We start from the raw sequence: 122,732 nt of genomic DNA on the forward strand, positions 1-122,732 counted from the left end.
GGCCTCCTCCTGCCAGGAGGTGTTGAACTCTCGCAGGAAACGGACAGGTACCACGGACCAATGGTCGGAGCTGCCAGGAGCCAATGGGAGAGAGAAGTGGGTCGACCCGGGGGTGAGAAGGGGAGCCCGCAAAAGGGGCGGGCCCGGGGGAGGGGGGACCCAGACACGTAGGCGCGCGGGGCGGAGGGGGCGGGGCAGCCCCCGCCGCGGCGCGAGGAACCTGCGGTCGGCGGCGGCGGCCAATGGGAGGGCGGCAGGGCGGGCGGCCCCGCCCCTCGGGCCCGCAGGGCTGGGGCGGAGCCAGGCCCGCGTCAGGTGGTCCCGGGCGTGCGGGCGGCGCTGGGGGCGGGGCGCGACGGGAGCGGGGCGCGGGGCGCGGAGCGGGGGGCGCGGCGGGCGGCGGCGGGCGCTGGCTGCGCGAGCAGGTGCCCGGGCGGAGGTGGCCGGGCCGCCCCCAGGGGGCGAGCGCGAGGGCGGGGGCTCCGGGCCGCCGCGCCCCCACGCCGCGGTGAGCTCTCCCGCCCGGTGCGCTCGCCGCAGCCGCCGCCGCCGCCGCGCCAGCCCCAGCGCCAGCCCCAGCGCCAGCGCCAGCCCCAGCCCCAGCCCCAGCGAGCCGGCTCTGCCCGCCCCGCCAGCCCGGGCCCTACCTGCGGCCGCCGTCGGGGGAGGGGGTCCCCCCAGCTCTGCGGAGCCGCATGAACAATAGGCAGCGGCGGCTCCTGCGGGCGGCGGCAGCCCCGCACCCTATGGATCGGCCGCTCCATGGAGCCCTCCAGAGCGCTTCTCGGCTGCCTGGCGAGCGCCGCCGCTGCCGCCCCGCCGGGGGAGGACGGAGCGGGGGCCGCGGCCGAGGAGGAGGAGGAGGAGGAGGAGGAGGCGGCGGCGGCGGCCCCGGGGGAGCCGGGTTCCGAGGCCCCGCTGCCCTACTGGACGGCCGTGTTCGAGTACGAGGCGGCGGGCGAGGACGAGCTGACCCTGCGGCTGGGCGACGTGGTGGAGGTGCTGTCCAAGGACTCGCAGGTGTCCGGCGACGAGGGCTGGTGGACCGGGCAGCTGAACCAGCGGGTGGGCATCTTCCCCAGCAACTACGTGACCCCGCGCAGCGCCTTCTCCGGCCGCTGCCAGCACGGCGGCGAGGACCCCAGTTGCTACCCGCCCATCCAGTGTGAGCGAAGGCGCGGCCGCGGGCGGGGAGGGCAGGGGAAGGGAGGGGAAGGGAGGGGAAGGGAGGGGGGCCGGAGGCCCGGGGCGGTCGGGATCCGGTGGGGAGAGCTCCCCCTGAGGGTGGGGGTGCGCGCGCTCGGGCTGCGGGCGCTGCCGGGTGGGTGCGCGGGGCACGGTAGAGACGCCGCAGGCCTCGCTGGAGCCTCGGGCGCTCGGGCTCCCAACCTTCGTCTGACCACCTCGGCCGCGGCTTCTGCCGTACACATCCCGAAGCTCCAGGGTAAGAATCGCCCCATTGCGCCCTCCCGGCCTCCCCACATCTGGAAGGGTTTCAGGCAAGCTGGTAGTTCCTGTCGTAACCCTAGTCCCCAGGTCGGAGACCTTCCCGACCTCGTCTCCCGCCTGTCCCCGCCCCTTCAAGGCATTTGCTTTGAGGCCGATGGGGGTGTCTTCCGCAGGGCTGGCTGGGCTGGCCCTCGAGTCCCGGAAGCCCGTGTGAATTCAAGGCTCTAGTGTCTTTGCAATGTCGTGCTGATGTCCTGGATCGCGTCTCCTATCTCAGGAGTTGTACCTTTAGGAGTCTCACTGAATGATGTGCTGAGAAGGGTGCGAATGTGTGCAGAAGCAGGTGATGAGTGGAGAAATGATCGGAGAGGGAAAAGTATGTCTTTCCCCCATGAGAGATCAGGAGCACAAGGTACAGTGGCTAAATCCCAGTCCCTTGACACCCAGGCTGTTCAGATAATACATTTTCTCCTCTCTTCTCACCCTAGATCCTTGCCTATATTTGGTGTTTGCCGAATCTCAGAGGGACCATACCCACGGGTCCCTCCTAGAGCCTTTCTTCCAGCGTCCTGGTTTTCACCAATTTCCCAGGGGCCCCCTGTTTTACACCCTGCAATAAAATTTCCTTTTTTTTTTTTTTTCCCAAAGGAGTTATATTACCATTGGAATGCCTTAATCAGTTCTGCTAGGTGGTTTTAGAAGATGTAAATGTCTTCTTGTGCAGTTTACACTGTTTTATTTTTGGTGATTTCCATAATTTCTTCCTTGCTAAAAGTTGTTAATACATATTGTTGTTTATTCCATATTTTGCATACTTTGCATTTTAGTTAGTTTAAAAGAATTGTTACCAGGGGCCAACTTCAGGCATTTAGTTTAAATTTCATTTGTAACACTTATCTTTTGGTCCTATAACTTAGTTTCACCCGAACAATTCTTTTACTTTATTTAAGATGTTTTCTTTAAATACCATCACGTAGTAGGAATATCATAACCTCTTTCCTTATATTTCTATTCTCCTTTTTTTATTGGTGTTTGGACTATCAAACTGATGTTCAGATCCTTAGTTCCCATTTGTTTCTGTCTCCCTCTCATTCACTGTAAAAGTTCCTATTTCTACATTTGGATCTTTATAATGCCTGGAGGAGACAGATGATTTTAAATGGTTTTTGGGCGTCAAATCTTTTTGGCTCTAGTACTGGAAAGATGAAGGCTAAGTAAGGGTCCTAAGGTAGTGTCTGAAATAGTGCTGAATGAAGATGAACTTGGTCTTATATATTAGAAGAGATATTGGAAGAATGGCCTGGTGTATTAGACACAGTGCATTTTTTTTTTTTACACATAAATTAGAGGTTTGAGTTTCTTTATGGGTGCCGTTCTGTGATTTTTTTTTTATTTTTTTTTTTTATTTTTTTTTTTACAGCTAATGTCAAAGTAGGAGAGCTATATGAGGTTCATGAGCAGGAATTCTGTTTCTTCCATCTTTGTGCCCCCAGCTGTCAGACAGTCAGGAGTGAATATGACTTGGGCTGGACAAACTCATCTGCAGAACACCAGACTTTTCCACAGTGTGCTACATTAGCAGCTCCTTTTCTAGATAGACTAGTTTCATGTATCTAGAACTCAGACAGTGAGAAGGTAGGAAGTACTTTGTGCTTATTAAAAGAATTGACTTAAGAACATGACATTTGAAGGCCCTGGTAAGTTATTTTATTTGGTCTCATCAGGAGTTCTAAACTTGAATGGAATTAACTCTTGGTAATTCAGAAAATTTAATTCCATTCAAAAGCCAATGTGAGTGCCTAGCAAAAGGTAGATACTGTATGAAATACCAGGAGATAGGGGTGCCTAGATAGGGGTGTCAGCTGGTAGAGCCTGTGACTCTTGAGCTCAGGGTCATGAGTTCAAGCCCTACATGGGATGTAGAGATTATTTAAATAAATAAAACTTAAACAAATATCAGGAGATAAAGAAATGATAAGATAAGGAGTTACTTAAAAGTCACCCTAGGGGAGATTGGTGATGTAAATACCAATTGTAATGGGTACAATGCTTTGATAAAGATGAACGTGGGAAATGCTAACAGGTGCTCTGATGGGCATCCTGTGTCCACCAGTTCAGTTAGTGTCCCTTGGAAAATAAAATGACTGACAACCTTGTCTCCAAAGACCTAGAATGAAATCAAGCCCACTGACAGCTTTTCCTTAGTCAGCCTTTTGAACTTCTCTGGAGGCATGAATTGTGACATAGATTATGAATAGCAGACACTCAAGTAAGAATGTACAGTTTTAGTTTTAAATATTGCTTTTCAAATAGAAAATTTTGTTTCAAACTTTACTCAAAACAGAAGAGGAAATTACCAAATCTAGTGACAAACAAAAATATAATAGATTTATTAGAAATCATCTATTATTTAGTGCCTTTATCCCCTCCAATGTAGATATGAAAGTTTAGCTCTCCATGGGGCTGACAAATATAAATAACCTAGGAGCTCACTCATCTTTTTTTTAGTGAAAGAGGAAAAATGTACAGTTCCAAATTTATCATCTTGGGAGATAGTCCTAGGCATTAAAAAAAAAAGAAAAAGAAGTTTCTCTTATAGGAGAATTGTATCTGTTTTAAAGCAGGGCATAGATTAAGATTATTACTAATTTTCATTTTTTTTCCTTGCATCCACTAGAAATATAAGGATGGATTTTCAGGTGTACTTGGGATTTTTTAAATGAGTAAGGTGTGTACCATTCACTTGCCCCAAACCCACCAGAGCGTGCCTATATGTTTAGTTTTCAAGAATACAATTGAGAGAGAGTAACATCTTGATTGCAAAAATGAAAGAAATAAGGTTCTGTTCCTGATATTCTTGGAAATATCTATCCACAGAAACTGAAAAGTGTGTTAAATGTGACTTGGCCTGATTCTTATTTAAAACCAGGTCTGGACTGGAATGCGAAAGGAGGAGGGCCCCACATTCTCTCTGAAGAGAGAACTGCAGGTGTAGTTCCTACCCAAAAGGACTTCTTCACCGGGAAGGGAAAAGGAAGTACCCTCCCTCTAGGCCCCACTATTCTGTCTTCTATCTGCTTGCAAGCTGTGTTCTATATTTTTCTTGAAGGTTGGTCATAATATTTCCATACCTAGTTAGCAAGAACCTGAGAGTTTCTTTCTACCCAGAGAGAGATTAATGCTTTCCCTTCCACACAGAGGTTTTCTGTCTTCTCTGAAATGCCGTCTGAGGAGCTGTCCCTTCAGCACCCAGGTTCAGAAACACTTCTTTTAAATCCTTCTACATTTAAATATTTAACACGTCCTGTGTGTTCACAACTATGCTTCAGACCAGAGGAATGAAGGAAGGGTGTAAGAGAAAATACAACAGTTAATTCCCTTAAGGAAAATTCAGATCTTCAGTTGGGTATTTCCCCTGTGAATGGAAACTTGTTAAAGAGACAGATATCTTTTCATCAGGGTAAAAAGCTGTTAGAAAAAGTGAATGTTTCTTCCTCTTATGACCAAGGAGACTCTTAACATAACTTACATATTTCCTCAGGGGGTTTCTTATCGCTCTTTAATATCCACATTTTTTTTCTCATTCACATAGATAAGACAAGAATTAGTAATCAGGATTTGTTTTAGGACCCAGAAACACTTAAGCTATTTTAAGCAAAAAGTGGTTTAGCACAGGAAATTAGGTGCTTACAGAATTGTTGGAAGGGCAGGAAGAAGGGGTTCTTAGCCGGACCTACGGGAACAACTCCCAGAACATTGCAGATCTGGCCCATGTAGCAAGCTACTACTTCTCTAATTGGGAACGTGCAGAATCAGGAGTTGACATTGAAGCTGTCGATTTCAAGAACATCCTGGTGTCCAGAGATTAGGTAACCACTTGGCCCTGCAGCATTCCTTTCTACATCTGCCCAGAGCTAATGATTGGACACTGATATGCAGAAAAATCCCACTTCTCCACAGCCATGCTTGCCAGGAGAAGCAGCAAGAAAATGGTGTCCATCTCACTTCTTTCTTACATATCATGTGCATGTAGTTGGCAGAAGCCGACCTATAGCAGTCAGGGAGTCTGGGAAATGTAGTTCTTAGCTTTCTGGCCTCTGTAGTGAAAGATATGCTGGAAGGTTTTAGATGGATGTTGATTGTTAGTCTGGAGGACCAGCCATAACATTTATTCTTTAAGAGGAGTGCCAGATGAGATGAAAAGCTTGAACAATTGGAACTTTGGGGGTATATCTTTTTGTATTCTTTTGTGCAGATTGCCAGTTGCATTGTAAAATACAAATGAATATGAGCTCTAGATAGGACAGAAATACTCTAGTTAAGCAAGAATAGAGTTTTGAGCACTGTCAGCACGTCAGTGGAGGTTGGAGGCATCCTGTAGCTGGCTGAGGAAGGAAGAGAACAGCCAGCAGTGGGCAGTTCCTCTTTTGGTCTTGCCAAAAGTTCAGAAATATATCTTTGTTTTCTTAGTTTTTTTTTTTTTTAAAGCAAAGTGACTATTTTCTGTTTCTGAGGTTTTTTTTCCTACTAAGATAGGTCCCCCCCCCCCCATTTTACTTAACTGTTGTTTACCTGCTGAATGTTCGGTAAGATGAGTACAGTGGTGAATAAAGCAGAAAGAATCTGCTCTTGTGGATCACACAATCTAGCAGGAAGGCAGGCACAGAACAAGTAATTAAACCTTGTTGGGTCTTGCCAGGCAGAGACTGTTATGGACGTGTTTGATGGGGGCCTGACCTCATTTAGGCAGGGGTTAGGAAAAGGTTCTCTAGGAGATTTTGTTTAGGCTGAGACCTGAGGGTTGAGTATGAGTCAGCCAGGTAAAGACAAAGAGACTGAGAAGACAGAGCCCAGGGTTTTCGTGAGAGAAACATAAAATAACACTTTACTCATTTAGCAACACCTTATCTAGCCCGAGATTTATAATCACTGGTAGCTATTATTATCTTTCCATGGAAGCCTTTCCAAACAGAGCTGAAGATATAATCAGGTACCCTAGGTTCATACTCTGCATTGGAAAGGAGATGAGTGGTTGGGTGTGGTCCTTGGGAACATCAGGGATGGAGCTGTGGAGCAGGTGACTTCTAGAGTAAGATGTCCCCAGGGAGGCTCCTTTCCTGCGCATCTTAGTCACCAGGCCCGTTTTGAAAATATTCTCCCAATTTACTCCATACTGTCCGTCTTCACTGCTACTGATATTCAGACCCCGGTGCCTGCATGCCTGAATTACTCAAATGGCCTCCTTAGTAGTTCCTTTTGCAGTAGGCTCCCTGTCCTCCAGGTAGATGGCTGCCAGAATGGATGTCCTTTCTAAATCAGTCTAATAACACTCCCCTACTTAAAAATACATGAGTCCTAACATTCACAGTGTGAAGTTCAAGCCACTCAGAATGACTTCAAAAACATTTCACAACCTAGCTGACCCCAACAAGACCTTGAGCTTCATTTCCTATCCTAGTACATATGATCCAGCCACCCTGGACTCCGTGAAGTTCTTAATATGCCATATACTTTCATGCCCCGTGTTCCTGCTCATGACCTTCCCTTTGCCTGGATTGTCCTTCTCCACCTTGCTCTTTGCTGCCTGATAAGATTCCTCCCACTCATTCTTTTTTTTTTTTTTTAGACTTTATTTTTAAGTAATCTCTACACCCAACACGGGGCTGGAACTCACAACCCTGAGATCCAGAGTTTCATGCTTCACCACCTGAGCCAGCAGGGCACTCTCCCTGTGTTCTTTAGGGCACATTCCCAGTGTTGCCTTCCCTGAGAATCCCCTCCCACTCACCCTCTTAATCCTGTCCTGCAGTGGGAGTTGGTGGTTTTCCTAATCTGATCATACAGCTACGAAGGCTCTTTTCACACTATGGTTTGGTTGTTAGGTGTCTGCCTTGACACTGGATTGTATGCTTCTCACCATCTAGTACACAGTAAAATGAATAAATCTCATAAAAATGATCTTCCTCTATGTTCCCTTTAGTTAAAATGGTTTGTCATGGTACAACATTTTGCATGATGGTCCAAGTAGAAATTATTACATGAGTATTTATTGAATACCCACTTATGTGCTAGTCATTAAGAATAATGCAACATAAAATAGGTTAAACACATTTCTTGCCTTGATGGACCTTACCTTATAGGGGAAGACAAAAAAGCCAAGTGAACAGATAACTTGTTGTGTTTACCCATCCAGGTAAATGGGTGATTCAGTGGTGTTTTCAGAATGTTTTTGACTTCTTTTTTTCTTCTCTTTCTCAGTGTTAGAGATTGATTTTGCGGAGCTAACCCTGGAAGAGATTATTGGCATCGGGGGCTTTGGGAAGGTCTATCGTGCTTTCTGGATAGGGGATGAGGTTGCCGTGAAAGCAGCTCGCCATGACCCCGATGAGGACATCAGCCAGACTATAGAGAATGTTCGCCAGGAGGCCAAGCTCTTCGCCATGCTGAAGCACCCCAACATCATTGCCCTTAGGGGGGTGTGTCTGAAGGAACCCAACCTCTGCTTGGTCATGGAGTTTGCACGTGGAGGGCCCTTGAATAGAGTGTTATCTGGGAAAAGGATTCCCCCAGACATCCTGGTGAACTGGGCTGTGCAGATTGCCAGAGGCATGAACTACTTACATGATGAGGCAATTGTCCCCATCATCCACCGCGACCTTAAGTCCAGTAACAGTGAGTATGAAGAGATGGGGCTGGAGGGCTCAAGAGCACTTTTATACCCAGCCCATGGCTACAGTGGGAGTGGATTCCTAATGGAATCACAGTGGGCAGTGAGACTCCTTGCTTAAAACCATTCCACCCTTGAGTTGAGAGGTATGGGTGGAATGAATGCCAGGAAAAATTGGTTTGGAAAGAGAAGAATGAGGCAGCTGTGGGGTTTGCAATAATTCTGAGCTCATATTAACAGGCAAGGTTGGCAGTGTATAATTCTGCTATGCTGTGCAATATATATCCACATATATATAGGTAGATATGTTTTTCCACTTTAGGGAAGTGTGTCTGTGATTACAAAAGGGGTTTTCCTCTTTGCTGGAACAACAGGTAGCTCTAATACCTGTTTGCATTCTACCTGACTACCCCAACTTGAGGTACCTGGCAGAGAAGGGGCGCTAAGGAAGAGGAGGAGGCATGTGGTTTAAGCTGTGGGACTGATTCAGGTAACAGTGTCCACTGGAAGAGCATGACCTGGCTGGTCATGATAGACTCCTGATAGCCTCTGGGTGTTATTAATTGTGGTAACTACTTAGTGTTTAATAGCAGGGAACTGAGAAGTAACTGTTTATTAAACATCCAGAATCCATAAACTAGATTGTAAAGCAAGTGTTAGGCATAATTACATAGGGAGTTGGTGGAAACCAGTCTCTTTCCTTGGAGGACTCTGCAGGTGCTGTACTGTGCGGCTTTTGTGTGGTCATTTGTGCTCTCTCTTGCCTGCACTGTGTGGTACAGAGGATAGCATTTGTTAAATAGGGTATGCTTAAAATCACTTTAAGCATCCTGTGTGGAGGAGAAGAGGGCATTAGGGTTTTGGGAGATGGTGTTGGTTGCAGGAACTTTGCTCTCTGTCTCCTTCAGTGTTGAGCCCAGAAATCCTTCAGACTTTGTTTTGTTTTGAGCTGTTCCAGATGTGGTTTCTTTTTCTGTCGATACTACTGTGAATCTGCTTACTTTAAAAAATACGTTTTAAAATTATTTAAGTAGTAGATGTTTTTGTGGAGTAGATGTTTTTGTGGTACAAAAATTAGGAAGCGCAGATAAACAAAAAAGAGAAAGGTAACTGATAATGTTCTCCTTCGGAGAGTATAACTATTACATTTGGCATATCCTTCCAGACATTTTTTTTTAAAGATTTTATTCATCCATTCATGAAAGACACACACAGAGAGAGAGGCAGAGACACAGGCAGAGGGAGAAACAGGCTCCATGCAGGGAGCCTGACATGGGCCTCGATCCCGGGTCTCCAGGATCACGCCACAGGCCGAAGGCAAGCACTAAACCGCTGAGCCACCCGGGCTGCCCTTTCCAGACATTTTTAAAGTAAATATTTATCTATGTATATAAATGTGGGTATATATATATACTATACAGACAGACACACACACAAAATATACTTTCCAAGTTACTTTAAAATGGCCTTTCTTACTTATCTCTTCTACTTGAGCCCTCTTCTCCCTTAATAAAAGTTCATCTTTGCAAAAGATGGAACGTTATATATAATGCATATGATGGATTTAAGTTCCATAAAATATGATTATTCACCTCCTTCCTCCCAGATTCTGTTCTTCAAACATTAAATTAAAACTTTTGGTGGCCCTTTCACATTTCTGCCTAGATACTGCTTTGGATGATGGAGTAAATATAAGTAGATGTATTGGTAGAAAATGTGACATAGGAGCTGAATTTTCTTATATATTTATCATGCTGGAAGAAGGAGACAAAGTGCTCTCATCTTACCTATTGAGCCCTTTTAAGAACTTGAGCTAGGATGATGAAATTGGAAAAAACAATCATTTCTTCCAGGAAATTTCAAATTTGAATGTAATTTCAAGCTGTCAACACAAGGTTTTACCTTCTGTGAGATTTACATTTGGAAGTCTAGGCTCTTGTGAAGGAAAAGTTAACTTGTCAAAGTTCTGCTGGCTGCAGGAGATGGCAAGAGACCTCATTGTAATTCTGTCATTCAGGAGACAAAACTCTGTTCTTTCTTTGTATTTGCTGGGCTTTAGGATCGCCGGGGAGGAGCCCCCTGGTGCACTGTGTTATGGCGGGAGTCAGACTTAACACAGGGTACAGGATGACCCTTGACCCTATCAGGGTAACGTATGCTTAGAAATGTGCATAGTCCATTGGGCCGTGTGGTTGGTGCTGATATTGATGCCTGCTATAAATCTCACATGGGAGCTGGGATAGTGCCTTGACATTTGTCTATGGTGGCTCTTTGCCTGGGATTGTATGAGTCCAATATGAGTCTTGATGACACTGTTGTTTTTACCCCATTGCTCTGTGCACATGACTGGGAAAATCATTTTAGAAATGTGCTAGTTTTTACCCGCCAGTTGGAGAGTCACGGCTTCTCTGTGTTTTGCAGACCTGGGGATGCTGGTCTGTTTCTCTTGTTGTTGTTGTTTTTTAAGGGTTCCAGAGAGTTGGATTTTGGTCTCTGTCACGTGAGGGCAGATTTTGTGAATCATATGTATTAGTTGACTTAGACCTACTAGGGAGAAGAGTATGTATGTGTGGGGGCTGTCGTTCTGGAAAAAAAAGAAAGTAGGTGGTGATAAAAATCTAACTGTTATGAAAGACTCAATGGAAAGGTGATTAATTAAAATGCTTTGTTATCCTGGTCACCTACTTAAAAAAGTCACATGCTGTTAACTGGCAGTGGAACCCATACAGCGTCCGATGTTGATATATAGTCTTCAATAAGTTTAGGTTTGACTGCACCTAACCTAAAAACCAAAATAACAGTGGCTAAAACAAGGTGTACGTTCATTTGTCTTTGAAAAGAAGTCTGCAGGGTTTAGGACATCACAGTGTCATCAGGGATCCAGGCTCCTATTTTTCACTCCATCCCGGTACATGGCTTGCATCCTCAGGCTTGCCTTATGGTCTAAGATGGCTGCTGAAATGCCAGTTACTTGGTCCAAGTAACAGGCCTGAAGGAGGAGGAAAAGCAGAAGCACAAAAGCAGAAGCACAGTGCTCCTGGAGCTGAGTTGGCTCCCATGATCCTCCCAGAAGTCCAGCGAAACACATCTGCTTGCATTAATTGGCCAGAAGGTAATCATATAGCCATGGCTGGCGCGGAGGAGGCTGGGAGATGCAGGACTTTAATATGGGTGGCAGTGAGCCCAGCTAATAATCAGGGTCTATTACCAAGGAAGAGGGAGAGCAGGGCTGGTGGGGGAAGCAGCTGGCAGTCTTACCATGCGGGACATGCACTGGGAAGAACTGTTTATTTCAGATGTTTGGCATCATACAGCCAAATAAGGTTAGCCAGGCCTTGGGACGTGTGGCTCAGACCTCCGATTTAGTTAATGGTTCATACTACTTTACCACATTGCATCATTAACTCAAACGTCACTTTAAAAACTACTTACGGGATTCCTGGGTGGCGCAGTGGTTTGGCGCCTGCCTTTGGCCCAGGGCGCGATCCTGGAGACCCGGGATCGAATCCCACGTCGGGCTCCCGGTGCATGGAGCCTGCTTCTCCCTCTGCCTGTGTCTCTGCCTCTCTCTCTCTCACTGTGTGCCTATCATAAATAAATAAAAATTAAAAAAAAAATTAAAAAAAATTAAAAAAAAATAAAAACTACTTACAAAAAGCCCTAGTTCTAAAAATGGATTTATGTCTCTGCTCTGTCATTTGGAGAGAAGCCAGCTACCTGATTGTTAGCAAAGGTGTCAATGAAAGATGGTCTTTTAGTGGAAAGATTGTCCTTTTGGGGGGGTAGGTAGATGGATTTCAGGATTTTGGCTTAAAGACATTTGGAAGAATAACAGTTCGATAACGGTCGTTAAAAGTTAAATTAGTATAAAAACGAGGTCATATGAAAAAGCTTTGGAAAATGAAAAGCCTTGCCTAGAGTGAAGGTTGTATTATTGCTTTTATTACTAAATAACTTCTTTCCTTTTCTTAGAAAACGTAGAAAAAACATAGAGGTAAAAGCATCCTGTTTCTCCAGTTTTTGCATTTATTGGTATTTGTTTTTACCCAGAACTGTGCACAGGAAATCATAATAACCATGTTGCTTGTAGCATGCTTTGTGCTCCCTGACTTATCAGCATATTGTGACTCGCTGTGTGAATAAATATTCCTCCACCACAAGATATTTAAAAGTTGCACAGTATTCCACTAATTAGATATGCTCCATTAACTAAACCAAACCCATATGTAGCAACAATAATGGTAATACTACTACTACTAATAATAATACAACTGATGCTTATTGAGTGCTTTCTTTAGGTTAGGCACAAAGCATTTTTTTTTTAATATTTCATTTATTTATTCATGAGAGACACAGAGAGGCAGAGACATAGGCAGAGGGAGAAGTGGGCTCCCCACAGGGAGCCTGATGAGGGACTTGATCCCAGGACCTCAGGATCCTGACCTGAGCCAAAGGCAGATGCTCAACCACTGAGCCACCCAGGTACCACAGGCGCAAAGTATGTATTTATTTATTTATTTATTTATTTATTTATTTATTTATTTAGCACTAAGTATTTCATGTAGATTTTCTTTTCATTTCCACAGCAACCGTTTAGACTGTGTCTTTATTTTATATTTATTTTACAAATGAGGAGACTGAGGCTCAGAAGGGATCAGGCATTTCTCTGGGGGCTCGCTGCTGGGGTCCTAAGAGCAGACTTTGTGGCCAGGTCTGACCCCTCCATACGTGTTCCTGATCACCAGTGTTGCCAGCACATTGCCATTGGGTGGCTGGGGCCTTTCATGGCATTATTTCCTGTGGCCCTGTAGTGCTTTGGTTTTATAGAATTAGAAATAATATTCCCCTACTCGCAGAGCCATAGCATCCACATTTCGTTAAGGTGTGATTGACTCACTCTTAGTTTCATAGCTGAACACCAGAGGTGAGTGGTAAACTGGCCACACCAGGAATGCTCTTGCCTCGTCTCTCTGCCCATCCAGACCTGACCCATTTTCCTGTGCTCAGCTCAAACCTGGCTGCTTCCTCCCAACAGCCCATCACCATGGTCATTGCTAAGTAGTCACCTGGTGCCTCCAAATAGATTTGGTGTCTTCAGCTTCCAGGTACGTGAATGAACATGTAAATGAGTGAATAGAGAAAGTATCCCTTGAACTGGTCTGCTGTATTACAGGATCTCAAAATGTGAAACCTCCCCTTCTCTTGTCAGAGGATGTCCCACATTCTCTGGGACTTTGCCTGGACATGGCTTTTCGTCCCCTGTACAACCTCCAGGCCCCTTGCCCCCTTCCTGATGTCTGAGTTCACCAATGTTTTGGGTGCCAAGGATGGTATTTTCACAGTGTACTTGTTACCAACCTCCAGTGCCTCTGCCCTCTTCTCTGCACCCTCCTCAGATGCCAGCCCCAAGGAACTCACTGGCAGTGTGTCCACCACAGCCAGCTGTGGGCTGCCAGGTGCTGCTGGAGCAGGCCACCACCCCTGCTGCCTACACTCACTGCCAGTCTGCTCCACCCAACCTCAGGGCTCCTGGTATTCCCACCTTGTGAATTCCCCACCATGCTCCTCACAATCCCCCTTCTAGCATTGTTGATTTGTTTGATTCGCTGCCCCTCTTGCCAACTAGAGGCTGAAGAGTATCCCTCCCTCCTTTGTGCCCTTCGCAACCTTCTCTCAAGAATTCACAAGATAAAGAAGCGGTAGATGTGCTTTCTTGGAAGTGTAAGGAGGACACAGCTTCCATCTTGCCCTTGATCTCAGGCTGGTGATAACATTCTAAGCCCTGGGTTATACCTGGACTGGACACTGGCCACAGACCCTGATTGTGGTCCCTGGGTAGGATTTCTCCAGGCCGAGAATGTGCTGTGGAATGTTGTGATTCCACTCTCTGGCATACTTCTTCCTATACACTGATGTGGAGCACATTCCTATGTGCAAGAACGAATTAATAGAAGAAGCATGTAGGACACAGGGATCCCGGCCCAGAGCAATATGGTAGGAAGGGCTTTCCTAGAAAAGGATGAAGAGTAGCCATAGCAGCAGTTTTTCCTATAGGACAATAAAATAAACTAAGAAACATTCCCAGGGTGGATCTGGGAAGCAGCAAAGTATTGGATAGAGAACCCAGTTCCTAGGCCTTTTTAAGAAGTGCGTAAAATACCTTTTTATGTCTCAGGAATGTATCCCCAAATGAGATACTTCCAACAGAACCTGGCTTAGGTACTGCTGGATCTCTCTCCCCATTTTCCTTCCCATTTTTGGTCTTTGTGGTTCTTTGCTACAAGTTCCTTCTTTCGGAGTTGGAGGGTAATTTACATGTTTTGAGGATTTTTCCTGGCAGAAACATACAAGCGCTCAATGAATTGGATCATTTTGATTGGAGGAGCCAATCCCAAAGGTTAGCCAGCAGCCTCCAGATGATTCTGTTCAGTTGTTGGGTAGCATTTTGCATGAACACAGAGGCATGTTCTGCAAATCAAAATAAATACATAAGTAAATAAAGCTGAAATGAAGCAAACAATCAAACCTGGTGAGGCCAGGAGGTCTGACCTGGAGGTCAGTTGCAGCTCTCAGTTCTTCAACTTTGCCCAGGAACCTTGCTTTCCCCTTTTCCCTTGGGCATGGCCATCTCCTGCACAGAGATGGTTCTTCGTTAATTTGAGTGGTTGGTGTTGAGAATACAATAGTAGGCAATAACAGACACTTGCCTTGCCCTTAAGGAGCTCCCCGTTGGGTCATAGGGAATGACCTAAGTGAGGACTTAGTGCATGCTGTGGAGGGGAGGTGTCGGCACCATGAGAATGACAATATAGGGACATGCCTAAGAACCTCCTGAGGGAGCAAAAGGGAACGAAACAAAACAGTGAGGGGAGGTAGGGCCAGGTAGGGCCCGCCTGGGTAGACCAGCAGACTCAAATGTTCAGTGAGCGTATGGCTCCCTCCAGGAGGTAGATGATACCCTTGACATTCCCAAGGTCCTTTCCTGTGGTTGCTGGGGCTGAGGGGCCACTGAGAAGGATCAGGAGGGAAATTGTTCTCTTTGTGGAAGATTTACCATCCTTTACCCAGGCTTGCTTTGGGGTGCTTTCATCTGTGGTGGCTCTGGGGGCTTCTTTGCAGCTTAGTGGTGTAGGAGGTGGCATGGGACACTGGGCAACATTTAGACACCTGTAAAGCCTGTGTTGCAGTTGATGCAGAAAATGAAGGATCTTGGTCTGGACTTTGAGCTATTATCTTGGAGAAAACAGCCTCCATGAAGTAGCAGGTTCAGGGCAAGAAGGGCTTCTACAGTCAAATGCTCTGCCTCTAAGTTATAACCCCACAAGAAGGGTTTCTAAAGCTGGGTGAGCTCTGATTCCAGATGATTCCTTCGTGTCTTCCCCTTTATCCGTTTCCTCTGATTTGAGCCGCTGTTGCCTTGAATGTCAAATTATGAGGTCTTCTTTTTTCCACATCTCTCCGTAGGCAACAACCCAGTAGTGACCTCCACCTTCTGCAGCTGGTCTATGGCACTGTCATTGCTCAGGGTCAAGATTTGTGTTGTAGGACCTCTAAGGAGACAATAACCTGCCTGTCTCTCCTTTTTTCCCTGTCTCTTAGAAAAATTTCAATTCCTAACTTGGTGTTTTACTTCATTCCTGTGAGGTAGCTCAAGGTTAGATGTGGCTGGAGAAAGGGAGATGCAAGCAGGAGACGTGAGTGGTCTTGAGTCAGGAAGGAAACATAGCCTCTTCCCCAGGTTGCCCATCCCTTTACCTTGGAATCCCCTGCAATTCCCCCATCAGCTCCGTGTAGAGCCATACTCGTTTCTCTTATTAGGGAAGGGCTATTAACATAGTGCCCTTGAAACCCTTGGAATCTATACAGAATGTGTGTAGGTTCATTTTGGGAGACAGGGTTGTTACCTTGACTAATCTAAGACTCTGAGAAGGTTATGGATCAACACCGTTATAGAGAACTTCTATAAACTGGGCATCTGGGGAGGAGGAGAATTGGTGCAGTAGAAGGAACACTGGCCCACGTGCCGCCCTTGGCACTGACGGGCCAGGTTGCCCTGGGCACATCTTGTACTCCCTGATCCTCAGATTCCTCGTATGTGAAATAAAAGGTCTGGGTGAGATGATCTCTGAGGTCCTTTCCAGGACTGATATTCTGTGACTTAAAAGGCAAATGTGTGTGTCTGGGGGGGTGACTCTGTGGTCCTTCTGTGTGTCAGGCTACCATGTGCCCGGGGTTCCCTGCTTTGTAGCTGCTTGTTGCAGGGGCGAAGCTCCTGATGGCAGGAATATTCTCCAAGTGGCTTAGGAAGAAAACATTTGATGGGAGCTCACAGGTGCACTCCTCCCCCTTTGCTGCCCAGAGCATGACAGATGGCCTTGCTGAGACAAGATGCTCCAGTCACATGAATCATGAGGGAGACTCACAAGTAACCAAGGGCAGCCTTCATCCTGGAGGCAGGACACTGTTAGTCAAATGCCATTTCTGTCTTTGGGGGTGAATGAGGGGCATCCTGCTGGCTCAGAACTTTGCTATTGTCTTCCCACCCACTTCTCTGAATCAGGGTAAGGCCTTTTCAGAGGGGGCTCAGGACCACTTAGTGTTTGAGTGCCTCTGTGCCCCTCCCCAACAGAGTTGCAGGTGCAGCTGCTGGAGCGCCGCAGTGAGGCCTAGAAATGAGACATGTTAAGGCTGAGTCTTGCTCATCCCTAGGATTTGTGCTCTCTGTAGGAAACTTGGAAATTTTGATCTGAGAAGAAAGCATTTCCCCTTAAGCTTGGTTTTGGGAATCACTGTGGGCTAATGGAAGGAACGCTGGCTTGGGAGTCAGAGAGACTTGGATTAAAGCTACTTCTTGAGCCCTGACATTCAGCTTGTGGCTAGCATCTTGGAGCTTCAGGATCCTCATCTGTGCAACGTGGGCAGTACAGAAAAGAGCAGTGTCTCTTTAAGATGGCATGAAACAGCGTGTGTCGTGTGTCACACAGGGACCACATTCTGTAACGGGGCTGTACTTTTTTCCTCTTTCCAAGGATAGGAGAAACTTCCTTCTCTTCCTTGTTATTTTAGGTGCACACAGCATATAGTGGGTTTCCCTTTTTAAAGTAGCATGAGGATTTTAGGCAACCCAGAGTAGCCCTTTCCTCAGGTCAGCCAGGGGGAGTTTTACTGCTCCCACTGATCAAGGCAGATTCATTTCAGCTGAAGCCACAGAAGGGGATCGATACCTCTCAGCCCCTTCCAACTGTGTCTGGGCTTCTGGTGGAAAAGGCCGGTGTCTCTCCCTCCCTCTGGAACCTGCCTTAACTCAGGGCTTTGGCCCCCTGAGAAATGCTGCCTTGTCTTGTTATGGCCTTTGGCCTGATTGAATGGGACAGCTGGCCAGTTTTATGGCTCTGCTGGCCTCTCAGCTGATAATTAAAATGCTTTTGCCCCAGGAGGAAGGCAATATATTTCCCTTTTCTCCACTGCACCAGTCTACAGCGAAGGTCAAAGGGAATGGTTTCTGCACACCCCCTCCTGGCTTCCCCAAACCAACTTAGCATTCTTGTTGCTAAAGACTGGAATATTCAGGGTGGGCTGAAGAGACCATTTTTTAGTGTGGTCTTCCTTTGGCAGGAGAACGGAGCATAATTGTCCTTTTACCATCTCTGTGCAGTAGCTTAATTGCTTATAGCTGTTCCACATCTGGTTGGGCACAGCGCTTAGTAGGTACTCAGGAAATGTTTGGGGGTGTGGTCATCACAGATTCCAGCACTGTGCCAGTTCCCATGCATTAACCTCTCCCCGCTACCCAGGATGTTATCTAAACAATGCCCAAACTCTACTTTAGAGCTCATGTTTAGCATGGAAACCCTCTCTTTGTTTGGAGATGAGCCCATGGGAGCTCTGGGTGAGACATGGTTTGTGTCTTGGCTCTATTACTTGCTAGCTGGGACCTTGCACAAATGATAAACTCTTTGTGCTTTAGTTTTTGTTAATGTTAAATGGGAATAATTATAACTCCGCCCATCTCATTTTGTAGGGTAAAGGTGAGGATTCAGTGAAATAATCTAGATGAAGCTCTTAGCACCGTCTGGCACATGGTAACTGCTCTGTATATTGATCATAATTATTGTAATTCCAGAGGCTGCATTTATTCCCTTAGTCTTTATATCAACAGCTTGTGATCTTGTACCTTTGACTATAAATTGTCTTGTTCTTGCATTGTCAGTGTTTTCACTGACAGTTCTCTCCAGTTGCTCTATAGATATTTAAAATTTAAAATGGGATATATACAGAAGGTAAAAATTAGTTCAACATTGAAATACAAAGAAAAGTCAATCTCCTTCTTACCCTAAACTCTACTTTTACTTCTTAGAAGCAAGTGAAATTAAGGCGTGGGGTTGTTGTTTCTCTTTTGATAATTTTTTTCTGTAGGAACACAGGAATCCCAGTAGAATTCTGGACAACAGAGGTAGTGTTGTTTCTCTTTCATCCATCTTCTTCTGCTCTCTCCTTCCCCTCTCCCACAAATCACACACAAATGGGACTTTGCGTATAGAAGTCCCAATGTTTGGCAGCAATTCCGTTGTTGTTATGAAATCTTGTTTTTTCTTCTTCTTCTTCTTCTTCTTCTTCTTCTTCTTATCTTCTTCTTGTTCTTTTTTTAGAGAGGAGGGGTGGGGCAGAGGGAGAGGGAGAGAGAGAATCTTAAGCAGGCTCCACACTCAGGTGGAGCCCAAGCCAGGGCTCTATCTCACCACCCTGAGATCATGGCCTAAGCTGAAATCAAGAGTCAGATGCTTAACTGACAGCCACCCCGGTGCCCTGAAATCTTGCCTTTTCTATCCCTAGTCCCTTTCTGGGTAGACTCAAACTCCTCTATGGAACAAGCTGGAAGATGTTCCTTGGAGCTCAGATAGTCAGAACATTTGCCTCTGGAATTGCCCAGCTGTGGAGGTTCTGACTCTGTACCTATCTGTCTACCATAGGACCTGAGCCATACCGATGGGGCTGTGGGGCCCTGGCAGTGACGGATCTTGTAACTCAGACCTTTCCCTCAAGATCCATCCTTGTGACTGTTTACAACCTGATATCCCTGATAAGGCAATGTAACAGGAAAAAGTATTATTGAAAAGAGAAAAAGAGTTACCCCAGATTGCACAGTGCAGATGCGACTGCTCTTTCTTTCTATGCGATTTGCCTATTCCTGTCTGTATACCTCATCTCCTGCCACTTCAGTCTTTGAGTACAGGCCATCTGGATATATTTTATTTTTGTTTGTTTCTGCATTCTGTTAACCTTCAGAATCCAAGAAGAAGGAGAAAAGGACTTGGCTGAGAGTCTTCAGTTTCCAGTCATTCATAACTCCCTTTTGTGTTTATTGATAAGATTAGAGCTTAAAGGAATCTTAGAGCTGTGACCAGGGGACAGTGAGTAATTTGCCTCAAGTCAGGCTGTTGGGAATGCCTGGTTATCGTGACCATGTGTCCTTTCCTTCAGGCACCCATGGCCCCTGACAGTGGGGCCTGTTACCCTGCCACGTTTTCCAGCTAGGTCCCGAGTATTGTGGAGGACAGCGGGATAAGAATTTCCACACCCTCCGGGGAATTGAGGATGCTTTGCTTATAGCCCCAGAGGTCACCGCTGAGCAGCCCAGTCTGCATCTTTCCTGCCCACTCACATGAACTCAATCATTTCTTCCCTGGGTTCTGTAGAAGAGACCAGTGTTTTAGGCTCTGCCAGGTGTTTCAGTTTTCAGGAAGAAAAAACTGTGAAGACTCCCCACCCTTCCCCTCACTTGCAATGAGATATAATTGGACATTTAACATTGTGTAAGTTTAAGGTATACAGTGTGATGATTTCATCTGCATATATATTGCAAAATAGTTACCACAGTAGGCTTGGTTAACACATCCATCACCTCACATAATTACCATTTTTTGGTGTGGCGAGAACATTTAAGATTTACTTTTCTTAGCAGTTTTTAAGTGTATAATACAGTATTTTTAAAAAAGATTTTTAAAATTTGTTTATTTTAAAGATTTTATTTATTTATTCATAAGAGACACAGAGAGAGAGGCAGAGACCTAGGGAGAGGCAAAAGGAGGCTCCCCATGGGAAGCCTGATATGAGACTCAGATGCTCAACCATGCTCAACCATGCTCAAGATGCTCAACCACTGAGCTACCCAGTGCCCTTAAGATTTTATTTTATTTATTTATTTATTATTTTAAAAAATTTATTTATTTATTCATGAGAGACGGAGAGAGGGAGAGGGAGAGGCAGAGACACAGGCAGAGGGAGAAGCAGGGAGCCTGATGTGGGACTCGATCCTGGGACTTCAGGATCACTCCTTGGGCTGAAGGTAGGTGCTAAACTGCTGAGCCACCCAGGCCTCCCTAACATTTTATTTTTAAGAAATCTCTACACCCAACATGGGGCTCAAACTCACAACCCCGAGATCAAGAGTCACATGCTCCACTGAATGGGCCAGCCAGGCTCTCCAGTAGGGTATTGCTCACCATTGTCACCATGCTGTACGTTAGATACCCAGAACTTACTCATCTTCTAACAGGAAGTTTGTACCCTTTGGCCAGCATCTCTCCATTTCCCCTACCCTTTAACCCCTCGCAGCCCTCATTCTGCTCTGTTTCTATGAGTTTGCCTTTTTTTTAGATTCCCCACATAAGTGAGATCATATAGTTTGTATCTTTCTCTGACTTATTTCATTTTGTATAATGCCCTCAAGGTCCATCCATGTTGTCACAAATGGCAGGATTTTCTTTTTTTTTTTATGACTAATACTCCATTATATGTGTGTATGTGGCACATCCTCTTTTTCCATTTGGCTATGGATAGACACTTGGATTGTTACTATATCTTGGTTTTTGTGGATAAGACAGCAGTGAACATGGGGGGGTGCAGATACCTCTTGGAAATAGTGATTTCATTTCTTTTGGATATGTAACCAGAAGTAGGGCTGCTTTTCATTTTTTTGAGGAACCTTCATTCTGTTCCCCATAGTGGCTGCAGCAATTTACATTTCTCCCAACAGCACACAAAGATTCCCTTTTCTTTACATCCTCACCAATAGCTATCCTAGCAGATGTGAGGTAATGCCTTATTGTGGTTTTTATTTGCATTCTCTGACGATTAGTGATATTGAGCTTCTTTTCATGGGTTTGTTGGGTATTTGTCTTCTTTGGGAAAGAGGGTCTTCTGCCCATTTTTAAATCAGATTGAAAAACCTTTTTTTTTTCTTAAGTAATCAGCTCCTGGCTTGGCTCTCTGTGCTTAGGAATAGGAATCCCATGGAGAATCAGTAACAAGCTCTGTCATTGTCAGTTCCCCTCTCTTGTTCAAAATCATAAAATTAATCATAAATTAGCCCTGTCTTTTGCAAGTGCATGGCAGCTGATGACATCAAGTCCCATGGATGGTAGTGAAAAATCAACTAAAATTTTTCCAAAATAAGCTTTTCTCCAATGACTTAAGATTCTTAGTGACATCTGATTTTTCCCTTAGCTTATTATTCATGCTGACAGCAATAAATGGCCCTCCACTCCCCTGCACCAGCAGTAGTCCTAGAAATGGGATGAAGAATAATCATATTTTGTGTTTGGTGCTATAGAATTTATTTGGAGCAGTATCTATCTAAGGCATTCCAGGTAGAGGTGGTGATAGCCCCATTTTGCAGTAGAGGAAACTGAGGCTCAGATAAGTTTAATGCATTGCCCAAGAACACATAGCTAGAGAATAGCGGCCCTGACCTCAAGTCCAGGCTCTCCAGCACTCGTGTGGTGGTCTGTCTTCTCTGTTCTTTCAGAGCAGATTGCAGAATAGGAGACCCACTTCTAGTAGCTTGCTCTATAGGATGGACCCTGTGACTCACCAGAGTCCGGGTGTGCTGGGGCTGGCCCTGGCTTTAAACCTGGTCTTGGGGCCTTTGTGAGGCAGATCATCCCCATATCTGGAATTGCAGGGAGGGGATCCTTTACTGTTCCAACCCAGGGGCCTGGCACCCCTGGACCTAGTGGTCCTCAAATGCACAGGAGCTGCGGGCTACTATCTCATTTCCTCTTTCCCCAGGGCCCCTCCAGAAGCACAATGTGAATCTTATCCATCATTTGGTAGCCTCAGCTTTGCTCTTGTTAGTGTTCCTTGTCGACCAATATTAGGCTTATATACAGCTGTCCAAAAATTGGACTGTAACAGAAGTTTCCACATTATTTGACTCTTGTTTTTGCTTATGTTAATATTGTGGTTTTGCTTTCGTTTAAACAAGGGAAATATAGATAGATTTCAGATAAATTCACAGATGCTTATTTATGGAATTTAAAAAAATTTTTAAATTTTATTTTAGAGAGCACACAGGAGTATGGCAAGGGGCAGAGGGAGAGGAGAGAGAGAGAGAGAATCCCAAGCAGACTCTGCACTGAACTTGGAGCACAGAGCCTGGAGCTTGGTGCAGGGCTTGATCCCATGACCCTGAGATCACGACCCCAACAGAAACCAAGAGTCAGATGCGCAACCAACTGAGCCACCCAGGCACTCCTTGGAATTTAAAAATTTTTAGAAAAGTAATGTAAATGTTCAAAAAGGGTTTGGCCATATTTGTTGATATTAGAGCCTTGTGTGGTTTTTTGGGGATGCTTTGGCTTTTAGCCTCCTGTCCTCTTGGAGGTGAGCAGGCCCTCCTGGGGTGTTGCTTCTACAGCCGAGTTTGTAACCAGGTGGACTGTATTGGACCAGCATGGCAATTGCATTCCCTGTGGAGGACAGCTAGGCGTGCTAGTAGTGCCCGCTTCTATTTTTAGATTAATATCGTGAAGGAGAAATTTAACTTTCCATCCTTCATCCCTTAATGCTCTGAGTTGAATTGATTGCTTGTGGAACAGCACCCAAACATGAGTGAAGCTTCCCAGCTGTTCCCTTCTCCAGTCTCATGAAGAGTTTTGACTTTGTTGTCACCAGTATTTTCGAGGTATTGTGATGGGAGGATAGTGGAGGGAGCTGGACTGGAATTGTGTAAATTCATTCTGACAGAAATGCTTTTTAGAAAGGCATTTTAAGCAGGGAATTGATGAATTTCCTTATGTGAGGGCAATGGATGGGAGGGCACAGGTGTTTCTGTGGAGCATATGAACCCTCTGATGCCTGACAAATTAACTAGAGTCCAACTAATTTTGATTTAACTTTTGGATGCTGACACTCCTCCGCCCCCATTGGACACCTTTCTGCCCTGTGATCATTACATACAAGGCTGGCTGTATATGCAAGGTTCCAGGTCATACAGACCATGAATTTGGCAAATTTCAGGTTCCTCGTTAGCTTTTTTGGTGCTTGATTTTATATGTAGTATGTTGGAATAGCGGCTGGGAACGGGTAAGTCACTGATAATGACCTTGTAGGAAGAGTAAGAATGTCCCTGCCCAGGAAAAGGGATGTATTCCAGGACCTTTCCTCATGGGAGGTTTCGAGAGGGCAGGAAAGAAGCATTCGAGCTTTTTCCCAACAGTTTCTGGTTATGCCCATTATGCCTACTGGATGTAGTTTTGGAATGTTGGTGAGGTCCAGAGCCAACGGCAAGAAAGAATTCTTGAGACATCTTTGGTGCAAGAAGGGTGATTTGATTAAAGCACAAGGACAGGACCCATGGGCAGAAAGAGCTGCTGCCCCAGAGATTGTGAGGAATGGCTGATTATATACTTGAGAGCTGGGGGAGGTAAGAACAAAGGGAGGTGTCCAAAAGGATTTCCATCTACTGAGGAAGATTTACAGGATACTAGAGGCCTGGCTATTGTAAGTTCAAGTGTTTTTCCTCCTAGTAAGGCACTAACATTAAGACAGTTGGGAGCTTCTTGGAGGAATGTTATATTCCACCTGCCTTAGATCCTTGTCAGTGGGCTGCAGGTCATAAAGGAATGTAATTTTCATTACTCTCCCTTCAGCCTCTGGTTCCCACATCACTCATGGAGGGGAGGGTGATGTTAAGCCTCCAGGAAATTGAATTATGAGCCTCTGAAAGTTAGGCTACTGATAAGAATTCTTTTCCCCTGTAAATCTCTAAGACATTGGTACACTGGATGGAGACTCCTGTCTTGGAGGACTGTGACCTGTATCAGTTAACCATTTGTTTTTCCCTTCCCTTAATTTTAAGGGAGCCAGGAGTGCTTGAGGAATGTCACACATATCCCATGGGGCAGAGGAGGATTTGTGAGGTATCAGCTTGTGTTTTGTCCTCAGTGTGCCTCCTGTTCCCTCTGGTCATACCTTTCCAGGTAGCAGGGAAGGAAACAAAAGACTGGTTGTCTAGAAGGTGAGGTGTACCACGTTGAAACTCTGTGTGGTTTTGAGTTTACTGACCATAGTAAGATCCTCAACTCCATCACATGGTGGATAGGATTTATAGAGTCATCTTTGGAGGTAGGCCAGGAAGGTACAGGCACAAAACTCATCTCACCCATCCTAGTGGGCATGGAGGTGGAAGGAAGGTACTCAGAAAGGCAGCCATAGCGTAGACAGGAAGACCGTGAGTCAGAACAAAGCCAGCCTTAGCCCGAGGCATTCCTTGGGATTGGCCTCTCCCTCCTCCTAGATGAGAGGTTGGGGAGTGACTCATAGGAAACTTTAATGTGTATTTCTTAGCTTTCCAGGACTATTAAGGACTTGGGGTTCAAAATGGCAACTCCCATCATTTTGAGCTTTTGTGGTTGGACTTCCTTACCTTTAAGGTGATGGCAGCAGGTATCTGTGGTGGGTCCTGCTGCTGCTTCTTCCATTCTAAAATCGTTTCTCCTCTGTAGTGCCCTGGGTGAAGCACAGGCTACAGAGCCTAGGGTGTTTGCATTGTGTGTGGGTTATGATTCTCAACCTACAGGTCCTCATGAGAAACTGACGTGCCCATGATGACGCACATGCCATAGGAAATACAGCACATCACTTTATTACATACGTAACATAGACGTCACTTCCACCACATTCTTTCCATCCTCTGGAGCCATACTGTGTAAACACGCCCAAACAACTAGAACAGCGTGATGCAGTATGGAATAGTGTGCCAAGGTGTGACATGAGTTGGTGTCCAGAGAAGGCAGTTTTCTGGCAGGTGTTGATGGTGGAGTTAGTCTTAAAGAAGGAGTGGGGTTCAAGGGGAATTGGTAATAGGGTGGCGGGCCATGGCAGTGACTTTCTAGGGGAGGGGACTGCCCCAGTTTAGCCATGGTTAAGTATTTATCAGTGCTGTGCCTCTGCCACCTGGGTTCTTTTTCTTTTCTTTTATGATTTTATGATTTGAGAGAGAAAGAGAGACAGCAGAAGCAAAGGGAAAGGCAGAGGGAGAGAGAGAAGCAAACTCCCCACTGAGCGGAGAACCCGACATGGGGCTTAATCCCAGGACCCTGAGATCATGACCTGAGCCAAAGGCAGGTAGTTAGTACCTGACTAAGCCACCTGGGCACCCCCATCACCTGGGTTCTTTAGGAATTTCCCACTCCGCGACAATTGAACAGGAAAGCCATGCCCCTAAGTATCTGAGTCTTCCACATAGAAACAACTCCTGTCTCCAAGCAGCTGGGGAGCAGAGCTCCAAATCAGGTAGATCTGGCTTTGGGCAAGGTCCTTGACCTCTGAGCCCATTTCCTCTTCTGTAAAATGAGGATAATCCTTGTTTTTACTCATAGCATTGTAATGAGCGTGAAATGAAATTATGCACATAAGCCCTTAGCATAATGCCTGGTACAAAGTAAATGCTCAATAAAAGGGAGCTTTTCTTTTTTTAAGAATACTGTTTCCAAGAACAGCTGCTTTTCTGCTAGCAGCAGATATGAGAATAGACTCACAAGTGTGCCACCAACTGTTTCCATTACTGTTGCTTCAGAACAAACCATCCATAACAAGAACCATTTCATTACTCTCCTGGAAACAGGGTTGGGAATTTGGAAAAGGCTTAGCAGGAATAGCTTGTTCCTGCTTCTCAGTGTCTGGAGCCTCAGCTGGGACAATTTGGAGGCTCTAGGTGAGGCCACAGATGGAGGCAGGCATCATCAGGAAGTCTCTTTCACACATGAGTCTGGTGCTTGGGTTGGGAGGACTCGAAGGCTAATGCCGCTGGTGGTGGTATAACCCCTCCAAGTTGACCTTCATACGCAGTGGCTCAGGGCTTCAAGCACAGATGTTGCAATGAACAAGGCAGAGGCTACACCATCTTTTCTGGTCTGGCTTAGATGTCACACAGTGTCACTTACACTGCGTTCTAGTAGTTACCGTGAGTCTCAGACCCGCAGAGATGCAGAGGGGACAGAGACCTGCCTTTTCCTGGGAGGAGTGTCCAGATCCCGTTGGAGGAAAGCATGTAAAATAGGAGGTGGTGTGCCATTTTGAAAATGCAACCTGCCCCACCTGCCAGGGGAACTCTGGAGGCAGAGCTTGGGGACACTGGGTCGTGGAGAAGTGGGGCAGCAGCAACACCCGGGCCCACGTGCCAAGAAAGAAGAACGACTTTTCGTTGACAGGTTCATCAAAGGCCTGATGTGCTGCTGCTCTTTGGATTCTTTTTTATCCAGTTTGTGGCCGGGTGTTTCTGAGTCACGACAGAGACCTGGCAGCCCTACCCAGTCCGCATGGGCCCTGCATGGGCCATTTGCAGAGAGGTTCTCTAATGAGGAGAACGGCTGCCCAAACTCTCTGCCTCTGCCTGTCAGATTCCTGCTGGTGACATCTGTGTCTGGACGAGCTTGGGGCCAGAGTCCCAGCTGTGTTATCTGAGCTTACTTTGCATCTGATGGCAACTGCTGGAGGTGCCCAAGTTGAGACTGTCGGATTTGGGGATGTTGGAGAGAGCGAGGAATCCTGCAAACACACCAGTTTGTCTGTTTTAATCACAAGAAGCTTGGCTGTAGGAAGACCTTTCCTCAGCAGCAAGGGGAGAGGTGGGAAGGGCAGCCTGCATCCAAAGAAGAGATGAAAGCGGGCTTCCCGTGGAAAGCTGGGGCTGATTAAAGGGGTCACTGAAAAATAGCTTGAAACAGGCTGATGAATTGTACTGTGTCTCTTGAGACCAAGCCACTGTCTGTCTATAAATATGAGTTCTCTATCATGTCCCCTCTATCCTCTGGCCCCACAGAGCAGCAGACATCCTGCCCTCACACTGTCAATTCCTGTCTCAGGCACAGACGTGGGCACAGCATGGGGAAGGCCAGTGCCTCCAGTTGCTGCCCGGGTGCTGGTTTCCGCATATGCATCTTTCCCCTCTTCCCTGTGGCACGGGTTCCCAGAAGGCCAGCCAGAGTGGGGTGCGGCCCGAGCCCTGGATGTTCTCCAGGTTTGAATCAAGTCCCCACTTGGGGCCGCAGCCCTGCTAACCAGCCTGTCTCAATGCTGTGCTTAGAGTCCAGGCACCTGAGGACTGGTCCTCCAGAGCAACACACTAGCCGGCCCCGGGAATCCCACTGACCGATGCCGTCCTCTCTGGCCTCATTCTTAGCCTGAGTCATTCCCTAACCTCTCTGCTGCATGCCCTTGGCTGAGATCGTGGAGCTTAGTGCACTGATATCTAGGGCTTGTCCATTGTCCCAGATGAATGCAGGACCAGGCTGCTTTGGCAGATGGTGTCTGGTCTCAGCACGTCGGGACTGTGGATCTGCATGTGGTCCAGACAGTGGCAGTTGGTAATATGTGAGTTGGTGGCTATACCTGGAGGTGAAGGAATTTTGTTCCCAGGTGGTTATGGGGAGCTGGAAGGGGATGAGAAAGCTTTGGTTCTTCCTGGAAGCCAGGAGTTGGTGGGTGTATGTTGGCACAGAGGTAGGGGGAATGGCACCTCTGAAGGCCCCTGTACTTCCTGAATGCTCGCTCGTACCTTCCCGGGAGAGTAATGACATACAGGTACCCAGCAGAGCAAATGAGTGATGTGAAGCCAGGGAGATTTCCCAGAGCTCATTGGCTGCTCCTTCTCCCTGTTCATGGGATTAATGACTCCATCTTGCTGCCCCATCTTCCCCATCCCAATACCGTGGTTCATTCTTCACCGCCTCCCCTGGGGAATCATAAAGGTTACTGTTGTGTCACTGCTGCCTGTCTCTTGCTTTCTGGCCTGCCGTTTCCAGTCCAGCCCCAGCCCTTCACTGACATTCCATCTTCTCTCTTCTCTCTTCATGAAGTTTCTGCTCCAGCTGCAAGGGACTATTCGCTCTTTCCTAGATGTGTCAGGGCTTTTTCCCTTTGGTCTGAAACCCCATGATTCACTCCTACTGAGAACGGTCTTCTCCTGATCCTTTCCCTTGGACCTACCCTGTCTCTTTATAGCTTACAGCTCAGGTAGCCTTATGTATTCTGTGAACCTTTCCAAGGAGTTTCTTCCTCTCTTGTTTCTGTAATTCTCTACAGTAGATGCTTGAGCAAGATGGGCATGTGGGATAGACTAAGATCTTCATTAAGAGCATGGGAGTGAGGGGCGCCTGGGTAACCCAGTTGGCTGTGTTCAACTCTTGATTTAAGTTCTAGTTATGATCTCAGGGTCCTGGGATCAAGCTCCATGTCAGGCTTTGTATTCAGTGTGGAGTCTGCTTGAGGATTTCTCTCCCTCTCCTTCTGCCCCTCTGCCTGTTTGTGAGCTCTCCCTCCCTCCCTCCCCTAAGGTAAGTAAATAAATCTTAAAAAAAAAAAAAAAAAAAAAAAAAAAAAGCATGGGAGTGGAAGCTAATCATTCCAGCTGTGCCACTTCCTGGCTGTGTAACTCAGGAATATCCTCACTTCACCTGGCGGCAGTGTCTTCATCTATAAAAGTGATGAAACAGTACCCATTTTGTGAGGCTTTGATTGAGATAGTACATGTAAAATGCTTAGCACAGTGCCTGGTGTGTAGTTAGTGCTCCATAGATACCAGCAGTGATGGTGACAGTAGTGGTTGGAAGGGTAGACTTATGGCCAGAGTGGGGATGTGAAAATGAGAGAAGTTCCATCCTGGTTTCCTTTATAGGAGCATCTCTTTATCCCTCCTTCTCCCTCCCACTCCCTCTCCTTCCCCTACCCACCTTCTCCCTCTCCCTCTCTCTCCCTGTCCCTCTCACCTGTCTAGCAGACTGCTGACCTTTTCCAGTAACCAGAGCAGCTGATATCTTTAACTGGTACAAGTCAGTAGATTCTCAGGCAGCAATGTTAACAGGGAGGAGTCTTGCTCTCTTAAGTAACAACCTGCATTCTCTCCTGGTGACAATTCTGATCCTGGATGTTAGTTGTATTTGAGAGACTTTAACTAACCCCTGATCCTTTTCCACCCATGATGGAGTGCCTTCTTCCCAGAGAGGAAGGTGGGTGCTACAGTCAGGCAGGGTGGGGCCTCGTGGTTTGTGGGCCAAGCCCAGCATTGTAAGAGTTGACCTGCTGGGGCATGGGACCCTCTGGTGAAGGGCTGGCCCTTGTTCCTCAGAACTCTACTTGGCATCGTGACAGCTGTTAATAGTACCAGGCTAGTCTTACAGGGTAGACTTTCTGGCCCCTGGGCTATGATGGAACAAGGAGAATGCTCCTCTCTAAAATAACCCTTCCCTCCAATTTGAGATACAGAGAATGGTCCTTCCTGGGGTAAATTGGCAGTGAGCAACATTTCTCCCATGGTTGACTGTGGTTCTTGGTGAATGGGGGAGCTGAGGTATAGAGCTTTTGAAGTTGAGCATTTCTGATCTATGAACCTCAACCTTTCTTCTTTCTTGCTGGACGCCCTTTATACTAGCCTGGTAAGACACACATTTTAGAAAAGGAAAAAGAGGGGCATCTGGATGGCTCAGTTGGCTAAGCATCTGCCTTCAGATCAGGTCATGGTCACGGGGTTCTGGGATTGAGCCTCGCATCAGGCTCCCTGCTCAGCGAGGAGTCTGGTTCTCCTTCCCCCTCTGCTGCCTACCCCGCCACCCCCCCCCCCGGCTTGTGCTCTCTCACTCACTGTCTCTCTCAAATAAATAAAATCTTTTTTTTAAAAAAAAAAAAAGGAAAAAGAGATGAGGATGGTGATGTGGTATGGGTGGGAACAGGAACGGAACACATTCCACTGTGGAAGGGAAGGGGTAGGACGTAGGCACTGGACCAACTGATGGGGCCCCAGTGATGGATGGGAGATTGGAGATGGTCAGTCTAGGGTATTTCATGGTTCTTACGGCCTAGTGTCTGAAGGGCCAGTGGGAGCGTTCTGTAAGTCAAAGCAGAGACCCTGGATTAAGAACATTCTGTGTTGGGCTCCACTGAACAGCTGGATTGGACCTTCTTGCTACTGCTCGGCACCAAATACATACCTGTTTTGAGGGTAAAGGTTCAGTGGAAACAGTGGGACTTAAGGTCCCAGAATTCCTCTGCTTTATTATTTCTTATCCTCATATGTTTGGACATTCATTCATTCATTTAGATTTTATTTATTTATTTATTTATTTATTTATTTATTTATGACACAAAGAGAGGCAGAGACATAGGTAGAGGGAGACACAGGCTTCTTGTGGGGAGCCTGATATGGGACTCGATCCCAGGACCCAGGATCACGACCTGAGCAGATGCTCAACCACTGAGCCACCCAGATGCCCCATGTTTGAACATTTAACGTGAAGTCAGCTTTCCCCACTGACTTCACTGATGTATCACATGGGAGGGTGTGACTTGAAGGGGACCAATGCTATACCGAGTTTGAAGAGTCCAGCCTGCACCACTCAGAGCAAAACTTAACAACTTCTAAAGTGGTTTCAGACCTGGTATAGGAGGGTTACTTGTACTGCCCACCAACATCTTCCTGCCTACCCCCAAGTTAATGTACCTCCTCAGCAATGGTGCTTTTAACACACATTGGGCCTAAATTATGTCTGGTGAGATGCTGCCCATCAGCAAGCTTTTGCTGCCACTCCTTGCCAAAGCTGCCTTGGTTTGGGTGTCTGCAAGCTTCCCAGATCTATAGTCTTCTAAAGCACTCTTATTTAAATATAAAAAGCTGGTTCTCTTCCCTAGAAGGATGTTAGAGCACTGCTCAGGTGGTCTGGCTTGAGTCTGAGACCCCAGGGTTCCAGTGGTTCTAGTTGGTTACTTACAGGTAGAATTAGATTTGACTCCTACTTTGATGGCTTCTCTGCCAGTTCTCTCTTGTTCTTAATGCAGGTGTCCCTCCTCATCTCTCCCTGCCACTAAGACATAGCTGTCAACAGTGCTATGAGAAAACCACTCAGTGGCTCTTATTTATACAAGACACAGGATTAGGTGAGATTTCCTGCCCAATTAATTTATGATATGAGACTGCCCCAAAACAAATAAAATGAAGATGCAGGTTCTGCACGGTGGCATAAGAGAGAGCAGCATTGTAGAGATGTAATTACTAGACGTTTGAGCCCCGAGTGCAGGAGGCAGCATGGTGTAGTGGAGCATGGGCACAGAAGCTAGAGCAGGACTCAGATCCTGGCTGTTTCTCTTCCTACATGTGGAAAAGTCCCCTTCGAGTCCCACCTTTCTCATCTGTGAAATGAGCATGCTACCCACCTTGCAGGGTTGCTGTGACAGTAGATGAAGTGACACAGGTGACATTCCCAGTATCATGCCTGGGATTCCATAATAATGCAAGGAATTCTAGCTACTGCTTTTATGTTTTCAATGGCTTAATTTTTAAAATACTAACAAGAAATACCTGTTTAATGTAGACAATTTTGACAATATAGATGAATGAGTATAAGAGAAACTTATCACCTCAAATCCCAGAGATCACCACAGTTAGCATTTAGATATATATCCTTTGGGTATTTTTCTATGTGATAAACAGCACATTCTTAAAAAAAATCTGATGAAACTATGTATTTTTGTATACTGGTGCTTTATTAAAATACAGTCATGTAGGGGATCCCTGGGTGGCGCAGCGGTTTGGCGCCTGTCTTTGGCCCGGGGCGCGATCCTGGGGACCCGGGATCGAGTCCCACATCGGGCTCCCGGTGCATGGAGCCTGTGTCTCTGCCTCTCTCTCCTCTCTCTCTCTCTCTCTCTCTCACTATCATAAGTAAATTAAAAAAAATACAGTCATGTATTATTAAATTGCCTACTACATCTTTTATATATATATATATATATTTCAAAGTACATGTACAGTATCAATTAAAAAGCCAAATCATATCACAAGGTTCATAATAGAAAACAAAGGTCTTCTGCTCTATCTTTTCTTACTCCCCAAGTCTTCCTCCTGGCTAGTGATCTTCTTAAGGAGAGGTGCTAGTTTAATTTATATTTGAACACTCTGTACTTAGCACAGTGCATATGGGCTCTCTTTACAGAGGGCTCTTTAAAAAAAAAAAAGATTTAAGTCAACACTTATTATAGAACATGACATACTCTTTAAAAAACATGCAGCTGAAACGTGTCAAGTTGATTCATTTTATAGAAGCTTGGAGAGGCTGTCCAAATCTTTGGCTGTGTCATATGGAAATTTTATTGACTGGAATGTCGCTTTTGGTTTAGATTTTCAATTTTAATATATCTGTTTTCCCTAAGAGATTTTGTAATAGTGGAATTAAACTTTGTGTCTGTTAGGTTAGGTAAACTAATGAGAAAAAAGATGCCCAAAGTCACAGTGGCTGAAATGAGAAGTCTTTTTTTTTCTTGTACGTCAAAGTCTGGCGGGAGACAGTCCATGGTTAGCATGATCTCTCTGTTCCACAAGCTCCAGACTCCTTCCCATTCACAACTCTGCCAACTTTGGGGTATGGTATTATCCTCAGGGTCCAAGATGGTAGCTAAATCTGCAGCTGTTAGATCTATGTTCCAGGCAGCACAATGGGGTGATGAAGAAGGGCCAGAGGCCCTGAGCTGAGAACTTTTAAGACAGGTTACAGAAGACAGCTACTTGATACCTCTGAGCCACCTGGCTGTGCTTTCGAACAGGGAGAATGGGAAGTATAGTTAATGTTACATGTGGCCAGGTGCCCACTGTGCACTTGAGGGTTCTGTTACTATGAGGGAGGACAGCCACTGGAAGGGCGACTAGCAGTCTGGGTCACAGCTTTCAGGCCCCTTTCCTATCATTAATCCCTTGTTAGTCCTTCCATGATATGTTGCCAGGATTGCTAATGTAGCAGTTCTTTTCTGCTGTGTTTTCAATTTGTTTTCTCTTTCTCATGGAATGCTGCTGACTCTGTCCTTCTGTTTTAACCCTTCCTTGGAGACTTGTCTCCCCTTCACTCCTCTGGAGTTGGAGGTTCTTGGGACACCTGCTTGAATATGAGATGGTGGCCGACAGGCGGATCTTTTCCTTAAGGGTGGTAGCCTTCTGCTTTCTGCATAGGGGACTTCTGGTCATATCATTGAGATCACTGGTTCCCAGGGGTGGGCCGCAGACATCTGGGGAGGGGGCTGCTGCAAGGTCTTTTTGAATCTAAGTGTGTTTGCAGAGAGTATAAATATGCATATCTCTGTTTTTCAAATGTAGTTGCTGTCATGTTGATATAGTACAGATTGGATTAAAAGTGTTTTTCTCAGTGGGTGTTTTAACAGGGTGGGGTGGTCGGGGCACTGGATGTAATTTCATTCAGACCTGGGTTATGTCCTGGCTCTGCCTCCTACCATCTGTGGACCAGCCTCTCTGAATTTCAATTTCCACATCTGAAAGTACTTTTCTGATTTACTGAGAGAATTAAGATTGTGGATGTAAATCACTTAGCCCAGTGCACAGCACACATTGAAGCCCCCATAAACTTAGCTCTGATTAGTGTTTTCTTAACGCTAAAAGTCCATCTACCATCATAATAGCATTTGCTTTAAAGCCTAAGGGACCTATTTCAAGAGGTTGAGAATCACTGCTGTAGCTCTTTTGGTGATCCTGATGTAGCCAGCCTTCAAACAGGTTTGGGGAGCATTGTCTAAATGGATTCGATCAGAAACCTTTGGGGATGATTTGTATTCATTTATTGATTCAATCAAGAAAAATACTTACCAAGCACCTATTATGCCTCCTCGGGTTAGAGACATAGAAAGAGAGGCTACCATGGTTTGGTTGTGTTCTAGCTCCAGATCACAGGAAGAGGTCACTGTGCCAAGCGTTCTTTAGCTGCACCAGGAGAGCTTTCATACATCCAGTGGTTTCCTCTTCTGTTTCCGTTGGTTTCCTCTTCTGTTTCCGTTGGTTTCCTCTTCCGTACCAAGAGAGGGTAGATCCTTAATCCCCGAGGACTCTGTTCTCTCAGCTTCTTCTGATGGAGACTTCTAGCTGCCTGTGTGGAGTGTTGCCTGGAAGCATAGCTTTGCTGGTTGTACCAGTGGAACTCGATGGAACTCTGCTGACATTGCTGAACTGGCTGGGGACTCGGCTGCTGCATCTCCTGGCTGTCTCCAGGCTGCACCGCACCTGCTGAGGCGGGGAGACGGGGAGTCTAGATGGTGAATCATTTGCCTTGGTAAGCAAGTCTGGCCTCCCTTGGCCCTGCCTGGAGGGACCGAGTGGGCTGAGGGCCAAGGGGCCAGGAAAGGCCAGGAGATGCATGTTGACCATGCTCCTACTGCACGGTAGTGGTCCATGAAGCAAGCTCTTTCAGGTGTCTCTTGCTGTGCCTGGATGACAGGGAGGCTGCCCTGCTTAGCCACTGACCTGTTGGCACTCTGGGCTGCTGGGTGGAGCTGAAGCCTGAAATCTTCTTCCTTCCTCCACTGGAGACAACGGGCTTCAGGAAGTAAATGTCTCTAGTGCTGACTCAGGTGCTCTAGGGCCTGGCTATGTCTAGTGAATGGGGCTTTTCTCTGGGGCAGAGTCATCCTGGCTGGCTCCTCTTTGCCCTTGAGCTTAGCTGTTATTCAGCTCGGATGGGTGGTAGAGCTTGGCTGGCCCCAGAAAAGCCTGACACTGCCTTTCAGGGTATTACAGACTCAGAGAATGTCGGAAGTAGGGGAACGGCCCTAGTGCAGATCACAATGTGGTAGAGCCAGAACTGTGAGACATTCTGGGTACTCGACCATTGCTGCCTTGTTGCAGCTCAGAGATTGTTCTTGCTAAGGTGGGAGAGAGGGGATGCCGTGGCATAGATCTGGTGGTTGGCTTGAGCTTTGGCAGGAATAAACAGGAGTCCAGAGTTTTGCATAACGGGAGAGCTGGAAGAGTGAAGCCAAAGGCGGGTGCCTTGCAGGGTACCTTTGGGTACGGACTCTACAAGATTCCTTCTCCCTATACCAAGAAAACAAACAAGACCAAAGGCGGGATCCTGGGCGTGATGGCAGATCAAACACATCCATGTACTGCGCGTGCTGGTACTCATGCTCAAAACCTGGTGAAAGCTGCAGGAACTCGCAAGGCCAACAGGAGAGAAGGCACAGCAGCCACATTTGGGAAGCTGGAGAACAGGTGGATGAACGGTAACTCGCTGCCTTAGGACATTTGAGAAAGATCATTTTAAGCTAACAGCAAGGAAAGCAAAGTACCAATCAATCCATGTATATCACAGACTCCTCAAATGTCTAGCAAGTGGCAGCACCGGGTACCTCTGGAGCTGGGGTGAAGTGGAATCCTCAAATAAAAAAGATTGGGTGGCAATGATATGAAGTGCATTTGAGCCCCATGGACCTTTCTTCTTCGCTCGGTGCAGCCCCCTGACCACCTTGCCTTTTGGAAGGGGTAGACAGTTTCTGGACAGGGCCACCAAGCACAATGGAGGGTATGGGTGCTTTATACAGAAAAGGAGGGATGATGTGTGTGTTTACAGACTGAAAGCTACATTCCGAGACCCCTTGGGGCCCCCCACTCATGACCGGCTCCCCAGCACACCGAGGGAGCACCAGGACTCCCCTTTCCTAGGCTGTTCGGAGGAGGAACACCCTGAGAGCACACGGCCAGCTCAAGAGAAGTGACCTTCAGATATTCCTGCCTAGAGTTACCTGGATCTCCCACAGTGAAGTTTGAAACTGGTGGATCCCTCCTATGTGCTGAGAGGTCTGGTCAGCTTTGGGTTCCTCATACCTGTCCCTGCCTGCTTACAATGGAAGACTTAGAAGCAAGGAGAATCAGTAACAACCGCCCATGCACTTAGCAATTTCCATAATGGCCAACTTGTGGGAAACCGTCTTTTTTTCTGTCATCCCACTCATTCCTCAGCCTTGATTGTTTTGAAGGAAATCTATAGCATTGTTTCATATTTTTGGTAAGTATTTCAGTACATACTGTAAAAGATAAGGACTTCTTAAAACCAAAGCACTATATGGTTCTCAGTCATGGACAGACAACCAAGGGTTGCTGTAAGTCTGAGCAAAAGAGCATCAGAGGCCAAAGCACACACAGGAGAAGCAGCTGAAGCAAACGGCACTAGGAGAAGAAAAAAGAATTTAAAAAGAACCATCACTGATACACTCAGAAGAAGAGATATTGTACCCGTATTACAAAAAAATGGCTGTTACACAGATGTCTTTGTGCTAGCCACTCACACAAAAAATAAATAAAATTCAGAGAGGGAAAAGAGCTCCCTTAGCAATTAAGACTGTGATAAGGAAATGAAAAACCCAATAGAAGGGTTTAAAGGTAAAGTGATAACATCTCCAATAGAAGAGCAAAAAGAAAAAAAGATGGGAAAAATAGAGGAGAAAAGATCGAAAATTGGAGGACCAGTCTAGGAAGCCCAATATCTGAATAACAGAGGTTCTGCAGAGAGAAAACAGAGAGATATAGACAAGGACATTAACAGTAAAATACTTCAAGAAAATTCGCTTTAACTGAAAGACATGAATATACAGATTTCAGAGTACCTACTAAATTCCCATCTCAAGCCACATCCCTCTGAGATTTCAGACCATAAGGGATTAAGAAGAGAGTAGCTATTTTCCAGAGGAGAAAGACATTATCACTACTTTGCATCAGGAAGCAAAATGGCTTTAGGCTTCTTAACACCAGTGTTGGAAACAAGAAAATGATGCATCATGGCTTCAAAATCATGGAGAGAAATCTCTAATCATTTTTATACCAAGTATAGGGATAGGAAATAGACGCTTTCCAACAACAGCATAAAAAAACCTTCCATGCATTCTCTCTAAGGCGCTACTGGAGAATGCATGCCAGCAGAACAAGAGAAGAAGCCAGCAAAGAGAGAGAGTGGGTTGCAGGTCACAGAGATTAACACAGGAGAGGGATGAGGGGACACCCCTGTGGACTGCAGAGGGGGACTCCAGGAGAGTGTGCTGCGCAGCAGACCTAGAGGTTGGGCAGTTGACACCTCCCAAGTGTGACTCAGGGCTGTCACTGTTGACCTGCCTGCTGGTGGTGTTACTAAGCACTGACTGCCTGGGGAAGCCTGGTCCAGATTCTTATCTACACTTGGCTGTCTTGCTCATGTGCTGATGAAGCTCCTATGCCCTCCTCCTTGCCCTGCTTACCAGATAGACGGGTGTTTTCTTTGCCCAACCCGAGAATCAGAGGTCGGCCAAAGTGAATTTAGAACCAGAAGATACAGAGGAGCTTATGCCTGTGTAGGTGACCTTATTTGGAAGTTGAGTCTTTGTAGATGTATGTAGTCAAGATGAGGCCACGCTAGAGGAAGGCTGGCTCTAATCCAATGACATGTTTCTGTATATGAAGAGGGAAATTTGGATACAGACACACAGAGATGAGAAGGCCATGGGAAGACACAGAGACAGAAGCAGGGAAGGCACACAGCCAGATGAAGACGTTGGAGTTAATGCTGCACTAAGCCAAGGACACCAAGAATTGCTGGCAGCCACCAGCAGCTAGAAGAGGCAGGAGAGGATTCTTCTTTCTCTCAAGCCTTTGGAGGGAGCATAGCCCTGCTGACACCTTGGTTTTGGACTCGAATTCTAGCCTCTGGAACTGAGAGAGAATATATTTCTGTTGTTTTAAGCCACCAAATTTGTGGTAGTCATTTTATGGTAGCTCTAGAAAACTAGTACACATGCTCTGTTTGTACTTGCCACTCACTTTTTCAAAACTAAACAATGTCTTATTTTGGGGTATATACATAGGTGGTAAAATTATAAAACGAAATAAAGGAATGAATGACAGAAGTCGGAAAAGAGAGATGGTGGGGAGGACACACGGAGCTTCTAAGGGACTGGATTGGGTCACAGGAGTTTTCATCTCCTTTTCTTTAAACCATGCCTACGTGTTCTTTACACTCTTCTATGTGTATACACATTTGACAATAAATTGGGAAAAAAAAAAAAAAGACTAAACGAAGCAAAACACAACCCCCAGAACAGAGTTAGACCAATTGCTTAATTTGGGAGAGATGGTACTGATTCATTCAAACCAAATGAAGCTCTGGGGACGGGATTCTTGGCGCCAAGGTGAACGTTTAGCAAATCAGAGCCCCTTGTGCTAATGGAGATGAATAATAAATAAGAAATCTCAAAATGATAAGTCATCAACCAAAGCTAAATTTACCATTACGACATATGGGAGTGTCTCCTCAGTTATGCCAAGTTTTGAGAGCCTGGCCTCCAGCTAAATGATATTAGGTCAGACTCTGAGCCCTCTGTGGCCACCCGCGCCTGACTCATTTCTCCCTCTGATAACCTAACAGGAGCTGGCCTTTATGGTGGTCTGTATGAAATACGCACTGAATCCCTGAATCCTGTAGAAGTCACCCCACCTTTCTATATTCGTGAAGGTTTGACCTTCATTTTGGTGCTAGTTTTCCTTTATTCCTCTCAACATTTCTAATTGTTTCTCTCTAATAGACAGAAGGCCTAAGGCTGAGAGTTTGACCTGTAACAGGATATACTGAAACTTAGCAACAGCTATTTCTTGCATTTTATTTATTTGTACAGGTCAACTGATATTAGAATATTTGTTTTTCATTTATAATATACAATTTCTTGTAGTAATTTTTAAAAAGTGAACATAAAGAAAAGTATTAAGTAAGCGGCATTTAGGTGGTCTCCTGATCTGAAAATAATCGTGAATAATATCCGTAGGTTACTGAGGTTTGGAAAACTGCTTATCCTCCTGATTGCAGCAAAACATAGGCCCTTATTGATGTACACTTTGTCTTGACCTAATATTCAGTTTTGTCTTGTATCTTTCCATGCAGTATGTCCCGAAGGCCCTTATGGGCAGAATCACTAGCTTATCTTTCCTTGTCTTCCCCACCCAACTTGGCAGCATCTCCGTGTGTTATTTGCCAGCAGACCCCAGCCGCGGCATCCCTCTTCGCCAATCTAATTACCTTGTTTAGTACACTCTGGCTCCCCTTCATGTCTCAGGGATGGATGGTACACTGGTGGGGCGAGGGGGATGCCCTCCCCACCCTTCACCTCCGGCACCCAAAGGATGGGGAAGTGGGTAGTCTGAGAAGATGCACAAGATACTTCTTCAGTGAAATAAGTGACCAGTGAGAGGTCCATCCTTTCAGAAAGGCTAGTTCTGTGCTGGTTGCTGGAGGGAGAACAGCATGGGTTCCAGAAGGAGAATGGGTTTTTTTGCCCTTGAGGAGTCCTGTCCCTCAGAGTAGATGATGAGACACATAGGCGTGCAGCTCTTGGGAATGACGTAAAAGGAAGTAGATAGTGTTAAATTGTGTAGTAGTGGTTTTAGGTGCTGAACGATTAATTCAGGAGAAGGGGGAGCAGTGAAGACTGTTTAACCAGTGACTATCTAGGAATCTGGCTGAAGTTGAAATAAGCCTGAAAGACTATAGGATTCTTTTTTGTCTCTGGATGGCACAGCACATGAAGAAGGGTCTGGCTTTGGAGCCCATCTCCATCCCTCTCTGACTGTGGGCGGCTGACTTAACCGTGCTGTATCTGTTTCAGCATGGGCAAGCTAGGGAGAAAATATTTGCACCTACTTCATGGGGTTGATTTAAGGATTAACTAAGGTGATGTACGTAAAGCTCTTTACATACGTTATACAAACAGCACCATGTGATCAATATTGGATAGCTAGCATTATTAATTTATCAACCATACCGTTGATTTATAAAGCAGAAAATTATTGCATGGTTATCGTTTGTCAGGAACTCCCAGGCCTCCCAATGGCGTCCTCAGCACCTTAACGCTGATTCCCATGGCTTCTGCTTTCATAGGAGATACTTAATCATCGCAATAATAATAATAGCTATAGTGTCCTCAGTCCCTGTTTCTGTGTCAAGCACTCTGCTAGGTGCTTTGTTACTACATTGCTTTTAATCTTTATTCCATTTTATAGAAGTGCAGAGTTTGTGAACCTTGTTCAGGGTCACATGTAGAGTGTCAAGGCTGGGATTTAAATTGTCTGCTTTTTTTTTTTTTTTTCTCTGATTCATGCTGACTCTGGTTACTGTCACCCTAGACCCATTATGTCCCAAATTGAACTTGGCTTCCTCAAAGGGCGTTGCCTCCCAGCTTCAATCAGGGGTGCCACCATTCTCCTTATTTCCTATGTCTGGACGACTGGGAACCTCCTGCTTCTCCTTCAAGCCTCTATATCTGGTTAGTCACCAGGCTTTTCGTTCAGATGCATCCATTCCTCTCTGTCTCCCTTACCTGGCCAGCCCCCCCATTGACTGGGGCTTGGACTTGTTGCCAGCATGTGTTCCACTGCACTAGCCACGAGAGGTAAGGTTTTACAGTACACTTGGACGGGCTTCATTAGATTTTGATAAAGCATTCTGAAGTTTTCTAAGAGGTAAAGCACAATAGTTTGTTTTTGCTGTAGCTGTTTGTCAGTGGTAGAAGCTCAGAATGGTCTAACTGCAGTGGTGCAGGACCGTAAGCTGCTGTGATAACCTCTCTTTCCCTGGGGAAAGTGTACCAGGAGGGAACTACTCTATCCTGTTTTTAAGGGTAAAACCCCTTTTCTTTAGCAAATGGGACAATTGGATATATTCACATGCAAACAAATGAAGCTGAATACCCCTTTTGTGATACACAAAAATGAACTAAGAATGGGTCAATGAGCTGAACCCTTAAAACTCTGAAAACTGAGAGGTAAATCTTAATGAACTTGGATTTGGCAGTGGAATCCTTGCTGTTACACTAAAAGCATGACCAACAACATAAAAAGCAGATAAGGTGGACTTCCTCTAAGTTAAAAGCTTTTACGGACACTGTCAGGTAAGTGAAAAGACAGCCTATAGAAAGAGGAAAAATATTTGCAAATCATATATTTGATTAAGGGTTTGGTACCCAGAATGTATATAAAAAAGTCTTATAAGTCAAAACAAAATTCATTTCTTGAAAGAAGATATACAAATGGCAAACAAGCACATGAAAGGAGGCTCAGCATCATTAGTCATTAGGGAAATGCAAGTCAAAACCACAGTGAGATACTTCTCCACATCCGCTAGGATGGTTATAATTTTAAAAAAATAAAAAGGAAAATAAGTGTGTTGAGGATGTGGTGAAATTGGAGCCCTCACACATTGCTGATGGGGATGCAAAATGGTGCAGCTGCTGTGGAAAACAGCAAACATAGAATTACCATAATAACTTAGTAATTCCACTCCTAGGTACATATCCCAAACCTGAAAACAGGCCCTGAAACAAATAGATGTACCTATGTGTGCTTAGTGGCAGTACATCATAGTAATCAAAAGGTGAAAACAGCTCAAAAGTCTGTCGAGGACTGATAGATAAACAAATTGTGGTATATACATACAATGGAACATTAGTCAGCTATAGGAAGGAGTACCATGTGGGTACAAGCTATAATCTGGATGAATCTTTTTTTTAATTTTTATTTATTTATTAAAGATTTTATTTATTCATGAGAGACACACACAGAGAGAGGCAGAGACACAGGCAGAGGGAGAGGCAGGCTCCATGCAGGGAGCCCAATGTGGGACTTGATCCCAGGACTCTGGGATCACGACCTGAGCCAAAGGCAGGCGCTCAACCACTGAGCCACCCAGGCACCCCAATCTGGATGAATCTTGAGAACATTACACTAACGAAATAACTAGGTGTGTCATCTATCACATAATTCCATTCACATAGAATATCCACCATAGGTAAATCCATGGAGATAGCACATTGGTGGCTGCTAGGGGCTGGGTAGAGGGGAGATGGGGAATGTTTGCTTATGAGTATGGATTTCCTTTTGGGGGTGAGGAGAAATGTTTTGGAACTAGAAATAGAGAGAGGTAGCCGGGATTGCTAGCTGGCTTCCTTCCGATTACAGCCTCTCCTCTTTGCTGAGGTCAGGACCTCAATGCCAGGGATTTCTAACTTCGATGCCTCCCGGGGTCCACCATATGGGGATGCTTTTTTGAAGTCTGCTGGATGTAAGGCAGCAGGGTTGGTGGGGATTAGGTGGAACTGGGCTGGATCTGCCCCAACGCCGTTCGTATTCAGGCATATCTTTCCTGGGCTGATTCTTGCCCCATCTCCATCATTCTGCCGCCCTCTTACCCATCTGACAGACTTATATATTTAAAACATTATCTTCATGGTGCCGCTCATTTTCTAAAAATCCATTTCCTATAATAGAACCTAAACTTCTTTGCTTCCCCTTCCAGAACCTGTGGAAGCTCAGCTGGTTCCATACGTATCATGAAACTGTTATCTGTCCTCCCACTCACCTGGTCCCAGCACCTGGAGTCAGGGGTGACAAGACCAGACCCTATGGGCTGTATAAGGGGATGGGCTCGCTGTGATTCTTTGGGCTGCTTAGAAATGGTCAGCAGCTGGTGGTTGCCTCTTTACAGGGAACGGTGGGTTTCCGTAGTGCCACTGGCCCAGCAATTTGCATGCATACTTGTGTGTTGTCTCTGCTGAGATGGAGAGAGGGGCACAGAAGAATCTGGAAAGATTTTTGTTACTCAATGAGATGGCAGTTTTTTTTTTTTAGATCCGGTCAGCTCAGAGCAGGGAGGGGTGCATCAGGGGAGTCGAAGAGGGTGTGGAGGAAGGAGACCAAGTCCATTAGATCTAGGGAGTGGCTGGCATTATTTTCTTTTGTGCTTCCAGCTCTGTAGCTCCTTGTAATCCCTCTTTACTGCTGATTTTCTGAGAAGCACGTAGGACACGGAGATCTTTGGTCTACATCCTTCCAATGTGTAACAGTTCAGTGGATATTTACAGACTGGGGGCCGGAGGAGAAATGTACAGTGTGTGACTTGAGGGACCTGTGTAAGGCTGTTGCCCTAAAAGGCACCCCCAAGCTCCTCCTTGGTACCCAAAGTACCACCATCACAGTTCCTTTCTTTAAATATTGGAAGAGTTTGAGCTCTCCGAGAATCTTAAATTGCAAACACCTCTCAGAGAGGTAAGAGCCCCTCAGTGGGAGTCAGGGGAGAATCAACCCAGGAAGGGTGTAACCCAGGACACGTAGGGCTCAGAACTAATTTTTTTCATTGTTTACCTAGACAGAGTGGCTGGAGGAACTGAGTCAACCTTTTTTTTAGTTGTTATTCTATATTCAATGGATTCCTTTCCCCACCCTCCCCATTTGGACTTGAACAGCAGGGGTGGGGAGAGACTGCTTCTTCCTTCTCTGAAATCCTGAGTATAGAGCTCTGAATTCCAGGCAGTTCAGTGTCCAGCCCATAAGAGGTTGTGCTTGCATGACACCTTCAGAACCATCCTAGGTTTGCACACGTCCACGTCACAGTTCCTTGGCTTTGCTTACGGCACATTAATCAGTTAGCATTTTTGCTCTTTTGAAGAAGGCTGGCTCCTGCAAGGGGACCAGTCTCTGGAACCGTCCTGTAGGGGGGGTGGCTGCCTCAGCTACCGTCCTGGAGAGCCAAGATGGCTCCACACTGTGGTGCTTCGGCGTTAGAACTTGGGAGACAGCCCCAGAGGATAACTGGCTCAGCGCACCAGTTTTTTCTTCTTGGGCCATATCCACAGAGAGACTCATGGGTGTGAACGTGTGTGTACCCTCTGACTTCTCCAACTTGACAACCAGTTCTCAATGACTGGGGGCGAGTTCCCAAATTAAGGAGAAATCTCTGTGCCCAAAAGACATGTTTTCCTATAGGCTTAAGTGAAGTGGAAACTATCCAGGCACTGTCTGAAACCTTGAAAATCCACCATTCCTTGTGGTCTGAGAGTGGTGGGCCAGGGGTGCCCAGACAGACAGGAAGCCCAAGTAGCCTCTCCTCAGAAGGGTCAGCTGTGACCTCACGGCTCCTTCCATAGGCGTGAATGGGCCATACGCTGTGAGGGTTAGGAGAGCAGGCTCTTCAGTCCGGCTGCTGTGTTTCACTCCTAGCTGATTCATGGGTGCTTTATCTCAGTTTTCTCGTCTTGTAAAAAGGATATGGCAATGGTACCTACCTCATAAGGTTGTTGTGAGTTAAAGATAATACCTATCAAAAAGACTTGGCACAAAAATGGTTGCATTGTAGGTGCATCTTACCAGAAATGATGGTTGCTACCTTCAGACTACTGTAGCTGCACGGGCAGCCTGAGGGAGAGGACGGGAGTCTTGCAGGAGGGCTCTGTATTCAGTGGTCTTCTTGTGATTGATGCAGACTTTCCTGTCTCTTCTGTGTCCTTTCCTTGCCCAGTATTGATCCTCCAGAAGGTGGAGAATGGAGACCTGAGCAACAAGATTCTGAAGATCACTGATTTTGGCCTGGCTCGAGAATGGCACCGGACCACAAAGATGAGCGCTGCAGGGACATATGCTTGGATGGCACCCGAGGTCATTCGTGCCTCCATGTTTTCCAAAGGCAGTGATGTGTGGAGGTAAGGTGCAGAGGTGCAGGGGCAGTGCTCCCCAGATCTGTTTTGGCTGCACACACGTTTCAGGACTCGGAGAATTGAGGATGGGTAGACTCCCAGGCACCCCACACTGGTCTAAGTGACCCTTTCAGAACAGTCTATAGTAATTCCCAGGTTGCCATGGGACCGTTTCTTTTTTTTTTAATTATCCTTTTTTTCATTTGTTTTTATTGAAGTTCAATTTGCCAACATATAGTATAATACCCAATGCTCATCCCATCAAGTGCCCTCCTCGTTGCCAATCACCCAGTTACGCCAACCCCCTGCCCACCTCCCCTTCTGCAACCCTTTGTTTCCCAGAGTTAGGAGTCTCTCATGGTTTGTCTCCTTCTCTAATTGTTCCCCTCCTTTCCCTTATAATCCCTTTCACTATTTCTTATATTCCCCATATGAGTGAAACTGTATGATTCTTTTTTTTATATATAAATTTATTTTTTTATTGGTGTTCAATTTGCCAACATATAGAATAACACCCAGTGCTCATCCCATCAAGTGCCCCCCTCAGTGCCCGTCACCCAGTCACCCCCACTCCCCGCCCACCTCCCCTTCCACCACCCCTAGTTTGTTTCCCAGAGTTAGGAGTCTCTCATGTTCTGTCTCCCTTTCTGATATTTCATGGGACCGTTTCTAATGCCTTCATCTACCTAATGTCCCTTTAGTGCTGTGGCTGGTACCACCCTGTGTGTTGGCAATTGCTGTGTAGTAAAGACCAGCAGATCCCACGAGCAATGTGCATTCCTGTCTCTGCCTGTAGGGTGGTTGAGGGCATCCAGTCATTCCTGGGAACATTCCCCAAGGTCATCCTGGCTGCCTTAGCAACTGTGGCTGTTACTGCTGGACTTGTTCTCACTGTAAGCTCTTTAGCTGACGAGTATTATTTGTCCTATCTCTTGTTTTGGCGGGTTGGAAGTGATCTTTTCTAGTTGTCTGGTTAACCTTCTAGTCAGGACTCTTCTGTTGAATATTGATACAGAAATTGGAAAAGATGGGTCTCAAGCATGTACCCAGAGCTGCAGAGACACAGATTAGATGAACCACACCCCTAGTAAATGTCAGCACCATAGGTCATAAGGACATGGTTCTAAAAATCTTGTCCATAAATAGATAGATAGTTAGATGAAAGAAATCTTGTCCTTGCTGATGGGAGGATGAGCTTCTACAGGGTATGCATCCCCTTGGCTATGAGGTAGTAACATCACCATGGTATACCAAAAGAAAGGACTGTAGGTTGTCATTGTACTTAGTCTATGAAGTTGTTTCTTCCTGATGAGTTATAAAGTGAGCTTGTGTGTGTATATGATGAGAGTATGTATTTTATTTTTTTTAATATTTTATTTATTTATTTATTTATTTATTTATTTATTTATTTGAGAGAGAGAGGGAGCATGAGCGGGAGGAATAGCAGAGGGAGAGGGAGAGGAAGGTGGAAAGAATCCCAAGTGGACTCTGTGCTGAGTGTGGAGCCTGACACAGGGCTCAATCTCACCACCCTGAGATGATGACCTGAGCTGAAATCAAGAGTCAGGTGCTTACCTGACTGAGCCACCCAGGCATCCCAAGTGTGTGTATTTTAAATAATGGCTTTCTTGAGATATTATACCATATTACAAAGTTTGCCCTTTAAAATGTTTAAGTGAGTGGTTTTTAGTAAGTTTAGCAAATTTGTACCAATCACCATTGTTATTAGTTTGCTAGAGTTGCTGTAACAAATTACCACAGACCTGGTGGCTTTCAACAATAGATATTTGTAATCTGGAGGCCAGAAGCCTGAAATTGGTATCAGCAGGGCTACACTTGCTCCAAAGACTTTAGGGGAGATTCTGTTCCACATAAGGATTCTGAATATTAGGACATGGGCATATCATTTTAGAGCTACCATTCAAACCACCACAACTGCTATCAATTTCCAGAATATTTTTATCACACCAAAAAGAAACCCAATGCCTATTAGCAGTCACTCCCCCTGCCCTCGGCAATTACTAATTTACTGTCTATCTCTGTTTTTGCCTATTATAGAAATTTCATACACATGTAATTATACAGTATGTGGTCTTTGTGACTGGCTACTGTTATCATGTTTTCAAGGTTTATCCATGTTGTAGCATGAGTCAGAACTGCATGGAAATTTGTTTATTCATTCATAAGTTGCTGGACATTTGAGTTGTTTCCACTTTTTGGCAATTGTGAATAATGCTGTTGTGATCATTTTTTTTAAGATTTTATTTATTTATTCATAAGAAACACACACACAGAGAGAGAGAGAGAGAGAGAGAGAGGCAGAGACACTCAATGGGAGTGAGAGAGAGGGAGAAGCAGGCTCCATGCAGGAAACCTGATGTGGGACTTGATCCTGGGTCTCCAGGATCATGCCCTGGGCTGAAGGCGACACTAAACCGCTGAGCCACCTGGGCTGCCCAGTTGTGATCATTTTTGTACAAGTTTTTGTCAACATATTTTCAGTTCTCTTGAGTGTATACGTAGGAGTGGATTTGCCAAGTCATAGGATATTTAACTTTTTGGGGAACCACCAAACTGTTTTTTACCATAGCTATATCATTTCCCACTTTCATTAGCAACATAGGAAGGTTCCAGTTTCTCTGTATCCTCTCAACACTTATTGTATGTCTTTTTAATTATTACTATCCTGTTAAATATGAAGTGGCTTTCTCATTATAGTTTTGGGAGTTTTGGTTTTATTTCCCTAATGATTACTGATGTTGAGCATCTTTTCATGTGCTTATTGGCCATTTGTATATCTTTTTCTGTATAAATGTCTATTCAAATCCTTTTCCAATTTTAAAATTGGGATATTTGTCTTATTTTTAAGTCAAAAGAGTTCTTTATATATCCTTAATACAAGTCCCTTACCATATACATGATCTGTAAATATTTTCTCCCTTTCTGTGGGTTTCTTTCTTTTTACTTTCTTGATGTTATTCTTTGAAACACAATCATTTTTAATTTTTTTTTTAAATTTTTTTTTTTTTTTATGATAGTCACAGAGAGAGAGAGAGAGGCAGAGACACAGGCAGAGGGAGAAGCAGGCTCCATGCACCGGGAGCCCGACGTGGGATTCGATCCCGGGTCTCCAGGATCGCGCCCTGGGCCAAAGGCAGGCGCCAAACCGCTGCGCCACCCAGGGATCCCAATCATTTTTAATTTTGATGAGGTCCGATTTATCTTTTTTTTTCCTCTGGTTGCTTGTGCTTTTGATGTCATATTTAAGAAACCATGCCCAACATTATAAATATTTATACCTATGTTATCCTCTAAGTGTTTTAAAACTCTTAGCTTTACATTTAGGTCTGTGTTCTATTTTGAGTTAATTTTTGTGTGTGGTGTGATGTAAGGAGTTTAACTTCATTCTTTTGCCTGTGACTGCAGTAGTCCCTCCTTATATTAGAGGTTTTGCTTTTTTATGGTTTCCTTTACTCATGGTCAATCATGGTCTGGAAAGCCAGACCTATCATCAGAATACCTTATGCTGTGTCACAATGTCTGTATCATTCACCTCACTTCATCTCATCACGTAGGCCGTTTTATCATCTCACATCATTACAAGAAGAAGGGTGAGTATAGAACAATAAAATTTTGAGAGAGAGAGAGCATATTTATATAACTTTCATTATAGTAGATCATTATAATTATTCCATTTTATTTTTGTTATTGTTCATCCCTTACTTACTTAATTTATAAATTATACTTTATCATACATATGTATATATAGGAAAAAACACATATAGGGCTCTGGGCTACCTGCAGTTTCAGGCATCCACTGAGGGTCTTGAAATGTATCTCCCATGGATAAGACTCCTGTATCTAGTCTCAGCATCATTTGTTGAAAAGGCTATTCTTTCTTTCTTTTTTTTTTAAGTTTTTTTTTAAATTTTTTATTTATTTATGATAGAGAGAGAGAGAGAGGCAGAGACATAGAGGGAGAAGCAGGCTCCATGTACCTGGAGCCCGACGTGGGATTCGATCCCGGGTCTCCAGGATTGTGCCCTGGGCCAAAGGCAGGCGCTAAACCGCTGCACCATCCAGGGATCCCGAAAAGGCTATTCTTTCTTAATTGAATTGTCACTGTTGTCAAAAAGTAATTTACCACAAATGTAAGGGTTTATTTCTGGATTCTGAATTATACTCCATTGGTCTATGTGTCTATCCTTAGGCCAGTACCACTCTGTTTTAATTACTGTAGCTTTGTAGTAAGTTTTGTAAATGGATGTAGGAGTCCTCCAACTTTGTTGTTGTTCTTCAAGATTATTTTGGCCATTCTGGGTGCCTTGCATTTCCCAAATTAATTTTAGGAGCATTTTGTCCATTTTTCCAAAATAGGCAGCTGAGATTTTGATAAGAATTGTTTTAAATCTGTAGATCACTTTGGGAGGTATTGCCGTTTTAACAATATTAAGTCTTCTAATCCAAGAACATGGGATATCTTCCTATTTATTTAGGCCTTTTTCGATTTATTTTAGTGATGTTTTGTAGCTTTTGTACATTGTGTCTTATTTTCCTGCACATTACTTACAGGGTGAAATAGCTATTATGAGGAAAAGAGTTTTCTTGCCTTAAAATATCTGACCAGATTTCATTAGGTTGAACTGTGTAATGATATTCCAGTGTTTTTGACCAACAGAAATAGCAGGTTCATATGCTTCAATCTAACACTTTCATTGCTTGACTATAGGCTAATGAGAATAGTTAATATATTAAGCTAAGCTACTTTGACAAAGAGACCTACAAATTCAGTGGCTTAAATAAGGTAAAAGTGTATTTCTTTTTCAAAGAGTAGTCCAGGCTTTGGGGTAGCTGTGCCCTGTGAGATCATTTAGAAACCCAGGTTCTTGGGGAGTCTGGGTGGCTCAGTCTGTTAAGCATCTGACTCTTGGTTTATGCTCAGGTCATGATTTCAGGGTTGTGAGATCGAGCCCTGCATTAGGCTCTGCACTCAATGTGGAGCCTGTGTAGGATTCTCTCTCTCTTCCTCTCCCTCTGCACACTCACTCATTCTCTCTCTCTCTCTCTCTCTCTCTCTCTCTCACTCACTCACTCACTCAAGATAGAGAAAAAGAAACCCAGGTTCTTTCCGGGTCTCTCAGTACATTGTTCTTGTCTGAATGGTTACATCTGAATGACTGTTACTTCAGCATTATATTATGCAGAAGGGAAGAAAAAGAGTTTATCCATGGCAAGTAGCATGTATTTAATTTGGAGACAACCCAGAAGTTGTGCACATCTCTTACTGTACACACCCCACTGCATGCTCTTGGTGATGTGGACACACCTAGCTCCAAAGAAGAAAGACAAATGTAGGCTCTAGCTGGATAACTATGTATCCAGCTAAAACTCTTAGTATGGAAAAAGGGCTCAAGCATGCCTAGGAAGTTGGAAAAAACTCAGTCCCAAATTGACTTATAATTAATTAATTGATTGATTTAGGAAATGTTTGTTGAATACTAACTCTGTGCCAGGTACTAGGCTGAGCCTGTGTCCATCTCCCACCCCTGCTGCAACTCCTCGGGGACTGGGGCCTCTGGGCCTCTGCTTTTTCTGGGCTCCCAAGGCCAGCTGAATTTGTCTTACTGCTTTTTGAGTGTAGTTCTCTGGGCCTTTTCCACATGCTGTGATGGAAGATAAGATGGTAAGGCCCAGATCTTCAACTTCATACGTTTCCTAATCTGCTTGGATTTATAGTTGACAAAACTTTTCCCTTTGGTTGTGCTGTGTAGGGAACACAGTGGTTAGTGGTCTAATGACTTCTTGCCTGGTATGTGGAGATGAAGTGGAGGCATTTTAAGTTTGTAAAATTATAGAAGTAAAATATGTTCACCATAGAAAAAATTAGAAAATATGGATAAACAAAAAGGAAAAAAAAAAGGGAAAAAGAAATCACCCATTACCCACTTCTAAAGATAACTTCTATTAATATTTTGGTGCATTTATTTCTGTTCATCCCTTAAAATGGGATCATTCTGTCTCATAAGCTGCTTTTGGAATATAATATAGCATGTGCATATTACTATATTGATAAATTATTGTGTCAATATATTCATGTATGTATTATATATATTAGTAAATAGATCATCATTTCGAATGAGGTCTAGTTAACAAGAAAAAGAGTTTTATGTTACTTTACAATTTACAGAGTGTTTTCTCATGTGGTAGTTCAACTGTCTTTGCCGAAGATTTTTTTTTTAAGATTTATTTATTTATTTTAGAGAGAAAGTGCGGGGAGAAGAAGCAGAGGAAGAAGGAGATAGAGTCTTAAGCAGACTGCATGCTGAGCATGGGGCTCCATCTCAGGAACCAAAATGAAGAGTCAGATGTTCAACCCACCGTGCCACTCAGGCGCCCCTTTGCCAAAGATTATTAAACAGTCAGTGTGCCTTTGGTCAGGCTGCTATCCACTTTGATGCTTTTCCTCACTTTGAAAACATAGAACACCTCTTTCCAACCTGTGACCCCACCAAATGGTGGAAAGGATTTTCATATCCCTGGAGGTGGTTAATTATTGACACAGGGTATGCCCCAGGGTTCAGGGCGAGGTTGCAAGGACTCCTGGGAAATCACTGACAGCACTGTGGGAGGTGGTGGCCCTCTGTGGGGAGGGGGGGTGGGTCCTAAGGCAGAATTTCAGCTGAGCTCGTGCTTCCAGGCTGCTTGTACATGGTCTTGAAAGGGCCTCTTGACCTTCTCTCAACCCTGGGAGGGCATCAGAGTGGACCAAACCCGTGGTAAATCACGTGGACTTCTTCTGCCCACCTCTCCCTGAGGCGCAGACCCATCCAACACGTAATTCTTTATTTCCTTTCTTGGACTGTATTCCTGCCAAAGGAATGCCAGGGATTCATTTATATTACCACCTTCGGTTACAGAAATAAAGAGGAACATTGGCAGAGGAAAACTAACTGGTTCACTCGTTCCCAGAAAGCCTCCTTGCCTGAATGCTGGCGTCCCTCAGCAAGGCTCTCAGCCGACACTGTGGACTTTCCCTGAAGCCCACCAGAGGCATTCCTGTTTCAGGCTCTTCCCAAGGGGAAACACACAGTGATGGTCACTAACCCTACATGGAAGCTTCTGGAGAAGTAGTGGTCATGTTATTTATCCCTTGCCATTATTCTGTGAGGTAGAAGTGCTGTCTTTGTTGTGTAGGTGAAGAAAGCAGAGGAGCTTCCTTATGCAGAGATGTACCACCATAAGTGGTAAAGCAGACATTTAATTCAAGTCTGTCTGAATCTTTCTTGAGCAGCATTTGACCTGGTTCTCTTAGTTGTGGGGCTTTTCAGATGGAATGAAATGCAGATGAACCAGAAGCCAGCCAGGTGGGAGCAGAGCTGCCCTCCTTGAAACTGAGAGGGGTGGGCTCCCTGACTCCTCCCTCTTCCAGGGCCTGAGACATCTCTGTAGACACCATCAGCCGAGCAGATGCAAGGACACAAACAGGACACCTGTTTAGATACTTGAAACATTCTACTGTCTTTCCAGGTAGTTAGGGTGTAGACACCAGTCATCTTCACATAGGTGGAAGAGAGGTCTTTGGGACCTTGGGTTTTTGTGGCCAGAGTGGAGGTTGGTAGTAATGCCAGGAGCAGACAACTGAAAATGAGAGTCCTGGGGGTACATCTGTAGGAATCTTCTGGGATGCCCTGGTGCATTGGTTGGCACCAGGCTCTTCTTTGGAGCCATGCCAGGCCACTTGGGAGTCTTTGAGGGCAAGGCATACCTCATACCTGCTGACTCCTGTCTCTAGATCCCTGCATCCCTTTACCTAGCAGGCAGGGTTTAGCTGTCTCCTGCCTTCATCCTGGTCTGGTGTAGGTGGCCAGGAGCCCATCCTGGTCTCTTTGTACACTTATGGTATCTGTGGTGTGACTCATCTCTGTATTCTAATTGACCTCTTTTCTATTCCTCTCACTAGTCTCTTCATGGACAAGATCTTATCCTGTATCCCAGTGCCCAGCATTGAGCTTGATGCATAGTAAATTTTTAGTAGATGTGTAAAATGAATGAATAATGAATAATGAATGGCGATGCATTTGAATTTGATCTTGAAAGACGATTGGAGTTTACCAAGCAGAGTAATGATAGAAGGGGATTCTAGAGAGAAGGAATTGAGACCTGGACCATGGTGGTTCAGGGTCCACCATGACTTATTCCATGTATGCCCCTAAATATATGCTGATGCTAAACTTAGCTGAAACTTTCTTTCATCATCTGCAAAATGGTGATAATATTTATCTTGCAGGTTTATGGTAGGGTTTTAAGATCATGTTTATAAGTGTCTTAGCACCTTGTGCATACAAAGCAGCATGATGAAATAGATACTGGGCTTACTTTTTTTTTTAAATTAATTTCTGTGCCTAACATGGTACTCAAACTCATGACCCCGAGATTAAGAGTTTGATGTTTCACCAACTGAGCCATGTTTTTTAAAATAGCATGACTTGGTTTGTTGTAAGCCACTGATGAGTATTTTTAAAAAGTCGAGGTTTGTGTTGAAAAAATAATGAGAGGGACTCTTCTGACTGTTCATGACTTTATGGCTGCTTATCCTGGGATACTCTTATTCCTGGAAGGATTGAACATGACATGATTTTGCCTTATTCTGATTGTGAATTCATAGAATAATTATTCTAAGCTTTGTGCTCCATTCTCTGACCCACAGGACATGTGAAAGGAAATTCTTCATGTGGATTTGAAAGTTGGGAGGAAACTTAGGTCCTCACAGCTGACATACTGCTCTGCTCTTCCCATGTAGGCAACCCTTGTATGACTTGCCCCTCTGAATTAGGCAGAGGTCTCTGTTAACCAACCAGCAGCAGGAATCTATCCAAACTAGTGAGCATTTAAAGAAACCTGTTACAGGATCAAAACCTGTTTGTTATAGGTGGTCAGCTCTCTGCTTTTCAAAAGCTGAGAAAGTGTACCTGTGACTAACATGGAAATTTCCTTAAAACAGGAAAAAATGTATTCTTGGGAAGCCGCTCCTTCTTCCAGAGTATTATGTTAGCAATAACAACAACAGAATAGCTATGGCTGGCGAGCACTGATTTAAACCCTTAGAGTAGCTCAGTGAATTTCATGGCATCCTTGTGAGACTGGTGGTGTTATTTGCACTTTATAGATGAGGAATTTGAGGAACAAGACTTTGAAACTAAATGTGCCTGACTCCAGAGCTTTTGCTTTTAGTGGATAGGCCTCATGGCTTCCTGTCCATTAGTGTGTCTACTTTGTTGGTCTCCCTCCATGCCAGAGAGAGTGTGGGTAGCTCAGAAAGGCCTCATGAGCTCTGTCATTAAGATCATCTGTGGCAATCTGAGATTGCTTCTGTCTTCTTTCTCTCCTCAGCTATGGAGTGCTGCTTTGGGAACTCTTGACTGGTGAGGTGCCCTTCCGAGGAATCGATGGCTTAGCCGTGGCTTATGGAGTGGCCATGAACAAGCTCGCCCTTCCCATTCCTTCTACATGCCCAGAACCTTTTGCTAAACTCATGGAAGGTAAGCGACCCCTGACTGGAACAAAACCAGAGAAAGTTTGCCTTCTTAGCAGCACTTGGGTAGATTTCAGACAGTTCTGCTGGGTTAGTTACAGAAAGAGGAGATGAAGTATTAGTCACTCAAGGAGGAATCCTGTGGGTGGTTGGAAGAGTTACTTTAGGTTGATGTCACCACCCTGCTACACTGATATCACAGACGCCCCTTCTGTCCATCTCCAGTGACTTGTAGAACTTAACTGAAATATTTTATTATTTAATACATAATGAGAAGATACAGCAGCTTTTATTTTCAGGACCTCTGAGTATATTACATATATAAATGAAGAACGTCCGAGAAGAAAGGAACTCTAGAAGACATCTGGTCAAACACTATAATTTCCTAAGTGAGAAATCCAACCTGAGAGAGGCAAAGTGCACTCTACTCGCTATTGTCTGAGCTGAGAATAAAGTTCACTTTTCCTGCCCAGTCCAGTCCAGTGCTTTTTATCCTTGCCTTCTCATCATCCCATTGAGGTGGGGAAGGCTGGCTCATTTATTTGTAGGAAGGTGAGATCCGGAGTCTAGTCACCTACTGTCACTTCTGGAATCGTGTAGGAACGTGATAAATCATGGTTGTCGAGCCTCATGCCAGCAAATTCTTTGGAGTTGCTTTTCTGATGCTAAATCAGTAGGCAGAGGCGGATGGGGGCAGAACTGATGCATTTTATTTCCACATTTTATTTCCACATTTTTTATGATTGGGAGGTTGGGCAATTTGCTTTACTTCCCAAGCCCTATGTACGGTTACCTAAATCCCAGTGTTTCTGTTCCTGGAGGGAAAAATAAGAGGCAGTTTTCTGGTAAAGGAGGTTATTTACTATTCTAAGTCTTACGCTTGTCTCTGTCCACTCATGTTTTCTTTCTATTCACTTGTTCCACGCAGACTGCTGGAATCCTGACCCTCATTCGCGACCATCTTTCACAAATATCCTGGACCAGCTAACTACCATAGAGGAGTCTGGCTTCTTTGAGATGCCCAAGGACTCCTTCCACTGCCTGCAGGATGACTGGAAACATGAGATTCAGGAGATGTTTGACCAACTCAGGGCCAAAGAGAAGGTAAACAAAACAAGAAAAGGATGTGAGTTGAATCACTGGGCCTTCCCCCCTGGGGCCTCTGGACAGAGTCTGACACAACCATCTCCCTGCTTATTTTGAGGTAACAGAGTAGGTTTTCTTCCCGACTTTACATGGAAGGTGTTCTCCAGGCCTCAGGTGTGACCAGAAGTAGTAGAGACTTTATCTTTCTTTCTGGGATTTGGCAGGACCAAGTAGGGGTGTCATGAGTCCAGAGTTCTCCATACAGATTATCTACATGGTCCAAGCCAGAGGAAGAGCACCACTGGGCAGGTACCAGTAGAAAATAGGAGAGGGTTCTAGAAATGTTTCTTGGTTCTGTCATGGACTTCCAGAGTGGGGGTTAATGTCCTTTTTATCCAGGAGTCTTATGGCCCCTGCCACCAGCATGTAGGAGAGGTCTTACTGTCTTTCTCATCTCAGGACAAAGGGTCAGTGACTTTTCTAACATACTGGGTCATGGCCAGTATGTGGAGGAACAGAATCTTCAGCCTGGGTCTTCTGATTCCACAACCATCTTCTCTCCAATATCATTGTTTGCCTAAATAAATGGCTTAAAAATCGTTTCTAGAGCTGATTTGAAGAATTAACCTATTTTTATGCCACATAGCAGTCCTAAACCTTTTATGCCACATAGCAGTCCTAATCCTGGTGCTATTTGGCAAGTCAGTGGCGTTCTGCAGGAGATTGGAGTGAGCTTACGACAAATCTTTTAGGACCTGGAGGGGAGGGGACTGGTACTTACCATTGGGCAGAATGATTAAAAAAGGGTATTCCTGGAGTTCCAGGCTCAGTCAGTTTAGCATCTGACTTTGGCTCAGGTCATGATCTCAGGGTCCTAGGATTGAGCCCCATGGTGGGCTCCACACTCAGCAAGGAGTCTGCTTGTTCCTCTCCCTCTGCCCCCTCCCTGCTAATGTGCATGTGCAGTAAGTAAGTAAGTAAGTAAGTAAATAAATAAATATCTTAAAAAAAAAAGAAGAAGAAGAAGAAGAAGAGAGTGTTCTTGTTACTAATGCAATTCCTACTAGAAGAAACCTAGAGTTGCTGGTCCTTTAGATTGTTGAATCACTTGATTCTTGGTTTTCTTTCTTTTGATCAACGAAATTATAAGGATACCTGACAGTAAGAAAAATGAAAGTTGGGTTTTGTCAGTAGGTAGTTACTAGGAAAAGCCAAATCCATTCTCATAATAGCTAACATTCATAGAGCATGTACTATGTGCCATGCTCTGTTATAGAGCAATTTATATGAATTTTTATATAATCTTACATAAGATAATTTTCTTATGTAATACAGCCATGTGATGTCAGTACTATTAACTCCATGTTACATGTGATTCCCATGTTAACTTTCCCCAGTTCATGATTCAGGCAGTTTGTTTCAGAGATCTTGCCCTCAACCGCTGTGCTATGATGCCTGTCCATTAGAAGACTCCTAGTTGGGCAAGTTGAACTTTCTCTCTGGGGAAAGTTCATTAAGTTCAAAGTCCTATTAAATCATTATATGCAAGTGATATGATTTGTGCACTAGGAAGCTAATCCCCAAATGGGTGTTTTACTAAGAAGGAGGCTCATCATGTTTGAGAGTCTTGCAGATACATAGTGCCATTGGCAAATACTCCATAAACATCCTGATTTCCCATATGATTCAGCTCATTCTCAGCTTGTCGAATTTATTGCTTCCAGGTACAGTGACAATGGATTTGTTCCTAGACTGGGGTCTGAGTTCCCTCAAAGGAAGGGGCTATAATGCAAACTTTCCCTAGATAAGAGCATGCAGGAGAGGAAGACTTAGAAAGTCTGAAATTAGCTTGAGCTCTTTAACTTCCCCACCTAGCAGCATAATCAACCAGCTAGGAATGATTTTTCTGAATCTTCCATGTTTTTGTTCTCCTAATGGTGAAAACAATGTAGTGGGACAAGGAAAGCCAAGGGAGTGTAGGGCATATAGCAGTGAATCTGTTTGGGGCTTATTTCATCAAAGAAGGAGAAGTTCAAAAGTTCAGGTTCATCTCTCAGACATGTATGATTAATCTGGGTTCCCATAAAGGATTGCATTTATAAAATTGACTTCTATCTCCTCCTCCTCCTTTCTCTTTCATTCATACATTGACACTGAGCACCCATCACTTATAAGACAATTTTTCTTTTCTTTTCTTGTTTTTTTAGAGAGGAGAGGGAGAGAGAGAATCCCAAGCAGGTTCCATAGTGCAGAACCTGTGGCAGGGCTCAATCTCACAACCCTGAGATTATGACCTGAGCCAAAACCAAGGGTCAGACACTTAACCAACTGAGGCACCAGGCACTCCCAAGACCATTTTCAAGGTGCCAATCCTTTTCTCACTTTTCCCCTTTCTATCACTTTTTATTATCAATTAGTTTTCTATTTTTTTTAAAGATTTTATTTATTTAGTCTTGAAATAGAGAGAGAGAGAGAAGCAGAGACACAGGCAGAGGGAGAAGCAGGCTCCATGAGAGAGCCCAATGTAGGACTCAATCCCGGGGCTTCAGGATCACACCCTGAGCCAAAGGCAGGTGCTAAACCACTGAGCCACCCGGGCTGCCCTCTAATTTTAAATTCTTATCAATTTTGATATTTTGGTACTCTCTTGCGAATGGAGGGCAAGTTGAATGAGAAGTTCCTAATATCAGAGTATTTTATTCCCCTCTTGTCTCTGTTGTCTTTTCTGTTCTCTACCCACTACTCAACTTCCCTAATATGTTCTTACATATTTTTTTCTAGCCCTAAGCTCACATTCTACAGTGTTTTGTTTCAGTCCAGAATGACTACTTTTTTCTTTTTTTTTTAAAGATTTTATTTATTTATTCATGAGAGACAGAGAGGCAGAGACACAGGCAGAGGGAGAAGCAGGCTCCATGCTGGGAACCCGACATGGGACTCAGTCCTGGGTCTCCAGGATCACACCCTGGGCTGAAGGCAGCGCTAAACCGCTAAGCCACCTGGGCTGCCCCAGAATGACTTCTTATGGTGGAGCATTCCATGCAGAAATTTTAAGTTTCTTTTAAAAAAAAATTATTCATTTATTCATGAGAGACAGAGAGAGAGAGGCAGAAACACAGGCAGAGGGAGAAGTAGGCTCCATGCAGGGAGCCCAAAGTGGGACTTGATCCTGGGTCTCCAGAATGACACCCTGGGCTGAAGGCGGCGCTAAACCACTGAGCCACCCAGACTGCCCAAATTTTAAGTTTCAACCATAGAAATGTTGCTCTGGCTACTTTATTGAAGAAATGCCTCACTTTTTAAAGTTTTAGTGCTTTATCTCACCCCACTTCTGTCTTACGCCCTGGGTAACCAGTGCTGATGGTTTAGATTCCAGATTTGACAACTGTATGTACATGTTCTGTTCTCCTTCCTATTTCCTGATTCCATATGCCTCCCCCCTCCCCGGCCTCATCTCAGGAACTCAGTGCTGGGTACATATATAAATTCATGCTGAAGGAAAAAGGGGAGGCAGGGAAGAGGTCCTGCCCATCTGATATAGCAGCAGTACTAGAGCAAGCACCTGGCAAAGACTTGGGGAAATGTTTTCTCTTCTCTTTGCTATGCTATCATGATCCTTCCAGAGCACGTGGTTTTCCTTCAATATGAGAATTCAAATCACATGCCTCAGTGGATTCTATTCACCAACTGAACAGAGGTTGAGAGGACATGCCGTACTACCTTTTGAATAATCACTTTGGAAATATATCTTTATTTGGATGTTAGGTGATAGCTGGAGGGCAAGTCATTTAGAGTGGGCACATTTTAAGCTAGATCTCATTAAGTTGGCTCTGGTTTGTTTTTTTTTTTAATTTATTTTTTTAAGTTGGCTCTGGTTTAAAAAACATCCTTTATATAATGGAAAAAATCAAAATAGAACCAAGTCTGTAAAATTTAAATAAACGATTATATTTTCTACCCAAACTCCCATTTTTTCCCATCACAGGCAGTTTTAATCCTTAATTAAAGAGCAACTAACCCATCAGCCCCTGTGTCCAGGGCCTCCATAGCTACGTCCTCAGGGTGGCTGTGCTGAGCCTGCCCCTGCCCAGCATCCAGGGTGGTCAGGTGTTCATTGAGCAACTGTGAGGCCCACACGTCTGCCTGGGACCGAGAGTATGGGGCATTATGGGAGACTGGCTCTCGGGGGCCCTTAGCTTCCTCGCCCGCCTGCGCTGAGCACCCACTCTTCCCTCCGATGCTCCTGCCCCTGCAGGAGCTCCGCACCTGGGAGGAGGAACTGACACGGGCCGCGCTCCAGCAGAAGACCCAGGAGGAGCTGCTGCGGCGCCGCGAGCAGGAGCTGGCTGAGCGGGAGATCGACATCCTGGAGCGAGAGCTCAACATCATCATCCACCAGCTGTGCCAGGAGAAGCCCCGGGTGAAGAAGCGCAAGGGCAAGTTCAGGAAGAGCCGGCTGAAGCTCAAGGATGGGAACCGCATCAGCCTCCCTTCCGGTCAGTGGCTGGGGACCTGCTGGGAGGTGGGAGCAGGGCAGGGTTGTGTGGCGGGGGACCTGGGGGGAATGGGTTCAAAGTGGGCCGTTCCATCCAGGGGAGACTGGCCTGTGGCAAAGCCTCCCCGCTCCAGGTGACCAAGCACAGAATGGGAAGGAACACAGAGTGGCGGCTGGTGGACCTGACAGGCCGGCACGGTCTTGAGCGCTGGTGGCGTGGTGACTCACACAGAGAACTCAGGGCGCTACAGAATAACAGAATAACTCATCTCTGGGTTTCTTTAAATAATTAGTTTTTGGTGTGCAGTTGAGTTTAGGATTCACTTGTAAGAATGTGATTTATACACAACCCTTCAGAAGCACATTGGGTGAATAAAGATACATTTGTAGTATGTTTCAGCCTTGGGAAAATGCAAAGTAATAGGAAACTCTGAATTAGAATCTTTGTGGGATGTCACGGGCCCATGGAGGGCAGTGAGTGCTCGAGTGTGTGTTTATTGTGTCCGAAGTCTATTGTGTCCGAAGTCCTGGGAAGTAAACTCAGTAGAAATGTAAGGAAACCAAGGGAAAAGAGTATCATAGGGACAACAGGATGTTTTTAAGCACTGGGATGGATGATGGCTTCAGTACAGACAGGGGAATTCATTCAGTAAAATTGAGCGAATGAATTTGTGGGACATGTTTACTAGTGTCCTTGTTGCACATTTTTCCTGGCCAGGCAACACAGTCTTTGAGCCCCTGTGGAGCATGTTGTGTGTGGTGGCATGCTGCTGTGCTCTGGGGAAGCCCAAAGGGAAACAGTAGCTGCCACATTAGGGAGATTGCGTCTCATTGGGAGACCTCGGTGCCAACACTCAGCTGTTTATTATACCTCTTAATAGTTGAGGACCCGGGAGCTTAGAGACCATAAATGCTTTTGGAAAACATCACAGTTTGGACTATTCGCCCCATCACGCTCACTTCCCAAGGTTCCCACCAAGGATTTGTCCTTGTTACTCTGCTCTGCCTGCCCTGAGCGAGAAGCATCTATCTCCCTACTTTAGTCACCGAGCATATCCAAATAGATTGTAAGAAACAGTCTTAAGTTGGATTTCCTAGAATAATCAGCAAGTCTCATGACCTTAAAAAAAAAAACTATTGTAAATCTGTAATTGCTACACCTACATACACGATAGATGAGCTTCACTCAGTGAATTTTCCTTCTCTTTATATGTTCATCTTGCTGTCCTGTCATCGTTGGGGAGAAAAAGAGGATTCTGAAAGAGAATATTTCCTAGGCGAACTTAGGAAACTGGGGCCTGTCCCTCAAGCTTACTAGGAAATGACCCTTTTCTCATGGGAATTGGATTATGGGAAAATTCTGACACATGCACGTATCTGTCTCTCCCCGAGCAGATTTCCAGCACAAGTTCACGATTCAGGCCTCCCCCACCATGGATAAAAGGAAGAGTCTCATCAACAGCCGCTCCAGTCCTCCTGCGAGCCCCACCATCATTCCTCGCCTTCGAGCCATCCAGTGTGAGACTGTTTCCCAAATTACTTGGGGCCAGAACACACCAGGGGCATCTGTCCCCTGCTCTGTCCAGCCACCGACTGGCCCAGGCTTGCTCCATCCATAACTACTGCCACCTCTCCTCGACAATGTGTATATACATGCACATATGTACGCAAACCCTTAGCCCTCCTCCTTGTCTCTCTCCCCATGAGCTTTGTACTACCGCCTCCTCTACTTTCTACTCTTAGTTACCAGCAGAGGGGATTGTGGGTATTGACAGGATCTTATGTCACCTACAAAGCAATATGGAAACTGGTGTGCGATGTCGATGCCCTGGTGCCTGGCCTGGGTTGGTTGGTACCCTGGCCTGGGGACCTTGTATGCTCTCTGCCATATTTGGGGCATCATTGTTTTTTTCTTTTGTTCCTGCTTCCCAGGGAAGGGTGTTTTCAAAGTGTAGGTCCTAAGGAAACTTGATAAATACTTTGTGGGAGGCCAAGTCTGGACCAATTTTATTTTTACCACAGTGTTTATTAAAAAGAATTTACATACACACACGTGTATGTGTGTGTGTGTGTGTGTGTGTGTGTGAATGAATTTCTCTAACTTAGAGAGATTTTATTTGAATACAGAAACTGGCTATCCTAGAAAAGTCCATTCATATCAGTGGATTCCCACTTCTCATGTGGCCGCAGTTGGCTGAAAGCAATGGCAGCCTCCATATGCTCTGTATTTTCCCTCAGTCCCCTCAGCTCCCTGATTTTTGGTGTCTGGAACCATCTGCTCATTCACGAAGTAAGGATAGCCTCTGAAGCATTTGGTTTCAATGTTTGTTGTAAGGTAGCAATGTCAGAAGGATGTTCTTCCTCTCTTACCTGTTATATTTCTCTAGGCCTGTTCCTTCCCCTTCTCCTCCTACTCCTGACTTCCCTCTCCATAGTCTTTTTTTTTTTAATTTTTTTAATTTATTTATGATAGTCACAGAGAGAGAGAGAGAGAGAGGCAGAGACAGGCAGAGGGAGAAGCAGGCTCCATGCACCGGGAGCCCGACGTGAGATTCGATCCCGGGTCTCCAGGATCGCGCCCTGGGCCAAAGGCAGGCGCCAAACCGCTGAGCCACCCAGGGATCCCCCCTCTCCATAGTCTTGAGCTCCTCATTGTCTTCCTTTCTCACCAAAATTCCTGTCTGCACTTCCAAGTCTCCATTACCTAACCCTTATCTTTTTTTTCTCCGACCTACCTCCTTACCTACCCACCCCCAATCCAATTCCACCCAACAAAACGAATTCCTTAAGTCAGGTGTGTTTGGAACTTTGGATGTCTGGCTGGCCTAAGCTCCAGCTTTGCACTGGTCTTATGAGACTCTGAGAGGTTTTTCCGTGTTTGGTACTTTGAGAGTGCTAAGTGATTGGTGGCTGAGGACTTGAAGGCTCCACTTGGGCACAGAGTTTTTGAGGAGGCATGACTTCTTCCCTGCAACTCCATATGTGTGTGTCTATGTCTGTCTGATGAGGTGGAGGCTAGTTTTGGGGGGACTCTGTCTATTTTCCAGATCCCATCCAACTTTTGTTATTCACAGTGACACCAGGTGAAAGCAGCAAAACCTGGGGCCGGAGCTCAGTCATCCCGAAAGAGGAAGGGGAGGAGGAGGAGAAGAGGGCCCCCAAGAAGAAAGGACGGACGTGGGGGCCAAGTACACTTGGTCAGAAGGAGCTTGCCTCAGGCGATGAAGGGTAAGAGCCAGAATGGGGGAGATTCTTTCCACATAAAGATGGGTATACGCCTTTAAAACTACGATGTGACATCCTTTTCTTCTGTGGTGTGTTTCATTGCTTTCTGAGAAATGACAGACTTCTTGATCTTTGCAACAGTTTTCCAGTCCTCATTCCCTGGAACCTTCTCCAACAAGGCTCAGCATACTTTTTCTATAAAGGTCCAGATAACAAATATTTTAGGCTTTCGGGTCATATTATCTCTTGCAGCTCCTCCGCTCGAAAAGCAGCCGTAGACTGCGGGCAATCCCTAAATGAAGAGAATGGCTATGTTCATTCAGTAAAACTCTGTAAACACAAGTGGTGGACAGGAGTTAGCCCCTCAGTTATAGTTTGCCAACCCCAAAGGCATCTGACCCAGAGTAGCAAGTAGACCAAACAGTAACCAATGTGAAGAGTTCTGCTGGGTGTTCTACTTAGACGTGGCTCTTCTGACACATGCACTCTGAGCAAAGAGAAGCAAGAGCAGGGGGTTCAGGACTCTCTTGACTTGGAAGCTTATCCCAAAGCAGGGGCAGATGATAATCTGGTAGTGAGTGTCCTCAGATGTAACCCAGGGCCACCAGGACTCCTTTTAGGCCTCTACCTCATAGCCACACTGAGTTGAGGTGTGAGCACCCCCTCTGGGCAAAGCACAAGACCCAGCTTTGTGTCTTAGATATGCTTGCATTATTCCTGTGGCTTACAAGTTAAATTTTTCTCAAGTCTCGGTTCTTTGGAGGCCAGTCCCTTGCAGTGTCATTAGTAGTGGCGATGGTCATCACTGACTGCAGACGCCCCGGGTGTGAATCCTGGCCCCACCAAGCCTCGCCATATGGACTTACGTCTTCTTGTCTATAAAATGGGGGCTCATATCAGCACCCACCCAGTGGAGTTGATGTGAGGATTAATTAAGTTCATCTTCAGGAAGCGCGTACGGGACTAACTGGCTCCTAGGAAGCGTGTGTACGTATCTGCTCCGATGCTTCTCATGCAGTCTCTGTTTCATACCGGAAGGTATGAGCGGAGTAGTTTATGATTCTTATTCTTGGTCTTAGAATCTAGAATCGTGTTTCTTGACTGTTCTAAGTGTGAAAGTAAGCATCAACCCCTCTCTCCCTTTTCAGTCATTATCCTGAACTTGTGTCTGAACCTGTACCTGGTTCTGGTTATTCCTTTGAATGCTAAGAAGATTTCCTGTCCAAAATCTGTTTTCTCATGTCAGATCTGAGCTGAGGTGAAAATTGGTGTGTAAAGGGTTGACTCTTTGAAGCCAGGCTTTAGAAATCACTAGATGCCTTGGAATATGGGGAAAAAAAGGAGGGAGGGAAGGAAGGAAAGAAGGCAGACAGAAAGGAAGGAAGACAGAAAGAGGAAAGAAAAAAAGAGAAAGGAAGGGAGAGAGAAAGAGGAAGGAAGGGAAAAGGAAGGAAGAGAGAGAGAGACAAAGAAAGAAAAGAACGAGAAAGAGAAAGAAAGAGAAATTGGGAAATTTAGATATGTAGGGCAAGCTGCCTAAGCTCTACAAGAGTTCAGTGACTGAGCCCTCTGGGGATGGTCAACTGCTCTGCTGTAGTGGGTTCTGTAGGGAAAAGAGCTCCTCAGTTTGAATTCCTCTGAGCCCTGGGGTGGGTCTGAGAAACTCAGTTTCCCTGAATCTCTTGATATTTCTGATGTTCGTATGATTCCTGATAGGACTGACCAGGTTGGCTGTGGATCCCAGTAGTTTCTATGGTTCTGTTTCATTTATAGATATTTTTTGTCTTGCTAGTAAATTAACTTTATTTCATGCTCCAGAATACTAACTTTGGCATTTTCTTCCCCCTTGCATAGATTTGTCCTCAAAACTGTTGAAGCAGTTCAAAACATGACTTAATTTTTTATGATTCTTAATTCCTATTGAAGAGATAAAGTATATTCTATTCATTCTCGAGTGAAGACCTGTTTAACATCAGAAAGTTTTGAGAATCTCTGTATAATATTTCTAATTTTAGTCACTCTCAATGGAAGAAAATATGTAACAACAAAAAGCCATATTGAATTAAATAATGTTAAGTGGATTTGGCATCTCCATCCTTTTAAAAAATAGCATATATCTTATAGGAAACATACTTGCTGGCTCGTAGACAGCTTGGGCATCTGTGGATCTACGCGGCCTCTGCAGTTATGCTGTGGCTGCTCAGGGACCTTTGTCCCACAGATGGGCAGGTCCTGGGCCTGCAGTAGCTCACGCAGGGCCACCTCATTAAGATTCCTTCATGGTATGGGCTTTGCTGACCAGGCAAGAGGAGGGCAGCTGGTGGCAGAGCTGGACCAGCATTGAGGGCTCTCATGTGGGAGAGACTGAGTTGGATGTGCCCACTGTTGGCTCCTACTGATTTTCTTTATCCATTGAAGATCCCCTCAGAGACGCGAGAAACCTAATGGTTTAAGTACCCCATCAGAATCTCCACATTTCCACCTGGGGTGAGTCTAATCTTCACCCTTCCATCAAATGTGTTTGTAATAAGTCTCCTTTCCATTTCCTTGTTCTCACAGCACTCCCTGTAGAATCGAGCCTCATTAGTGCCAAGGCTGTGCTGACTTGTTTTTTTCAAAGCAGTACCATTGTGCACCCTGGGAACTTCCTGTGTTGATCTGACATTCCCTTTCCTCATTTCCCTGACCACCCCTGTTGTTGGGATTCTCCTGGAACCCTTAGTTATAGGGAGACGATACAGGGGCTATTTATCCTTTGATCTGCAGCACTGGCTTTGATTTTGCTAATCTGGATTCCCATGAACCCAGAGCTAGAAGTGATAAGATTATCAGTTAGAAGTCCCAGGGTGTGGGTTCCAGTAGCATGCTTATCTCTGGCTGTGTATTTTGGTTGAACCACTGGTGCTGGAATGTACTTGAATTAGCTGGCATTTCCGATAGCACTTGAAACGGCGATCTGAAGTGAGAGGAAAAGTTGGTCCTTCTCTCTCCCTCAGGATGGACTGGGAAGAGTGGGCTTTGTTTGAATAGCTTTTTCTGGCCCTAAAATGAAAGCCACCTCTGATTATAATCCTGGTATTTCCAAGGCAACCATAACCCACAGATTCCTCAGTCTTCCCTCGTTATTGTCCATTAAAGAAAAGACCAGTGCTTCTGGGCCTCTGATTCCCCCATTTGTATGAGGGGATTGGGGGGGTACCCCATCAGGATCCTTAGAGTTACTGGCTTGGGGGTGTGAGCTCATCACAGGGATTTGAAAGCAAGCTCCTTGAATTTTCCTCTTCATTCCCAGACAAACCAAAGGCTCGAGTATAGCCTATGTACTCCCCACATAGGTCTGTCCCAAAGTGCACTGGGTTGATGCAGCTTTGTTGGCTGGTTTTTGTTTTCAAAAAGTGGCTTTGAAAGTTGGCTGAGCATGCCATGAGCTTAGAAGGAGTTGAGAAACGGTGTGACTGGAATAGCCTGGCCCATCTCCGCTAGCTTGTCTGCCCAGGGTTTGCCTGGCATTACAGGGTCCCTGATGTCAGCAGTGTGCTGTATACAGTGTCCTGGAATGATGACCTCTCCTGTAAGATGGGCTTGGGCAAGACCCTGGCCAGTGCTGGGCAGTCCTCATTTTTTTCCCCTCCTCTTGCCAGCCTGCCTGCTAGATCTTTCCACAGCTCCATAGCAGCATGTGAAGGGGTGGGTTCATGGCACTGCTTTTCTTTTCCTAGAGCATGTGCACTTCTGTTTATCATGCAAGGGGATTCAGTAATGTTCATTGCTGGTACCCCAAGGCTCTTGGGCTTTGGTAGAATTAAGCACACAGAGGGAGACATTTCCACAGCCCTGTGGAAGTAAGGGTAGAGTAAGGGAAGTGACCTGTTCTAACAGTTTCCTCATTTACTTCTATTCAGCCTCAAGTCCCTGGTAGATGGATACAAACAGTGGTCGTCCAGTGCCCCCAACCTGGGGAAGGGCCCCAGGAGTAGCCCAGCACTGCCGGGGTTCACCAGCCTTATGGAGATAGGTAAGCATTGCCTTTGTCCTGACTCTCTCCGTTCCCTTAGGGAAATTTTGGCCAAGATTCTGGGACTCTTTGAGGACCCCTACTACCACTTCATGGAGGTTGTCTCCTTTTTTACCCAACTCCCAGGCCCCCACCCTATTTCCTCTTTGGTCTCTCTACTCCCATTTTTTTTAACCTTCCCAAATCATAGTTTCTTCTTCCTGCTGCCATGGGGCCTGCCCTTGACCTCCTCTCACAGGGAGCCATTTATAGTCTACAGGGCAATGGGGACAGTGAAACCTTGAATCAGGCACTTCCCTTTGCTGGGGCTCTTTCCTTTGTATCTTAATGAGGGGAGTCTGCAAAACAGGACATGGTGGTAGAAGACACTATGTCTTTCTCTAAGGAAGCTTTCCACTTGCCTGTGATTGCTGAACGGGTAAGGTCTTCTCCAGGCTCTCTTTCAGCAAGCAAGTCCTCTTCTCTCTGAAGATTTCCAACATCATAGTAGGTCAGTTTATGGAGTAGATGCACCTTCACCTATGGAGGAGATTCCAGTCCATTGCAAGACACTGGTCCTGAGACCGGTCTCTAGGCCATCGTTCTAGAAATTCAAGGTCCCCTCCAATGTGATGGTACAAACAAATTAGGAATGTTTCTGTTCTACCCATTATTCCAGGACATTCACACTGTACCTCTTATGTTGAGGATCCCTATGAAAAAAGTAGAAAAGTAGCAGATTTCCTTTTCTGAAAACAGGACGAGAAGCTCTGGAATGGAGAGTGATTTCCTCATGTCGGTCACAGTTGAGTGTGGAGGAGGAAAGCCCTGTGGGTTCAATGCCCGATCCCCTATCCCACCCGTGAGACTATTTGACCTTGTGTTCCTGACAATCCACCAGGAGGCCCAGAGTTGAGGAAAAGGACGAGATTCTTACCTAGGTTGCTTCATCTCCATTTCCTGTTTCCCCTCCCTACCTCTCATCTTCACAGAGGATGAGGACAGCGAAGGCCCAAGGAGTGGGGATTGTCGTCTACAGCATTCACCCAACCAGTCCTACCTCTGTATCCCATTCCCTCGTGGAGAGGATGGGGAGGGCCCCTCCAGCGATGGAGTCCACGAGGAGCCCACCCCAGTCAACTCAGCCACCAGTACCCCTCAGCTGACGCCAACCAACAGCCTCAAGCGGGGCGGCACCCACCACCGCCGTTGTGAGGTGGCTCTGCTTGGCTGCGGGGCCGTTCTCGCAGCCACAGGCCTAGGGTTTGACCTGCTGGAAGCTGGCAAATGCCAGCTGCTTCCCCCGGAGGAGCCTGAGCCACCAGCCCGGGAGGAGAAGAAGAGGCGCGAGGGTCTTTTTCAGAGGGCCAGCCGTCCTCGTCGGAGCACCAGCCCCCCATCCCGGAAGCTCTTCAAGAAGGAGGAGCCCATGCTGTTGCTAGGAGACCCCTCTGCCTCCCTCACGCTGCTTTCTCTCTCCTCCATCTCTGAGTGCAACTCCACCCGCTCCCTGCTGCGTTCTGACAGCGACGAGATCGTGGTGTACGAGATGCCTGTCAGTCCGGTCGAGGCCCCGCCCCTGACCCCTTGCACCCACAACCCCCTGGTCAACGTCCGAGTGGAACGCTTCAAGCGAGACCCTAACCAGTCCCTGACCCCTACCCACGTCACCCTTACAGCCCCCACGCAGCCCAGCGGTCACCGGCGGACTCCCTCGGATGGGGCCCTCAAGCCAGCGGCTCTCCTAGCCAGCAGGAGCCCCTCCAGCAATGGGTTGAGCCCCAGCCCTGGAGCAGGTGGGTGCTGTCTTCCTCCTCTTTTCTCTTTCGTGCCCTTGTGCCTCCCCCTGGAGTGGCAATATCAGACTGGATGCCATTCATCCTCTGACTCGGCCCCCCCGGGAGGACGTGCTGCTATGTGGTTGGAGAGGTGGCCAGGCTGGCTGCCTTCTCTCTGTCCTGTGCCTCACGAGGCCTTTGCTGAGGAGTGAAGGAAGACAAGCAGGCAGGTTCTAGGAAGAATGGGACCCAGGGCGCCATGTTCAGGCCCTGGGTCTTACAGTACACGGTGCAAGTGCTTTCAGGGTACAGGAGGGGCAGGAGCCTGGCTTGGGCTGTTCCCTGAAGTGGAGACTGAACTTACTAGAAGGAATGCCATACTGCACCTAGGAGGGGTATTTGGTGCCACGTGGCTGGGCGCCCCTGCCTGTCATTGCAGTGTTAGTACACACATACTCACGGGCACGCTTCCTCTTGCGCATCCTGCCCTGCATCACTCATCCCTTACTCATGCCTGGCTCCCCGGACGTGGAGAGGTGTCCAGCTACAAGGCTGTGCCTGGGCATAGGCTTGCCTTCTCCATCTGACACGGAGCCACCTGGGCATACATGTCCTAGGTCTTTCCACCACCATCCCTTGCTCCCTAGAGACCTAAGTCTGACTCTGAAACCCCTCTCACCCAGTAGAAGACAACGAGATGGCAATTGAGATTTCAGTGATATTTGAGTATAAATGACATTGTATTTTTCCTTCCAGCGTGCTCTGCCCCTCTTTAGATTTTTGTTGTTGTCCTGAGATATGTGTCCTCTTTGGGAAGGGACCTTATAAGTCATCTTCAGATTTGTGATACTTAGATTTGTTCTTACCTTACATGTTTATTCCCTGAATAAACTGGGAATGAACAGATCCTTCCTTAAGTCGTGTCAGCGAACTTTCTTGGTAAAGGGCCAGATAGTAAATATTTTAGGCTTCGTGGGTCGTCTGGTCTCTATGGTAACTACTCCACACTGCTGCTCTAGTGGGAGAGCAGGCAATAGGTGTGGCTGTGTTACCATAAAACTTTATTTACAAAAAAAAAGAAAAAAACTTTATTTAAAAACACAGGGTGGCCTGTGGGTGGTAGTTGTGCCTTAAGTTTTTTTCACTATAGATGTGACCCCCATATGTCACATTATTATTTTATTATCAGATACAGTGCTCATGGCCTTCTAGTTCACTACCGTATCCCCAGTGCCTCCCAGCACACTGCACTGCACGTAGTAGGTGCTCATTAAATATTTGTCACTCAGTTTAGCCCAATGAACAGGGGTGTGGCAAATGTGGGGAGGGGGCAGCATATATCTGGCTCAGCAATGTGGTGCCGTCATCTGATGCCTCTCCCTTTGTCTCTTTGACCAGGAACGTTGAAAACCCCCAGCCCCAGCCGAGACCCAGGTGAATTCCCCCGTCTGCCTGACCCCAATGTGGTCTTTCCCCCAACCCCAAGGCGCTGGAACACACAGCAGGACTCCACCTTGGAGAGACCCAAGACCCTAGAGTTTCTGCCTCGGCCACGTCCCTCTGCCAACCGGCAACGGCTGGACCCTTGGTGGTTCGTGTCTCCCAGCCACGCCCGCAGCGCCTCCCCAGCCAACAGCTCCAGCACCGAAACGCCCAGCAACCTGGACTCGTGCTTTGCTAGCAGCAGCAGCACTGTGGAGGAACGGCCTGGACTTCCAGCCCTGCTCCCGTTCCAGGCAGGACCGCTGCCCCCTGCCGAGCGGACGCTTCTGGATCTGGACGCAGAAGGCCAGAGTCAGGACAGCACTGTTCCGCTGTGCAGAGCTGAACTGAACACACACAGGCCTGCCCCTTATGAGATTCAGCAAGAGTTCTGGTCCTAGCGTGAAAAGGGTCGGGGGCGGGCAAGGGGGAAAGCAGGAGGAGATAGGGGGAGCTGGCTGGCACAGCCCTTTCTCAGAGTTGGACCCCCTGAAATCCAGCCCTACTTCTTGCACTGATAATGCACTTTGAAGATGGGAGGGGTGGAAGCAGGACCGCTTCAGAGGGTCCCCTGCCCTGCAGGGCCTTTCCACCCATGTGCCCCGGAAGGGGCTGTGGCCACCGGCTCTGGCTGTGTAGGGGAGGGTGGGGTGCGTGCATGTCCCCCACCCTCCACAGTCTTCCTCGCCTTTAGGGTGACTCTGCAGGGTCACTCAGCCAAATCTGTCTGCTGCTCCCTCTCCTCAGCCCCCTGGGTAAGCCCAGAGCCTGTCCTGGAGTCCTTTCGTTAGCCCTGCGTTCAGCCTTCCCAAACACCAGTACTGGATGTCCCGTGATTGATTTTGCTCCTCTTCCACGTTTTTCCCCAACACCCATGAATCAGAATCCCATTCATGGGAGATAGGAGCTTTTCCGTGTCCTAAGCCCTTACATGCCAGCTGGAGGACAGAAGGCAAGGTGCCCCGGTGTGGGATGCATCTGTTGCTGGACCTGGCACATCCCTGCTTGCACTTCCAGGTGCCCCGCCCCCCCCTTTATTTATTTGAGCCTCATGGGGACCTGCCTCAGTGAGAGCTGGGGAGGGGGAGAAGGGGTTAGGAAAAACAGAGTCGAGTTGCAGCCAAGAGGGTAACAGAGTCTGTCCTGGTTCCTTTTGGAAACATGCAAATAAAGGCAGAAACCAGCACCCGTTGGTGGCACCCATCTCCTACCTGGGGTCTGGACACGGCCAGACCAGTTTCTGCTACCAACGTGCTCATCCCAGGGATCGTTTCTTGGGAGACTCACTTAACTGGTGCCAGTTCTGAAGCCAGAGACAAAGTCCCTGTGTTTGTCCATTTTGTTACCCGATCTTTATGTGTAAGGCCCTCCCCTTGGTCTTTCCCCTCCAATCCCTACAATTGGTGAACTTTGGGTTATGTATTTGGTTGCTAGAGACTTTGCACTGCACCAAAATAGCATACTGGTGGTGTTGGGGTGGGCGGCTCCCGGACACTGGGAGCTAGAACTGTGGGGATTTCTCAGCCAGGCCATCCATTGTGGGATGCCCTTGAGGCAAAACGGAGCCTTAGTGGTACCTGCCGCAAATGGATATGGTGAGGCGATGATGTTTGTAAGCCCCTGACATGTAAGGTTTGAGCCCTGGGCATTGCCTACTGACCATGGCCTCTTGCCTCTTGCCTCTGTGTGCAGGTGGCCCCTGATGCTGGGCTCTGGACCCTCAGCAGGGTAGGAAAGAGAGCAGAGGCCAATCCTGAGTTTTCTGGAATTTGTTTCTTTAACTTGAATTTTGAATTGCTTCTGGAGCTTTCTCCTGTGTACCTTCACTCTTCCCCTTACCCTGAGGCCTCCTCGGTCTTTGTGTGGGACACACATAAACTTGATTGGGAGCAGAGCCTTAGGTCATGCTCCTCTAGCCTACAAACTCTCCAAATGTTGCTTCAGTGTCCTGTATTGTGGAGTATTTCCCTGGGGATGTTGTAGGACCGCTTGCAGGCTCCCTGTGTTTGCTGCCTGGATGCTGGAATGGGGAGAGCAATAGAGCTGGCTCCGGTGATACGTATGGTCACTGCTCACTCTCTCTCTCTCTCTCTCTCTCTCACTCTCTCTCTCTCTCTCTCTGTAACTGATAAAGTCCCAACCTGGGAATGAATAAAGGGGTGACCTTGGTTTTCAATTGCTCCTTGTTTTATGAGCTCACTGGCACTTTGGTTCAAGCATCCCCTCGCCCATCTTGGGTGGGAGGCACTCTTAGTTTGTCGTTGCCTGGGACTTTGCGGTTGTGTCTCATCTCTCCTTTGCTTTGTTCAGTGAAGACTGTAAGAGATGATTTTTGCCTTCATCCCCTCACCCCTTGGCTAGAAGGGGAAACAATGTGAATCCTATCCACAGTTCCAGCCAACCAAGTGACTCCCTTTCACTCTTGATGGGGAGAAGGCCGCAGATTGTCTGTTCTGTGCCCTTCCCTGGCCTCTCCATAGCCCCAGTTCCTAAGTCACTAACACATCTGAAAACCATTGGCTCCACTGAATGGCTCCACATTCAGCCCAATCCAAACTGTGCTGGCTCTGGACGGTGCTCTGTGCTCTGATGCAGTTGACCGTTTTCTACTTTTTGTTATTTTTTTAGGCTGCAGCCTTTTTTTTGGAAGCAGTAGTATAACTGTCGTAGTGTGTGCTGAATCGTGGCCACTTGGCATTGAGAGGTTGAACCCATTTCTTACTCTTCCATCCAGAGGGAAGACAAGGGAAGCGTGGGTCGGCTAAGGGTAAAATTGCACCTGCAAGAGGCAGAAGCGGGGTTAGTGAAGCTGCTTCTGTGAGCTTGCAGGAAAACAAGAGATCTTCCTCAGCTGCCCCAAACCCCGGCTCTGGTGGGCCCCTGCCTGCCACACTCTCTGCCTCTGTGAAGTGAGGCTTGGTTGGATAAGGATCCTGTATGGTAATGGCTTTGAGTTGCTTCCTAGGCACTTCTGCTCCCTGGTCTCTGTGGTCATGATCAGGAGCAAGCCTTGAAGCTGGGATCAGGTCCTACATTGGTGTCGGCCAGCATTTCTCTCCTGGTCTCTTCCCTCCTCTTCCCTTGAGAACACTGTCCCTTTGCTCTCGGCAGGTGTTCACTACCTGGAAGATACTGCTCTCTGCTCTTCCTCCTGGAACCTTCGTCTCCTTCTACTGATTCTAAACAGGATTATTCTCTGTTTACCCCCTTGGGGATCCAGGCCACTGCCAGGGACTGAGTGGATATCCCCATCATCCCCGTATGTTATTTCTAAGAGGCTTTGGTGGATGCTCTTCACTCCACATCCTTTAGAATCCTAAGGGTCTGGTAGTAATGATGAAGGTGGCAGTGATGATATCTTACAATTTGTCAACTCAGAATAGTGTGACCTTTACAAAATGGCATCATTGTCCTTCTGATATACTTGCTGGTGGAGAAAAGGAAATGCTTAAAGAGGAAGAAATTCAAGGGAAGAGAAATTGAAAAGCTGCTTGGACTGGCTGCTGAGGCAGGCACCAAGCTCTTGAGACCTGAACAGGATGGCCCTATTCCACCTTCTGCTTTGCTCTCTGGCCTCGGACTCCTCTTTTAGCTCCTCTCAGGTTTCTTTCCTGTAAAAGCAACCATTACCTGCTTCCCTGTCAAGGGCAACAGAGAACATGTATCAGAGCAGGTCAGTGAAGCACGCGGCTCCCTGCTGGCCGTTTGGATGAATTGCTGAATTAACAGTGTGGTTCTCACCACTTTTGCCTCTTAAGAGATTTGCCTACCGTTTCTTCCTTTGGTTTCTGGAAGAGTAGTGATTTGGGGTTGGCTTAGCAGGACTCATGGGGGCTGTGGTCAGGCACATGCATTTCTGCATTTATGTAGCACCTGGTGTTCATAAGCATCCTTTCCCCCACCTACCTTGTCAGGCTGGTCCTCACCACTACTGTCTTAGGAAGGAGGAACCAGGAGATGGGGAAGCGTGGAGGCGGCACCAGGATGACATTTTGGGGTCTCACATTTTTTAGGAGTCATTCCCAGAGTCTGCTTTGTTTAGAGACTGGAATCAGGCCAATTCCTGGAAGAATTTTGGTGAGAAGTTCTGCTGGCCCTTGAGACACGTGTCCTGGTGTGAGGTTCCTGACAAGGGCCCCTTTCCCTCAGACCACGGATGCTCAGGGACACCATAAGACACCCCAAGGGCACCTAGGTGTGGCTTGTGTCAACACTCTTGTTCTTCAGTCCCCACACTGGAGGGCACCTCCCCACCCCCTGTCCCCCCACAAGGAGGGAGATACCTCCTGAGCATCAGTGACTCTTCAAGCTCGCTTTTAACAAAAGCACAGAACAGCAGACTCTGAATGCCGGACGGCTGTGAGTGGTACGTTTCAGGGAGCCTTGACCTCTTCCTCGTGAGTTCAAATCAAGCCTATGCTTTTGACCCAGGTATGTGAGGGCCCACCTTCAGGCAGGTTAGAAACACTCCATTGCCTCTTGAAGGATCTGGGGGAAGCAGCAGATGTTGCCCTTTCTGAGTGCCAGGCTTTTCCTGAAAGTTTTGCCAGAGACTGTGGACCTGGGTCAGAGGTGAGAGCAGCTTGAAGCACATTGTGACCATAAGCAACCATGGTGGTGGGAGTGGCAGGAAAGTGGTGACCTGAGCTGCCTACGTACTAGTTGTGTGAAGTTACAAATGTTTCTTCCCCTCTCTGAACCTCTGAGCCCAACCGGGAACTGAGGATGCTATCTTCCCTACCTGAAGTACGAAGCCCTTTAACTTTAAAATGTATGATGATCCTGGAACCCAAGGTCCAACACTGATGAGCCTCACCTTGCTAGATGGCTTCCCTTTGTGGAGAAAAGTGTGTGTGTGTGTGTGTGTGTGTGTGTGTGTGTGTGTGTGTGTGTGTGTGTGGTTGTTAAGTCAAAACCAGTCGAATATTGGCAGTTTCCTGTGGTTCAACCTACAAGGCCACCTGCCTCTCTCCTTGACTTCAGGCATGAGGATGACTTCTTGTCAAGCTGCATTTATTCCTAGGAACACATTCCCAATGCTCTCTTCTTTCAGACAAACCATTGCTTTCTTAGATTAGGAATCCTAATTAGTGAAAATCCACATTAGAAAGGAAAACCCACTGCTGCTTCTGGGAGTCCTCAGGCCCTAGCACCTTCCTGGCTTCACCTGGACATTCGCCATCTCAAGCACTGGCGTTTGAAGGCAGGATGCAGAGACTGGAGTCCTGGCTAAGTAACAGGATTCAGGTGCCTAATTAACCTGACCCAGCTCTGGGCTCCTTCCTGGTTGGCTGTGCAGGCCAGGTGAGCCTCTCCTCAACTCCTTAGACTGTTAACTATTTTCCATTTATCCTGATGAGATACAGCACCCCCCTCCTTTGTTCGTTTCTGGTCTTGGGCCCTGGAAGCACCCTGGCCTCCCTAGGCTGCTCAGGGAGCCCTAGCATTCGTTGTTCTGAAGGTTTCCTTACTCTGGAGCCAGGAGGACTGGTCATCCTGATTCTTACTGCCTGTGGCTCCCCATGCAACCCCTGCCTGTAGCCTTGCCCTGGGTCTTTAGCTCACCACCGCAGCTGGGGTAGAGAAGAGCCATTGTATTGAGTTGCATGCCCTTGGCACCCATTTGGAGCAAAGAAGGGAGGTGATGAACTCGTCAACTTTCTCTAGTTTTCCTCACTGTCCATCCTAAACACACACACAGACACGCACGCCCGCTCGCTCACACACTCACATGCTTGCACACAGATTTAAACTATCTTCTGGAGGTTTAAGAAAAAAGGTTTTACTTGGTTTGCAGAAATGCTTGCTTTGGGATTTTTCTCCTTGTTAGAGCCTTTGAGTCCAGGTAAAGTGAAAGTTCACATATGTGTTCATTTTTTTTCTCTGTAATGAGCTACTGGTCTTTATCCCTAGGCCTTCCCTGCTCCAGTGTCTTGTCCATATGTCCTGACCCTGTGTCCTTGAATTCCCATTTTGCTTTGGGATTTAAGTTATTGTAATTTGTCAACAATATTTAAAAATAGAAAAGTCCTGAAGAAAACTTACCAGGTTCTTTTCTTTGGCTTTTTTTTTTTTTCAAGGTACTGTAAATTGTTAACTAGGGATGCCAAGCAGGCTTGGTTCAATGGCTAAACCTCTTACCGTATTACAGTGTAATGCTGATTCAGCCTGGTCCCACCACCAGAGCACACACAGACTTGAATAAAACTGTTACAACAATGACTTCTGGTTTGTTGAGTGCTTTGAAAGCATCCCCTTTCCCCTCTTTCTCATTAAACACAATGTCCAAGTAACTGGCTCTTTCTGGGGGATTTCCATATGTAGAGAAAAATAAAAACTATGGTGCAGGGCAGCCTGGGTGACAAGTGGTTTAGCGCCGCCTTCAGCCCAGGGTGTGACCCTGGAGCCCTGGGATCAAGTCCCACGTCAGGCTCCCTGCATGGAGCCTGCTTCTCCCTCTGCCTGTGTCTCTGCCTCTCTCTCTCTCTCTTTCTCATGAATGAATAAATAAATAAAATCTTAAAAAGAAAAAAACTGTGGTGCAGAAAAGGGAGGAGCCTCCCTTCAGTCCCTGGAGCCCCCAGCTGGACCACAGGGGCCCTTCTGGCCCATCGCACCAAGCGTCACCTGTCCAGATGGTCCCGTCTCTTCTCACAACTGACTTTTGCACAGGCTACAGATTTGGGCTTTCAGAACCCCCAGCAAGCCTGTGCTGTATTCTACTATCATCATCCACCCTGATGTTCCTGGTGAAGTTGTGAGTGGAGCTAAGAGGGCAAACACAAATGGAGTTGTACACTTGTAGACAAGATTTGCTGACTGTGAGGAGAATCTTAGGTTTCCGTGTAGTCTTGATGCTCTCAGTGGCACTAGCCAGCTGTGTGCCCTTGGGCAAGCCACTTCACTGCTCTGAACCTCTTCTGGAGCAAGTTGACCACCAAGCAGCCTTTGTGCCTTCACTTCTGGGAGTATATGTTAGATGGAGCTGAGGGTGAAAGCAGATGGGAAGACGCTTGTTGGAGGCTATTCTCCGTTCCTTAGTCTCCTATTTCATCATTCAGCTGCATGTGGAAGACGCCTTCTGAAACTTCTATATTGACACTCTCATGCTTTAATGCTGTGACTCTGTATCTCATGCCATATGGCTTAGCTTCATCCTCTGCAACCCAGGAGGGGTGACAAGTTCAGTTCTATGCTGGATGCTGAGACTGAGAAGAAAGATGACCTTTGGTTGAACTTCAAGGTGAGTTTGTCCAGGGGCCATGTAATCTTTAGAAAGCAGATTGCGCTAAGATGGAAAAATCCAAACTCCTTGCTAGAGAAGATGCCATGAAAGGTGCCATATGCCGTGTGCAGTCATGTGAATTGCTCCATGTTTCTGGAAGGCAGTTTGGCCGTGTGGCATTAATTCCATAACATGGGCTCAGAAATTGAATTCAGTAATAAACACTAGCTACAGTATGCCCAGCACTGTTAAGACTTGACCTATGTTATCTTATTCATAACATCTCAACATCTTTAAGAGCAGACCCCATTTTATCTCCATTATATATTGAGGCAAATGAGGATCAGAGTCAAATAATATGCCCAAGGCCACACAATTATGAAATGGTGGAGCTGGGATCTTTCTGATTCTAACATCTGCACTTGTATCACAAGATGAGTCAGATGAGGGATGTCTGGGTGGCTCAGTCAGTTAAGCCTCTGACTCTTGATTTTGGCTCAGGTTATGATCTTAGGGTCATGAGATCGAGCCCCACATTGGGCTCCCTGCTCAGTGAGGCGTCTGCTTGTCTCCCTCTCCTGCTCCTCCCGCCCCCCACTCTCTCTCTCTCTTAAATAAATCTTAAAAAATAAAGTGTTCCTTACTTTTGGAATTTTTAACTTTTTCTTACATTGAATATATGTTACTTCTACATTTGGCAAAAAAAAAAAAAAAAAGGTGAATCCAGTAGTTTGGGGTATTTTCCCATGATACCAGGTTCTCCTGCAGATGCTCCAGAAGCCTAGGCCACTTGCTTGAAGGCTGCTCCCTGCCCTGAGTAATGCAGCAAGGTGACTTCAGACCAGGGTCAGGATCAGGACAAGCTTCCAGGTCCTAATGGAATCTCCCCTGACCCCTTTTCTCATTTCTTCCTCCAGTTTGAGAGATGATGCTGAAAGGGTGAGTCATCTGCAGAATGCAAGCAGATCCTAGTGAAGAGACAGGAACAGAGGAAATTCTGGAAGGAAGTACCACGGAGGTCTCCTAGAGGGCACAGCTTGTTAAGAATATCGGGTCCTGGGCTGGCGCACAGTATGCTCTTACATTTGCAACACACCCACACAGCACACAGACCTCAGCACAAGGAGCTGGGCTGGGGTTGGGTACACCGCACCCTGTTTACTTGACTGTGGAATGTGCTTCATTCAAGGCTGGGACCCATGTGCTAATCCTCTGATCCCTGCAGTTCCCACCCAATCTAGTCTGACCAGCTCAAGTTGGAGAACCTGTTTTGGCAAAGGTGGGTGGAGTCAGGGGTTGTCTGCTGCTCAGCCCCGCTCCTCCTCTCAGACACTGGTCACATTGTGGCCACCCAATCAGGAGAGCCCCCTGCAGAGTCTCAAAGGCAGGCCCTGGAGGCTTCTTTGTGATCAAGGGAAAAGGGGGGGTTGGGACACCCCACTGTCTGTAGCAAGAGATCCGTATTCTTTAACATGGCTTTGAGGGTCCTTCACAATCTGGTCCCAGCCTAGCATAATTTCCCTGCCCCTAGCTCTTCCTCACCCTCAGACTGTACCCTTCCCTGTTTCCCATAAGATTTAATCTTCCAGGAACTAAGGCCTCCTGCTGGAGAGAGCATTACCTTCTTTTTGAGCAGATGCTCTGCTACCTACCCAGGTGTCTAGGCTGACTGTAACCTGATGAAGTGGTTGGATTTGGGGTGGGAGAGGCAAGAGAGCATTAGGCCAGGGATGGAGGGAAAGAGTAGAAAGAGAGACGGGACCCTACCCTCTAGAACACCACACTCTCCCTCGTGAGACAGAAAATGCTGGCATGCACTGCACACAGCAGGGCTCCTATGACAAAGGCAGTCCTGGGGGCCAAGGTCAGTGAGCAGTGACCTGTTAAAGAGGTGCCGACTCCCATCATGCTCTGTGCTTTACCCAACCTGGAAAGAGAAGAATCACCCTTCCGACCCATGCTGACTGAGGGCCTACTCTGGGTGGCGATTCAATGTGACAGGCAAATTCCAGTCCTGTTGGGGCCCAGACAGGTCGATGAGGGATGTGTTCTTGAGAAGATAGGATGTGGTAGGGGGCAGTGGTGGCTGGAGAGGCCTGCCCCATCTGAGGGAGTCCACCAAAAAAAAGAGTGCATAAACACAGCCCCCCTGTACTTTAAACTCTGAGAGTGGATGAATGAGACAGAAAAGGGCTGTTGCCTTTTAGGAATGTACCCTGTAGTGGAGAAAATCAGGTGAGGACACAAGAAGGGCACTGGGGGAGTACACATACACACAGGGTTTGTGGGGGTGGAGGGAGGAAGCGGGGTCTAAGCTGAGGCCAGAGAGGAGTAAGATTCGGCCCCTGGGTGGTGATGGTGGCGGGGATCCCAAGGATGATTCTTGCAGTCCCTGTGAAGGGACTTTTTATTCTCTGCCAGATTGCTTCTCTAGCATTCCTCACCTCACAAGGCACTTAGTTCTTGTAGCCTTGTCTTTATCATAAGTGTTGGGCTTAGGTAATAAACTTTAGCAGAGATGGGAGGTAGAGTGGGTGCTTCCAGCTGGGATCCCCTGAGCTGTTTAGTTGGCCCCAGCCTGAGGGGGACCGTGGATCTTTAAGGAGGCTTTCTGTGGAGAACCAGAAAAGGGTGTGGCAGTGGGGAATAACACATGGGGTGAAGGGTTTGGGGCACAGGGGGTCTTGACCCCCATCTCTCGGCAAGTGATATTAATGACAGGCTATAACAGCCCCTCCCTCCTTCCTCTGGCAGTGCATATTAAGAGGTAGAGCAACAATTTTCAAAGTCTATGGATTTTCAAGTCTATAGACCCCTGGGGGTCTGCAAGGTCAAAACTATTTTTCCAGTGATATTAACTGTTATCCTTTTGCTGTGTTGATACCTGCACCAGGAGTGCCAAACAGTGATGCATAAAACTCCTGGCACCTAAGCACGTGTCATGGCAGGAACGCCAAACTAGACTGTACTTGTACCCTTCACCACCACGCACTCACAAGAACGGAAATGCCAGTTTCACTGAACAATGTTCTTGATAATACAGGAAACATTATTAATTTATTTGCATCTTGATTCATGAGTACATATTTTTTAAATCCCATGTGATGAAATGTAAAGTTCACATAAGGGCCTTCTGCAGCAGATGGAAATCCCAGGGTTGTCTCGAGGGAAAGCACATATGTGATTGAGTTGCCAGCTGAACAAGTTGCCATTTTTTCACGGAACGCTGTTTTTACTCGAAAGATTGATTGTCAAGCAAACTATGGTTATTTGGGCTTGATGACTTGGCAGATACTTTCCCGAAAATGAATGAAGTGAGACTGTTACTTCAAGGAAAACAGACGACACTATTTGTTCCCAATGACAAAATTCAAGCTTTCAAGTGAAAAGTACGATTTTGGAAAACTTGAGTCTGTCATGAGCTTGACAGCTTCCCCACACTTAAAGCCTTTTCTGGTGAGATCAGTAGTGTAGTGATATTAATGAATGTGATTTTGATGTTCTATAATGAAATATGTCAACATTTGCAAGTTCTCCATAACTCATAAACTGATATTTTCCATAGGACAATGGCATAAAATCATGCATCAAAAATCTATTCAAAGTCCAAGATAGGGGCACCTTGGTGGCTGAGTGATTGAGCATCTGTCTTTGGCTCAGGTCATGATCCCAGGGTCCTGGGATCAAGTCCCACATCAGGCTCCCCACAGGGAGCCTGCTTCTCCCTCTGCCTATGTCTCCGTCTCTCTGTGTCTCTCATGAATAAATAAAATCTTTAAAAAATAAAATAAAATCCTTTGATGTATCTTGGACCTTTTTTTAAGATCAGAGGATTTTTTAAAAAAAGATTTTATTTATTTATTCATGAAAGACACAGAGAGAGAGATGGAGAGACATAGGCAGAGGGAGGAACAGTCTCCACACAAGGAGCCTGATGTGGGACTCGATCCCAGGTCTCCAGGACCAGGTCCTGGGCTGAAGGTGGGGCTAAACCGCTGAGCCACCCAGGCTGCCCAAGATCATGGGATTTTTTTAATCCCCGGGATGCAAAGCTGGTTCAACACTCATAAAGCAATCAATGAGATAGATCATATCAACAAGAGAAAAAACAAGAACCATATGATCCTCTCAATAGATGCAGAGAAAGCATTTGACACAATACAGCATCCATTCCTGATCGAAACTCTTCAGAGTGTAGGGATAGAGGGAACATACCTCAGCATCTTAAAAGCCATCTACGAAAAGCCCACAGCAAATATCATTCTCAATGGGGAAACACTGGGAATCTTTCCCCTAAGATCAGGAACAAGACAGGGATGTCCACTCTCAGCACTGCTATTCAACATAGTATTGGAAGTCCTAGCCTCAGCAATCAGACAACAAAAAGACATTAAAGGCATTCAAATTGGCAAAGAAGAAGTCAAACTCTCCCTCTTCGCAGATGACATGATACTGTACGTAGAAAACCCAAAAGACTCCCCCCCAAGATTGCTAGAACTCCTACAGCAATTCGGCAAGGTGGCAGGATACAAAATCAATGCCCAGAAGTCAGTGGCATTTCTATACACTAACTGAAGTGAGAGAAATTAAGGAGTCAATCCCATTTACAATTGCACCCAGAAGCATAAGATACCTAAGAATAAACCTAACCAAAGAGGTAAAGGATCTATACCCTAAAAACTATAGAACACTTCTGAAAGAAATTGAGGAAGACACAAAGAGATGGAAAAATATTCCATGCTCATGGATTGGCAGAATTAATATTGTGAAAATGTCAATGTTACCCAGGGCAATTTACACGTTTAATGCAATCCCTATCAAAATACCATGGACTTTTTTCAGAGACTTAGAACAAATTATTTTAAGATTTGTGTGGAATCAGAAAAGACCCCGAATAGCCAGGGGAATATTAAAAAAGAAAACCATATCTGGGGGCATCACAATGCCAGATTTCAGGTTGTACTACAAAGCTGTGGTCATCAAGACAGTGTGGCACTGGCACAAAAACAGACACATAGATCAATGGAACAGAATAGAGAACCCAGAAGTGGACCCTGAACTTTATGGTCAACTGATATTTGACAAAACAGGAAAAGCCATCCACTGGAAAAAAATACAGTCTCTTCAATAAAAGGCGCTGGGAAAATTGGACAGCCACATGCAGAAGAATGAAACTAGACCACTCTCTTACACCAGACACAAAGATAAACTCAAAATGGATGAAAGATCTAAATGTGAGACAAGATTCCATCAAAATCCTAGAGGAGAACACAGGCAACAGCCTTTTTGAACTTGGCCACAGGAACTTCTTGCAAGATACATCCATGAAGGCAAGGGAAACAAAAGCAAAAATGAACTATTGGGACTTGATCAAGGTAAGAAGCTTCTGCACAGCCAAAGAAACAGTCAACAAAAATAAAGACAACCTACAGAATGGGAGAAGAGATTTGCAAATGACCTATCAGATAAGGGGCTAGTTTCCAAGATCTATAAAGAACTTATTAAACTCAACAGCAAAGAAACAAACAATCCAATCATGAAATGGTCAAAAGACATGAACAGAAATGTCACAGAGGAAGACATAGACATGGCCAACATGCACATGAGAAAATGCTCCGCATCACTGGCCATCAGGGAAATACAAATCAAAACCACAATGAGATACCCCCTCACACCAGTGAGAACAGGGAAAATTAACAAGACAGGAAACAACAAATGTTGGAGGGGATGTGGAGAAAGGGGAAGCCTCTTACACTGTTGGTGGGAATGTGAACTGGTACAACCACTCTGGAAAACTGTGTGGAGGTTCCTCAAAGAGTTAAAAATAGACCTGCCCTTCGACCCAGCAATTGCACTGCTGGGGATTTGCCCCAAAGATACAGATGCAGTGAAACGCCGGAACACCTGCACCCCAATGTTTCTAGCAGCAATGTCTCCAATAGCCGAACTGTGGAAGGAGCCTCGGTGTCCATCAAAGACGAATGGATAAAGAAGATGTGGTTTATGTATACAATGGAATCTCACTCAGCCATTAGAAATGACAAATACCCACCATTTGCTTTGACGTGGATGGAACCGGAGGGTATTATACTGAGTGAAATAAGTCAGTTGGAGAAGGACAAACATTATATTGTCTCATTCATTTGGGGAATATAAAAATTAGTGAAAGGGAATAAAAGGAAAGGAGAGAAAATGAGTGGGAAATATCAGAGAGGGTGATGGAACACGAGAGACTCCTAACTCTGAGAAACAAACAAGGGGCAGTGGAAGGGGAGATGGGCAGGCAGATGGGGTGACTGGATGATGGGCACTGAGGGGGGCACTTGACGGGATGAGCACTGGGTGTTATGCTATATGTTGGCAAATTGAAATCCAATAAAAAAAATAAAAATAAAAAAAATAAAATGCAAGCGGGGCTGAAAACCACTTCACCAGATCTGAGCTTCCCCAAATGTAGCATGCATATGAACCATCTGGAGAGCTTATTAAAACACACATTCCATATACTGATAAGCTCCCAGGTAATGGCTGGTTTGTGGACCCCACTCTGATCAGAACTGCACTGTGTGAAGTTGTGGGGAATATACAGATAAATAGGACACAACTAGGACTGAGAAGCACACAGGAGAGGGGAGCACAGATAGATACACAGATTGTTATTGTGATATAATGTGCTGAAAGCTACCGACTTCTGATCTCATGAAAAAGTGCTGCAGAAACCCAAAGGTAGGATACCCCAACGGCTGAGGAGACTGAAGGCCACGTAGAAGAGGCTGTGGTTAAGTTTCATCTTGAGAGATGAGTTGGATTTTCATTAAAAAATTGTTTTTATTTAAATTCAATTAGCCAACATACAGTGCATCATGAGTTTCAGAGGTAGTGTTCAATAATTCATCAGTTGTGTATAACACTCAGTGCTCATCACATCTTGTGCAAGATGAGTTGGATTTTCCCAGGAGGATGGTAGAAAGGGGGATGGGGACTTGTGCTGGCCAGTGTGGCAGCCACCTTATCATAAGAGGCTCCTAAATACTTGAAATGTGCTGTCCGGATTGAGGGGTGGCATGTGTGCAAAACATATACCAGGTTTCAAAAACATGCTATGAATTAAAGGATGGGGAAAAAAGATTTTATTTATTTGACAGAGAGAGGATAAGAGAGTAGGGGGGTGGGGAGAAGAGGGTGAGGGAGAGGGAGAAGCAGACTCCCCGCTGAGCAGTGAGCCCAATGTGGAACTTGATCCCTGAGTAGAAGGCAGATGCTTAACTGATTGAGCCACCCAGGCACCCCTAGACCAATGGATTTTAATATAGCATCGTACAAAAGTTCATAGATACGATTTCAGATTCCACATTCCAATTAACCTTTAAAAAAACATAACTTGTTGAGTGTTGGTATAGTATCAAAAAAGAATACTGACAAGTATCTGAAAAAGCTATTAAAACACCCCTTCTTTTTCCAACTGCATATCTGTCTGAGGCCAGATTTTCTTCATATGTTTCAACCAAAACAAGATATTTCAACAGATGAATGCAAAAGCAGATATAGAATTTGGCTGTCTTTTATGAAGCCAGCCATTAAAGAGATGCGCAAAAATGTCAATACTGATGCTGCGTTCATAGAATTTTTTTTTGTTTTGGGAAACATGGTAACTTTTCATTAAAATATGTTATTTATGTGAAACACTTAACAAAATAATTATTTTCATTTTAAAACGAATCAACAGATTAAAACCTTTTTCTTGGACAGCCCAGGTGGCTCAGGGGTTAACCATCTGCCTTTGGCCCAGGGAGTGACCCTGGAGAGTGGGATTGAGTCCCACGATGGGCTCCCTGCATGGAGCCTGCTTCTCCCTCTGCCTGTGTCTCTGCCTCTCTCTCTCTCTCCGTGTAATGAGTAAATAAATAAAATCTTTAAAAAAAACCCTTTTTCTTGGTTTTACTTTTAAATTTTTTTTTATTTTATTTATTTTTTGATAGTCACAGAGAGAGAGAGAGAGGCAGAGACACAGGCAGAGGGAGAAGCAGGCTCCATGCACCGGGAGCCCGACGTGGGATTCGATCCCTGGTCTCCAGGATCGCGCCCTGGGCCAAAGACAGGCGCCAAACCGCTGCGCAGAGGCGCGATCCTGGAGACCCGGGATCGAATCCCACATCGGGCTCCCGGTGCATGGAGCCTGCTTCTCCCTCTGCCTGTGTCTCTGCCTCTCTCTCTCTCTCTCTCTCTCTGACTATCATAAATAAATAAAAATTTAAAAAATCAAATTAGATAAATATTGTGGGTACAATGCATGACCATATGCAGGCACTCTTTGGGGTCTGAAAGTACGAGAAGATTTGAATCACCACCAGATGGCGCTAATGGGAATAAAGAGGAGGTGGGGGTGCGGAGAGGGAGAGGGAATTAAAGTGGGATTTGCAGTAGTGAGTTTCATAGTAAGAGCTTTCCTAATAGCAATGATATTTGTACACTCCAAAGGAAAAAGAGTGACAGGCCCAGGACTTAATCAGTGGGTTTTCACAATCTAAATTAGATAGGCAGATTTATGCCAAATAATACGTTGGACCTTTTTTTTTTTTTTTTTTTTAATGTCTTCTAACAAAAGCCAAGCACATTCCTTGGAGAAGCTCCCTGCAGCCCGGGGAAACTAAGCAGATTAAACTGAAAGAGCTCAGTCTTTTCCATTTTGTGTTGCTAATAAGATAACATTAATCTCTGGGGTTTAAGAGTGAAATTTAGGCAGATTCATTCCAGCAAGGAGTGCTCTATGGAACCTCACAGCCTGTCGCTCCTTCCCATAGGCCTTTGGAAGGCCGGAGTGGAAGAGGAGGTGGTAGTTGGGGTGAGGGTGGAGAGAAGGTCACCTCTGAGGGACTTAGCTGGCCTCTGGTGACAAAACAGTATAAATGTCTGGGCTTTGTTTATAAGGAACTATAAATGGGCCTTGGGAAAACTTGAAGCCAAATTTATGTTTCTTTCAAGGGCAGTGTGAAATAGCTGACAAAGGATAGAAATCTCTTCCAGAGGTGACGTGTTTAGTGGCAATGCTTTTAAGGGTCACCACGAAAGGAGCCAGACCTTCAGCTTTGGGCTGGCTTTCTGAATGCATTTATCAGTTGCTAGAGAAGTGGGTGTAATGTGGTATTGACTCCTTCCCCTCTAGGCTGGGGTTTACATGTGCCCTCTGACATTCATTCACTCATTCATTCATTGACTCATTTCTACATAGTTTAGAGCTTGCTCCCTGGGTGCTAGGCACCAGGCCGGGTGCCAGGTCTGCAATAGAGGCTGAACCAGACATGGTTCCTACCCTTGGGTGGATTTGTTTGAGAAAACAAGTCAATACTGAAGAAATCTTGACATTGTCATGTCACCACCACCACAAACTTTTAAAAATGTTACATAGTCCAGGATGCCCTGGTGGCGCCACCTTTGGCCCAGGGCAGGATCCTGGAGTCACAGGATGGAGTCCCACGTTGGGCTCCCTGCATGGAGCCTGCTTCTCCCTCGGCCTGTGTCTCTGCCTCTTCTCTCTCTCTCTCTCTCTCTCTCTCTGTCTCTCATGAGTAAATAAATAAAGTCTTAAAAAAATGTTTAGTAGTCCACTCAACTTGTTCCCTAGCAAAACTATCAATACCATCAGCCAAGCTGAATGGTCAATTTTCCACATGAAGATGGAGATGGGCGTTAATCTGCTCAGAAAGAGTGGGTGGGGTGCTATTTTTTTTCAGATTTAATTTATTTATTAAGAGAGAGAGTGAGAAGGGAAGGGGCAGAGGGAGAGAGAATTTCAAGCTGACTCCGAGCTGAGTGTGGAGCCTGATGTGGGGCTCTATCTCACAACTCTGAGATCATGACCTGAGCTGAAACCAAGAGTCAGACACTTAACTGACTGGGATGGGACCCTGGAAGTGAAGAGAGGGAGACAAATATTCACCATCTCTGAAGTACAACACCCAGGTCTTACTGATAAATAATGTGGAAGTTCCATCCCTGAGCATTTCTGTGGTGCCTCCTTTGCTCTGGGCAAAGTGGGAGCATTTGCTGGGCGGCGGGGAGGAGCGGGGGACAAGTTCAACCCTGACCATATAGTGGCTTGCAGCTCTCATACGAATGCCTTGTGGGGGGTTGAGCACCTGGGTGGCTCAGCTGGTTAAGCATCTGCCTTTGGCTCAGGTCATGAACTCAGGGTCCTGGAATGGAGACCAATGTAAGACACCCTGCTCAGTGCGGAGTCTGCTGCTCCCTCTCCCTCTACCCTTCCCCGCCCCCATCCCGCGCACTTGTGGATGCATGCTCTCTTTCTCTCAAATAAATAAATAAAATCTTTAAAAAAATGTGTAGTTGGGGCTAACATCTGTTTGGGATGATATACAAAAGTGAGTGCACTGGGTTCAAGGTTCCCTGTCCCCTGTTATTCTGGCTGATATGTCTCTTAGGCACCAATATCTGTTCATCAACCTAGAAAGGCAGGAGAAGCAGAGCTGATTTATGAATGAAAAGTAATCAAGGCTGGAACCCAAAGTCTCACTTTCAACTTTCAAAGCCACCGATGACGCAAAATCCACTCAGCATCCCCAGAGCAATCCAGGAATCTTGTGTTTCTCCGCTGGGAAAAATGGTAGCACAGTGACTTGGAAGCTCCGGGTGGGAGTGAGCAAAACTGTTGGTGTGAATGGCACCTGGCCAAGGGGCTCTTGGCAGAAGTTGGAGAGTGATGGACAGGCATTAGGGAACAGGGGACTGTTTGGTGACAAGCATTAGTGTTACCAGGGAAGTGGGAGACCAGCAAGGACAAATTCTAACAAAATATTAGGAGCCTGTCTGTTCGTTTGTTTTTAATTGCAGAGAACGTGGTTGCCAGGATTTTAAATTGTAGTGCTCTAGGCATGTAATTAAGCGAGAGGGCTTAGTAGGCACCAACTGGGATGCCAAGTTGTTGATGCAGGTTATGAGAGTGATCTTCTGATATTAAAATTCAGAGGCTGAGTGTATGTGTGTGTGTCCTTAGCCCTATTTGATGTTTTTCCTCAGAGCTCCCAACTCCAAGTAAAAAGGACTAGCCCTCTTAATGTTTTTGTTTTTTGCTGTGCTGTCGGTGTGAACATTCCCATCTAGGCCTCAGACTGGCCTGCGGCAATGATGCTCTCAGCTGAAGGAGTTTCTGGATCTGAAACAAAGGTGGGTCATCTCCGCTCCATCGTGAGCCATCCCATTCATTGCAAAGGCCCCATGTAATCTCTTCTTCAATTAAAATCACAGAATTTTAGAGCTGAGTGTGATCCTGGCCTTTATCTTCCCACTTTATCTATGAGAAATCTGAGGGCCAGAGTGGTAAACTGACTTGCTCAAGGTTGCTGTGCTGGTGGGTGCTACCAGAAAATGACCGGGACCGAACCAGCACTGGACTGGCACGAGGTCTTCTCCGGTATAACCCTGACACTCTCTGTAACGACAGAGCAGTCTCCTCTCCATGGGCATGAATTCGCACCCTCTGACACAGGTCCTGCATGCTGACTCTGCTGCAGAGCTCTGACGGAGAAAGAAGAGGAAGGTATTAGCCAGGTAATTGAACTGCTTTGTGAAATGGAAGAAAATTGTCACTTTTCGCATCATGGGGGACCATGTCACCATGGCAAAGGCAACCTTCCCAGTGGGCTGTGATGGCCTGCAAGAGTTCCTGCCCCCTCCTCAAGGTGAGCACTGTCTTCTGTTCAGCTGTGCCAGCACAGGCCCATCACATCAGGAAGGTACTGCGTGCTTGCCTGGCAATTACCTGGAGTGAGAGCCAGCCCTTTCAAGAGGTTCTCTTTGATCCTTTCTAGCAAGTTCTTGGGGTAGGGGAGGAGGGCAGATGGAGGTCCTATTCCTAGGATGGAAGAGGAAGGCACTCCTGAGAGTAACCAGGAGTCGGACCTGGCCTCCTGGCCTCCCCCTACCTCCCACACTCTGTCCATTTGGACCTTGCTGCTACTGCAGATGGAGGCTTTAAAGGAGTCCCAGTTGTCTGTTCCGCAGACCAGTGAAGGAGGAGATTCTCCGGGACTCCTTATTTGAGGTGGATAAGGGTAAAGTAGCTGAGACTCTTTGGGATTGAAGAGCATTTGTGCTTTTTCCTTAAGGTGACCATGTCCTAGATGTCTTGGGAGCCCTGATCTCAAACATTCTGTCCTACTTCTTTTTAAGTTCAGGTACTTACTGAAACTTATATTCTGATGTTTGGTTCTGAAGATAGAGATACAATACTGAGTTGGAAATGGAATCCTTCACTCCCTTCCCGGTGGCTGCTGTTGGACTACACAAAGCCCTCTCTGGAAAGAACAGAATCAACCTGACTCCCCCCTGCAATCATACCAGCCTATCATCTAGGGAGCCTGTGATGGGGAGCAGCAAGGCAGTGGGTATGTCTGAGCATGAGTTTGGAAATCAGTTCTGGGTTCAGTTCCCAACATCCCACACCATGATTTACAGTGTTTTATAGCTTCATCTCCTACTGCTCCTCCCTGTGCTCCTCTGCTTCTGAGCACTACCCAGCGTGGTCCCTCTAATACTTGGTATCTGCCTCAGGGCCTTTGCACTTACACTTCCTTGCCTTGGAATTCTTCCCCCAGAGATCCACATGCCTATATCCTGCCTTCTTCAAGACTGTAGTCAATGTCATCAGGTAGAGGCCTTCCATGGCCAATCTCTAAAATTGCAATCCTCCCATGCCCTTATCTTATCTCCTTCCTCTCTTTGTTTTTCCATAGCACTTATGACTCCCTAGCATAGCGTGCACTTCCCTTAGACTTTTGTTTATTGTCTGTCTTTCCTAGCTACAACAGAAGCTCCACCTTTGTTTCAGATCCAGAAACTCCTTCAGCTTTGTTCACTGTGATATGCCCGTGTCTAGAAGTGTCTGGTGATTGGCAGGAGCATAATGAATTTGCATGAATACATAAATTTGAGCTAGTAACCTACCTCTCTGAGACTATGTCCTTCCTCTCTTAAAAGGAAGGTGTGAGGAGTTAAATAAGACAACTGTTGTAGATAAAAATAATAACCAACACAAATTGCCTCTTATTCAGTGCCAGTTCTTAAACGTTCCAAGTGCTTACTATTATATATGGATTATTTTATCTAATCCTTCTCCCCAATCCTGTGAGGTATTTTGTTTTATCTTCATTTTCAAGAAGTTGAACCTGAGTCTTAAAGAAGTTGTGTTACCTACTCAGGGCCACACAAGATTCAGGTCCACATGTGTCTGAACCCCAAGCCAGGACTCTTAACCTTGCCAACATAGTGCACAGGGCCTGGTACATAGCCATGGCTCAATCAGCACTAGTTCTCATCTCCAAATCACTCAGTGAGTGAAACTTGTTGTCTGCCTTTTGTGTGTGTGTGTGTGTATGAATCTGTCCTTTCCACTGAAGACTGACATCTCAAAAGCTTCCCCTGTTGTCAGGAAGCAATGTGATACTGTTAGTTAATACGGTAAACATAGTACTAGAAGTCCTAGCCTCAGCTCTAAAATAAAAGGAAATAAAAGACATCCAAATCGGCAAGGAAGAAGTCAAACTTTCAGTATTCACGGATGACATGGTACTCTAAGTATAAAGCCTGAAAGACTACACCAAAAAATGGCTAGAACTGTTACACAAATTCAGTAAATACAAAATCAATGTATAAAAATCTGTTCCATCTTCCATACACCAATAATGAAGCAGCAGAAAGAGAAATCAAAGGATTGATCCCACTTAAAATTGCACCAAAAAACCATAAGATACTTAGGAATAAATCTTATCAAAGAAGTAAAGGATCTGGGCAGCCCCAGTGGCTCAGCGGTTTAGCGCCGCCTGCAGCCCAGGGCGTGATCCTGGAGACCCAGGATCAAGTCCCACGTCAGGCTCCCTGCAGGGAGCCTGCTTCTCCCTCTGCCTGTGTCTCTGCCTCTCTCTCTCTCTCTCTCTCTCTCTCTCTCTCTCTCTCTCTTTCTCTCTCTCTGTGTCTCTCGTGAATAAATAAATAAAAATCTTTTAAAAAAGAATAAAATCTTTAAAAAAAAGTAAAGGATCTGTATTCTGAAAACTATAGAACACTTATGAAAAAAATTGAAGAAGACACAAAGAAATGGAAAAACATTCCATTCCAAAAATCACTTGGAAGAACAAATATTGTTAAAATGTGCTACCCAGAGTATCTACACATTCAGTGCAATCTCTATCAAAATACCATCAACATATTTCACAGAGTTGGAACAAACAATCCTAAAATTTGTGTGGAACCACAAAGACCTCGAATAGCCAAAGCAATGTTGAAAAAGAAAAACAAAGCCAGAGGCATAACAATTCCTGACTTCAAGATATACTACAAAGTTATAGAGATCAAGGCAATATGGTACTGACATAAAAACAGACACATAGATCAATGGAACAGAATAGAAAACCCAGAAATGGATCCACAACTATATGGCCAACTAATCTTCAACAAAGCAGGGAAGAGGGATCCCTGGGTGGCACAGTGGTTTGGCGCCTGCCTTTGGCCCAGGGCGCGATCCTGGAGATCTGGGATCGAATCCCACGTCGAGCTCCCGGTGCATGGAGCCTGCTTCTCCCTCTGCCTGTGTCTCTGCCTCTCTCTCTCTCTCTCTCTCTCTGTGACTATCATAAATAAATTTTAAAAAAAAGCAGGGAAGAATTTCCAATGGAAAAAAGACATTCTGTTCAACAAACGGTGTTGGGAAAATTGGACGGCACATGCAACAGAGGGAAACTGGACCACTTTCTTCCACCTTACACAAAAATAAATTCAAAATAGATTAAAGACCTAAATATGAGACAGGAAATGATCAAAGTCCTAGAGGAGAACACAGGCAGTAACCTCTTTGACATTGGTACAGCAACTTCTTACTAGATTCATCTTCTGAGGCAAGGGGAATAGAAGCAAAAATGAACTATTGGGATTACATGAAGATAAAAAGCTTCTGGACAGCAAAGGACATAATCAGCAAAACTAAAAGGCAATCTTCAGAATGGGAAAAGATATTTGCAAATGACATATCTGAGAAAGGGTTAGTATCCAAAATATATAAAGAACTTATCAACACCCCAAAAACAAATAATCCAGTTAAAAAATGGGCAAAAGATATGAACAGACATTTTTCCAAACAAGACATACAGATGGCCAACAGACACATGAAAAAATGCTCAATATCACAGAAGGGAAATACAAATCAAAACTACAATGAGATATCACCTCATACCTGTCAGAATTGTTAAAATTAACACAGGAAACAACAGATGTTGGCAAGGATGCAGAGAAAGGAGAACCCTCTTACACTGTTGGTGGAAATGCAAACTGATGCAGTCACTCTGAAAACCATATGGAGGTTCCTCAAAAAGTTAAAAATACAGCTACCCTACAACCCAGCAACTGCACTACTAGGTATTTACCCAAAGGATACAAAAAGACTGATTCAAAGGGACACATGCACTCCGCTATTTATAGTAGCATTATCAACAATAGCCAAACTATAGAAAGAGCCCAAATGACCACCAACAGATGAATGGATAAAGGAGATATGGTGTATATATATATATACCATGAAATATTACTCAGCATAAAAAATTGAAATCTTGCCATTTGCAACAATGTGAATGGAGCTAGAGAGTATTATGCTAAATGAAATAGAGAAAGACAAATACCATGTGATTTCACCCCTATATGGAATTTAAGAAACAAAACAAATGAACACAGGGGAAAAAAAGAGAGAAGTAAACCAAGAAACAGACTCTTAACTATAGAGAACAAACTGAGGCTTGCTGGAGGGATGAGGCGGGGATGGGTTAAGTGGTTGATGGGTTAAGTGGGTGATGGAGGGCACTTGTATTGAGCACTGGGTATTGTATATAATAAATCATTTAATTATATACCTAAAACTAATATCACACTGTATGTTAACTGACTGGAATTTAAATAAATATGTAAAACTAAAAAAGAAAGAAAAAAAGAGAAAAAAACTAAAAAAGAAAAAAAAGGAGGCAATGTTGTGTATTGACAATGTTTTGTTCTCTAGGGGACCTAGATTCTGGTACTTCCTTTAACTTTGTGATCTTGGGCTATCACCTCTCCCTGGCAACCTGCTTCTACTGTTGTGATGAGCACTAGGTCTCTCTTAGCTGTAATAGCCCTGGACCGTGAGAGGACACCACAGGGTTCTGTGGTGTATGAATCATCTCAGGGACCCTGCCCCCAGGCCTCAACCTCACTCTGTTCAATAATGCAGTCTCTCCAGCCTTAATGATTATTGGCCTGGCCCCTCCCACACCACTTGAGGTTGAGTTTCAGGCTGCTGGATTTGAGTAGGAGGACATAGGAGACAGCATTTCCAATGGTCTTCTAAGCACTTCTCTAGGGGCCAGACCAAAAGACAGATAAGGAAGATTTGAGAGCTTTCCCACCCAACCAGGGACAGAGTCACTACAGTAAAAGGACTTCTCTTGTGGGAATGGTCACTCAGGGGATCTGCTCCACCTTCTGGAAATTCTGCAGAAGAGTTTGGGGACTACTTGTCTAAGAGGGCATCTGTCCAACAACCCCAATTTCCCACCACACTTCTTGCCAAAGTAACCCCGGTGACCCCCTTAATTTGCCGACCCTGACACTGCCTCACTTCAGTTTCAACTTCTAAACTATGGATTTGCCCCTGTCCTTATGAAATGGGGATGAAAGCTAGTAAGCTGAGCTAGCCAATGGCTTGGGTTATTTTCCTCATTTCATTCATTCATTCATTTATTTAGTCAACATTTAAGTGCTAGACTCTGCCAGGGATTCAAAGAGTAAATTATCCAGGCTGTGGCAAACTTAAATTGGGTAACTGGTAATTTGTGAAGAGTTTAATAAAAAGACTATTTTCAAGACTGAGGACAGAGTATAGAAAAACAAGGGATAGTGTAGTACCCTGGAGTTGGTAACATAAGGAAGAGATGATCAGCCCTGGGCTATAGGGATAAGAGTAAACTCCCAGAATCCAGGAAAGAGCTGTGTGGTTAGGGCCCCTTGGCAGGAGTTGCATGACCTTTGGTTGAGGGACTCATCTAGCTGGTGAAAAAACACCTTCATCTCCCTCTATTCTCTCCATTCATCTCTCTCTATTCTCTCCATGTATTCCATTGATGTAGTTGGGATGGGCCAGCCTCTTGGGGTTCACAGTAGAGCAGAGAAGGACAAACAAATCTCTAGCACAGAAATCAGACACAGCCTGTGTCCTCAAGGAGTTTGCATACACTATCGGGGGAGAAAAGGAGTGCAAAAGTAGATCATAGCATGATAAATCCCTTAATAAAGCTATGAACAAGGAACAAGAGAAGTTCTGGGGTTAGGAAATAGGAAAAAAACTCTGCCAGGGAGGGTGTTAATGTGTTTGTAGGTTGGGGAAGGAAATTGGTTCCTGGGAAGGAAGACAGAGAAGTTGATTCTCAGATGAAGATCAGGCTTCTCAGAGAAAGTATGTCTAAACTGAGACCTGAAATGTGAATAAGAATTAGTGAGGACAAGAGGAGAAAGTATTTAAGACAGAGTGAAACACACATGTGAAAGCCAGAGGCTGAGAGAGAGCATAGAACTATTTGAGAAACTGTGAGTAATGTGATATAATAAAGTAATGTAATATAGCACTGCATAGGAGGACAAGTGAGGGATGAAGCTGAATACAGAAGGTCCCAGAGCATGAAGAATTCTTTTGCCAGACTAAGGAATTTGGAATTTTGTCTAAGGCCAATGGTAAGTCCTTAAAAGATTTTCATCCGGGGCATGATATCATTATTTGTCTTAGAAAATCACTTTGGTTGAAGAGAAGAGAGTGCATTAAAGGTAGAGGGATTAGAAAGAAGATTATTTCTTTCACTGAGACGTGATAGTGCTCCAAAGTCAACTTGATGTGGTTTGAGGTGTTGGGGTTTGGAGTCAATGGCCAAAAAAGAATGTCTTGGTGCTAAACAGTGGTTTTATTAAAGCACGGGGACAGGACCAGAGTGCAGAAAGAGCTGCAGTGGGATCGTGAGCAGTGACTGATTATAGAAGATTTTCTATCCTATGGAGGGGAGGGTGATGTTAAGTTTATAGGTTCCTGGGGATGGCTTTTTTCTTGTAAATCATTAAGACAGTTGCAAACTGATGGAGACTCCTGTCCTGCATGGCTCCTGAAAGACCCCCGAGCTTGTTTTTCCTTTTCCTTTGTTTTAGTGCAGACAGGAGTGCCACATATCCCACGGGGGGTGGGGCAGGGGGGATGTGGAGTGGTAGCTTGTGCTTTGCCCTCAGCTTGACTTTTGTTACGTCATCAAACTGCTAGAAGAGTGGCTGGAAAGAAGTATCCAGAAGGTAAAACCTGGTGGGAGTTTGGGATTGGATAGAAGAGGGAGGGAAAGTTTAGTTTTGGGAACATGGTGACATAGTTTGCTGCGATAAAGATCTTTAGAGAAGGAAGAATGAGTGTGTGCACTCACGCGCGCATGTTGGGGAGGAAAGTGTACCAAGGTGGAGAAGATGGAGGGTATTGATAAATAGTTTACTTTGGGGCATCCAAAGTAAAATTGGATGGTACCAGTAGGATGTGCAAATAGAAGTGTTGGTGCTTTGAACAAATTGTCCAGAAGCGGTCTTAGTGGAAGCTACAGATTTGAGAACCATCAGAAGGCAAATGATGATGGCAGCAATGGAGCACATGAGATCACCATTGAAAGAGTTAAGAGCTGGGAGGAAAGAATGCCAACAAATATGAGCTTTTTAAAGGTTGGTAGAGGTAGAGCAACTCATAAAGAAGTGGATAAAGGGGATCCCTGGGTGGCGCAGCGGTTTGGCGCCTGCCTTTGGCCCAGGGCACGATCCTGGAGACCCGGGATCGAGTCCCACATCGGGCTTCCGGTGCATGGAGCCTGCTTCTCCCTCTGCCTGTGTCTCTGCCTCTCTCTCTCTCTCTGTGACTATCATAAATAAATAAAAATGAAAAAAAAAAAAGAAGTGGATAAAGAGTGGCCTGAAAAGGAGAAATAAAAACAAGTGAAATCATAAAAGCCAAAGAGCCAAAGAAGTCCTAGGCACAGGAATTCATTTCCTGAGCATCTATAGCGTGGATGCTATGGGCTGAATTGTGTCCCCCAAAAAGACATATTAGAGTCCTAACCCCTAATACCTCAGAATGTAACTATTTGGAGATAAGATATTTAAAGGGGTAACTAAAGTAAAATGAGATTGCAAGTGTCAGCTCTAATCCAATATGACTGATGTCCTTATAAGAAGAGATTGAGACACATTCACAGCAAGAAGACCACGAGAAGACATGGTGGAAGACAGCCATCTACAAGCCAAGGAGAGAGGCTTCCAAAGGAACTAACCCTGCTGACATCTTCTTGTCAGAATTCCAGACTCTAGGATTATTAGAAAATAGATTTTTGTTGTTTAAGCCACCCTGTCTGTGGTACTTCTTTATGGCAGCCCTAGCAACTAATATAGGGTTACGTTAGCTTTATGTGGGCATTTTAAAAAGCAAACAACACGGCCTAAGGGCCTCAAGGAACTTAGCACTTTTTTAGGAAAAGAAGAAACGTGGAGATTAGTATAGTATAACCCCTGGGTTTGGGTAATTCGGTTGTTAACAAACACTGTACAAGGATAGAGAAGTGAGTACATTGCTCTGGGCTGAGGTAACCAGGAAAGGTCTTGAGGAAGAAGTGGGATCGAACTCAGCTTTGAAGGACATATAAGATTGGGAATTGGCAAGGAAAAGGGGTGGGAAGCCTCTCTAGGGGGACAAGGCTAGCAAAGGGGTGGAGAGGAGAATGAGAGGTGGTGAGAGAGACAGTTCAGGCTGTTCAGGCTGACTGAAGGCGTGGCTCCTTGAGTAGAATTGTGGAAGATGGGGTGATATGCAAAGACCAGCACTGCTTGTATGTCCTCCTGATATCTGCTCTTTTATCCCTGGTAAAAGTAGTTTCAGCTGGTCACTTGGCCACCTAGCCAAAGACATTTCCTTGGCATTTTAGGTGTGGTCATGTGAGTAGGTTGTTGCCAAGAGAACATGAGTGGAAGTGATGTGGACAACTTCCAGTTGTGTCCATATAAGGAAGAGGTATGTTCCTGTCACCCTTCTTTCCTTCTCCCTTGGGTATTGACAACACGTGGCTACCGTATCAGCCGTGGACTGCTTTTATTTGGCCTGTTACCTGAGAGCTATTCCTGTCTAGCTTAACCAACCATAATTTTATTCCTTATTATGACAAAGAGATATTCTAACTAATACGTACAGGATGGCACTAAATGGTGGCGGGTGCTCTGGTGTATATTATATACAGTGATAATTTCCAAAGTCTTTGCATGAAAAAATAGAGATTAGAGAAAGGAACAAATATTCACTGGGTGCTTATCATGCACTGGGTATTGTGTTAAGTATGTGTTTTGTGTTAAAGTTATTTTATAATTCTTATGATGGCTCTGTAAAGTAGGTATTATTAGCCCTCAGGTAATGTCACAGAAACTAAGATTCAGAGAAGTGTTGTCACTTACCTAGGGGAATACAATCAGTAGGTGACAGAGTCAGGATTTGAATGTGGGTCAATGGTTCTTAACCAGAGGCAAATTTGTCCCTCAGGAGACATTTGGCTAGAGAAATGTTTGGTTGTCACAAGTGGTGCTGGTGGGGGTGGGTAGAGATGTGTTACTGGGTAGGAGGAATGCTGCTAAGCATCCAACAATGCACAAGACAGCCCCCTCCAAATAAAGAATTACTTGCCCCAAACGTTAATAGTGCTGAGGGTGAGACCCCTGAGGTCTATTCTAACAAAAGGCTCATGTTCTTTCCATTACACCAAACTATGGGGTGGGAGTTGAAGAGGGGTTTATGAAAAGCTGATATGGTAGTTGAAGAATGGCCTGGAAACATTATTTGGGGGAGGGTAAACCTAGAGTAGTAAAAAGATGAGTTGGAGAAACTAATGAAACCGAAAACCTGAGCTAGGAGAAACAGAAGCTGAGGAGACCAGTAGGCACCACTGACCTGGTCCAGGAGAGGGGTAGGGCTTGAGGGGCTAGAGCGGGGCTGACAGAGGGAAGACCACCTAAGAGTCAGTGTCAGAACCTGCTGACCAGAAGTATCTAGAGAATGGGAGAGGGGAAGAAGCGAAGTGGGACTAGATGATTCCACTTCTATCTGCCCTGCCCTCCCCCTCTCCGTGCCCCCTCCTCCTTCCTTCCCCAGCTCCCCCTCTCCTCCTCATCTCACTCTCCTTCCTTTCTTTTCCCTACAGTCTTCCCCCACCCATCCGCCTCTGCTTCTCTCTATCTTCCTTCCTGCTAACCCCTTTCTCTAGCAGGGAACTCTGTTTTCCTCTGACCCCAGTTCTAAGCTCCACCCCCCATCGAGTGCAAGGCAGAAAGATCTGTATTTCCTCAGCTTATCCCCCTTGACAAGAACCAGCAAGCTCCCGCAGTGACAGGGCCAGATTCTGACTCTTCTTTTCAATCTTGCTTCCTTCACCATTTCCTGTTTGCAGGGTGGATTAAAATTTTTGACCAGTGTCTAGGATTGTTACAAGGACAGACACAAGGCTCCTGAAAGACCCCCGAGGGAATTTCTGACAGGCCAGACGAAGAAGGAAATCCTTTGTCTCATTTTTGCTGTTTTCTCTGCAGTGTTTTCCAAAAACAACTGGCCTGCTGACAAGATATTCCGAGGGACTTGGGGTGGCCTTGCTCCTTTTCCTCACGCCTGGCCTGTGCCTGTCCTGGCAGCCTGCTGCCTGCGTCAGGGTCAGGGGGCTGGCATTGCCTGGCAGAAGCTTTAGTGTTTGGTCTCTGGGTCTGCTTCCCTGGCCCTCTCTCCCCCAGGACTTGGGGAGCCCTGTGGAGAGGCCACTGGCATCTCACACCTTTGGAAAAACTTGGTCAAAAAGAAGGCTGCCATGATGAACAGAATGCTTTCTTTGCAGGGTTCTTTTCTCATGGGGTCGAAGAATGAATCTTGTGGACACAAAAGGGTGAGGTGATAGTTTATTTATTTATTTTTTAAAGATCTTATTTATTTCTTCATGAAAGACACAGAGAGAGAGGCAGAGACACAGGCAGAGGGAGGAGCAGGCCCCATGCAGGGAGCCCGAGGTGGGACCCCATCCTGGGACTCCGAGATCACACCCTGAGCCGAAGGGAGACAGTCAACCCCTGAGCCACCCAGGCGTCCTGTGAGATGATGGTTTATTAAGTGAAGGTGAGAGCAGAAAGAAAGCTCTCTAGAGTGAGAGAGGTTCCGAATGAGTTGTCTCTGAGAACTTTTACGGTCGGTCTTTTACAGAAAACTGACCAGGGGACTGAAATCTTCTTGACGTCACCACTGATAGCACCATGATTACTTCAGCCTTTGAACAACTCTGTCTCTGATGTTTAAGACAAATGAGGTGGTCTGGCTCTGTTCGCTTATCTCTGCTTTCCTAACGCCTCAGCATTTCTGGGATTTTTGGTGAGCCTGATCACGTAGCCCCCTATCTGTCACTGCCTGGCCCCGCCTGGCCCTTACTTTCAGGCCTCCCACCCAAAGTCACAGGTTGCATGGGCCAGTCATCCAGACAGAGGAGCCAGCACCCAGGGGCATATTCCAGTTTGTCTTTTTTTTTGTCCCAGACTTGAGAGGAGGGTTGGCCTCCTGGGGTGAAATGAGCAGGCCCTGTCCCACCCCACACTCCTCTATTATGGAGTACAGGATGTGCGGGGGGCCAAGTGCGTGTATGCTGGGGAAACAGGGAAGACAGGAGTGGGGAGGAATGCCCCTCACTGGAATCTGTTACACGAGCCGAGAGTGTCCCCATCTCCCTGTTGTTCCCCAACCTGGCTCTCCTGGCAAAGGTGCTGTGCAGAGTGGGAGTGAGGAGGAGAGGAAACCAGGGGTGCGGAAGGAGAGACAGCAGAGGGGGCCTAGGGGCGAGGAATGCACCTGGGCTGAACCAAGGGCAGCCCCCCCAGAAGCATTATGGGAGCTGGATGGGAACGCCCTCCCAGAACCCAGGCTCTGCTCCTCACATGCAGCTTTGTGTATGTTACTAAACTTTCATGTTCTGGATTCTTCAATCCAGAAGTTGGAGCTAAGCCGAGGGGTTGCAAGAGCTCAATAAATGTGGCTAAATAAATGCGGCTAAATACTTTGGACAGTGCCTGGAGCCGGGGAAGTTTTACAAGAATTCGATGTTGCTATCTTAGGTTGCTATCAACATAGGTTTAATGTTCTATAGCTCAGTAACAGTTCTGCATGGAGGACTGGCCCCCTTCCAGCCCTGGTAAGCTGGATCCAGGCCCATCGTGGGGTGACCGGGCCATGGGAGTGGCCAGGCCAGCACTGGTGATGCCCAGGATGGGCTGAGCCAGATCCCCTGCCAGCACAGTGGGCCTGAGACTTGGCAGATGTTGTGGAGAAGAGGAGTGAGTGGAGGGAGGGAATGGCAAGTGGCAGGATGTCATCATTCCAACAATCACCGGACTGCTGGTGAGCATCGGGCCAGCAGTGGTCAGAACAGGGAGCACCTGCCACTGCAGTAGGGAGACTGGAATGGCTAAAATGGAGAAGTTTCCCAGGAACCCACTGGGGATGAGTGGATGGGAGCCATTGCATGCGGGGGCTGATGAGCCAGTAAAGGCCATTTTAATTGTCACAACCCACTCCCACCACCTTTCTCCCTTGTCTCTCCTTTCTTCTCCTGGGAGAGACCCCTTGAAAAAGCCTCTGATGGCAGCCACCCTTGAGGGGGAATGAGTTCAGGTTGTCTTCTGTGTCTTCTAAGTTTTTTTCCATATGGCAGGCTCTGGCTTTGATGAACAATATCATCACCCCGCAGGAGGGCTGATGGTGAAGGTCTAGAAGCCCCTTCCCACAGCACCTGGGTCAAGGGTGAGACCTTCCCAAGGAGGAAGAGCACTAGGTCCCCACACTCATCCTGGAGCACCACTCACATCTGACCTCCAGAGTCATCCCCTGGGTCCTCCCCAGTCAGGGACCCTGCCTCAGATCCCTTGCTCCCTGCTTTTGGCTCTTTCTTGTGAAGGGCTGGGGATAGGGAAGGGGACTTTGGGGAGCAGGAGTGATCATATTGAATTGCAGGGCTGAGAGCCATGATGTTTAGGGCAAAGAAGAAAAGTTGCAGCAGCAGAATGGGGAGCAGGCCCCAGCTTCTAGCCCCCTCCTACCTCATGCTTCAGAGGGAGCAGAACTGCCTTGCCCATGATGCACTGGGGGTAAAGCAAGGAGCGATAATGTCCAACAGAACCGGCTCTCCACTGGTTCATTAGGAAGAGAAATGACTGAGCCAAAGCTGCCAAGAACCAACTCTTTAGGATTGTTTTTTCTGGCACCTTCCACAGCATTGTCAGGCTAAGGGAGGGATCGGGGATATCCAATGCTGGGAGCAACAGGGAAACTATGGGCCCTTGAGGCAAACAGACATGTGTGCCTGCGTGATGACAGTGCCCAATGGCCTGACAAGGACCCTTGTGGTCTTCCTGGGCTCAAGAAGGGACGTATATGGGGTTGGTACCTCCAGACTCCCAAATCATGCGGCCTTCCGCCCCGTGACTCAGCAGGAAGGGAGTTCCAGGCAATGCTGACTGTCTTCTGCAGGGATCTTGTCCTGAGGAATACCTGAGGCCACTGTGTCATGGTCGGGCCTGCTGGCTTTTCAACCCTCCCAGCAACCGCCCTGCTCACCTCCCCCACTCACTGATACAATCGCTTTGTTTTTCCATCTTAAAAAAAATGTGATGGAAAAGCATCTTCAAGCCAAGTCCCCTAGCCTTAGGGGTGATTTTCAAGAGTGCCACTTATTAGTCCTTTCATAGCACGTCAGGGAGGTTCGGGGGTCCAGGGTAAGGGGCCTTGAGTGTCAGGGCAATGCCATAAAAAAGTGCCAATAAAGGCACTTACTTTTATTATATATGGGGTGGGGGTGGGAAGTATTCACTTTTTTTTTCCACTTTACTATAAAAACATGTAACATTAACTTTACCATCTCAACCTTTTTTTAAGAGTACCATTCAATAGTTTTAAGTATATTCACATTGTTGTATAACAGATCTCTAGAACTTTCTCATTTTGCAAAACTGAAACTCTATACCCACTAAATACTAATTCCTCCTTTTCCCTCCCCTCAGCCCTTGGCAACCACCTTTCTGCTCTCTATTTGTAGGGTTTTAATTACTTTAGATACTTTATAGGGGTGGAATATAACAGTATTTGTCCTTTTGTGACCAGCTTATTTTGCCTAGCACAATGTCCTCAAGGTTCAAAGCACTTTAATATTTTAACGAATGTGCATCTATGCACAGGTGTTGGCTGAATGTCAGCCCTGCCTCACCCCTACCTCAAACACACACCCTATTGCACAGGAGTTCTAGAAGCTACTCATGCCTGGATATTAAAGAAATCCCATTCCACATCCCCAAATCCTTCCTGTGGTTCTTCCCTTAGTGTGAGTTTCCAGAGGCTCTCATAGTGTGAGAAATCTATTTTGGTCACTTTTTTGGTCACAGTCTCATTTATCAAAGCTGGTGTGTCTCCTCTCTTTCTAGTTCATCCCCAAATATTTCCTCTTATATGCCATGCACTATCTAAATGGAATTCTTGCTATTTTTTTCAAACATACCCTAACCATCCTTATCTTAATTGCTTTTGCTCTTCTACTTTCCTTTTTTCTTCGAGAGAGAGAGAGAGAGAGAGAGAGAGAGAGAAAGAGAGAGAGACAACAAACATGCCCATGCACATGGGGGAAGGGAAAGGGAGAGAGAGAATCTCAAGGAGGATCCACACCCAGCATGAATTCAGTCTCATCACCCTGAGATCATGATCTGAGCTGAAATCAAGAGCTGGATACTGGGGCACTGGGTGGCTCAGTCGGTTAAGCATCTGCCTTCGGCTCAGGTTATGATCTCAGGGTCCTGTGATCAAGCCCTGTATTGGGCTCCCTGCTCAATGGAGAGTCTGCTTCTCTTTCTCACTTTGCCTGCAGCTCCCCCTACTTGTGCTCTCTCTGTCAAATAAATAAATAAAATCTTGAAAAAAAAAAAAAGATTTGGATGCTTAACCAACTGTGCCACCCAGGCACCTCTGTTCTTCCACTCTCCTCGACATGGGATGCCCTTCTCTTTTCTTACTGTGTTCATCTCATACCCATCTGCTAAGGCTGTCCAAATGGCACCATCTTCATGAAAGGCTCCAACTATTTCCTTGTTCAGAAATGATTTCTCTTCCCTCTGACACCCTAAAATATCTTTTTCTGAAACTTCAGAATGGCATTATAATATCATTATTTGGTAGCATTTATCTACAAACTACGGTGTGCCATGAAATACTCTGTGCTTCACATCATTTGCTCTTCTATCTTGTCAATTAGTTACTTATGCACATTTCCTTTCTAGGGGTATCATAATAAAGCAAGCAGGATCTGGCATTGGACAGACTTGGGATTGGACCCAGTTCTATTATCAGCACCAGGGCTTTGGGCAAATGACTTTGCCTCTCTCATGATATTTGTATGAGGGAAAAACAGATAGTAGTACTTCATATCAGTACTTGTCTTGCTTGAAATAATAGTCATGGTGAGCATTTATTGAATGCTTATGTGCTGGGCAGTGCTCCAAGCACCTTAATAATTTAAATCCTTATAACAACCCCGTGGGGTACTAGTTTACAGAGGAAGAATCTAAAGCTAAGAAGGTTTAAGCCAGTAAGTGGAAGAGCCAGAATAAAAACTTTGACTTCAGGATCCTTACTCCTCACCGTTACCAACACCTACCTGCCTCCCAAAGGTGGTCAGCACACAGCACAGGTGGAATGACATCTGTAGGATACTCAGCTCAGCACCGGCAATTGTTTCCTGAGTGACAGCTGTGACTCTTGTTCCCATTCCTATTGTGGGCCCTGGTCTGTCGGTGCATCTTCATTTTCCCCACAGCACCTCCCAGAAGTAATAAATGGCATTTGTTAAGCATTTTCCATGAATCTGCACTTGCCAGGAATCGTGGTAAGTCTCTAGCCCTAGCACTACTAGCAAATGAGTGATTGAACGATGAGTGAATGAAGAGAGGAGACAGAAAGTCTCAAATAGTGGACAAAGACTCTCTAAAGAGAGGGGTCATCCCTGCCTGGTGGTTGGCCAGGCAAGAGGATCCTGCAGCCCAGGAGAGGCCTCCCAGGGGTCTGACTTGTGTCCAGTATTCATCAGTGTTTTCATTAATGACTCAAAAGATGGAGTGCAGGGTATGCTAATCAAATTGGGGAAGCCCGTGAGGCGGGATAGAAGCTGAGCACTTAGGAGGCAAGCTCAAGCTTGCAGACAGTACTTGACAAATTAGAGAAATAAAGAGTCAATAAACAGAGCTCCAGGAACTGCAGGCTTCAAGTGGCTCCGAGAGAGTAGCTACCTCTAATGGATCTGCCCAGAGAAGCTTTTGACCCACTTTCCTTTGTGCCTCACCTGGCTTGATTGTGTATTTGGGGCAAGTCTAAATGCAGTCCCTTGATGAGGGATTTGGGTCCAGAGGCCTCACGGCCAAAGTCCCTGCTCCAAAAGCTCAGCTGTTCCCATGCTCCCTCCTGCCCTCTGGCCTCCTAGCCATTGGCTTCACTGGGGCTCATGGAGGGAAGGACAGGACTCCACCTGTTCCCTCAAAGGCCTGAGACTTGGCAAAAACATAAACGTAGCCATGATGCCCTATCCCTACCTACCAAACTGGTGCTGCCCTTCTCTACTTCCTACACATTCTTATTATTGAGTGACTTCCTTTTTCGTTTAGGCTGCCCTGGAGGTTACTGTGACCTCAATTTCTTTGGTCAAATGCATCGGGTATGAAAGAAGGGACAAGGACACTGTGATCTTGTAGGGAGTGCCCTAGATCTGCCCTTCCCTCCCTCTGGGAGGAAGGCAAGGTCTGGATGGTTTGGCACTTATAGAAATGTGCAGGCTTTGGAGATCTAGTTGCATCCTTCTGGAACTCTGTAGCATCAGGGAAGTTACTTAACTTCTCTGAATCAAGTCCCTTTGGTTATGAATAATTGAAAACCAGTTGGTTTGTCTTAATTGAAATGGAGTGCTCAGTTGGAAGAATAGGACAAATTCCCAGAAAACCTGAGTGCTAGTGGAAGAGCCACCGTGGGACCATGGCATGACCTCTCTTTCCTTCTCCTCTGGAGTTGCAAAATTCTCTGCTCCTGCTGATTCCTCCTTCTCCCCCTCCTCCCCTTCCATACCTCCCCCACATCCACCTCCTTCTTCTTCTTCTTTTCAACATTTTATTTTTAAGCAACCTCTACACCCTACAAGGGGCTTGAACTTACCAACCCTGAGATCAAGAGTTGCATGCTCCACCGACTGAGTCAGCCAGGCACCCCTCCTTCTTCTTTCTTAATTGGCCGTCATGGTACATGTCCCAGCCCTACCTTTCCGGGAGCCTGACAGTGAGGACAAACATCTCTATATCCAAGTACACATTTCCTGGGAAAACAAACCTACCCCACTGGGGTCAAGTTTCTACCCTGGCCCCTGGTCTGAGGAGTTGCTGGTGTGTGCCTGATAACAACATGCCAGCAGAAGCCCACCCTTGTGGGTAGATGGAAGTTTCTCAGAAAAGAGAAAAAATAGGGTTGTGGTCTCTTAGCATCAATTTTGTCATGTAAAAATGGGAATAACATTACCGATTTCATAAAAATTAAATACTCTACCAAAAACACTTAGCATCACAATTAATACATGGTAAGTTTTGTTATTCATTGAACAATTGCTCTTATTCATGGTAAGGTTCTCTGGACTTGGCAGGTGGGTTTCTGAGCTGGGCTGGTTCTGTGTGGAAAAGGAAGCTCAGAAGGCATAGGCAAGGGGAGGGTTTTGAGTATGGGGACTGTGTCTCCATTCATCTTCTATTTGGGGAGACAGAGTTGTAAAAATCCAGGGAAAAGGATGCTCGAATGTTCTTGTTTGAGGAGGCCTGACTCCTAATTCCCAGCTGGAGGGCAAGTCAGCGCTACCATGTCAGGGGCTTATACTCTCAAAACATGTTTTCATTCCTTCTCTCATTTAACTGATATCAGTTGAATACCTACTGTGTGCTAGGTACTGTTCTGGTTGCTGGAGGTCTAGCAGCATCCTTCATGGTATTTGTGTTCTAGTGAGAAAAGAAGACAATAAGTAAGATAGGTAAGTAAAATACGTCATATGTTACAGGCCACTGCTAAAGAGAAGAGAATAAAATGTGAAAGAAGTATGTGAAATGTCAGGCAGGTGGGGTGAGTGTTGACATTTGAAATGGAGGTAGTCAGGGAGGGCCTCACTGAAAGGTGTCTTTTGATTAAAGACCTTGAAAGAAGTGATAGGGCTATCCATGCTATGGGATAGGGGAGAGGATCCCAGATAGAGGGAACAGCCAGTGCAAAGGACCATGAAGGAATCACAGGGAGGCCAGTGTCACTGGAACAGATGGAGAGTTGTAGCGATGAAATCAGAGTATTATAGGACCAGCTCTTGTAGCATCACATAGTTCATAGTAAGGGTTTCAGCTTTTATTCTGGGTAAGAGGGAAGCCATTGGAGGGCTTTAAGCAGAGGAATGACATGCTCAGACTCAAGTTTTAACAGAATAATTTTGGAATAGACTGAGGAGGTCAAGGACAAAAGTAGGGAGTCTAGTTAGAGTTTTGCTAGGGTAGTAGAGTTCATATTTTAGACTGGAATGGTCATAGTAGGAGTGGAAAGAAGTGGTCAGATTCCAAATATATTTTGCAAGTAGCACTGATAGGATTTTCTCAGCTTAACTACTGCTTTGTTCTACTAGCAGTGACATAAATTCCAATTCTGGGCCCCAAAACATAACTTGGCACATGGTCCTTCTTCCTGCCAGCAAATCCTTCCAATCCATGTCACTGCAGACATGTTCAAAGGTCACCCCTTTCCATGGAGACCTGAGGCATAGAAGACTTTCTTTCTTTTTTTTTTTTAAGATTTTATTTATTTATTCATAGAGACACACACAGAGAGAGAGAGAGAGAGAGAGAGAGAGAGAGAGAGGCAGAGACACAGGCAGAGGGAGAAGCAGGCTCCATGCAGAGAGCCCAACGAGGGACTCGATCCAGGGTCTCCAGGATCATGCCCTGGGCTGCAGGTGGCGCTAAACTGCTGCGCCACCGGGGCTGCCCCCATAGAAGATTTTCTAAGACCTCTAAGGTCACAGCCATGGCTCCTGGAGACTGGAAGCTCTAAATCCAAGTCCCCAAAGAGGAGATGTGAAGAATCTTTACAGTGGTGGCAGCTCTCTTTCTTTAGTGACCTGACAGTGAAGCCCAAAAGTCCTTCCCTTCTTAGTTTTGAGGTACACATTTGGGGATCCCAAGACTGAGTTTCCATTCCAGGAAACAAATTGCCAATTTATCAAGACATGGAAGAACTAGCACCATTACAAAGAACTGAACTTGGACTCCAAAGAACTGGATTTGAGTCCCAACCCTCTCGCTATGGGCCTCAAGTCTCTTTATAAGGGGGTTCAATTAGATGAGCTCCTTTTAAGCTCTAAAGTCCTGTGAAATTTGTGCAATGAAAGTATTTTGTTTGTCTGAGATATTTACTTTTCCAGATTTGGCTTCTTCGGAGTCTTCACTCTTTTAACTTTAACCTACTATAATTCAAGAGAGATAGGTGAATGATGTTTTTGCAAAACAGATCCTTTCTGATGACAGAAAGGATGCCTTTAAGCTAGGTAACCAGGCTATGACCTGGAAATCTCATCACCCTCCTGTCAATGGGCCTCACTTGGGGAGCCTGAGCTAATGATGCTCATCTCTGAAGGGAGAAGGAGTGAGTCAGCAGAAATGAGGGGTGAGAGAAGGTGACACCTGCAGAGTTTAGTTTCTTTATTCTCATGTTTCTTGTGAGTTGTCTTTCAGAAAGCAAATGAAACTTCTCTGTAAGCTCCAGGGCTATACACATGACATCTAGGTGACAAAAGGGCAACTTTCAGTTGCCAAGATGCAGACTTATCCACTTCTTGGGTGTCACCCATCCCTCATTAGCTTTGTTGGGGGCCACCAGCAGGGGCTGTAGAAAAAGAATTTGAGCTCTCCTCACTTTGGACAGAGGGGGAATCTCTATTCTGTGGTAACACAGGACCTGCCAGCTATCTTTAAGCCAGCATTGGAGCTATTCCTTCAAGCCAGTGATGTGAAAGGCCATATTCCTTTTCTCTTTTTTAAAAGATTTTATTTATCTATTTGAGAGGGGTCAGAGCAGAGGGAGAGGGAGATGATCTCAAGCAGAGTCTCCAGGGAGCAAAGAACCCAACAGGGGCTCAATCTCATGACCCTGAGATGATGACCTGAGCCAAAATCAAGAGTTGGCCATTCAACCTACCAAGTCATCCAAGTGCCCCTAGAATAGCTAGTTCTTTGGTCACTGTCCAAACATTCTATGGATGAGAACCTTTCTTTTGTTTATCTGGAAAGATGCTCTACTGGTTCAAAGACTTGGTTCAAATATTTGTGATGCTCTTATCCCACACTTGTTCAGACTTTTCCTTCTAAACATCTGTGGTAACACATTCATCTTGCCCTTTGTTCTTATACATAGGCTCTAATTGGTGAAGCATCTCTGGTTCCCAATCCAAGAGATAATGGGGAAATGTTTCAGGAGATGTTTCTTAAGATGATAAGAAGGGAACTGACTGTTTGCGCCCTTATTCCTTGGCCCATACATATGGTCCTAGGGCATCCCCAGGTTCCCATTCTTCACACTTCTATCTTTCTAGTTTAATATACTTCTACTCAGAGGTGCAAAGGCATAAACTGGATCCCTCAAGCTATCTGAAATTCGCCTCAGAGCTGACTTTGCTACTATCTTATTGCTTGCTTCTCTCTTAGAGGAGCAGCACAGGTCCCCATAACTCACAGAAGCTAAGGAGTTAGAGAGTGAAGGCAAGAAAAATGAGCTACAGAAAGAAAATGGAGGGAACTGCCAGGTCACACATTGTGTTGTGTGCCCTCCCCAGCTGTAAGTTCTGATTCCCATTCTTGATAATGCCCAGAGGTCAGAAGCCCGACTCCAAATGACTATACAGCAATCCTAAAAGGAGAAACTGTATAGAGGCCCAAGTAACTGAATGAACTGGTGGGAGGGTAAGGGAACCTACACCAACTAGTTCTGTTGATATAAGTGCCTTTTGGTTGAAAATCATAGATTTCCTCTTCTTTAAGTAGTATCTGGTGTAAGTATTACTTTACTTTTAGAATATCATTTAAGGAAAAACCAATCTATAGGTCCAGGTGAAGAAGGAAGACACCACATATGAAGCCTTTTTTGTCCTGCTCTTTCTCTTAGATTTGGACAAAAAGACTCAGGAGGGGAGGCTAGGGTTTTTGCAGGGAGACCTCCCTCTGATCCCAGTGGACCTAAATGTGCCCTTCTCCTCCTCAGTGTTTCATCCACAGACATTTAATGAGTAATGATGACATGCAAGAATAGGTCCTCCTGCCCAGAATGCCCTTCCCACTTCCCTTTCCAGCTGGGGCCTAATGAACAAGCATTAATCTTTTGGACCTAAGTTCCCTGAGACTTTTCTCCCTTGGTTAAATGATAAGGCTTAAAATGCAAACTGCCTCAAAAAACCGATGGATGTGGAATCACTAGTAAGTGTTTTCAGATCTTTCTCTAAAAGCCACTTTCAAAGTGGAAGGAAAAGAGAATAGAGAACAAAGAGAGACAGAAGCTCCTGAAGAGAGTAGAGGAGGGGGCCATAAAGTGGTCCTATGGAGGGTAGCAGGGTGACTCGGTAAGGGGAGCCTAGGGTTCTTGGAGATCACTCTAGCCAATTTCTCATGTGCTGAAGATGCTCAATATAGGATGGGATTGTTTTGGAGGGAGAAAATGAGGAGTGAATAGGCTTGAAAGAATGAATTATAAGGGATGTATTGGGGTGCCTGTGCAAAGAAGGACTTAGGGGTTAGCAGAAGGGGTTGGAGGTAGAGGTGGGGCATGGAGTTCTTATCCTGATTCTCAAGATGTTTGGGGTGGTGGGAATACCCTAAATTCTCAGTAACACTTAAGAATATAGTGGTTTATTTATAAATAATACATGGCTAGATAAAGATATGGTCAGTGGAGGTCTCTGAATACAGAGTTGGGAATTATTTGACTCTGCAGACTGGCTGCCTCTACTTAGCAGCGAGTTCTCTGTTCTCTCCCTACTCAGAGTGTGGTCCACCCATCAGCTGCATAACATCACCTGGAATCTTGTTAGAAAGGCAAAATCTTGGGCCGTGCTCTAGACCTACTGAATCAGAATCTGTGAAGATTCCCAGGTAATTTGTGGGCATATGACAGGATGAGAAGCACTAGTGTTCTGGTGCTGACAACCACCCAGCTCAGTCCCAGGCTGTCCCCACAGTAGGATATGTGAGCTGCTGGGATTTTTAAACTCTTTGTTCCAGGATAGAATGGCATCACGTGAGGCTAAGAACCAGATTCCATTCTAAATTTAAATCGGCTTTATACTTTAGTGGGCTCATCTTTAAATAAAGTCTTTGTATATATGGTAAGAGGGGAACCACATCACCAATAAGCCTTTGACATATCAAATACAAACTTGTGTATATAAGCCTGCCTTGGCTTATATGCACAAGTTAACATCAGCAATATTCAGTACAGCTTTTTTTTAAATCACAAAACATAATTTCTCTATTAGTGGATTCACGAGACATTCCCTAATGGGTAACTTCTATAAATAGTCTTATTTGAAATTCACCTATTGCCACCTGCCAGTGGATGCAGGAAATCAATTCAAGCAACCTGTAGTAACCCTGAAGGGAGACCTTGAGGTCTCTGTGCAGTGAATCCCTGAAAGAGCAAAGGCCAGGTTGGCAATGCTCTTGTTGTGTCCATCATAGTTCCTTGGACCCATCACTGCTCTGTGCCTCAGTTTCTCACCAGCAAAATGATCAACATGATTGACCAAAAGAGCCCATTAAACAGCTCTCAGCTCCTTTTCTGCTTTCTTTTTTGGGTCTCAGAACAAAACTAGAAGCTGATAGAAACCTAAGCAAGTGCATGATGAGACCTAGGCCAGGACAGCGGACTTAGTAACTCCAGAGGTAGCTGTGGTCACAAGGAGTGGAAGGGAAATGAAGGAAGCTAAGGAATGTTTCCCTTCTACAAACTCAGGCTCAGTTCTGATGGTACCTGAGAGCCCCGGGTTGCCTCAGAGGTTACACAGTCCGGTCCACTGGCAACGAGGTATCAGTACCTTCCTTACATTGAATCATGTGCCAAATAGGAGCACGGGCAATGCCTTTTTAATCTCTTCATTCCCTTATTATAGAAATGTTTACCATGTCTGATGGTCAGACACCCCAGTGTCTTTATTTCTACCCCTTGATGTTCTCTCAAAAAAAATAAATAAAAAGCCTTTCCTATCTTTGATTAACAAGCTTATTAATTCAAGCAAATACAGGAAATAAGCACATGGATCAGAAAGGACCAATTCTGTTTGGAGTCAGCAAAGACACCCTACTACATATTTATAGAATATTAACACAATTCAGTGATTCCCAAATATCAGTCTATGGACCAGTAAAGAATTTTAGCTTTTAAAGAAATGTAATTTCCTGACCCTCTCCATCCGTTATTTTTTTTAAAAAATGCTGGTTGGATGATTCTGAGACCCAGAGAGATTTTTGACCCACTTCCACCCATTTATAGATGAGGACGAGGTAGTGGAGGCCTGCCGCAGACTCAGGGTCTGGCAGCCAGTGAAGGCAGATCCAGGGAGGGTCAGGTCTCCTCGGTCACAGGTCTTTGTTTATCTGCATTTCCAATCCCACGTGTATGTGTCAAAGAAACAGGAGCCCTATTGTGCTGAATCCAAAGTAATCAAAAAGTAAACATGCAAGTAACATTTTGGTAAGGTGAACTTTATTGTGGCAGAGTTGTCCCCTGGCTGAAAGATGAGAAGAACCACCATGTTCCAGTGTCCTTCCCCTAGTCCTCAGCCCAGGCCCTCAGCCCACACGCAGCCTGGACCCAAAGCCTCACTTACTGCTTTGGAGCTGAGGGAATGAGAGGAGAGACGAAGAGCTCCCTGTGGTTTTAGCAATTTCAGCAGATTCTAAGTCTAAGAAAATAATTTTCCTTGTAAGCTGCCAGACTCCACTGAGAGCTTAACAAAACAAATAAAACAAAACATAAAATTAGACCTACCAATAACATTAGCCAGGACCCCTGAGGCGACCATGGAAAACATCCTGGCTCTCTAACCCCAGGTGACTGACCTGGCTCTGGGATCTCCTCCCTGTGAGCTCTTTTCCTCCCTCGGCCTCTGTGCTCAGAGTTATGCATGTGACCCGGATCAGACCTTCCCAGGCAGGTCTGCCCCTTCCCAGCACACATCCCACTGGAATGTCTTGTTGCCACCTCCCTCTTTCAATGCATTCCAAGCAGAACCCAGTCCTCCCATCACCATGGATCATCTCCCCATGCCTCTTGTTGGCCAATGCTTCCACAATGCTTTCCATCTCCTAAGCTTGAAAACCAAAAGGAGGTTTCTAGTTGAGTGCTGCTACACTCTACATCTTTGTTCTTATTTTTATGTTGGATTAAGGACAGAAGGAATTGTTGTCAAACCTGTAGATGGCACAACGTTGGGGAAATTAGCAGATATGGGTAACAGAACCCAGATGAAAACATTCAGCACAAACTATAAAGGACAGACTGAAATCAATGTGATTAAATTTAATAGTTCTTTTTTTTTAACTTTTTTTAAAATTTATTTATGATAGTCACACAGTGAGAGAGAGAGAGGCAGAGACACAGGCAGAGGGAGAAGCAGGCTCCATGCACCGGGAGCCCGACGTGGGATTCGATCCCAGGTCTCCAGGATCGCGCCCTGGGCCAAGGCAGGCGCTAAACCGCTGCGCCACCCAGGGATCCCCTCAATGTGATTAAATTTAATAGGAATAAAACTGTGCATTAGGATAAAAATACAATGTTACAGTACTGTATTATCCCATTTATATGAATTTCAAGAACAAGTTTTGTTTTGCAAAACTTATCTATGGGGCTAAAATCAGAACAGTAGTTACTTCTAGGGTTTCAGGAAGGAGACTGATGGGAAAGGAGCACGAGAGAACTTTCTAGGATGAAGGCAATGTTCTGTATTATGATTGTTGTATTAGTTGAAGGAACGTATTCATGTTTAAGATGTGTCAACTGACACGAGACCTGTGCATTTTATAAGTTACAGAATTATAATTCAATAATAAAAATTTTGAAATCAGTGGTATGAATGGAAGATGAAGCCACACATATACTACAAGCCAGCTGTGAAATAATCTGATAAAAATGCTAGGCACCTTTGCAGTAGAGATGCACAGAGACAATGTGGGTCCCCTGTTTTCTTTGCTGGCAGGTATGGTTCTGTGTGTCACATTTTAGGAGGAAAAGGAATAGATGGAAAAACAAGGGCTAGCGCTGGAAAACCTGTGAGGGAAGAATTGTTGAAGGAACTGGAACATAGAGGCCAGAAAATAGAAGACTTTAAAGAGAATCCAGATGGAGGAATGTCATGTTGAAGAGAAGGCCTGGCTGGCTCCGAAGAGTGCCACATGCAGGTTGTGGATGGAAGCTACTGGAAGACAGGTTCTAGTCCAATATAAGAAAGTAGATTCTAACAAGTATTACTACCTAAAAATAGAATGGGCTCTTTGATACAGAACTTCTTTTCCAGTCTTTAAGCAGAGAATCTACTGTTGGGGATACCATAGCTTCTGGTGTAGAGAGATATGGCTTCCTGTGCATATGTTATATCTGTTAGTATCTGCTGTGTGCCAGGCACTCCACTAAAACCTAGAGACAAAATTATGAATAGTAATTTCCCTTCCCCACCAAGAGAATAATTTTCTTCGTATTATTCCTGTTCTCCTCCTCCTCTTCACTATTATTATTATTATTATTATTCAATAATTAGTTAATACTAACCAATGCTTAATTTGTACCAGACATCATCCATAGCAGTTTATATACATGTCCACTTTTAATCTTCATGATAACCATATGAGAGTGGTACTATTATTATCCCCAGTTTCAGAAATGAGGCACATATCTAATAGGTGTTAAAGTCTGAAGTTGAACTCATAGGACAGGACTTGACCCACAGGACAAAGGGTATATGACCACCATGGGGTCAGAAGTAGAGGCCCAGGGAGCAGATGACTGAACCCTCTGCTCCCCTGGCCCTCTCCCTCCTACAATCCTGCAATCTTTGCTCCTCTGCCTTGGTTCAGTGATAGTAGCTGTGGAAGATCTAGGGGTGGGGACATAGAAACCCCATGAAGAAGCAGGGTTCAAAGAACTGGAAGGTTAATCTGGTGGCTGATCAGATAGGATATTTCTTGAAGCTCTACAACTTTGCAGTGCATTATAGTCACCACTAGCCAGCCACATGCAACTTTTGGATAATCAACAATGTAGCTAGTCCAAATGGAGAAGCACTGTTTGTGTAAATGACACATTGGATTATGAAAAGAGAATGTAAAATGTATCATGAATAATTTCTGTGTCGATTATATAGAATCGACATAGATGGTAATGATCTATGTAATGGTAATGATATATTATTTTAATAGTTTTATTGATATAATTCACTCATTTAAATGGTAATGATATATTATTTTAATAGTTTTATTGATATGATTCACTCATTTAAAATGTACACATCAGGGATCCCTGGGTGGCGCAGCGGTTTAACACCTGCCTTTGGCCCAGGGCGCGATCCTGGAAATCTGGGATTGAGTCCCATGTCGGGCTCCCGGTGCGTGGAGCCTGCTTCTCCCTCTGCCTGTGTCTCTGCCTCTCTCTCTCTCTCTCTGTGTGTGACTATCATAAATAAATAAAAATTAAAAAAAATAAAAAATAAAATGGACACATCAATGGCTTTTATATTCACAGTTGTGTATCCATTACCACAATTGATTTTAGAACATTTTCATTACATTTCAACATGAAACCCTGTACCCTTTAGCCATCAGCCCCCATCTTCCCACCACTACCCCCAATTTCCTGGCTCTAGGCAACCCCTAATCTACTTTCTGTCTCTAGATTTGCCTATTCGGGAAATTTCATATAAATGGGATCCTACAATATGTGGTACTTTGTGACTAGCTTCTTTTCACTTAGCATAATGTTCACAAGGTTAATCCATGTCATGACATGCATCAGTACCTAATTTGGTTCTACGGTTGTACCATATTTTATGTATACATTCATTAGTTGGTGAACATTTGGATTCTTTCCATTGTTTAGCTATTATGAATAATACTGTTATGAACATCATTGCGTAGTTTTTGTGTGGATATGTGTATTCAGTTCTCTTGAGTATATATCTGGGAGTGAAATTACCAGGTCATAGGATAACACTATATTCAACCATTCGAGGTACTGCCATCAGTCTATTACCAACAGCAGTGTATGAGGATTCCAATTTCCCTACATCCTCACCAGCACTTATCTGTCTTTTTTGATAATAGCCCTCCTAGCGGGCATGAAGTGGTATCTTGTGATTTTGATTTGCATTTCTCTAGTGGCTAATGATGTTGAGTATGTGTCAATGTGCTTAGTGGCCATTGGTATATTTCCTTTAGACAAATGTCTATTCAGATGTTTGCCCATTTTTAAATTGGGCTATTCGTCTTTTTATTATTGATTTGTAATAGTTCTTTATATAGTCTAGATACAAATATCAGATATATGATTACAAAAGGTGGGAGATTCTCTCCCATGTTGTGGCTTGTCATTTTGCTTGATGGTGTCCTTTGAAGCTCAAAAGGTTAATTTTTAATAGATTAAAAAGTTCATTTTGTCTATTTTTTCTTTTAAAAATAAAAAATTGTGCTGTGCTTTTGGTTTCATATCCAAGGAAACATCACCTAACCCAAGATCACAAAGATTTACACCTATAAACTCTTCTAAGAGTTTTAAAGTTTTAGTTCTTACATTTAGGTCTTTAATCCATTTGAGTAAATTCTTTGTGTGTATAATGTAAGGTAGTGATCCAAATTCATTCTTTGGCTTGTGGCTATCCCATTGTCTCAGCACCATTTGTTGAAAAGACTTTTTTCCTCCACTGAAATATCTTAGTATCCTTGTTGAAAATCAATATGCCATAAATGTGAGGGCTTATTTCTTGACTATCATTTCTATCCCATTGATCTATTGTCTATATGCTAACACCACACTGTCTTGATTACTATAGCTTTGTTGTAAGCTTTTGGGAATTGTGGGTCCTCCAACTTTGCTCTTCCTTTTTAAGATTGTTTTGGCTATCCTGGGTCCCTTGAATTTCTGTATGCAGTTTAAGATCAGTTTGTAAATTTCTGTGAAGAGGTCAGTTGGGATATTAATACAGATTGTGTTGATCTATAGATCAATTTGGGAGGCTAACATCTTAGCAATATCAAATCTTCCAGTTTTTGAATATGGGCTAACTTTCCACTCAGTTAAGTCTTTAATTTCTTTCAGCAATGTTCTGTGGTCTTCAGAGTTTAAGCTCTGTACTTCTTTTGCTAAATTTATTCCTATTTCATTCTTTCTGGTTATTTTCTTAACTTTATTTTTTTAGAATATATTATTAAAAGTAATTTTCTGCCTACTTTTACTTTTTTAAATGTGGCTGCTAAAAAATTTAAAACTATGTAGGTGGCTCACATTTTATTTCAGATAGATAGTGCTGTTCTAGAATAAAGAGGCTGAGATCAGAGAAAACAAAGGAACACAAAACAATGGTATATATCCAAGGCATTCATGATGCTATGCCTCTGGAGCTACATTTGTGAAACTTTGTGTAGAATTTTTGCCTATTATGGAAATCACTAGTCTGAAAGAGTTTCTGACTGCAATCAGAGACAGCATGTGTAGTCACTTGTCCTTGTTCCACACAGAGGGGATTTAATCGGGTATAACCTGCAAGGTCTTCTGTGACTTCTCAGCCCTTGGGCCTACATAAATGGTAAAAGTGACATTGCCTGAGCCCAGGCTTGAAAAACTAGGAAAGGGGTAAGAAAAGATAGGTAGGTCACGATGACTGTCTCAAATCCTTTTATGTTACATCCAAGAAAAGGAGTAGCAGAGCCTTGCCACTGACCTTGACTTTCACTCATCTCTCACCTATTCTGCTCTACCAATTGGTACCCACTTGGGAAAGTCTTCACTGATCTTCCAAGATTGATATAGATGCCTCTTCCTTCTATGCCCTTGGTGTTTTGTAGCATTTATTACACAGATTTGAAGTTGCCTGTTTATTTTTCTTCCTTCTCTACAGACTCTGAGCTTCTCAAGCAGAGAAAATACTTTGTTAACCTTTGAACCACCTATAATGTAGTGAGTGGAATGATGAATACCAAGTGAGGCAATGAATAAATGAATGTGAATGGGTGCTCTGTTCCTTTTTTCTCTAGAAGAGAATAATTTTACAGAATCACTTTTTTTTTTTTTTTTTTTTTTTTTTTTTTTTAAGATAGGTGTTGTTTAAGCGTATTTTGGCTCCAGGGACAGAATATTACATTTGTCGTCAGTAAACTCACCTCGTTCCAGTTCTGGCTTTGTTACTCACAAGCTGTGCGACCTTGAATACTTACCTTCTTGGGACTTGATCCCTCAGCTGTAAGATGAAAGGTTAAACTAGTGAGCTTTAAGATTCTTCCCAGCCCTAATCTGCTGTGAGATGCTGAAAACAGGGCATACTGCTTTCAGCTGCAGGCTTGCTTCCAGACAAGCAATTCAGTTGAACAGCTGAGATCCTCAACCTTTTGCAGGGGCCTCCTCCCCCTCCCCCTCCTCCATGTCTTCGCAAATATTAATAGCCTAAGGGCCTCACTGAGTGTGGTTTTTAATAGAATCCATTTTTGGTCCATTTAGAGTGGGACTTTTCATGCTGACTTGGTAATTTGAACTCTGTCATGCCTGATGGGCTGAATGCATTTTCCCTGGCTATGTGGCCCGCCCTGGGCTAGGTGGAGAGGGCAAGTAGGTATTAGGAGCAAGATGCAGGGGCACCTTCATCAGAGCAGCTGCGGATCAGCTGTTTCAGCCTTACAGCCAGTTTTCTCTTTCTTGCCCTGAGGCATATAAGTAGGATCCCAGGGCATTGTGAGGAAACAGGCTATGACTACTCTTTCCTGATGGTCACCTTCCTCCTGCAGCCCAGAAGCCACTGGCCTCTGCATGGAACCACAGGACGAAAACTGGGTTAATCTTTGGATGTGACTAGAAGACACTTGGTTCTGCATACCAGCAGATTTATTCCATCTGATTATTGTGGAGTCTCTGACATGTTAGGAGAGTGCATGTGAGAGAGCATGTGTCTTCCTCTGCCCCATCCTCCTAACCAAGTACTCATCCTGTTTGATGAGAGAGTCCTCTGAGGGCCTACAGGAAGTTCCTTCCTTCTAGAGTGCTGGGTGGGAGAATGGAGGATGAACGTAAAGATATTAGCCATAACATCACTGAGGAACGTAAAGATATTAGCCATAACATCACTGAGGAACCTGGGGCTCAAGAGGAGAAGGGAAAAGAATGTTTATCCCGTGCTTATTCTGTGCAGGGTACTGAGCTAGGAGGCAGTTATTTCTTAATCCCCCCAATGGCCTTTTAAAGTATATAAAATTATTCTCATATATGCGGGAGGAAAATGAGGATCAGAAAAGTCAAGCAATGGCCTCAAGGTCACACAGCTAGTGGATGTCAAAGCTGGTATTCAAACAAAGCTCCATCCGTCCACTCCAGGAAATCAAGTGTTTAAAAATGGTGGAGCTGAGTGCTCTGAATTGTCAGCTGGTCTACCTCACAGCATTCATTCACTTTGCTGGTTGTCAGAAACACTTTAGGAAGTCAAAAAAGTTATAGTATGCATCTTGAGTATTATCCGTGGGCGTCTGATTCAATGGATCTAAGGCAGAGGCTGAGATTATGTATTTTTAAAAAGCCACTTCAAGTAATTCTGATGTTCTGGAAAGTACAGCCCTGGAGCACGTGGCTTCTCTTAACCCAAGTCTCCCAGGGCTTCTTGGTTCTCAGAAGCACAGAGCCAGTCCAAGCCTGCATTTTCTCCAAGTAACATTTGCCACTGAATCCATTGTTCATTCTATTCCAAGTTCAGGGCTCAGCATTTATTGAGCACTTACTGTGTGTCATGCACTGTGCTCAGGATTCTGGCTGCAAAGAATGAATAAACCCCAGTGTCTGCCTTGAGGAACATCTAGGTAGCAGGCAAGACAAACATAAACAGGAAGTTCCAATTCCTTATAGCAAATGCTAGGTAGAGGCAGGTTCATGTTGCTTTGGGAGTACAGACCATGGGGTCAAGGAAAGCTTTCAAGCAGTGATGCCAACTGCTTGAAAACTTGGCCAGCTAGGCAGAGGGAATAGCATGGAAAGGCCCAGAGGCCCAGAGTCATGGGTTTGGGGAATCACAAGGAGCTGTGCAACAGTGGATTGCAGGGTACCTTTGGAAGAGGATCAGGAGGGGAGCCTGGAAGAGTCAGTGGGAGAAATTACATGGAGGACCTGTGTGTTGTGCTGAGTTTAGGCCTTTATTCTAAACATGGTGAGGAGCCACTAAAGATGTTTAAGCTGTGGATGACATAATGAGATTGTGTTTTAGAAGGGGAACTCTGACGGAAACAAGAGGGTGAACCATAGACAGAAGGAGCTGGCAACAGAGATACAAATTAATTGCAGAATTAAGAATTTATGTGTGTCAAAAAGCACCATAAACAAAATTTGAAAGCAAAGCACTTGGAAAGCATTATTTGCAATGTTTCTTGACAAAAATAATATTCTTAATAAAATTACATATTGATAATAAAGGTAAACATACCAATATCAAATAAATAGAAAAATCACAAATAAACAAGTACAAATGGTCAGTAGGCATTTGAAGATGTTATTCACTAATAGTCAAAGAAGTGTGAGTTCAAATAACATTGACATACTATTATTTTCATACCGGACTGGTAAAGATTTGGTAAGTGACAATACCCACTGTTAGTGAGGTTGCAGGGAACAGGGCACTCTCAAGCCTGAAAATAGGAGAGTGTAAAGTTTAGTACAAACTTTCTGAGGGCAGTTGGCAACATATATCAAAATTCTTAAAGATAGCCAAGCAATTTCCTTCTTGGATTTTATCCCAAGGAAATAGCCATAGGTGTGTGCAAAATTTAGCTCTAAGAATGTCTGCTGCAACATTATTTACAATAGAGAATGGGAACAAATGAAATAATCACTAGAAGGAGACCAATTACAAAATGAGAGTCTATCCGCATAATGAGGATGCTGTTGAAAAAGTTTGAGAGATGCACAAAAATTTTTTCGTTCATGATATAGTAAGTGAAGTAGCAAAAGGTGCAAAAATTGTGTCTGATATGCTACCATTTGTGACAAAAGAATATATACACATATATTTGAAAATGCATAAATGTTTCTGGAAGGATGTACAGTACAAGAAATTGGAGGGAAACTAGATGCTGGCAGACAGGGTGGGAAGGAGATTTACTTCTTACTGTAGGGCTTTTTGTCCTTTTTGAATTTTGTATCTGTGTATGTACTACATATCTAAAATATAAATACACATTTTGAAAAGTAAATTACTAAAGAGTATATACAGTGTAATCCAGTTTTTGTAAAAACAAAGCAAAACAAAACTGCATGGCATGTGTACATTTATACCAAAAAGAACTGAAAAATAAGTCCAAAAGAATAGCAATGTTTGTCTTGGGTGATAGGATGATGGGTTGGGGTTTGTCTTTTTCTTCCCCCCACTAAAATTTCTACAATACACATGTGAAGCTTTCATGACAATAGCGAGAAAAGTATAATTTTTTTCCCCAGAGAGTCTATCACAAAAGTCCAAGCAGGAGATGACAAAGCAGGTCAATTCCAGGATTAGTGCTCCAGGTATAGTTCAGCAGTGACATCTGCAAACAAAGCGTGTAATTAAATCACGGTCCCTGTTTTGGAGAGGGATGGGAAACAGGAAGCTGAAGGTCTGCTGAGGTGAACAGACTTGATTTTGCTTAACAGCTTTCTGAAGTCTCTGATGGACAAACGCACAGCAAATTCAATCACTCCACCCCAAATATCGAACAATACCCCCCAGGCAACTTTTTACTTTGGGATCACTTAACTTTGGGTCACAGTGAATGGATTCCAGTAAGCATGTGTAAGTGAACCACCAGATGGGCAGATGGCCTGTGCCCAGGTTTGTCCTCACCTGGTGCTGGTTTTCCACCTTTCTCTGTAGAGGGATGGTGACAAACTTATCTCCATCTGTCCAGCTCTGCCTCAATTTACTAGCTGAGGCAAGACCTCTCTCTTGCTCCATCTTGGGAATAGCCTGATCTTTCCTGATGGTATGAAGACCAAAGGAAACCCTACTACTCTGAACTGGTTCTGCAGTCCACCTCTGACTTCATCCTCATCCTTCAGACCCTGACAAGCAGTTTGCCAACTCACAAGCTTTCTGGGCTGGAGGCTTGGGAGTGAGGCGGGGGGAGGAGGAGTTTGCACATCTGCCTATGCTATGTATGCTGCAGGAGTGTTCTGAGTGGGGGACGTGTGGAACCATTCTGGAAGAAGAGAGCAGAGGGAAGGATATGGTAGGGGTGGGGAGAATGTGGCAGCTATAACAGCATTTTCCTTTTCCTCTTCCCCAGAAGTGAGCTATAGGCAAGCAACTGTGGGCCCCTGGATATTTCTAGCACCTTCTTGAAGCCCCGTTGGAAGCCTTTCAGGAGCTATGTGAATATAACCTGGACTGCTGGCTTCTGGGCCCCTCAGCAGTGATTGACTCCTGCAGAGGTAGAGCCTCTGATTACACAAAGAACCCATAATTAACTTTGTGTTTCTTTTCAATCTCTACCTATAATTGTGAACCTTGCCCAATGCTGGGGGGGGGGGACCTCTAGGTGGGTTTGGATAGGCGCTGACATCAGAAAGTAGAATGAATAATACACAGAAATGACTTCTAGGTCTCAGTTGTCTTTTTCCTGGCCTGTCACTGCTCTGACCACTAGTGAGTCTGGTGTTAGGGACCTTTTTTAACCTTGGGCTAAATACAGAGGCAGCCCACGTATCATCATTCGCATAGTCAAGGCTCTTCAACTTAATATGCACTGTCCTGCTCTCCAG

General features: G+C 45.3%; 1 protein-coding gene across 1 annotated transcript; it reads left to right on the plus strand.

The window, feature by feature from the left end:
* Nucleotides 1–419: 419 nt before the first annotated feature.
* Nucleotides 420–76,515, plus strand: MAP3K9 (mitogen-activated protein kinase kinase kinase 9). The gene is made up of 11 exons (XM_055304095.1): nucleotides 420–1,165; nucleotides 7,708–8,121; nucleotides 44,527–44,707; nucleotides 54,092–54,240; nucleotides 55,162–55,337; nucleotides 59,575–59,815; nucleotides 61,210–61,332; nucleotides 62,889–63,042; nucleotides 66,942–67,054; nucleotides 68,026–68,829; nucleotides 70,210–76,515. Exons 1-11 carry the CDS (start codon nucleotides 763–765, stop codon nucleotides 70,692–70,694), a joined length of 3,243 nt encoding a protein of 1,080 aa, XP_055160070.1. The 5' UTR covers nucleotides 420–762; the 3' UTR covers nucleotides 70,695–76,515.
* The last annotated feature ends 46,217 nt before the right edge of the window (nucleotides 76,516–122,732 follow it).

This window comes from Nyctereutes procyonoides, unplaced genomic scaffold, assembly GCF_905146905.1.
Source record: "Nyctereutes procyonoides isolate TBG_1078 unplaced genomic scaffold, NYPRO_anot_genome, whole genome shotgun sequence".
Taxonomy (NCBI): Eukaryota; Metazoa; Chordata; class Mammalia; order Carnivora; family Canidae; genus Nyctereutes; species Nyctereutes procyonoides.

What these genes read in the sequence shown, in the direction of transcription:
- MAP3K9 (XM_055304095.1), top strand. Translation starts at nt 763, where the DNA reads ATGGAGCCCTCCAGAGCGCTTCTCGGCTGCCTGGCGAGCGCCGCCGCT. An exon ending in AAAGGCAGTGATGTGTGGAG is followed by an intron (nt 44,708 to 54,091) that starts GTAAGGTGCAGA and finishes TTCTCTCCTCAG; the next exon opens with CTATGGAGTGCTGCTTTGGG. An exon ending in CTTGCCTCAGGCGATGAAGG is followed by an intron (nt 63,043 to 66,941) that starts GTAAGAGCCAGA and finishes ACTTCTATTCAG; the next exon opens with CCTCAAGTCCCTGGTAGATG.